Source organism: Panulirus ornatus, chromosome 34 (assembly GCF_036320965.1).
Source record: "Panulirus ornatus isolate Po-2019 chromosome 34, ASM3632096v1, whole genome shotgun sequence".
Taxonomy (NCBI): domain Eukaryota; kingdom Metazoa; phylum Arthropoda; class Malacostraca; order Decapoda; family Palinuridae; genus Panulirus; species Panulirus ornatus.
In genome coordinates this window covers 17,833,594-17,977,772 of record NC_092257.1, presented here as the reverse complement: position 1 = coordinate 17,977,772, position 144,179 = coordinate 17,833,594, and the positions used below count along the sequence as shown (strand labels likewise).

The following is a 144,179-nucleotide window of genomic DNA, read 5'->3' as shown; positions in this document are numbered from 1 at the left end:
ACAGACAGCAGAGGAAACAATCTTATATTGCCACTCTGGGAGCTAGAGCATAAATCTTTAATTTTCTTTAGCTGAAGCATATATTCCAGCTTAATATAATTTCTTAACGACATGTGAGGAACTTGGTACTTACAAACTGATTTTGTCAAGGCAAACCTCTACCCTGCTAACAGTTTTACTCTTCTCCTCAAAGAAGCACGTAACTAATGGAACATGATATATAACATTATTATTATGTTAATCAAAGCAAGCTTATATCTGACACGTAAATGCCCTTTGTCTGAGATCTGGGTATTATTATTTTATGTCTGAATCTGAAATCTCAAACAACAATCATGTCCAACATCAACGAAGGTTTTGCAAATCCAAACATAGAACTCATACGAAAAGTAACATCTAAAAACTTACCACATAGCTGGACTAAATTCACACTCATGCCAACTGTAATACCCCTGACAGCTTTAAATGTTCTAACTCTGCATAATTTTTCATATACATACTTACCTAAATATGTACCAAAGGAAATGACAGTCAAATTGGAATCTGTACTAAGCATGAGGGACTTGCAACCCACCAAATAATTCACGTTTTAAATACTTTGGTAAATCACTTTAATAAAAAATCATAAAATAGTAGTTCTATGATCATGAAACATTACAGTCAAGACTTACCAACACAAAACTCAGCTTAAACGAACTAAGAAACCATGCTAGCCCAGAAAATTCTCAGGTAAGATTTAACTGAACCTCTTAAACCAACTCTAGCTACACTTCATCTTATACAAGCAAGGGATATACATTGAAAGTACAAAAATTTCTGAAGAATAACCAGCTTCCATTGATTACTGATTCCAACAACTCCTCCATGCTTCATCCCTTTAAGTAGTGATCCACTCTGATCAGTACTACTTACCAATTCAAGTACTTTAATAAGAATTATGACTTCAAACTGTTCTCATGCCAGTAACTTTACAGGACAATTTTCAACCAATATACTCATCCATAATGTCTTACTAACTCAAATTCCATAACTAATCACTCCATCTAGTCAACTGATCCCACTACTCTAGAATCAATGCGAGTACTACTACACTCAACAAATCACACTTTTACCCCACAGTCATAACTAAATAAATTGTCGTATGTTTTCTTAAGTAAAGAGACTTAATAGTATTCTGTCAATACCCTTATCTTAAACCTTATCCAAACCTCAGATGGCCCAAAATTTGAAAACAACAGGTTTCCCCTCCCTTAATGCAGCAAACAACTTCAACAAAAATACACAGCAAAATCACATAAATCCATACTTTCACATAAAAGATATGGATACACTCCAAAACTTCTGCACTCTCGCTACTTAACCATTGCATTTTCATGTAGGAATGCATACAATAAACACCTTGGAGGAAATTAAAAAATCAACAACACAAAATAGGTATATTCACCTACGTAAACAAGCACGATCAAGTAGTGATGGTGGTTGTGGGTTGTCAAGAAAAGGCCTAAATGTTGTAAGAGGTGTCCAGGTTAGACTCAACATCCACACGTAAGGTGATATCCAGCTGAGACTTCACATGCAATGGATAGGGGATGATGAAGGTGGTAAGGGCTTGTGCAGTAGAGGCAGCAGGTTTGATAGTAATGGTTGAAGGGCCAGAAGGATCAATGACAGAAGCAAAAAAGCCAGCAGAATTGTTAGAAGGGAGAGGGGTGCTTTACGGACGCAGTGCTGCCATGTGCAAAACAAAGGTGTGGCATGCATAAGGTAGGTGATAATGGGAAGTAAGTGGTGGGATGAAGTAGTAGTTAATTATGAAAGAAAAATGAAAGTATGGGTGCTGCTTAATTAAAAGGAAAGCAAGTGATTGGGAAATTTACAAGACAAAGCTGCAGTGTCAAAAGGAAGGTGCAAGGGCAGAAAAAAGAGGGCAAATAAGAGTGGGCTGATCAAGTATTAGCAAACTTCAGTAAAAATAAGATACTCAGGAAGTAGCTTAATAATGACAAAAAACAAAAGGACACATGAGAACACTGGGGAAGGGGAAGGGGGCAAATGGGGAAGTGGTAAAAGGTAGTGATGAGGTGAAGAGAAGGAATGAGGTGAGGAGAAGGAACAAGTACTTTGAAAGACTACTGAATGAGTTTGATGACACAGCGGCAGATTAGGGCACTTGGGTTGGGAGGTATACAATGTAAGAGTCATAGCTAGCGGTTTGACAGAAAGGGAAGAGGAGCTGAAATCTTTGCATAAGAAGAAATGTGGAAAGGCAGCTGGAACGGATGGTACTGCATTTGCATTTCTTAAGAATAGGGATGACTGTATAGTTGATTAGTTTAACTTTTTCAAAGTATCTCTGGATCATGGTGTGAGGTACCTGAGGATTAGTAAAATGCATTTATGTGCCATTGTACAAAGGCAAGGTGGAAAAAGCTGAGTGTTCAAATTACAAAAGTTTAAAATTGTTGAGTGTACCTAGTAAATTGTATGGAAAAGTGGTGATTGCGAGGGTGGTGACATGTACAAAGCATCAGACTGGGAAGGAACAATGTGGTTTCAGGAGTGGTAAAAGAAGAGTGGATCAGGTGTTTGCTTTGAGGAATGAAATTAAGAAATACCGAAGGAAATAGAAAGATTTGTGTGTGGCGTTTATTGATCTGAAAAAAGCATATCAGATGCTTTGTAGGTGCTACAAATATATGGTGTGGCAGGAAAGCTATGAGGAGCAGCGAGGAGTATCTGTTAAGAGAGTAAGGCATGTGTATTAACAGGCAACGAGAAGAGTGAATGGTTCCAGATGAAAGTAGATCTGAGGCAGGGGTACAAGATGTCACTATGATTGTATAATTGTTTGTGGATGGGGTGGTGAGGGAGGTAAATCCTGGTGTCTTGTAGAGACTTTAGTGCAGTGTTTTCAGAGGCTCCTACCTATTATTCCCAATAACTACAACTATCTACTGTGTCCATCTAAAGATACTGCATAATGTTCCAACCTACTACTTCTACCTAATGCTCCCATCTAATGCTCCTACCTACACCTACTACCTAAAGCCTCTTCATAATGCTCTTGTCTAACATTCCTATCTACTAATTCTATCTACTGCTTCAACTACTCTGCCAAAAGGCAGGACAAGCACACAGTGCTCACCACAGGAAAATAAAGAGTTATGATGAATGTGTTGTGCGAGTTAAGTGTTGTGTGTGAAAAGGAGAGATTGTATATGTTTGTAGGCAGAATGACAGCAGTTCACATGAAGGCAAGATAGAAAGAAAAGACAGCTACCTGGGTAAAAGGACTTCAACTTGACAACAACTGAAGTGCTGGGTCACTACGCAGCCATTACTAACCCTTCCAATACCCAGGTGGGGCTCCTAAACACCACTATTACCTAATGCCTCTAATAGTGCACTTGTTTAACATTCTTATCAAATATTTCTATCTATTGCTCAGACCATTTTGCCAAAGGCAGGACTAGCACATGGTGCTCATCACAGGAAAACCAAGATATAAAGAATGAGTTGTGTAAGTGTTACAAAGTGTTGTGTGAAAAGGAGAGACTATATGTGTTTGTGGACATAATGCCAGCAGTCCACATGTGTGTGAGGGATAGAGAAAAGACAGCTAGATGGGTCAACAAAAGACTGCAATTTGACAACGACTTAAGTGCTGGCTCACTACACTATCTATCTGTATCTCTAACCCTTCCAATACCCAGGTGGGGAATTTACCTACCTGGTCAATGGTTGCCAACCAACTGCTAATAGTACTGTGCAGATAAGTGGTTGTGGGTGGTTGAAGTCCCTTACCTATCTCCCTATTTATATCTCTAATGCCCATTCCCTTGGGGAACTCCCTCAAGAGGGTGGCCACAGCAAAAGAGCATCCATAACTGATAAACACCAGTGCTGCTTCTTACCCTTTATTGTCTCAACTTAGCCTTTACTGTCTCAATCTTAACAAGCCACTGGCAGAAGGCTACCTAGCAGTGTTTTCTACCAACCACTTCTGGTTGAGAGAGCAGAAGAGGGTGTTTTGAAATGGTTTGGGCTCATGGAGAGAATGAGTGAGGAAAGATTGACCAAGAGGATATATGTGATGGAGGTGGAGGGAACGAGAAGAAGTGGGAGACCAAATTGGAGGTGGAAAGATGGAGTGAAAAATATTTTGTGTGATCAGGGCCTGAACATGCAGGAGGGTGAAAGGAGGGCAAGGAATAGAGTGAATTGGATCGATGTGGTATACCGGGGTTGACGTGCTGTCAGTGGATTGAATCAGGGCATGTGAAGCGTCTGGGGTAAACCATGGAAAGCTGTGTAGGTATGTATATTTGCGTGTGTGGACATATGTATATGCATGTGTATGGGGGTGGGTTGGGCCATTTCTTTCGTCTGTTTCCTTGCGCTACCTCACAAACGCGGGAGACAGCGAAAAAAAAAAAAAAACAACTTCTACCTAATGTGTTTACCTCATGTTCAAGCATACTACTTCTACCTTATGCTCCTACCTAATTTTCCAATTGAATACTACTACCACCTAATGCTCTTGCCTACATGATCTGTTCCTTCTACCATTTTGCCAAGAGGTAGGGCTTATGCATGGTGCTCCACAAGAAAACCTAGAGTTATGAAAAATGAGTTGTTTGAGCTAAGTGTTGTCCGAAGTTGTGTGACAAGGGCAGACTGTATGTTTGTGGACAGAAAACCATCAGTCCACGTGTGGGTACGGCAGAAAGAATAGACAGCTATCTAGGTCAGAGGAGTGTAACTTGAAAACCAATGAAGTGCAGGCTCACCACTTAGCCGTCACTGACACTCCTGATATGCAAGCGGGTAGTACTGGTAATATACTTCCCTAGTTAATGGCTGCCAACAAACAACTACCTACCAATTGTGAAAGGTCTGTAAGTACTGTGGTGAAGGTGTGGTTTGGGTCTAAAGCCATGCTGTGTGTGTGTGATGTATTTCCCTTCTATTGTAAATCAGTTTTTCAGAGTTTGTATTCTAAAGACAGAAGTAATGAATGACAGTAAAAGGATAGGGTGGTGGGTCACTTGAAAGGTTTAAGGACTCATACCATGTAGCTAAATTTCCAAATGCTAGGGATTCTGTCATACAGCCAGTTGAAGAAAACTAAGTGCTTTGGATGCAACTGGGCTTAAGTGTTTTAAATGAAAGTTTAATGTATTGTCAGGGCCCATTGCAAGACAGTTTTTTCAGGTTTAATTGCACTGGTTTTTTCAGGTTTAATTGCACTAAACTAATAAAGGCCAGAAAAGAATTTCACAAAACAATTCAAAGACAAAAGTTTGAAACCTAACTATGCTGTTGGATCAATTTTACTCTATCAGTGCCCAAATAAAAGGTTAATCAAAGAGGAAGCAAACAACTGTCAAAATGATTCTCCGTTTACAATCCCCTCCTTCAGAATATACCATAACCATCCATCTCTCTCAGAAAAATTCTAAACAAATAAATTGTTATCTGTATGCTTTTTATATCTGCCACAATAATAACAGCACAAGAAGCATTTTGCATGTCTTACCCTAGAGGAATTCATTCCTTTTAATTAATTTTAAACAAATTCAGAAAATAATTCATTTTGAAGCTATCTTTTGCTTATACATGAAGAATTAGGCTTTTGAAGTATTGCCAACTACATTTATACTATCCAGGTCACTTAACACATTTTCTTTTATTGTTAGCTGTTTCCCATGTCAGTGAGGTAGCCTCTACAAACATCTAACCTCACCTTTGACAAACTGTGGTCAGACATCCCACTAGCTATCCAGCATTTTCTCAGAAAATTTAGATCCTAGAATTTTTTTTGCACACTTTTCATTAAGTAACTAACCCAATAATTCCTGCATACCAACAACCCCAATCATATACAGGTTACTATGCATGTCCCTCTTTTTAAACCATATGTACCCATTCATCAGTCCTTTTTCAACACAAAACTCAACAATCTGTTCACCATTTCCTTTGCACTGGGTATCTCATGCTATCCAATTCATCTTCCCTCTCACATTCAAATCACCCTTCACTAATATTTGATCCCTCTCATCAAAATTGCTGGTGCACAGATTCAGCTCCTACCAAGACACTTACTTCTCTTCCTCACTCCTCTCATTAATAAAAGCATAAGCACCAACAATCACCCAACTCTCAATCTCATTTCATTATTATCCACAACTGTCTTTACCTCTATCCCAGCACTTTCACACATTCCCACAGCTCTCTCAAGGCACAAGAGCTACTCTTTCCTTAAATCTCTTAACCAGTAGCATATCATCAAGGTTTTACAAACAAAATGTACTATTTTATTGTTTATGTTTGTTAAATGTCAACATCATTAATGCTAAATAAATACCAAACAAAAAATCATAGTGTTCAGCACCAATAAATCTAACATGAGAAATTTTCCAAGGTTCATGCATTTAAGAAACCTTGAGTAAGGGGGGCAAAAACTTATTCTGCTGACATACGATAGTAGTAAACTACCAAAACCTAAAGGGCTCTAAAACATCTAAAAGCTCCCAAAAGATACCAGACGTTACAATCCATACATCAACCAAGGTAAAACAAACCAATTCTACTATCAATGGTCATGTTAGTTAATGATTAATGTTACTTAAGCTAGATAATCTACACACAACAGCATCAAAGCATTAAGCACCAAAAAATCTACCTTGAGATTTGGGATTCATTTACCCAAGAAACTTGGGAGGGGGGAAAATCAAACTCATTCCACTCAAATGCTACAGTTGTAAACTTCAACGAGAAAAAATCAAATAGCCGTCAATGATATAATTCCTACATGCATCAACCAGTCACTAAATCCAGATATTAACTTTTCACTCACAAACACAACTGTGTTCACCCATTGCTTAGATAATACAATTGCCTAGGTTAACTATTTCCTTCCAACAATATTTCATAGTCTCATTCTTTAAGGCCTACATAAAAATGAAATTCTCATCCTTACATTAACACTCACAACCCCATAAATAATGTATTTTCTACAATCACATCTGTGTGCATCTCCACCCTTAGCTTAAATGTATTTTTCTATCCCTTCCTTACCCAACCCTCTTTGCATTCCTCTTGCTTTTTCTTATGCCTGTAATCTCTCTGTCCATTAACCCACTCTGCATGTCTACAATACAATCATATAAAAAAAAAAACGATGGTTTACATTTAACATAAACCCACTGCCATATCCCTAAATCTTCGTTCTACATTACCTAATCCCTCTTCCTCTACTGTTGTATCTTCAGAAAGCATTCTCTCATAAAAACAATACAGCATATCCTCCCAAACCCATACACTAACAGCTGTATTATCAAACTTTGGGTGCAAGGCCCCAAGTTCAATTCCCAGGGAAAAGTGTGGGGACCCCCACACTCACCTAACGTATAGTCATACTTTTAAAGCTAGCTCCTTCCTTGGGGTCCCTGCAGGAAACAGTTGGTACATCTGAACAAATGAAAGGCTAATGTCATCTTGCAGCTGGTTTGCAGGACTGGTCTGTTTTCACTGCAATGGGCAATTTTTCAAGATGAAAACTCCACACAGTGCTTACCCAACTGAAAATGAACATCCAGTAAATTTAACAGACTAATGGGGAGAAGGGGTGTCCTTTAATGCTGAAAGTCCATTAAATTGAATGTAACCTATATCGGCGCCCCATCTGAGTTCAAGCACTTTCTTTTAACTCCTCTATCACTGTAGGGTTTAGTGTGTCACCATAATTGGGCAGAAGGCACCCAGCAGCGTGGGAATGCTCACTGGGCAGATGGAGGAAGGAGTCAGACTAAGATAGAGGTGATGCCACCCCTCTCCTGTGAAAGGATACTTCTTTATAATAAAGTGAGGATGGACTACCTGCTTTCATTACAACTCTTACAATCACTTGTCATTTCATATTGTATGGATTGCAAAACTATTCAATAAAGTCACAATTCTGAAATAAGAGAAACATTCTGTATACAGCCTGACTGCACAATAGCTTGAGGTAGACTCAGACTGAAACAAAGCAAGTCTACCCCTACATAATCAAAAACGAGTGCAATATGAAATGCTCATGTGGCATTTGAGATGTCTGAATCTTTTTTGAATTTTTTAAACTATTACTAACTAATACACTGAATTATTATTTGTCCGCTAAATCCGAAATCCATTCTATCAAGGTCCATTAAATCAAGGGCTTACTGTAATTTGTTGGCGTAAATCCTTATATGTCAGAATTGTGGAAACATGCTGGCAAAATAATAGTGGGTAATAATTATCTAGAATGTAATAACAGTAAAACAGGAACTGTATATTATAAATAGTTGGTAGAATAATGCGTCAATCCTGAAGAAATCAAAAGGTGACATTATTGTAAAAACGAATTAGAAGCTTGATATAAAACTATCAAAAGTACTTCATTAGGGGTCTAAATATTACGGTAAAAGTGTAGGCCAGGTGAGCATTGCTAGTAAGTAAAATGTAAATGGGAACTTGGCATCAATATAGTTTCCAATAGTCTCAAAGATTCTGAATCAGGTACAGGAGGTTTGAAATTATGATTTTTTCATATCACCTGCATATCTAACCCCCCCAATATTATGGACTTGGTCATATTTTTATCATTCTATTATTACTATTATAATTAATTGCTGTTTCCCCATCAGCAAGGTAGTGCCAGGAAACAGACAAAGAATGGTCATATTTTTATTGCATGAAAAAATTCTTACCTTCTGCATCTGATAATGAATCTTGTAGTTACATGATGTTAATGCCAAGTTTTCTTCTTTAATTATTCCTATTTGTGATCATCATCTGATCTACATTATCAGCAATATTATCCTGTAATGTCTTGAAATGACAAGGAGTGATTAATAAATCAAGTAATAAATTTGAAGAAAATTATATTCATAATTCTATTGCTATTACTTTTGTGTAGCTTAATGACATATGCCATATCCAAAAATGCAAACCAGCATGCATTTCATAGCATTATATATATAATTTGGCTTAATTCATACTTCCGAGACATTTTAATCAACTAATGGCTCATTTAGCTTAATAACACAACCTATCATCTTGAGAATGTCAAACAATATCTGCCATTATAAAAGTAATGCAGATGAATATCTCCTTTAATGTCACTTTACTGTGATTAGATGCAAGTAATATATATCTATAACACTTTATACAAAACATATGTGCTATCTTTCATATAAATTAATAATAACACATACGTTTCGTCAGCCAGGCCTCGCTGACATGTCAAACTTTTTAGTGGAAACATAGTTCTTTTGAAAAAAAATTTCTTTTTCAATCCTACTGTCATACCATACATTTCTCATATCTCAAATAACTTTGTAAAATATATTATTTTCTTATACCATAATTTTTTCTAATCATTTACTGTTCAGGGCAAGCAAACGGGTGCCTATTTGTTTCCTGAATATGTTCTAATAATATCCGATATTTTGACGGGGTGTCCCCACTTTTCAAACCTGGGGAAAACTTAAACGATACTATTTAGTGCAGGGGGTATCTAAGTGGGCCCCACCAAAATGTTTGATAATACAGCCATAAGAATACCAGACCCTCCAGAATTCATTCATTTTGAAAACCTCCCTGGTTCTGTCTGGATCATTTGTGGTTGTGGAAGAAAACTGAGGAATGTACAAATTTTCTCCCAAAACCTGGATTATGTCACATATACAGAACAAATAGTCCTGATCTGGGAAGAAGTACAGAATCCATCCCAATCCCAATACACTTCCACATTAATAAGTATGAGTTTGGGAGAATACAGTACGCTGTATTTTCAACTCATTAACTTTTGTTACAGCAGTTTCCATTCTAGATTATGGACATTTCCACTGATTAGTGGAATTAACAATGAGCAGTTTTTCTTCCAAAACTTGGAAAATCACAAATCTGAGAAGAAAACTAAAAATACATCCAAATCCCAACAGCCCTCCACACTAATCAATATGAGTTTGGAACATAACTTACAAAATATTTTCATACCATTAGCTTTTGTTAAATGTATTTTCCACTCAAAACTTTTTCAGTGGTTTTAGAAAATTTTTACTGAATGTAACTATAAATAACTAGCTACTATTTGGCAGAATTGTCTCATTATTACAGATGACTGCACCTACCTTCATTTGGAATGGACACATTCTCTACAGGACTTTTTGGTTCTACTAAATCACAGTCTCAAATTGAACAAAAATATATCCATCATAAATCTATACCAGTTTCATACACAAAAACAAAGAGGTGTTTAATACAACCTGTGAATATATGCGAGACAGGACAATTCACCGTTGCAACAGTGAACAATCTAACATATATAATCCAATAAGCATTTATCCATATACCCTTCAGCATTACTCAGATCCTGTAAACCTTAAAATAAAACTTACAAATCAAACCTACATTATAATCATCTACGAAATGACCTGCAAAAACTGTCACAAAAGCAACAAATACTTCCAGCTTTCTACTCACCCATTCCATTCGTCTCATTTTATTGGCAGGGGGTCCGTTATCCCAGTTGGCTCTTCCTTCATCTCCAGGTGATCCCTGAAACAACCTCCTATGTTAGCCATACTTTTATGTACCACTAAAGGAAGCAGATTCCTAACCCTGTAATCTTTACAAGTTCTACTCATCTATTTCTCTGGGGCCCGTTCTAAGAAATTCCTCAAGGAGGTGGCCAAGGAAAGAGTCTTTATAACTGGTGAACTCCAGTACCTCTTCTTAGCCTTTAGAGCTTCACCCTTAACAGGCCACTAGCAGAGGGCAACTCTACTGCAGCATTTCCAGAGGCTTCTACTAAATGTTTTTACCATCTACTTCTACGTAATGTTCCAACTTTCTTCTACCCAATGCTCTGTCATACGTTCCTACCTACTTCTACCTAATGCACCTGCCTAATGATTATTAGGTTCAATAGGGTTGAGGGACAAGTTAACTGGGAGGTAAGTTTGAATGGAGAAAAACTGGAGGAAGTGAAGTGTTTTAGATATCTGGGAGTGGATTTAGCAGCAGATGGAATCATGGAAGCGGAAGTGTCACAGGGCGGGGGAGGGGGCGAAGGTTCTGTGAGCACTGACGAATGTGTGGAAGGTGAGAATGTTATCCCGGAGAGCAAAAATGAGTATGTTTGAAGGAGTAGTGGTTGTGCGGAGGAGGGTGGATGTGTTGCAAATGAAATGTTTGAGGACAATGTGTGGTGTGAGGTGGTTTGATTAAGTAATGAAAGGGTAAGAGAGATGCGTGGTAATAAAAAGAGTGTGGCTGAGAGAGCAGAAGAGGGTGCATTGAAATGGTTTGGTCACATGGAAAGAATGAGTGAGGAAAGATTGACAAAGAGGATATATGTGTCAGAGGTGGAGGGAATGAGAAGTGTGAGACCAAATTGGAGGTGGAAGGATGAATTGAAAAAGATTTTGAGCAATCAGGGCCTGAACATATAGGAGTGTGAAAGGTGTGCATGGAATAGAGTGAATTGGAACGATGTGGTATACCAGGGTCAATGTGCTGTCAATGGATTGAACCAGGGCATGTGAAGAGTCTGGGGTAAACCATGGAAATTTCTGTGAGGCCTGGATGTGGAAAGGGAGCTGTGGTTATCGGCACATTATACATGACATAGAGACTGAGTGTGAACGAACATGGCCTTTGCTGTCTTTTCCTAGTGCTACCTCACGCACATGCAGGGAGAGGGGGTTGATATTTCATGTGTGGCGGGGTGGCGACAGGAATGAATAAGGGCAGACAGTATGAATTATGTACATGTGTATATATGTATATGTCTGTGTATGTATATATATGTATACATTGAGATGTATAGGTATGTTTATGTGCATGTGGACATGTATGTATATAGATGTGTATGTGGGTGGGTTGGGCCATTGTCTGTTTCCTTGTGCTACCTCGCTAACATGGGAGACAGCGACAAAGCAAAATAAATAAAATATAAATAAATTATTAGTTGGGTTATTCTTCGTCTTTTGCCTGGCACTACCTCGCTGACACAAGAAATGGTCATCACGTATGATAATAAAAAAATATATACATATATAACAGTTAACGAAAAGCCCAAGTATGTAATCATGCACATGCAAAAGACATGTCAAACAGATTGTGGAGCTGTACAGAAAAAGGAGCCCGGGAATACCTGGTCTAAAAAAAGAAAAAGGGATATATGTAAGGATATGTTAGGTAGAGTATGCATGATGGAAAGCCGGCATTACGTTACTTAATCAGTGCACTAACTGATACAAGAACAAAAGAGTGATTAATGGATATGAATTTGCAGAGAAGGGGAGCTGGTGGATTGTCTGATAATTACTTGATGGAGGTAAGCTTAGGTAGGATGAGGGTGACGAGTGAGTGAGCTTGTGTGAAGAGATACCGCGGGATATAATATACACAATGACAACAGATGAAAGTTAATGGGTGGAGTGATCCATGAATACCAACTTAACAGAGGTATCTAGAAAAACACTGCTTATATGTGGAAGAGAAGTGTGTGGCATATCATAGGAGCCTTCTTAAAATGAATTGAGGTCACCAGTGGAGTGCGACAGAGTTCTATGTGGGACAATTACTCCTCCTGATCTATGTAAATGAATTGCTTAAGGTATGGACTTGTTCTGGATTTTGTTTGCAGATAATGCAAAGGGCAGGGCAATGCTTTGAGATTCTCCAAAGTTAGCTTCATACATGTTGATGAAGTTCAACCTAAATAAATGCAATGAGGATGGGTCCCCATGAAAAAAAGGCCTCGATATGATTATCAGCTAGAACAAAAAAGCTCAATGAATGTGTTCATGAGAAACACTTGGTGGTCAACATCATCCCCAACTTGTCACCAGAGTTCTATCTTCAGCAAGTAGTAAAGGAGACCAACTGTCTGCTACCAAATATTAGAATAACATTCAAGTTTAAGGTAAAGCAATTATTCAGCAAGCTGTTTATATAACACATAAGGCCAATATTAGAATAAGCTTCTCATGTTTGGTCACCATGAAAAAAGAAGCACAAGGAGCTAATAGAGATGGTTCGATAAAGGGCAACAAAGATGGCACCAAAATTAAAACAGCCGAGTTAAAGGGAATGATTAAAAGTCTAAATCTGTCCACATTACATGAGAAAAGAGTGAGGGGTGACCTGATCACAAGCATTCAGTTTTTAAACCATATCAATGACAAAGACATTTACCACTCTCTTATTCAGCTCCTACACCTTCCTCCAGACCCCTGCTGCTTTCTCTTGTGCACCTCCAAATCACTTATACACCTTCCTGTAAATAATGCTCATTCATTTCCCTTTTCTCGTTCACTAGAAACTTAAATTCCTCACCCATCACTCACTACCCTTTCTTATCTGTCCACCTGCCAACCACTTCTCTAGCACTTGTGATCAGGGCTTACCTAAACACTTCTCATTTTTTCCCAACTCCATTAGCTCCATTTACTCTTACCTTTTCCCATTTTACATTAAATCTCTCTATGTATCTCTTCACACAAGCCTCTTTTTCAAGTTCACTCACTTTCACCACTCTCCTCCTAACCATATAATTTCAACTTTATAAATTAAAGCCTCTACAAACCCTCACTTCACCAAGAAATGATCAAACCAGCTGATCCTCTCAGTAAAGTCACATCCAAGAATCTCTCCATCACACTCCTATCAAGAAAATAATGCTCACTTACCATCATCTCTACTTACCAATGCACACCTGTTTATACCCCTTTTTCTACACTACGTATTTCAGCACACAAACTCCACAACTAAAAAATCATCATTTACAAACAAAAGCATTTAACAAAAATCTAGGACCAAAAATAGTGCAACACATTATCAACACAGACATTCATGTACAGCTGATGGCTAACTGTATGAGCCTCAGCTGTAATGCATGAGCTCACCTCTTCAAAATGTTAAAATTAGATATGTCATATAATGCAATTTTCTAATGATTTAAAAATAACTTACTTTGGTCAAGACTGCATTTAAGATATTCAAGGCAAGTTTTGACTCTGTAGTCCCCATCTGCGTTAGTTGATTGACGGCCCCTATGATATTTGAAGCATCACCACCACCGCTTTCGGTCACAGCTCCACCAGAACCTCGAGGGGGAGGTACAAACCCATGCTGACTTCCCCCAACAGATCCTGGGGCCATACCACTCTCCCAGGGGCTAACCATCTGACCACTGAAACAAAAAAGGAAACTTTTCAGTCTAAAAAGCTATTTCTCCAACATAGAGACCTTATAAACACAGACAACTTTAAGGTATACAGTTATGACAATGGCTATGGCCTTCACCCAGGAGCATATTTACCCACAACACACATAAACTGTGACACCTCCCCTTTGGAGTCTGCCCTGTTGGCGTAAAGAATTTGTTCATGTGAAAGATGGCAGTTACACAGCAAAGGATATTTTTTAAATTCATGGCTACTCTTTCTAAATCTAATACCTGAAACTCCTTTACTTTCACAACCCTAAAAATTCAGGAATTTTCAAGTATAATCAAGAGTAGTCTTTAATACTTGAATGATATTCATGTCACAATAAAAAAAAATACATATGAGCCTCTTCAGGTTTTGAGGAACTAATGAATGTGGGAGAAGGTTAGGTAGCAGTTGTTATATGCGCAGGTATGGAGGGTGGAGGGAAGAGAATACAAATGCATGGGCCTATAGCAAGATGCGAAGTAAAAAGGGGTGATAATGAGGCTGAAGGTAGGAAAGGTAGCCGAGGTGGCTGGGATTATGGCTGAAATGCTTTAGTATGAGAGAAAATGAGACAGAGTGGATGCATATGATATGTAATTATGCATGGAAACAGAAGGTGGTGCCTGAGGACTGGATGAAAGCTACTACTGTTCCTTTATTCAAAGGAATGGTTGCTAAAAATGTATGTAGCAATTCAACAAGAATACATCTGTTAAGTATACCAGAAAAAGTGTATGCAAGAATGCTGAAATATAGTGATGAAAGTGATTGAATGAATGCTGAATACGTGTGGAGCAAGCGGGTTTTGGGTAAGGAAGGGCAAGTATGGATCAGATTTTTGTGGTGAAAATGACTGCAGAAAAATTATCACGAAAAAGATATACATAGCTTTTAAAAAATCTAGAAAAGCATATCACAAAGTTGAGTGGAATGCTTTATGGGATGTGTTCAGGATATGTTGTGCGAGAGATCTGTCGGATGGTGTGAAAGCCTTCTGAAGAGTAGCAAATGCATGTGTATGAGTGGATGGAGAGTCCAGTGAAAGTTTTGGTATACATGTGGGTATAAGGCTCGGCAGTGTGATGATGCCAAGGCTTTTTAACATCTATGTGGATGGAGTGAGGCAGTGAGGTATGGTGGATAGTGATAAAGCTTGTCTGCAGAGTTGCAAAAGGTTGTAAGTGTATTTTAAAGGGTGTCAGCATAGGCGATTAAAGGCAAATGCAAGTAAAAGTAATGATGTTTGAAAGCAAACAAAGTGAAAGCATAGATTTGGCAAAGCCCTATAGAGTGAAAGAAGATACAACCCAAAAGAGTGAAAGAAAAGAGTACTAAACTGTCTTGGATATGAGAAGGAGAGACTGGAGGAGTTGACAGAATTTAAACATTTAGGAGCTGTCATGGGTAAGTTTGGTGAAATGGAAAGAGTAATATGGCAGAGAACAGTGCAAGGCAGAAGAGTCATTGGGTCCTTTGATAAAATAAAGAAGAGCACAGTTGTATGAATGAAAGTGAAGAAAGGATTAAGGGACAGCATAGTCTCCCTACCATGACTTATGCAGCCTAAACATGGCATTGGAATGACTCACAGAGGTCAAGAATCTAGGCTGTGGAAAAGAGCTGCTTGAGAGGAGCATGTGGTATGACTAGATGGAATAAAGAAAGAAATGTGGTAAGGCAGGAAATGCAAAGGGAATGAACTGAAGGTGGTCTGGGCAAGTGGAAAGAATGCAAGATGGGAAGTTTACATGGAAAGTGTAATGTAGTACAATTACAGGGGTTGCTGTTTGAGCAAGACCAACAATGGCATAGAGAAATACGAGTGGAAAAGCAATGGAGGGGCAAAAATAGTGGAAGAATGTGTGGAATGGTGTATGTGAGGGAGGCATGTTATGATGGATAAGTGGAGACTCTTTTGCCATGACCACTCTCTTGATAGGATTCCCAGAAGGTACAGACATCAGCGATATAGATAGATAGTTCAGGACACTAACATCCAACTACAAGCACTTACAAACTTGGGCTTCCTTATCAGTGAAGGGCACTTCAGACAGCCAACAAAGACCTGTCATTTATGTGTAATCATCTATTTGTATGGTAAGGGGAGGGAGTCAAACTTATGGGACCCCATTTGTTAAGCATTTTCCATAATACAACTTATATTTCTGTATAGTGTTTGCATTAACCATGTCTTTGGTCATTCTATCTACTCATTCGCCATTGTTATATCATAAAAGTACTTCCTCATCATTTTTTAACAAGTCACTTAAAGTTCAGGTTAAGGCCTCTGGTTGTTCTATTCACACATTTCCCAGTGAACTGTTCACCTTTCTATGTCATCAATCTGTTTTTCAAACTTAATGGTCATGATCAGCTCCCCTTCATTCTTCTATCTTCCAAGCTAGGCAAATCTAAAATTTCTAGACTCTCCTGTAACCCAGTTTTCTTAATTCTGGTCCAATCTTTGTTGCCTTCCTGACCTCATTTGACTCTTAGTGCTTCCCTAGAAGTGCTAAACAAACTTGGCTTTACAAGTCTTCTTGGATCCAGTTAGGGCTGGGTCCAAGCTGCAAAGTTCAGTATTTGGTTAAAGAAGCCAGTAGAGGCTGCAGAATACAGGTCCACAGCCACCGATTCATTTGGCACTCTTCTAAATACTGTACTTTACTGCCTGGATCTGTAGGTTGTAAGAATGGGCTGAAGGCAAGTGGAAGTGGATAACAGGTTATAACCCTGGTCAAAGGTGCAAGTTATGTTAGGAAAGAACACTGGAAATGGAGAAGAGTAGGGTGGGATATTTATGCAAAAGCATCCAAAGCAAGGGTGATTAGAAATGGGTGAGGGAGAGTTAATGGTTGGGGTCTGGGTAAAAAGTTGTTCAACTAGGAATATGATAGCCTGCTAGGATGTAAATACAGTATGGTGTTGGTATGGAGTGGTATGTGGGAGTGTGGGTGGGTGTTGGTATGGAAGCCAAGTGTGCAGCGTGAGTATGGGGTGGGTGAAGTATGCTGTGCGAGTATGGGGTGGGTGGGTGTTGGTATGAAAGCAAAATTACTTTGTGGAAGAAGCTCAGTAGTCAAGTTAGTATGCTTGCTGAGAAGATAGAAGTATATGTACAAACAATATCAAAATAAGTTTACGATAGATCTGAAATATCTAAAATATTCGTATATTAACAAAACATCATACAATTTATCGTAATTACATGTCTTACATATCAATATCTAATTACCTGCCATAACTGGATGGCCCACCATAATTGGAACCACCGCCATAACTAGGAGCACTGCTGTATGCTGAACCTCCGCCAGGGTGACCACTACCATATGCTCCTTCATAAGTGCTAGCACCCCCATAACCCGATGCACTACTGTAGTGAGGGTTACCACCATATCCAAATGAAGCACCATAACCAGAAACATTTCCATAACCTGGAGCACTGCCATAGTCACTGCTGCTCCCAGTTCCTCCATCTCTGTACCTGCTACCACCACTGCTATGGTGGTAATCAACAACAGCTCTTCCTCCTCGCATGGTCCCTTACCTGAAAAAAAAAATTTTACAAACCTGTATTTAGAACTAAAGCATAAAAAAATCTACTTTTATATGTTTAAAATCTATTTCTTATATTCCACTGCAGGGTGCCATCTGCAAAATCTCCATATATTTTGGTAACTCATTTCACATTTAATGATCAAAACTAATCAAACACTGGAAAATGTGTCAATACCAAGCCATACAGTGTTAACTGCTAATCTTAGAAAACATACCCACCACCAGGTTGTCATTTCACCTTGGGTATGTTTTTCATTGTTAAATGATGTTCTTTTACTCACCATGAAGTATTCATATATTATCTATTATACTTAACTGCTGTTTCCCACATCACCGAGGTAGTGCAAGAAACATGAAGAATGGCCCAACCACTCTTATGCTCATACATATACGTAAACGCCCATATACATACATATACCTATCAACGTATACATACATATACATACACAGACACATACATATATACACATTATCATACATTCATACTTGCTGTCTTCATCCATTCTCATCGCTACCCTACCACAGAGGAAATAGTCCCCCCCTCCTTAAAGCGAGATAGCATCAGGAAAAGACAAAAAAAAAGCCACATTCCCTCACTTTCACTATAAATTTACAATTTCAGCCTTAAGCTGTATTTCAGCATTTCTGGAGATTATCTGATGCAAGAGGATCTTAAGTATTACCGGCACCCCAGAGAACAGTCACCCCAATTGAAAAACTCGGCATGTCCTCAAAGCAACAATACTGTTGCCACAAAACAGCAACTGCAGTGAGAACACCGAGGTTTTCCACTTGCTTGCAGTACTTACTTCACCAGATTGATGTATATCATCTATAACAATGCCTCTTAGTTGTGCTGCATACAACTGCACCAACCTAATGATGAAAAATGAGCTTTGGTAAACCTAACCACCAAATCAAACCCTATATAACCTAACCTAAGGTAAAGGAGAAACTGTCAGTACAGGCTGAAGTGTCATCCAAATAGGGCGCTGGTAGCTCTTCAGGTCTTCATTATCTGATAACTTTTTCTTTCCTCCGATCGACTGAGTCTATTTTCTAAAGCAAACTTTGTTCTGCCTCCTCATATAAACACACTTTATACAATCTGGATGGCATAGAGTGTTATTCTGGTGCACTTCAACTTATTTTGGGGTTTTGTCACAGCAGATATCAGTGTAAAGGTAGACACTTCCATCCCAGATAATACTCCTCCCCAAATTTCAGTTAAGCTGAATGGGGTTATGTTAGGTGTGGTTTGTTAATAATAGGTTAGGTATGCTTTAGTTAAGGTAGCTTCAGATTGGTTAGATGAGTTTGGTTAGATTTGATATTACCCAAGTGAAGGTAAATATTTGGGGCAGAACTGTTGGTAAACATTGTTACGAACTGAGGGGGGGGGTAACAGTCTAGCATTCACTTTGAAGCTCCATGATAATATGTTACATAATATACCCTACGGATGATTTAAGATCTTTTATGAATCATTACCGCATTCAATGTCCAAGAAAACAATCTAAAGAAAGTTACACCCAGGATCAAACATTCGAATTGCTGAAATAGTTACTTTGTTCCCATTACGGAGTCAAAATGATGCATAATTTCCCCTAACCAAAGAAAATTATCATACTTAATAAACATACCTATGAGAACAGGTCATATCATTAATTCTTCACAATTTCTCTCGATATCTCATGTTATGAAACACTAAGGGAAGATTTACGGCACTTCACGGCGGCCATGATGAATAGCATACAAACGAAAACAGTCTTCCAGCATCTCATAAGGAAGCAATTTCACTTACAACATGTCTTTCTTTAACTCCCGTTTCTTAATAACAAGATCTAGGAAAACCCAAGGATTGACAGATCTTCGCCTCGCTCAATACAGACCAGACATAGTTTAACAGAGAACCATAACCTCACAAATCAATAATTCTTCCACGCCACGTATAACATTATATCTTGCAAATAAATCTATGGCTTTACCAATATCATTACCTTCTTCTATTACTTTATTTCACCTTATCTTTGAAAGAAACTGACACAAATGTCCAAACGAGTTACAAACCCAGCCCCATAGTACTTTGCAAGACTCTTTAACATCAAGACCCTAGATATTGCGGTTGTAAGCACACATAGCCGAACCATAAGGAAACCATAGGTACATTACCTTGATGAATGGAACCAAGGAATATCCAAAAACAATGAGAAAACACCACTATGGGTGACCGGTATGGGAAAGTATAGTACCACAGAAGCGTGGGGAAGGAGTCAACTCGTTCCAATAACAAAGCCAGCCTTTTAAACTTCACTCTTTATAAATCAAATTTGGTGGAAATATTCCTCGCATAGATTACAAAGGTTTTGCCAGTTATAATAATTCAAGAAAAGAAGAGATTCTACGAAGAAACGCTTATTTTACCATTTTAAAGGCACTTGTTATGATTTGTCCCAAACAATTATCGATGATTTGACATGGAATGATGCTTCTAACACCATTTGGGTCATAATCATCATGTCTTACTCTTTTAGAGTATAATATGTTGCCGTAATATGGTTATAAATGCATTTTCTCACTTTTCTTACTGATGTATTCATTTACGTAATGGATCAACAAGGATAAACGTGGAATATTTTCAATACGTTGTTATGTTATTCAATCTGGATATGCCCAACTTAAATTCAACTAGTTATGAAATAAGTATTTTCCCGCTCTAACATATACAAAGAAATAGCCAGATATGAATACAGATATATTGTCAAATCTGATGAAAAGTGCTAAAGCCTAAATCGTACATTTTCGTCAACAAATGAGTTTCATTCTATGGGTAAGTAAACGAAAAATGCCGTAACTACCCATTTACAACCTCTTAATGCTCACACTTTTATATTCGCATTATTTGAAGAGCTATTCATTCCAGTTTGTATGTAATCGCGAAGAGAAGTCACTGTGTGCATAATAAACAATTACGAATAGGCATGCAAAAGAAATCCATCTATAGTGACAGAATGTAATAGTGCATTAAAGTAATTCTCATAAACACCAGCGCTGGTATGAGGAATTGCATTTACTAGCATATTTTTTTTATATATATATCTGTAGTACCAGCATGCAACAGACTGGGAATCAGTTCAAAGAATATCAATAAAAATATCACCTTTCTCCCATATCGTACTCCTAAAGCTCATTGTCACCCTACTCCATATAAGAATGAATTGCTTTACTACAGTCGGTTCTTTTATTTTCATGTTGAAGGCTCTTGCCACAGACAAAAATTCACATCAAAGCGGGGCTTTAATTGAAATATAGAGAGAATTATGAAATGGAAAAAAGAAGAAAAGGGAAAGAATTTACGAATTTTGAAGTGAAAATCTTGTCCTTTAAATGTCAGTCATGGCCTCTGAGAGGAATTTCATCAGGGGATATAAAGTTTCTTTTGGGTCCCCTTCCCTTCTTCATTATCCATCCTTTTTTTTCTATCCACTATGGTTTTATGTCAAGAGCTGTATGGTCAAAAAGGGTATGGAAGGTAAGAGAGAAGTGGAATGGAGTGCCCTGTTGATTTGCTGCATTTGAAGCTTTATACTCTTATACTCCATAATGAATATATATAAATAAAATTAAAGATGATTTTTATGATGCGTTTCTGTGCATACTTGCTGCCTTTTTGCTCCCCCTGCTGCCTTTCATCTTTATCCAAGCCTAAACCGTATACCCTAGCACTGGCTTATTTTAGGGTAATAAAAACTAACTAAGCTAAAGTTGCAAGGTGAAACAAATCTACTTCACTTGTGCTTTGAGCAAACTTTCACAATTTTTGTCGTGTTCACTTACTAAAGTTCAGTAGTGTCTACTTTACAAGTGCATGAAGAATATCTTAACTATGTAGGTTCACAAAATGTGAATGCTAGTCTTCAATATATGCAAACATTTTCTGAGATACTATGGAATTCTCAAGCCCTCTTTTGGACACCCCAGACCTGGATACGATGTCCCCCCCCCCCTGCACCCCTTTCTCAATGACCATGACATCAGGTCATAATTATTTGGAAAGACACGAGAAGGTAGAGTTCCAAAGCTTCGACATGTAGGGGAAAAAGCAGTTGTCAGAAGGGCTCACCCTTGAGTTGCCGGCCATACAGTAATCATGTGATGCAGTCATCTTGCCGAGCATTGCATGGTCTAGCTATAGGTACGGGGCACACAAACAGCCTGCTCTCAGAAGCAAAAGCTAAAGCAATACCTATAGAAGAGGGAAAGTGAACTAACATAACAGCTTAGGGAAAGGAGGGGTCAAGCACTAAAAGTTAAGCTTGCATTTAGCACACGCACTAGATCATCCCAGTCCAATATTCCTACATCCATATGGCCGAATGTCCCAGCCACGTTGATAGCGGCTCCCTCATACTTCAAGGAGGTACGAGGAGGCAGACCATCATGAGTTAATTGAGAAAAGAATCATCATATCCCAATAACCCATCCTGTCACCCAGGGTCTCTGAGAGGGAGAAGGAGAGGGGGGTGGGGGTTTAACTGGTTAAAAACAGGATGGCTAATAGAGAAGGGAAGGATAAAGATGCTATAACAGATAAAGTTGTCAGTATTAAGGATTGTACTCAAAACCTTGAAAATATAATTTTCTGCAGTTTTTATCCGTCTTTAGAGAACAGTTATCACAAAATTACTTGAAAGTCCTACAAGTTTATGCTCAAGATAATAACATTAAGGCATGTCTATAGATATAAACTTCAAAAGTGTTAAGTGAAAGTGTAAAACGAGAGGTACAAATAGTTCAGAGATATCCCGTAATTAATCTATTCAATTTCAATTTGTTTCGTTGGGTATGACCAAAGACCCTAGTATTAGGGTTATGACAATCCAAATGCATAACATCATCTTATCAAATATTGAACACTAATGTGTATAACAGTTCATGTATAGTGGTCAGTGGCTAATTTTTTTAACGAATTATTATTAACAAATTCTACTGACATAATACATCATTAAAGATAAGATTAGAAAGTTATGTAACTGGACGTTGACATTAGAAATGAAGAACGTTATCTTTAGTACTTCACTCAGATAAAGATCCATATCAACCCAGGTGTTATTGTTCATAATCCTATCGGCTTTTTTTACATACTATCTTTTTTATGTTAGCTAAGACGGCACGGTCAACTCAATCCCTAATTGAAACCAACTCCTGAACCCTATATATATATATATATATATATATATATATATATATATATATATATATATATATATATATATATATATATTCTAGCCTAAGCCAGGTACCCATTTCATCGACCAACACCCTAGAAATGAATTAATAATTTGGGTTGAATGTGGACCGACTGTCCCAGCTAGACTTGAACATACGCACTCAATCCTGCACGGCCTTGTGAATGCCTCATTAACATGATCATTAACTGCTCTGCCATTATATTAAGCCACCAAAATTGCCATGTAGGCATTTTGATAAGACGGTGGGGGGCAGTTATGTTTATTTTCTCCTAATGCGAGACATTTTGGGCTTCACTTTAGTTTCGGGGGGGGGGGGGGGGGGGGGAGCGTGACCAAGTGGAACATCTCGTCACTCTATTTTACAGAGTTCTAACTAGATATTCTACCCAGTTCTGATTAGACTTCACATCCGCATCTGTGAATACCTCGAACAAACTATAATACTCAAAATTTCACCAGTATAAAATAAACTCTGCTTGTTCCCCTTTGCTTCGAAGGCTCTGGATATTTGAAGGGCTTGACTTCGGTCTGCTTGATTTTTCCACTGTAAAGCTGATCTTAAGAAAGGGGCTGAGCTGGTGCAGGCGAAATCGTAGTCTTGAAAGAGACACATGTTAATCTGACTGGCAAAAGTTTTTTTCTTAATCGACACTTGTGACATTAGTGTCTGCGACAGGACAGGTCGAAAGTAAGTGCGACTGATGGTAACCATGATCACTAAGAGGTCTCCTGTCTTGTGTGCCAACCTCCTATGGCTCTCACTGAGCATAGGGAACCTATAGCTCAGCTCAATACAGTTGCCAGGCACTTACCTATCACCTCTTTATACTTTATGGGAAGGGAGTTTTACAACTATTTACAACTATTCTATATTGTAGTTATACAAGAAAGATATTTCTTTACGTACTTGTCCTCAAGTTTCTTATTTTCATGTCTTGTTGATCTATCCCTGAATCTCATGAACATCCTTTTCTAACACAGCTTAAATTTATGGATGACGTCTGCATTAAACGACCTCAAAAATTTCATTATTTTACTTGAGATCATATGTTGCTCATATTTAAATTTGCTCAATGAAAGGACTCTTTTAACACATATAAGTTGCATTTCTCAGTCTACTTTGGTCATCATCTTCCAAGTTGGTTTCGGTTTTCACATAGCAAGTTGTAAGACAGACTTATTTTATCACCATATGGAATAGAATTCAGCGAGACCCTCAGAAGAATGTTTAACATGACTCATCATGGACTGAGAACCATATATCTGATTTTCATTTGAATGTTTCTGTAGTTCCATGTATTTTTCTTGTTTTTTCAGGAATGACATTGAAAAACTTTTCCACCTTTTCACTGGACTTAAATATTTTTGTATTTTTTTTCATATTCCGGGTTATTGTTGCAGGTTTGAAGGTTTTGTATTTTGCTTATAAAGATATCATTAGATCTATTAAATGTTTCTTGATGCCCTCAGTTTGCTGCTGAGCATAGATTATTCTCATTTGTTTGACTTGACTATATTATACTGTATTATTCAAATTTACTTGTCTACATGAAACATTTTCATCAGCTTTCTGTCCCTTACCATGAAAGTTTGGCATTGTTGTAGCCCGAGTATATACTGTATTCAAATGCTAGTCATCACCAATGTAAGTAACATTTGACTATTGATATCCCATCTTTAGAAAGAAAAGGTTCTTTTGAATAGAAAGACAAAAAAATTATTTGTCTTTTAATTCTGTTGAATAAGGCTGCTTTGGGAGCATAGTGAATATCTAGAATAACAGTCAGTGGGTTAATCATTTGTCCTGTTTTATTTTAGAGCAGTGTTGTGTTAGGTTTTGCATTGCTGTTGATGATGACCTCATTTTGTATTTGCAATACGAACGTTAACCTTACTCCATTCTGTTTTTTCAAAATTATGATTCGTTACACAATTTGGTCATCCTCTTCTTGTAGTATTCTGATTGTCCTCATCTATTTCTGACGTGTAGCTTGTAGTCACTTCTGTGATGTAATCTAAGATGCCTGTTTTGTTAATTTCAATGTTAGAAATGCAGTATCATTTGTAACAAGAATTTTATTTGTGTTATTTTGTCAATCTGTGGTTTACGTGAATTAGGCTAAATTTCTTGCAATTACTCATAATCTTTTTCAAATGTCCCCTTTCATCTGCTGAATTACACTGAATATTTTGCATTCACTTGTAGTCTTTTTCAAATGTTCCTTTTCATCTGTTGATGCACTCTACTTTGTACTGTTCTTAGTTTATACTTGCATTCATAATCTGCTCTTTATTTTTTTCCAGGTCGACAAAATGAAACTTGAGATCAGCTAACTAAATTATAATTATCTCTTGATAATACTTCTTAGTAACTCCTCTGCTTTTAGTTAGTATCTCGTTAAACTCTCGCATTTAGTTTTAAGTGCTTCTGTTGCTTTGCATTTTCTTTGGATTACTTTCATTCATTGATTTCTTTCCATCCTGTTGTTGGCATAAAATGCCACACTGCATTGTTTGAGTGTACCTCTATTTGCTCTGAATATCATAATTTTCTAAGTTTGTTGGTATGGTCTCACAGAACTTACTGAAAGGAAATGCAGTAAAAGGTACAGGGAGGAAAGATATGCCATGGTATAGAGACAGATGGATTTGATTAGGGATAGGAATATTTCAAATTAAGGTGTCAGAATGATGATTGTGGATGCAATGTGGTAGAAGCATTTTGTGATGGATATAATACAGATTTAGACACTGATCTCACTTGATGAAGCAACTTGATGTGATGAGCAAAAAATTGAAAAACATTTTTAATAAATAAGTATAGAAGCTTCACCCACATATGGCATTCTGTCCCCAAACATACATTGTCTCCTTGTCACACATAATGCTTGATGACATTTAACTCAACTCATTCTTCATAACTCTAGATTTTCCTGCAGTGAGCACTGTGCACTAGCCTTGCTTTTTTGTAAAATATTAGGAGCAACACATAGTAGAAGGTAGGTACATCAGGCAGGAGCATTTAATAGAAACATAAGCTAGAAGTAGTAGTTAGTAACATTAGGTGGGAGTATTAGGTAGAAGTAGCAGTTTGGAAATTAGGCAAGAACACTTGCAGATACATTAGGTGGAAGTAGTTGGTAGGAACATTGAGTAGGAGCCTCTGGAAATACCACTGTAGTTACCTTTCACCAAAGGCCTGTTAAGCGTGAGGCTCTAAAGGCTAGGAAGCAGAACGGGAGTTCACCAGAAATGAAGACTTTTTCCCCTGGCCACCCCTTTGAAGGAGTTCCAGGAGGGACTGGACATCAGTAATGTAGATAGACGGATAGATAAAAGTCCATATTGCACTTAAAATGGCATGGTTTGAGAATTTCACATGGAGTGATGTTCTGTACTTACCTCATCCATTCTACTGAATTAGGAATGGAGTAACGATGATAGGTGGATAGTAGATAGATGAATAAAGTATTCAGCCATTTATGAATCAATTGTTGTTTTTTCCCTGAAATATATTATTAAAAGTAAATAATTTCTAATATGATGCTAACTAATGTGAATGTGACCTTTCTTTGTTCCTGTTGCTACCATTGAAAAAGGAAAATTCTAATTGTGTTTTAAACTACTTGAAGCTCAAGCAGATGTTGGAATGATTTATTATTTAAGAAAAAGTGTGTGGGAACTAGGGCATTTTTCTCAGTAGTTTTCAGCTTTCATATCTCTACACCATACTCTTACAGTCACTTGGGAGAAAACTATTTTTTGGATGTCTAGGTAATTTATTTCTCAAGGTACTGCAAAATTTATTTCTTAAAATAAGTTAAGTACTGGCATCATAAACTTCAGTTGTATAACAGATACTGGGAGTATGGTGTTTAATAGAAATGGTAATACAGGACTTGTGTTGCAGGAAATTTCTGAGACCAAACAGCCAGTGTAGTGCAGGACATGGCATCTGGGGCAGGAAAACAAAGCATTCAGTATGACTTCTCCAAGGTGCTACCTCTCATCATCACATTGCAGGTGAGCATGGCTGATGCACATCCATGGTCAAAGTACTGCTTGAAATCACATCATTTGAGAGATAAATCTATACTAAAATGAATCCTTTTAATGCCTTAACATCTCCAGATGGATATGTCAATGAGGTGAGTGATGTCTCTAAAAAGATATTCATGCATTGAGCATCACACCTCAGTTTTAAACTCTGTGCACCAAGCTTGGGAGGTGGTTGAAGTAGCTGTACATGATAATTTTTTCCAGCATTCAGTCATCCTCTGGCCATACCAATGAGAGCACATATTTAGGAGTTTTCCAAGAAGGAAATAGAGCAGATTTTTAGCTAGATTTAGAGGACCAAGCAGATGACCCTGAATTGCTTAATGGTGATCTGTCATATCATGGTATGGAATGTGATTTTATGGACACTGGCTTTTCTGGTACTGAAAGTAAATCAAAATGAGGCAGGAATAGAGGCACTGTTGCCTGTGCCTACATATAATGTGAGATACAGCATAATGATGATCAGTAATCAAAACTTTGGTGTAAGTAAAATGAACAAAACATGCACATTGGCAACATACCTGATACTGAGGCCTCACTCCTGTTTCTTTGTGCATTTATTCAGAAACATCTACACCTTATAAGAGTGAAAGTAATGGGCAAAATATGCTACTGAAGTTAGTATTTTTTCATTTTTGGGTAACTCTCTTTGAAACTGTAAGGTTGAAAATTTCTTTAAACCTTTAGTAAGAGATTTTCAGCCATTAGAGAAACCTTTCATCACACCTCCTTAGTAAATCATACTTGCAGCCTCCCTTGTGGCATCCCCAAACCATACTTAATCATGCGGGATGCTTCTTGTCACGTTACAGATTGGTTGTGCATTTAGTTGTGCTCCTCTATGGTCTCCCACACCATGAAGGTAAGACCTTGAAATCTTAGCATGCACTAGTTGAATAGGTGTTCTTTATTAAGAAATGAGTGACACCATTTATGGAGACTCTTTTGCTGAGTCCATCTCCTTGAGGGAATCTCCATATGGAATGGGCATCAGAAATGTAGATTGAAAATGATGAGAAAAAAAATGCCCACTAAGACTCTGCCAGTTTCATGGGAAGCATACTCATCCCATTAACTACAGCTTTTTTTTTATAGGCATGAATTACAAAGTTTTAGAATCACAAAAGTATATAGTACAGGGATAAGGGAGAGAAATACAACCTGTATGCACATATTAAAAGGTAACTAAAAGAAGCAGGAGCCACATTGCTCATCTTCATTCTGATGGTCTATATGTGACACCACCCTTTCAGTTCCCACTCTTCCATACGACTTACCAGATATACTCAACAAACATATACCTTTGTGTGTTTTTTGGTGAAAGTGAAGAGGAGTTGCAGAAGGTTGTAAGTGTGTTTTACGATATGTGTAAGCTGAGGTTATTGTAGATAAATGCAAGTAAAAGTACAGTAATGGTGTTTGAAAGGAAACAGTGAAAGTACAGATTTTGCAAAACCATGTAGAGTGAAAGAAGAAAGTGTACTAAACTGTGTCTTGGATATGGGGGGAGAAACACTGGAAGAAGTGAGAGAATGTAATATTTGGGAGTGGTCATGGGTAAGTTTGGTGATATGGAAGAAGAGGTATGGGAGAGAGCAGTACATGGTAGAAGAGTCATTGGGTCCCTTAATAGAATAATGAAGGGTGGAGGTATAAGTGTATTGTGTAAGTGCAGCTGAAACATGGACATGGAATGGTCAAGAATCCAGGCTGTGGAAATGAGTTATTTGAGGGGAGCATGTGGTATGACTGGAAGGAATGAAAAAAGAAATGAGGGGTGCATGAGAGATGCAGCATGGCAGGGAAGGCAAAGGAAATGAATTGTGGAGTGGTAGAGTGGATAAAATGTAATACTTTGAGGCAGTTTGGGCATATAGAACTAATACAAGATGAGGAATTTACAAGGAGAGTGCATGATAGTACAATTAAAGGGGCTGGTATGAGAGGAAAACATCTGTGACATGGGGAAATAGAGTAGAAGAATACTGTATGGAGAAAAGCAATGGAAGAATGCAGGGAATAGTGTATGTGAGGAAGGCATGTAAGGACATGGATAAGTGAAGACTCCCTTAATGGGAGTTTCCAGAGGGAACAGGCATCAGAAATGGATAGATAGACAGCATTCAGCCAATCCTCAGGCACCTCACCATGAGCCATACATAAACTGAAAATCAAAACTAACCTGTCAACAAAACATGTATGTGTATATTTTGTTGCTTAATGTTCCAGGAGGCCATACAGGTTTTTTTTTTTTTTATATATGTTGCAGAAGCATCTGGACTCTGTGACTACTGAACAAGGTAGTGGATGGACCCTGCAGCCAATCACACCTATAAAGACAAAGGTGAGTGTTTGTGCTGTATGGGCAGGAAGTTCAGTGCTCATATGTTTCTGTCCTAAACTTTATTATTGAATATCTTTTGTTCTTTCTGTGTACAGTACAACATTGCCTTCATACCCACCTTTATAATGTAAGTTATTGCATTCATTCATTCAGAAATCTCTTATCATGGAGGCATTTTTTTACTATTTTTTCTACAGTTTCTTGCTGATCTTTATGGTATTGATATCTTGTTTAACTTTGATGATTTCAGTAACCTGTTCAACCTTGATATTGGTGTTTTGTTTAGAAACTTGAAAGTTTTCATTACATCTCCTTTTTTTTCTGTTTACCATTGTAGGCAAATTCCTTTCCAGTAACCTCATCATGTAACCTAGCTTCTTTATGTCTTTTTGTTGCCCTCCAGTGAACCATCCCTACCAGGATTAATATTTCTTCATGTACAAAGGTTTAACTTCAGATGTTTACTCTAATTTCAGTGTCATAAGTTCTTTAGCTATATATGTGTTCACTTCTTCATTGATGGACCTAAACACAGTTTTGATATTACTCAATAGATAGTTTGACTTCTTAAAAGCTCTCTTAATGTGTTGTTTTGACAACAGGCTTTATGATCTAGCATGCATGAGGAGCAGTTAATGAAGCAAAAGATTTCAGAGGGTAATTTTGTAAGGAATGATGTAAGAATATATGAGGAACTGAATAGCAAATTCAAATGTTCACAGTGGAAGCCACTATATCCCCAACACCAGTGAGATGTAATGGGGAGGAGATTTTGGAAATCATTGAGATATCTAGAAAAGATATTAAGAGAATGTTAAAAGCACATGAACCATACAAGGCTTATGTTACTGATGAAATTTCATTAAATGTGCTAAGTAGGTGTGTAGATGCACTGTATAGACCACTTGAATTATTGTTCAAGAAGTCATTGGAGAGAGACAGTGTCAAAGGGAATGGAAAAGGGTAAACATTATACCCGTTTTTAAGAAAGGAGACTGGGAACTAGCACCAAACTACAGACTGGTCTCACCAATGAGTGTGGTGTGTAAGGTTTTAGAAAAGATTGTTACAAAGCAAGTGGATGGCTTTTCGCAGAGCAGAATTTCCTAAGGAAGAGATAGCATAGTTTTAGGGAAAGATCATGTGTAACTAACTTAGTTTGATGAGAAAGTGAGCTCAGTCCTGGATAAAAAGGAAGGGTGGATTGTTTGTTTATGGATTGCCAGAAGGCATTTGATACTGTACCTCATAGGAGGCTGAAAATAAGCTGAATCACTCAGCAGGAATAAGTGGTAACTCCTTTGATGGATAGAATTATCACAGTATGAGGGAACACAGGATGCATGTCAGAGGAGCCTTTACCAAATGGGTTGAGGTGACCAGGATAGTGTTTTATTATGTGTATATGCATAGGTGATTGAAGGTAAATGTGAGTAAAAGTAAATTGATGGTGTTTGAAAGGAAACATAGTGGGAGTATATGTTTTCCAAAGCCCAACAGATTGAGAGAAGAAAGTGTGCTAAACTGTGCTATGAATATTAGGGCAGAAAGACTGGAAGAGGTGACAGAATTTGAGTATTTGGTAGCTATCTTTGGTAAGTTTGGTAATATAGGGGAGATAAAGGAGAGAACAGTACAGGGTAGATGAGTTATTGCATCCCTTAATAGAATGATGAAGGGTAGAGGTGTAAGTATAGAATTGAAGAAAGGATTGAGGAACAGCATAGTCCTCCCAACTCTGACATATGCAGCCAAAACATGGACATGGAATGAGTCACAGAAATCAAGTATCCATGTTATGGAAATGAGCTATTTGAGAAGAGCGTGTGGTATGACTAGATTGAATGGAGAAAGATATGAGGGAGTGTATGAGAGATCTGGTATGGCAGGGGCTGAAAAAGAGGGCAAATGATAGTTGTGTGACAGGTTATAAATAAAAATGGAGAACAAGAAAGTTTTCTGGAAGGAGGTAAACAGTGTGAGAAAAACAAAATGACAATGGGAACATCAGTGAAAAGGGAAAATGGGGATGTGGTAACAGGTAGAAATGAGGAAGAGGAGCTGGAGCATTCTGAGGTTTTTTTAAATGTGTTTGATGATAGGTTGGTAGGTGTAGGATATTTTGGATATGGAGGTATGGGAAGTGAGAGAGTCATGTGTAAGATGAAGTGTTGCAAAGTAGCTGGAGTGCATGAATTTCTTAAGAAATTAGATGATTGTGTTATTAATTGGTTAGATAGGGTTTAGAATGTGTGTATAGCATATGACAAGGTGCCTGAGGATTGGTAGAATGCCTTATAGTGCCATTATGTTAAGGCAATGGAGACAAAAGTGGTTGTTCAAATTACAAAGTGTAAGTTTGTTGAGTAGCTGGTATAGCCTGAGTAAAGCTGGGAGAGTGGTGATTGAATGTATGGTGGCATGTACAAAGCTTCATACTGGTGAGGAACCTTGTGGCTGCAGGAATGGTAGAGGATGTGAGGACCAATTTTTTTTTTTATGTGAGAAATACTAAATAGAAATAGAAACACATGCATGTGGCTTATGAATCTGGAAAAAGCATGTGATAGGGTTGATAGAGATGATCTGTGGAAGATGTTGCAGATATATGGTGATTGAGGAAAAATCTGCTTGAAGCAATGAAGAGTTTTTATCAAGAGAATAAGGCATGTGTGCAATTAGGAAGAGAAGCTGAGTGTTGTAGGTGAAAGTAGAGGTGTGTATATGTCTGTGATAATACCATGGCTATTTGATTTATTTATGAATGGCATGGTAAAGGAGATGAATGCAAAAGTCTTGGAGAGAGGAGCAGATATGCAGGCTTTGTGCGTGTTTTTGGGGGACGACATGAGTCACTTGGTGCTGTTGGCAGATTCAGTTCAGAAACTGCAAAGGCTGGTATCTAAGTATTGGAGAGTGTGTGAAAGGAGAAATTTGAGAATAAATGTAAATAAAAATTAGATTATTAGGTTTTGCAGTGCAAAGTGTAAGGTTAATTGGGGTGTGGTATAGATTATGAAAACTTGGAGGAAGTGAAATATTGTAGATACCTGGGAGTGAACATACTAATTGAGAGAATGAGTGAGGAGTGGTTGAAAAAGAGGATTTATGTGTCAGAAGAGAAGGGGACAAAAAGCGTGGGACCAAATTGGAGATTGAAGGACAGAGTTAATAAGATTTTGAATGCTTAGGGCCTGAATATGCAGGATAGAGTGATTTGGAACAATGTGGTATACAGGTGGTGAAGTGCTATCAGTGGACTGAATCAGGAGATACAAAGCAGGTGGAGAAAACCATGGGAAGGTTTGTAGGTCCTAGTTGTGAATAGGGGGCTGTGTTTTTTAGTGCATCGGCCATGACAGCAAGAGAATAGATGTGAATAAGCAAGGCTTTTTCTTCTGTTCTTAGTGCTAACTTGCTACTGCAGGAAATGCTGAACAACTATGTAAGAGGAAAAATGATGATGATATTTATGATTATGATGATGAATTTTACCCATTGCTTTTGTTTAATAGATGTGTTATGCAGAGGAGGCTGAGTATATGTACAATAATCCTCCCACTGCAGAAGCTGTTGATGAGGCTATTATCAAGACCAAAGACTTAGAATCACAAAAGGAACAACTGCTAAATGAACTCCAGAAGATTAATGATCAGATGGCCCAAGAAAAGGTAATGGTTTATTTTACTGTAATAGTACTGGATACAACTTTAAGATGGATGACAAAGTGCTTATGGATAATAAAATATACATGTTACTTACAGTTGTTACTGGAGAGGATTTTGCCATTTGGTGTTGCATAATTGGTTTCTCTTCATAGCTGTAAGAGTTAAGCCTTGCCTACTTTTATAAGTCTGTTTTTCTTTGTACCTTATTGCATTATTTCATTGCAGTGTTCACTTCCAGTGTCTTGGTTGCACACACAGCTGTAGTTTAGTCAAAGAAAAATGTTGGGACTAATGCAGAAATTGCTAAAGACATTCAGAAGGTAGCAGGTGATATGTTGTGTTCCCGACAATAAAAAGATTTTGGTTCATTCTACTAAGTGCTTTATCTTCTCATCTAGGAAATGAATTTTAGATTTCCATCAGATAAATGATGTTAACACATGAGGTTATTCCAGTAATGTTGTCACATTTCCCTTTCACCAAGAGTGGAGACATTGTTCTAGTAGTGGTCTCCACGTTCCAGTACTTCTTTTGTGATTTGTACCATAATTATGGCCATAATGATAATTTGAGAAGCTGTTCACCTCTCACAAAAATGCTAATCCTTATGAAAACCATATTGTATTTTTTTGTTGTAAATTAAAACTCAGACAAATACCAATTTCATTACAAATACCAGATGGTACAAATGGAGTACCTCAAACATGTGGCAGCAGAGTAGCATAACTTGTAGCACATATAAGTAAATTTTCAGTGTTGAGGTTTACGGTTTATCATTTTATGTAGAAGATTGTTTTACTAAACTGTAACAAAAAACTATGAAAGAATCTTTCTTTTTTTATCTTTTCTAATACAGTGTACAAGAAATCTTAGGAGAGATGTAATGAAACAGTAAATACGGAGTACATTATAGTACATGTACGCGGGAGACAGCGACAAAGCAAAATAAAAAATAATAAAAATGCATATAAATGTTATTTTGATATAAATTAAAGAATGAATAACAAATTCTTACCAAGTCTGGTCCTGAAGCTTGTTTATATAAGAGATGGAATTAGGCAGGAGTGACTGGATCATCTGTGGATGAGTGTTGGTGACCTTGTTGAAACTAGATGTGTAGGCTATCATGGCTTCTCATCTTGCTTTGGTTTGAACTTTAAGAATTGATCCAAATGCTCTGGGAAGAACTTTTTTCTTTTGTTGATAAATTTCTTTATGATAATTAATGACATCAGTCATCAGCCAAGTAACTTGGGAACTGCAGTCTGTTGTAGGATAACCCTTTCTGAAAACAGTCATTGCATCAGTGATATGCCAGAAGGCCTCTGACTTTTTTTACACTCAATAGAACGATGTTCCAACAAAAACTTTAGTTAGGGTGTTGTATCAACGAGAAGAGTTTCTTCATTAGCTTGTGATTCTAGGTCCAATAAATTTTCATTTCACAAGACTCAGTGTCATACAGGCAAGTCCTCTATGTCAGTCTCATTCACTTTATCAAAGCCAACTCCTGCAGTTTTCATATTCTGTTGATCCCATGGGACATACATAAACCCTTGGAAGTCACAAACATTGTCAGGTAATATTTCATCCATACTCCTTTCAAGCATGACAAGATACCTTCATTCCATGAATTGTTTGATTGTTGATATAATTGAGCTATCAATTGCTGAGATCAGCTAAGATTAGGTGGCAAAAATAGTATGGCTTGAATGTCACAATCCTGCCCATAACCAAGGACTGAATCAGTGCACTTGTTTAGAGGCATAAATATAACTTTTATACTGGGATACAAACCCAGTTTGAATGGAGAAAAACTGGAGGAAGTGAAGTGTTTTAGATATCTGGGAGTGGATCTGGCAGCGGATGGAACCATGGAAGCGGAAGTGGATCATAGGGTGGGGGAGGGGGCGAAAATTCTGGGGGCCTTGAAGAATGTGTGGAAGTCGAGAACATTATCTCGGAAAGCAAAAATGGGTATGTTTGAAGGAATAGTGGTTCCAACAATGTTGTATGGTTGCGAGGCGTGGGCTATGGATAGAGTTGTGCGCAGGAGGATGGATGTGCTGGAAATGAGATGTTTGAGGACAATGTGTGGTGTGAGGTGGTTTGATCGAGTGAGTAACGTAAGGGTAAGAGAGATGTGTGGAAATAAAAAGAGCGTGGTTGAGAGAGCAGAAGAGGGTGTTTTGAAGTGGTTTGGGCACATGGAGAGAATGAGTGAGGAAAGATTGACCAAGAGGATATATGTGTCGGAGGTGGAGGGAACGAGGAGAAGAGGGAGACCAAATTGGAGGTGGAAAGATGGAGTGAAAAAGATTTTGTGTGATCGGGGCCTGAACATGCAGGAGGGTGAAAGGAGGGCAAGGAATAGAGTGAATTGGAGCGATGTGGTATACTGGGGTTGACGTGCTGTCAGTGGATTGAATCAAGGCATGTGAAGCGTCTGGGGTAAACCATGGAAAGCTGTGTAGGTATGTATATTTGCGTGTGTGGACGTATGTATATACATGTGTATGGGGGGGTTGGGCCATTTTCTTTCGTCTGTTTCCTTGCGCTACCTCGCAAACGCGGGAGACAGCGACAAAGTATAATAAGAAATAATATAATAACAAACCATCAAGGGTGAGTAGGGGCATTGTCCAAGAGTAGCGAAATTTTGAACCATGAATTGTTGTTTGCACAATATTTCTTTCCAGTTCATACTGACAGCTTATCTAGAGATAGTTATGTTGTTATCTAGGCCCTCTTGTTATTCAGCCAAATTACAGGAAGGTGCTTTTTTTATGTTGCCCTTTCAAGTCATCAATTTCTCAGAATGAAACACTATAAAAGACTTAAACCTGACCTCCAGTAGCATTTCCTTCAAGCATCAGAGTAAGGTTATCCATGATGGCTTTTAATTTTGGCACTCTTTTCTTTTATTGAAATAAAAGTTTTCAGTGACATTCTTTTCCTTTCTCATCCATATTAAATATTTGCATAGGGAAGTATGCATTCTTTTTAATAATTTTCTTTATCTGGGCAAGGAATGGTGAGCCACTTTTTTTCTGCATTAGATGCTTTAGCAGTCAACAGAATGTTATGTATGTTGTAATGCCACTTAGATCGTTCAGACTTGCCACCGCTAGTACCAAGATTTTCAGCTTCTGAGCTTTCCATGTGTCTTGTGTTTACCTCTTTATACAAACTTCTCACCCTCTCCTGAATTGGCATTTTACTCAGGGAATGCTCTGCTAGTTTTCACCATTAGTCTATATAATAGTTTTTGCATTTGCTTCATGAGGGTACTTCAGAGTGATATGTAGTGCAGAAAATTCCAGCAGAATCTTTTAGAGGGTTGGGGAGTCCTGATGGCTTGAACATCTAGGATCAGTAGCATATTATAACTGGGTTTACCAAACAGATAGTTTGAAAAAGTAAAACTGTCAAAGTTATTTTCTATATTATTTTTGTACTATTCAGCAACACTATACAAATATATGTTCTTAATCTTAGCAAAAGTTCATTTATTTTGTAGCCATGGAACATTCTGCACTGGTGTTTCTAAGTGAATAGCAAACAGACGTAATCTTTACTGATCTGAAGGCTGTGGTGGAGGTACAATAATGCCAGACTAGAGAGCCACATTTCCAGCATAGTTGATCAGAGAAGGTCCCTCTTCCTTCTGAAACCAATGAAGGACTTTTCAGTTCCCAACAGCCTACTGTCAACAGTGATATTTATGTTTAGGAATTGGCCCTCATCTGTATTTTTAAGGCATCTCTACAAGTATGTTGCTAACTGGTCTTGTAGCTGTTTCAAAGACAAAGAAAATAAAACATTTAAGATGGAAGATTTGCTTGACACAATTATGGTATGTTGCTTGCATTTATATGTGCTAAACCATGTACATTACAAATGTTCAGGTGAAGGAAGAATCTGTTTCCTTCCTATAGAAATTATACTTTTTAGACATTGCATGATCATTCATTCTGTACATATTTTAGGTTAAATGACTAAACCATTCCCGTGACTTTGCTGTGAGAGAGTCGAGTGTCTTCTCTCTCAGGTTGCAATCTGTTCCTGTGGCTTTGCTGTGAGGATACAGGATGTAGGAAGATCTGCCATCTAGAACTTCAGTTTTCTGAAGCCTATACATTTCAGTCTAACCCTTGTTTTGGATGGCAGTAGGGAGATTAATGCTTCGCTTGGTCCAGTGTCTTTGATTCCAAAACTGGTTCCTAGCTCTGAGACAGTGTGATCTTGGAAAAGAAATGCAACATTTCTTTTGTGGTGTTCTTTACTTATAGCTGTCGGCATTTGAAGTATGTTGTTGCCTAGATACAATTGCCCACATTCTTACCTAATGACTCCTTTGTAATATACTAAATGGGTAATTCTTTGTCACTATGATATCTCATGTCTGCCACCCTTGTGATCATATCATCAGTCACTTTGTAGGCCTGTTGGATATCTTGACAACAATTTTGCAGTTTTTTGGCCAGTGTGTAAAGTACCTCCCACTAGTGTGTATCATATAATCTGGAAAGTCATGGTATTTTTTGATGATGAGACACGGTACACTTCATGTAAATGTTTCATATAGAAGAGTCTTTTTATTGATAAAATCACAAATGGCACTGCTTTTGTTGGACCTTGTTCAATCTGACACAGTGTCACATCCATATTATTGGTGATGAGGTGATGCAGCAAGAAAGAAGCAACCATGACCTAAGAGGTGGCAATGGGTAGGCCTCCTTTAATGTACATGGCAAGGTTAGGTACTTAGTAGTCATGAATCAACAACAGCAACAGAGGTGGTGAGGGATAATCAAAGCAGGGTAAGGGGATGGAATAGATGGTTCTGCCTCAACCTTCCATCCTTGAGGAACACTTGGGGGAAAAAATAATAGATTATATTGACATGTGATTTGATTTTACTCCATGAAGTCACAATTTTGTTTCGAAACCCATTTAAGAACACACACACACACACATGACATCCAAAAGGGGTATCCTGACCCCTAAGGATCTCTTCCTGGAAATCTTTGGTTATCAACCATTGACACAATTAGTTTATTCTTATATTCTAGTTGGAATACCAAAATCATTCATTGGTTTGACTTTTCAAAGCCATGAAAAGTTCCTTATCTGTTATTTCATGTTCTGTGACAGGCCTTTTGTGAGTGTCAGGAAACTGAGATAAAAAAGGCACAGGATGAGGTAGATGAAGAGGTCTTGTGTCACCAAATGCAGCATCTGAGAGCCAGCCTCTTTAGAGCTAACACACTTGTAAGGTAAGGAAAAAATTTGTGTTTATTCTATTTCTATACATGGAGAATTTCTAATCGGTCATTAGGTCATTGAATTTATATTTTCTTAGTTATAGAAAGCTTTGTGTCAATCCTATTTCTTTTGGTAGGTAGAAGTTAGTAGGCAGCTACTTACCAGGGAGGTATATTACCAGTACCTCTTACCTGGATATTGGGAGGGTAAGTGATATCCATGTAGTGAACCAGCACTTCAGTCATTGTCAAGTTGCACTCCTCTGACACAGGTAGCTGTCTTTTCTCTCTGCTTCACCCACACATAGACTGCTGGTATTCTGTTCACAAACACACTAATATTAGGCAGGAGCATTAGGTAGAAGTAGTTGTTGGAATATATGGAAAGTACATTAGGTAGAATTAATCAGTAGAAACTTAGGTATGAGCCTCTGGAAACACTGTACTAGAGTTGCCCTCTGCCAGTTGCCTGTTAAGGGTGAGGTACTAAAGGCTAATTAAAGCAGCAGTGGAGTTCAGTTATGGAGAGTCCTTTGCCATGGCCACCCCATTGAGGGAGCTTCCGGAGGGAATGGGCATCAGTAATGTAGATAGATAAATATTTCTGTTGGATCACTCAACAGTAAAAGCCTTTTAAGTATTACTAATATCATTTTATATTCTTTGGCATAATTTTCATGAAATTATACTTGTCTTGACAATTCTTTCACATTAGTGGGGAAGATTCCAAAATAAAGACAAGAATTTCCAGTAATGTATCTTTAGGTGCCTCATTCCTTCTTAAAGAAATACATAAAATGACAAATGTAGACTAAAATTCTTTCCTCGGTCCAAAATTCCATTCCCACTGCATCCCCACCCCACAGAAAACAGCATTGCTACCCCCTGTTTCAGTGAGATAGCACCAGGAAAACAGACTGAAAAGGCCACATTCATTCACACTCAGTCTCTAGCTGTCATGTGTAATGCACCAAAACCACAGCTCCCTATCCACGTTCAGGCCGCAGAGACCTTTCCACGGTTTACCCCAGACGTTTCACATACCCTGGTTCATTCCCCTGACAGCACATCAACCCTGGTATACCACATCATTCCAATTCACTCTATTCCTTGCATACCTTTCTCCCTCCTGTATGTTCAAGCCCCGCTGGCTCAAAATCTTTTTCACTCCATCCTTCCACCTCCAATTTGGTCTCCCACTTCTTCTTGTTCCCTCCTCCTCTGACACATATATCCACTCTCCATATGCCCAAACCATTTCAACACACCCTCTTCTGCTCTTTCAATCACATTCTTTTTTATTTCCACACAGATCTCTTTCCCTTTCATTACTTATTCGGTTAAACCACCTCACACCACATATTGTCCTCAAACATTTCAATTCCAACTCATCCACCCTCCATACAACCCTATCTATAGCCCATGCCTCGCAACCACATAATATTGTTGGAACTACCATTCCTTCAAACATACCCATTTTTGCTCTCCGAGATAATGATCTCTCCTTCCACACTTTCTTCATTGCTCCTAGAACCTTTACCCCCTGTGACTCACTTCTACTTCCATGATTCCATCCGCTGCTAAGTCCACTCATAATAGAACTTACATCATTGCAAAACACCAGACCATCTTCAAAGGAGAAAAATTCTTTGAAAACAACATGGTGATCCTGATAAAAACAAAAATTAGTTTCATTTGGGGAAGATTCCAGCCCCTTAACCTGGAGCCCAAAAGTTTGGCTTGCTTCTTAAAAAGACATAAATCGCGGACGAGATCATTTGGGGAAGATTCCAGCCCTTTAACCTGGAACCCAAAAGTTTGGCTTGCTTCTTAGACAGATATAAATCCCGGACGAGATCATTAAAATTTCTTGATGCAGCAAATGTGGTTCACTTGAACAGCTTGCTTCAAATGTTGGGTCTGTCCATATTGTCCTCTACTTGGTCTACTTTCTCATCACCAGACTTATTGTCACAGTGTTATATTTCTTGGAGGCTCTGGCAGAGGTAACTCCTGATTGTGGGGCACTGGCCTCATAGCAGATTACTATTTATTATTGCTATTATACTACTTAATCGGTTTCCTGTGTCAGCGAGGTTGCGGCAGAAAACAGACGAAGAAAGGCCCATCCACTCATATATATACATAAATGTCCGTACATGCACATATACATATACATACACAGACATATACATATATACACATGTACATATTCATACTTGCTTGCCTTCATCCATTCCTGGTGCCACTCCACCCCACAAGAAACAGCATTGCTACCTCCCTGCTTCAGCGAGGTAGCGTCAGGAAGACAGACAAAAAAGGCCACATTCGTTCACACTCAGTCTCTAGCTGTCATGTGTAATGCACCGAAACCACAGCTCCCTATCCACATCCACGGCCCACAGACTTTTGCATGATTTACCCCAGACACTTCACATGCTCTGGTTCAGTCCATTGACAGCACATTGACCCCCCTGTACTTTATCATTCCAATTCACTCTATTCTTTGCACACCTCCCACCCTCCTGTATGTTCAGGCCCTGATTGCTCAAAATCTTTTTCACGCCATCCTTCCATCTCCAATTTGGTCTCTTGCTTCTCCTTGTTCCCTCCACCTCTGACACATATATCCTCTTTGTCAATCTTTCCTCACTTATTCTCTCCAATTGTCCAAACCATTTCAACACACCCTCTTCTGCTGTCTCAACCACACTCTTTTTATTTCCACACATCTCTCTTACCTTTTTATTACTTAATCAAACCACCTTGCACCACATATTGTCCTCAAACATTTCATTACAACACATCCACCCTCCTCTGTACAACCCTATCTATAGCCCATGCCTCGCAACCATATTACATTGTTGGAACTACTATTCCTTCAAACATACCCAGTTTTGCTCTTCAAGATAACGATCTCTCCTTCTACACATTCTTCATCGTTCCCAGAATCTTTGCCCCTTCCCCCACCCTATGACTCATTTCTGCTTCTATGGTTCTATTTCCAGTTAAGTCCACTTCCAGATATCTAAAACACTTAATTTCCTCCAATTTTTCTCCCTTCAAACTTACATCCCAATTAACTTGTCCCTCAGCCCTACTGAACCTAATAATCTTGCTCTTTTTCACATTTGCTCTCAACTTTCTCCTTTCACCAACTTTTCAAAACTCAGTCACCAACCTCTGTAGTTTCTCACTCCAATTAGCCATTAGAGCTGTATCATCAGCAAACAACAACTGACTCTCTTCCCAGGCCCTCTCATCCCCAACAGACTGCGTACTCGCCACTCCCTCCAAAACCCTTGCATTTACCTCACTAACCACCCCATCCATAAACAGATGGTAAATTTGGATATTTAACAGTATGCTTGGATTTTGATGTTATACCATTTATATTTGTCAGGCAGAAGTAGCAATCTGAAAAGTGATCTTTGGGTTCCCTCCAAACCATAGGAATGACAAAAGGCATACAGTATGAACCTTTTGCCCATGCTGTTAGAAGACTGCCACATGTGACACAACAAATATTAGGGCCCAACTTTTATCCTGGTCACCCACTTTACAACCAAAGTAATGCTCATAGCAATTTTTAATAAGGGATGTGAAAGAACATTTTTGCGATATGAATGTCACTTCACCGCAGATGTAGCAGAAAGAACAGACTATTTACACAGTTTCTTGGTATTATAATGGTGGTTGAGGGGTATTAGCACAACACTTGAATACACAAAAGCACAGTCTGTCAACAGAGTGGAAAAGACTGTTTACACATCGAAAAGACTGTTTACACATCGAGTTCTATCCTGCAACTGACAGAGCACTGCTGCTCACGATAGGCACTGTTTGAACATTTCAGCATTTCCAGTCATGTTTTTGCTGGCCCCTGGTGACTCATTTATCTAGGCTTGTGTTTTCAAAAAGAAGCTATTGCACTTCACAAACAATGAAAATAGCTGTGTTTGTTAGTTATTTGTTTCAAATGCTCCGTAGAGCACTGGTACATATACACTGTACGTAATGATATGTGAGTACGGTGGAGCAAAAAACTATGGGTGATAGAGAAATTGTGAGGACATATTTGGATTTAGCATGCAAAAATACATAAATAAACTTATTTTTTCCATGAGACAAAATCTTTGTTTATCAATGTAATTAGTAGTAGTTACCCGAGAGTGATAAGCAAGGTATGTATTTTGAACACATATGAAATGTTTTGGGTATGTTTGATTATATTTGTACCATCCAATTGGTTATGGCCATGTTGGCAACCCTGTTACGAATAAAGTCCAAAGCAAACGTGAACTACATTTGTTTTAGAAGGTAAAGTTGAACAGTCAAGAATATAAACTTTTTTAGATTTTCCAAAACAAACAATTATTGTTGGTTTATATGAAAGCTAAAGCAGTAATGCAGTATGTGTCCATCTGTGTAATGAATATTTTCAGCTGTTAAACTCTTTAAGATGTACTACCCCATTACCAGAGACATAAGGTATGCTAGCTGTACTATCTAGCATGCATAGTGAAATGTGGCAAATTTTCATTTTAAGAGACCCTGTAACCATAGTCACCTGCTCATGTCTTCATCATGGTGCAGTGGTGAGTTTTTAAGAAGTTGACAACCAGTCACATGACTAACTTGCTTGACCTTGATCTGTGTGGGCCTGTTGACTATTGATTGAATATTTTTCATGTGATCATAATTGTTATATTTCAGAGGCCAGATCTTTATCTCTTGGTTGTATTTCATAGAATGAATTGTAACTACTACAGTATTTTTGTTTTAGATTTCCATGATATGAATATATTTGTAATTACCTATTTGCACTGTATATCTTGAACTCACTACTATCATGCAACCTATTGAATTTATGTGTACTGTCTGCATTAATGATGTCTTCAATCATGTAAGCTAGTGTCCTTGCTTAGTGTTCGCAGAAAACTTTGTCTGCCTCCATATATTTCCAAAGATGATGTCACACTTACATTTTAGTGCTTTGTCATCTCCCTTTGGCCTTGATTACCATCTACGAATGTCTGGGTATGAAATTGGCAAAGTTCTTGAAGTATTCTAGGTCCATGTTTTGGGTCCATAGGTTCTTGATTTCCTCAGTGCGGCGAGGTGCTGATGAGGTGTTGCAGGAAGCAATTTTGACTTTCATTTGGTTCCACCAGTCACTTGATTGGGTTGTCTTGGGAGTCCCTAGACCACTTCAGCATTTGAATATTTTTCTCTGATAATTCAGTTCATCACCTTTCAAGCCAAGTGGGAGGAGGCATTATCCTGCAAAAGAGATCACATCCATGAACCTCATAAGAATAAGCAAATGGTACTTTAGCACCTTAATGTACTGTTCTCCATTGATTGTAGTGTTTTTAGGTAAGACGTACAACCCTCCCCTACCCATTGCACACCTAAAGCAACCCTAGATCATCACACTATCTGGGCATTTCACTGAAATGAAAGTCGAACTGGCTGCCACCATCTGGTATCCTCATCTTCCCTTGCCTTACTCTACTGTTGCTTACTCGACTCTATTTTCTTTGCAAATGTGTTATTTGTATTTAATTTTTTCATAAGCATGGGTTTGGCAGTTGGCCTGAGGGAGGAGGTGTGAAGGTCCTTTTGCAGGCAATGTTGAATGGTTCTTTCAGACATTTCCAAGAAATTTTTGATGGTGTTTTCGTTTTGTGACTGAAATGTGGGTTTGTATCATTACTTTTTGTCTTAGATGGTTATCTGTACACATAGAAGTCTTCCTTGAGCATCCAGGGACAGGTTTTTGGGGGTGGTATGACATTGTTAAGGAGTTCATGAGGTTGGCAAGCAGCTGCCTGATAATGTCTTCTGAGTGCCCAGTGTGTCTAGAAATCTCACATGTACCTATATTTTCTTGTTTCCAGATGAGTATTTTGGCTTTCCTCTTCTTTTTCTAAAGGTAAGACCCCAACCATCTTGGAGCACAGGTGGTAGAAATAAAACACCTAGAAATGAAACTGCAAAAATGAAGTGGTAGCTAGGAGGAGTAAAAAAAAGAACCCTTCCCTTAAGATTGTCTGAGGCACACTGAGGCTGTTGCTGGTGCTCACACTTTTAGAAAAATGAGTCTCAGTGACCACATGTACAATGATTTCATGAGAGCATCATATGATTGTATCCAAGATAAATCTTATCCATGTATCACCTATGAAAATTTATTAGGGGTGAAAAAGATATTTTGAGGACACTGTAGGGTAGCCATGTTATTATAAGTTCATTGTATTGGTGCTGCTTTTTATAAAACTTTTTCTATTTTTTGATTAGTTTACAAATTGCAGAATGCATATTTTTTATATTTCAGTGAGACTATGTATTTTTCTAATATGGTGGTTTTTATTTTTTTCATTCCCTCACTGAAAAACAAAGGGAAAGGCATATTGCTAGCACCCATCATACTATGTGTTGATCATTTAGTAGCCATAAGATAGAAACCCTGTAGTCTGGTAAACAAAGAACACAGGTTACCTTTAGGGTAGCATATACATTTTTTTCTTAACCATTATTCTTTATTTTTTTATTATACTTTGTCGCTGTTTCTCTTGTTAGCAAGGTAGGGCAAGGAAACAGACGAAAGAATGGCCCAACCCACCCACATACACATGTATATATATAAATGCCCACACACACACATATACATACCTATACATTTCAACGTATATATACATATACATGCACAGACATAAACATATATACACATACAAATTCATACATACTGCCTTCATCCATTCCCGCTGCCACCCCGCCACACATGAAATGGCATTAAGCATTATTAATAGTAATCATTTATTGATACAGCAAGGTGGAAACTTTTCAAGCAAATGAGTTGTTCCATGTTGACCGTGAGGTGAAATACTTAAGGGCTGCTCAGGCCAAGATCCTCAAAGTCATGTGTCATAACATTACTTCCTTGCTGGAGATCCTTCAGGATAGGCAGTTGAAGGTAGGTTTGAAAAATCAGGTTGTAAGCAGATACATGCACCATGTTGGTATATTACCTTCTGGTCCTTATCACATTTGTACAAATTAGTGTAAATGAATGATGCAAGTAGTGTGGAGTAGTGTGTCTTTTGTTCATTTCCATTTTCTTGATAGGCAAGAATCTTGGTTGTCATCTTCAAAGCAAATTGTTGAAGACAAGAAACTGTGAATATGTGTGCTGAAGTGGTTCACATATTTGCATGGAGAGAATGAGTGAAGAAAGAGTGACTAAGAGGTTCTGCATGTCAAGGAGGATAGGGAGACCAAGAAAGAATGGAAGAGTGGAACAAAGTAGGCTTTTGGTTATCAGGTCCTGATGAGGGTGAAAGATGTGGAATAGAATAAAATGGAGCCGTCTATCTATCTATATCTCTGATGCTCATTCCCTCTGGGAATCTCAACAAGTGGTGGCCTTAGCAAGAATCTCCCTGACCTTACATGCCTCCATCATATACACCGTTCCAGGCATTCTTCCACTATTTCTCACTGGTGGTCTTCCACTTACATCTTTAATTGCACTATCATACACTCTCCTTGTAAACTCCCCCTCCTACATTCTTTCCAAATGCCTAAACCTCCTCAAAGTATTACATTTCACCCATTCAGCCACTCCACAACTCATATCCTTTGCATGCTTGCCCTCTGGGACTCATTCCATGTCCATTTTTCGGCTTCATAGGCCTGGGTTGGGAGGACTATGCTCTCCCTAAATCCTCTCTTCACTTCCATGCTTACACTTCTACCCTTCATTATTCTATTAAGGGAACAATGACTCTTCTACCTTGTTCTGCTCTCTCCCTTCTATCTCCTTCCATTTCACCACACTCACCCAAGACAGCTCTAACATACTTAAATTCTCTCAATTCTTCCTGTCTCCCCCCCCCAGCACTATTTGGTACACTTTCTTCTTTCACTCTGTATATGGTTTTACAAAATCTATACTTTCACTCTGTTTCCTTTCAAACACCATTACTTTACTTTTACTTGCATTTACCTGCAATTGCCTATGCTTACAAACATCATAAAACACACTTACAACCATCTGCAATTCCTGTTCACTCTCAGCAAACAACACAGTATCATCCAGAAACAGGCTTGCCACTAGCTGTTTTTCCTAGTTTTGCTTTCATCTCTCCTATCACTCCATCCGCATATTTATTAAAAAGCCACAGTGACATCACACAGCCCTGCCTCACACCTACATGAATCCTAAAATTTTCGCTCAAGTCTCCATCCACTCTTACACATGCATTTGCTTCTATATAGAAGGCTTTCATGTCATCCAACAGTTGACTTCCTTATACAGTATTTCCTTAACACCTACCATAAAGCATTCCATTCAGCTCTGTCATACGCTTTCTCAAGATCCATGAAAGTTGCATACAACTTCTTACCTTTCGCTAAATACTTTTCCATGGTCATCTTTCCAGCAGAAATCTGATCCACACATTCATAAAATGGAACAGTGTGGTACATGCTGTCTCTAGGCTGATTCAGGGCCTATGAAATGGTCATGGTAAGTCATGGAATAGTGGAACAAATTTGGGTAGATGCAAAATTATATGCTTGTAAATATTGTCTACAAGGGCCTACTTTAAGAATTGTGCACTTTACAGCAAGATTTACTATCTGATTTTTTTTTTTTTGCTTGTGATGTTGATTAATGTGAGTGTGTGGAAGGGTGTAATTACTTGTATATAATTACTTATTTGTATTGTTTTGGGAGGGCTTTACATTTGTAGGGTCCCATCTCTTGACCATTCTCTACTATCATACTTCTAAAATTTATTTATTCTGTCTGCATTATGCTTGTCTTCAGTTATTTCATTCCATTAATCCACCATTCATATATGAAGTACTTCTTCCCAACTTTTTTAAAGAAGTTTCTTGCTAATTTCGTGTTATGTCCTTTGGTTGGTTCCTCTGTCCCTACATCTCTTGAGGAAGTTTTCACTGACCACATCATCATCCGTTTTAAAAACTTTAATGTTGTAATAAGGTCACCTCTGACTCTTCTTTCCTTCAAGGTGGGGAAATTTAAAGCCTCCAGATTCTTCCTGAAACTTAGTTCTCTTAATTCAGGTACAATATAGATTGCCTTCCTTTGTACCTTTTCTTTTAGCTTCATTTGCCTCTTTAGGTTTGGTAACCAAACTTGAAAAGGATGTTCTAGTTTTAGCCTTATGTAGGACATAAACAGCTTGTTAGATTTTCCTTATCCATATGATTAAAAGTTATTCTGATATTTGCTTGAAGAATTTCTCCTTTATTGTTCTCTTAATGTGGGACTATGATGATAGGTTATTGGATATTGTTTCACTCACAGAATCCTGAAACTTACTTCTTGCTAGATAATAATCATATTGTATTTGGTTATTAAATCCTGTTTTATATATTGGACTAAGTGATTATCATAAATGAACTTATAACTCTGCTTAGATTAGTGCTGTGTTTAAGAAATGGAAATGTACACCTTGGCAGAGTGATACCCTCTAACAAGCTGCCTTGGACCAATGCACCAAAGGGTCACTGTGATGGCATAGTCTGAAACCATTATGAGGGCTTATAGTGTAATGTTTCAGGTTCAAAACATGCTAAATGAGGCGATCAACATGTGACACTTTTGACAGAACAAAAAAACAGGGAACGGCAGGCCACTTTCATCCACAGACTAATTCATTAATTTCTGGCCAAAGCTAGTGCACTCTTTCAAACTGGGGAGTGCCAAGTGACACAAAAATCCGCTGATGACACACTAGAAATGCTTAGCTGATTTTCCTGACTCTGAAAAGTAGTTGGAAAGAGGCTGACTGTGATGTGACCTATACCATTTTAGGCCATGGGAGTGGACAGTTACCTTTGGCTGACCTGAGAGTTTTTTAACAGCTAAGCGGCACATTAGCAAAGATCAAAGTGGATGAGCAGTGACTTGTTGAGTAACCACATCATCTGGCAGACTTCACACATCTAAGGGGTAAAGGACCACACAGCTCTCAACATAGAGGTGCCAACCATCCCATCATCCTTAAAGCAGTATGCAGGCCAAGTGCCTGGTGTGCACTCACTGATTAATCCTGCACAAGGGGTCTTACATTCATGGGGCATATCTTGAACACTTTCTACTTTTATACAACTTCTTAGATTCATGTATGCTATCTGCATAAACCATATTCCCAGTCATCCTGTTCCATTCTTCCACCACTGTTATATTACAAAAGTGTTTCTTTACATTTTTAAAGCAAGGTTTTTGCATAATTTCATGTGATGTCCTCCGTTTGCTCTATCCCTACAAACTTTATCCTTACAAGTAAAGGTACATGAATGATGTGTAATTGATACATAATACTGAGACATAGGTTATTCAATGTATGTATGGATCATGATGAAGTGGCTGAGGATTGGCAGAATGCATGCAAAGTGCCATTGTACAAGGGCAAAGGGGATAAAGGTGAGCGTTCAAACTCCAGTGGCATAAGTTTGTTGAGTATTCCTGGGAAATTATATGGGAGGGTATTGATAGAGAGGGTGAAGGCTTGTACAGAGCATCAGACTGGGAGATGCAGTGTGGTTTCAGGAGTGGTAGAGGATGTGTGGATCAGGTGTTTGCTTTGAAGAATGTGTGAGAAATACTTCGAAAAACAGATGGATTTGTATGTAACATTCAAGAATCAGGAGAAGGTATATGATAGGGTTGACAGAGATGCTTTGTGGAAGGTCTTGAGAGTATATGGTGTGGGAGGTAAGCTGCTAGAAGCTGTGAAAAGTTTTTACCAAGGATGTAAGACATGTGTATGAGTACAAAGAGAGGAGAGTGATTGGTTCCCAGTAAATTCGGTCTGCAGGAGGGTTTTGTGATGGACTCACGGTTGTTTATTTTGTTTATGGTTGGGGTTGTTAGGAAGGTAAATGCAAGAGTTTTGGAGAAAGTGGCGAGTATGCAGTCTGTTAGGGATGAGAGGGCCTGGGAAGTGAGTCAGTTGTTGTTCGCTGATGATACAGCTCTGGTTGCTGATTCAAGTGAGAAGCTGCAGAAGTTGGTAACTGAGTTTAGAAAAGTGTTTGAGAGGAGAAAGTTGATAGTAAATGTGAATAAGAGCAAGGGTATTAGGTTCAGTAGGATTTAGGGACAAGTTAATTGGGATGTAAGTTTGAATGGATAAAAATTAGAGGAAATGAAATGTTTTAGATATCTGGGAGTGGACTTAGCAGCGAATGGAACCATGGAAGTAGAAGTGAGTCTTAAGGTGGGGAGGGAGTGAAGGTCTTGGGAGCAATGAAGAATGTGTGAGAGGAGAGAATGTTATCTCAGAGAGCAAAAATGGGTATGTTTGAAGGAATAGTAGTTCCAACAATACTATATGGGTGCGAGGCATGGGCTATAGATAGGGTTGTACGGAGGAGGGTGGATACATATTCGATACACTATACTCAGATAATGAACTTCCTGTGGTAAAATTCTGTGCTAACACTAATATTGTTTGTCTCACATGAATTTCCCTACCAATCACACCCTTGAGGACCTACTAATCTTATCATGTTTAGCATACTAAAGAAATATCATGCCTAGTTTTGTGACTCATTTCCTGCTTCATAATCATGCCAGAGCTGTGCTTAATGTTATATCACTATCACGATACACAAATATTCAGTGTTCTTTGTGCATGTGGTCTTATATTACAGGAGGTTTACATTCTTTCCATCATATACACTTTGTAATGATGTGGGTGTATGTCGTTGCATCTCATAATGTAAGGAATCCCTAAATGGCACCTTGATTCATTGGTTGCCATGCACATGCACACATTAATACAGATTGTGGGTTTGATTATTATATTACAGAGGGCAGTGCTTTTTAGATGATTTCATACTAACACTGTGTGTTCCCATTTATTAACTGTTAAATACGACATGTGGCTGCAGAAAAGATCATATTACTTTCACACACAGAGCGAGAGACAGTGGTACCAACAGCAGTAGTGATCGTTGTGGGACATACCGTAGCCAAGGGTGCCAAATAATTTTTTAGAGTGTGTACATAAGCTTTCTTCTTGATCACTCATTCATCAGTAACCCTGTTTATTGTATATATCATATTTGATCATGAGGGCATGCATGTGGCATTATGCTTTCAATGAATGAGCATCTCCCAGGATGATACATGGGTGACCAAAGCATATACATTTTTTTTTTTCCAGCAATAACAGGAAGATGCTAATGACACCCATGGGATATTGATGGAATCAACTGTAATTTCAAATGAGGGCAGGAAGCTTTAGAAACATAGATAAGGGCAGGAAACTTTACAAACTTTTATAAGGCCAAGCACACTTATCCAGGTAACTTTAAAAACTTAAATAAGGCTAAGCACAGTTATCCAGATAAGAGTAGGAAACTTTAGAAACTTAAATAAGGCCAAGCACAGTCATCCTAAGATTCCAAATAAGGCCAAGTACAGTTATCCTTGGATTCCTCATATGAAGAACAGAGCAGTGGAAGGGTTCCAGATAGCTCATCAAACAAAGGGATTTGGAGATTTGTACAGTTCAAAAAGAAAGTAAGCATAGAACTAGATGTCAAATTTTGAGGTGTATTCACAGTGGAGGACACTACAGCACCAATATCAACATCATGGTTTGGGGAAGAAGACTTATAAAGTAATAAACAGTTACAGATGACATAAGCCAACTTCCAAAAGGTCTTGACACACAGGGCACATGGTACTGATAAGGGAGTCTTAAAAGGGCATGCAGCAACAATGACAGGCTGTCTGAATTAATTTTAAAATTCAACTGGAAGAGGGTGTAGTGCTATGGGAGTGCAAGAGAAAAAACATCTTGCTTATCTTTAACCCATCTGATGCATCTTGAGATTTAACCTAATTCCAAGTGGGTGGATTGTGTTTTTGTGGATTTTCAAAAGAAATTTGACACTGTACCACATCTGAGGCTGGTAGTGAAGCTGGATTTATAAGTAAACATAAAGAGTAGACATTATTAATGGATAGAAGAAAACGATCTTAGTGGAAGTAATTGGAGGATATTTGTTGAAGGAGCCTTCTCAGATTGGGTTGGGGTTATTACTTATGTATTATGGGGCACGGTCTTGGCAATGGTCCCAAGACCATGCCCCATAATACATCAGTTATTTTAGTGATCTATGTGCATGACTTAACAGAAGGGTTGGACTCAATCCTAAGTAAAGTTTGCAGATAAGTCTAAGGTCCTTGGGGAAGTATGGAATATCAAGGATTGCAGGAAATTTACGCAGCAGTATGTAGGAATATTAGATGGGAGGATAAAGTAGTAGTAGTAGGTTGAAACATTAGCAGGAATATTTGGTAGAAGTAGATCAGGAAAGTAGGCAGGAATATTTGGTAGAAGAAGTAGATCAGGAAAGTAGGCAGGAATATTAGGTAGACACAATAGAAGTAATCAGAAAGAACATTAGGTATGAGCTCCTAAACCACTGCACTAGAGATGCCCTTGCCAGTGGCTTGTTAAGGATGAGGCACTAAAGGTTAAGAACCAGCACAGAAATTCACCATTTATGAAGACTCATGCCATGGCCACCCCATTGAGGGAGTAACCAAAGGGAATGGGCATTGGAGATATAGTTAGACAGATAGCAGGGATTTTAAAAAGCACCAAAGTTGATGAATATTAACCCAGGTAAATGTGAAGAGCAGATAGGAGACAACAAAAATGCCATAATATGAATATAATGAAGCAGAAAACAAACTACAGGAATGTGTGTATGAGGGATTAGGGCTTTGACATTGTTGTGTCACCAGAACACCACATCAGGAGAACTGTAGAGGAAATAACCTATCTGGAGGGAAATTTTAAAATTTCATTTATAGATATGGATATAATGCCCAGAATTAACTGTGCTTCCCAGGTTTGATCATTGCACTTAAAGAAGTGCAAAGAACTGATAGAGGAGGTTCAGAGGAAATGAAAAAAAAGGTTCCTGAAATAAGGGAACCAAGTTATAGTGAAATGCTAGAAGTCATAAACTTGCCAACCATGGAAAAAGGGAGGAGTAAGGATAAACTTCATCACAGTCTTCAGGCTTCCTAATTAATTTGATGATAATGAGAGTGAACAGTTTCTTAAAGATGCAAAATTAAGAATGTAATTTCATAGACTGGTGGATGAATGCAATAAGATGAATGATGAAGCTGCTATGCTAACATACAAATGCTTAAAAAGTTGAATGAAGTTCAAGAGATGGGGTAACCTAAGAGCAGAACTCTCTATCCTTACTGTACAGATAGTTTATTACAGTCCCATGCAGTGTAGAAAGTTTTACAAATTAGTGTCTGGATAGTATGAGAGTAAGGTCAAGGCCACAAAATGGAATTCATAAGCGGGCTTAAAGGATTATGTTTGGGGCATAGTGATTTATATTTTCTAGCTAAATTATACAATCACATCATGAAGTTTTGATCTTTTCATGCAGGAGTCCCACCTGAGATGTGAGCTGTGGACATTGGAAGATGTAGGGAGATTAGCAGATCACAGTATAGTGATGCTGGAGGCCATGACTTCATCCTATTTGAAAAAGGTTGCCTAAGAAGCATTGTTTTTTTGGGTATTGCTTAAATAGAAGACCTGTTTGATTACTGTGTTTACTGGTCCATTCATATATTGTCTATTGACTCTGTTCTCATATAGTTTCTCAAAACAGTGAGCAAATCATACAAAGTTTGTGTTGTGAGAGTTTCCTTGTGATGAAAAAGCACCTCTTGAACTTTGAATTACAGATAAAACCATTTGTTAAAGTCCTGTGTGATATATTGCCTTTGTTGAATTGTCTTAGCATAAACTATATTAAATTCTTGTATCTTTAAGTAAAAAAAATATCTATAAAGGTAGTTTCATAGAAACACTCTAATTTGGAAATGAAAAAGAAGACTAAATATTGAAGCTGTTCTCTCAGCACAAAAAGTATTTTAAATGAAATAACTACTCACCCTCCTTCCTTCCTGCTCACACACGTGCTTTACTCCATCAACAAAAACTTGTCACCGATACAAGCTGCTTTCCTCCCAAACCTTGTATTCACATCACCTTCTATAGATCATCTTTTTGAACCCTATCACACACCTTTTCCAGATACATGAATTCCATATACAAAGGAAATGCCATAGTTGGGAAGAGGATTGTAAAATCGATTGAGCCTTGAAAAGAGGTATGTGTGAATATAAAAAAAAAAATTTCCTATATATCTTGCATCACCCCATCCATAAACAAATTAAACAGCCATGGGGACATCACACACACCCCTGCCACAGACCAACATTCACTGGGAACCAACCACTCTCCTCTCTTCCTACTTGTACGTAAGCCTTACATCCTTGGTAAAATACTTTTCACTGTTTCTAGCAGCTTACCTCCAACACCTTATACTCTTAAGACCTTCCACAAAGCATCTCTATCAACCCTATCATATGCCCTCTCCAGATCCATAAATGCTACATACAAATCCATTTGCTTTTCTAAGTATTTCTCACATACATTCTTCAAAGCAAACACCTGATCCACACATCATCGACCACTTCTGAAACCACACTGCTCTTCCCCAATCTGATGCTCTGTACATGCCTTCACCCTCTCAATCAATACCCTCCCATATAATTTCCCCAGGAATACTCAACAAACTTATATCTGTAATTTGAGCACTCACTCTTATCCCCTTTGCCTTTGTACAATGGCACTACGCAAGCATTCCGCCATTCCTCAGGTACCTCACCATGAGTCATACATACATTAAATATCCTTACCAACCAGTCAACAATACAGTCACCCCCATTTTTAATAAATTCCATTGCAATACCATCCAAACCAGCTGCCTTGCTGGCTTTCATCTTCCGCAGAGCTTTTACTACCTCTTCTCTGTTTACCAAATAACTGATGAAGTACATGAGACTTACCATAGGTCAGTTTACTTTGCACACCACCTTGACCAAAACACCCTATATCTGCCACTCTATTATCAAACGCATTCAACAAACCTTCAAAATACTCGCTTCATCTTCTCACATCACCACCACTTGTTATCACCTCCCCATTAGCCCCCTTCACTGATGTTCCCGTTTGTTCCCTTATCGTACGCACTTTATTTACCTTCTTCCAAAACATCTTTTTATTTTCCCTAAAATTTAATGATACTCTCTCACCCCAACTCTCATTTGCCCTCTTGCACATTTGCCTATTGCACCTTTCTCTTGACCTCCTGCCTCTTTCTTTTATACACCTCCCAGTCATTTGCATTTTTTCCCTGCAAAAATCGTCCAAATGCCTCTCTTCACTTTCACTACTAATCTTACTTCTTCATCCCACCACACTACCCTTTCTAATCTGCCCACCTCCCACGCTTCCCATGCCACAAGCATCTTTTGCGCAAACCATCAATGCTTCTCTGAATACATCCCATTCCTCCCCCACTCCCCTTATGTCCTTTGTTCTCACCTTTTTCCGTTCTGTACTCAGTCTCTCCTGGTACTTCCTCACACGAGTCTCCTTCCCAAGCTCACTTACTCTCACCACTCTCTTCACCCCAACATTCTCTCTTCTTTTCTGAAAACCTCTACAAATCTTCACCTTCACCTCCACAAGGTAATGATTAGACATCCCTCCAGTTGCACCTCTCAGCACATTAACATCCAAAAGTCTCTCTTTCGCGCACCTATCAATTAACACGTAATCCAATAACGCTCTCTAGCCATCTCTCCTACTTACATATGTATACTTATGTATATCTCTTTTTTCAAACCAGGTATTCCCAATCACCAGTCCTTTTTCAGCACATAAATCTGCAAGCTCTTCACCATTTCCATTTACAACATTGAACACCCCATGTACACCAATTATCCCCTCAACTGCCACATTACTCACCTTTGCATTCAAATCACCCATCACTACAACCCGGTCTCATGCATCAAAACTGCTAACACACTCAGTCAGTTGCCCCCAAAACACTTGCCTCTCATGATCTTTCTTCTCATGCCCAGGTGCATATGCACCAATAATCACCCATCTGTCTCCAGCCACTTTCAGTTTTACTCATACCAATCTAGAGTTTACTTTCTTACACTCTATCACATACTCCCACCACTCCTGTTTCAGGAGTAGTGCTACTCCTTTCCTTGCTCTTGTCCTCTCACTAACCCCTGACTTTACTCCTAAGACATTCGCAAACTACTCTTCCCCTTTACCCTTGAGCTTCGTTTCACTCAGAGCCAAAACATCCAGGTTCCTTTCCTCAAACATACTACCTATCTCTCCTTTTTTCTCATCTTGGTTACATCCACACACATTTAGACACCCCAATCTGAGCCTTCGAGGAGGATGAGCACTCCCCATGTGACTCCCCATATACTTATTTATATCTCTCTTTTTAAACCAGGTATTCCCAATCACCAGTCTTTTTTTAGCATAAAATCTGTAAGCTTTTCACCATTTCCAATCACAACACTGAATACCCCATGCATACCAATTATACCCTCAATTGCCACATTACTCACCTTCACATTTTAATCACCCAGCACTAATACCCAGTCTTGTATATCAAAGATGCTGGCACACTCACTCAGCTGCTCCCAAAACACTTGCCTCTCATCATCTTTCTTCTCATGACCAGGTGGATAAGCACCAATAATCTCCCATCTCTCTCCATTCACTTTCAGTTTTACCCAATCAATCGAATTTACTTTCTTACACACTATTACACACTCCCACAACTCCTGCTTCAGGAGTGGTGCTACTTCTTCCTTAGCTCTTGTCCTGTCACCAACATCTGACTTTACTCCTAAGACTTTACCAACACATTCTTCCCCTTTACCCTTGAGCTTCATGCCACTCAGAGCCAGAACATCCAGGTTTCTTTCCTCAAACATACCATGTATCTCTCCTTTCTTCTCATCTTGGTTACATCCACACACATTCAGACACTCCAATCTGAGCCTTTGAGGAGGGTGAGCACTCCCCGCTTGACTCCTTCTGTTTCCCCTTTTAGAAACTGAAATGCAAGGAGGGAAGAGTTTCTAGCCCCTCGCTCTTAGCCCTACCAGTTCGCCTTCTACAATATATTGTAATTGCATCATTTGATTTCATAATGCATAAGGCTCATATTGGTGACTTTTCTTTGCAGAGTGATGAACTGTTGAAAGCCTATCAAGTATTTCTAAATTTTGTGGAGAAAGCCTTGGATAATGCTAGTAATACAGGTGCTGAAATGGGTGAGGTTTGTCATATGTTTTCAAATGCTTCACATATCCAATACCACTCAATTAATAGCTCAAACCCAGATAACACTTTAGCATAAAGAAATTATGTCTATTTTTCCAGCCAGCTTTTTGATGATCTGCATCTTTAGACAATAAATATGAGCTTCCTGTATTCAGTGAGCAGTTGTATATGGCTGATATTACCCACAAGTATTTCCAGATTTTACTGCTGATGTCCATGAAGTATTCCCGGTTCATACTGCTGATGTCCATGATTGATATGTATTTAAATATCAAAGATGTCACTGTTTTCCTGAAATGATGCTCTATTTCGTTTTCTAGCATTATGATTTTAGTTTTAATGTGTTTCATAGTTCTGCCTGTTAGATTTAGCCAAATAACAATACTTTCTATTGCCTTTTCTCTGTCACTTAAGTGTTCTGGAATGAAAATCATTTAATCCTAGTTTCTGTCACTCACAGTCGTGAAGTAGAATCTCCAGTTTCAGGAGTGTACCATCATATTTGGTGGTATGTAGCATGGTGCAAACTTGAACATATTTGACATTTTCATAACTCTTGTTCACCCTTAATCAAATCCTTTAATTGATTCTATTGTAGTTCTATATACATATATATATGGATTGGATTTAATATAACTGCATTTTTTCGTCACATTTTGAAGGAATGAAATTAATGTTTTCTGCTTCATGAAGTAATGTGCTGTTAAATGCTTTTTTGTTTAAGTTACCATCTTATCACTGGGTTCCAATATAGATTATTAGTGAAATTGTTTTTAGATATATGATCAGTTATTTGTAGGGATGGAGGAGGAAGGAATACCATCCATATATAACTTGTGGTGGGGATTGAACCTCTGTTATCCATAATTCATGACAATAAAATATTCAAAACAAAGTATGGTTTAAATTTTGGTTGACAACCCTTGATTAACTTGGAAAATGAAAAAATTGCATGTGTTCACTGTGCCACAGCAATCAGCATACTCACCACCTGGTGTTTTGTGGTACTGGTGATTGTGTACCTTCTCCCACTTGCTTTCTGGTTCAGTTTTGTGTGCTGGTCTTGCATATTTGTGTATTTTGTGCATCCTGGATTACTACTGCAGAAAATGGTCCCTTTCAAGTGTTGACAGCAATTGCCTGTCACTTCCTTGAAGCTGTCTGTATCTCATATGAAGCGCAGGAGGAACATTTTAATCTTCGAAAAGATGGAGCTGTGCAGGAGGCTAGCTAAAGGCAAGTCCAAGGTGGCACTTATGAAGGACTTCAACATCAGCTTGATGACTATGTATGACATTACTAAGTAGCAGATCAAAGCATTTAGTAGTGCTTATTGTTTTCATATATTAATATATCCTTTTTGTAGTATATTTACAAATAGGTAAAACTTGAAATATATTATCCTTAGGGATTGGGGAGAAAGAATACTTCCCACATATTCCCTGAGTGTCGTAGAAGGCAACTAAAAGGGGCAGGAGCAACTGTGAGTGTGCCAGCAGCTTTGATACACAAGACCGGGTATTAGTGTTGGGTAATTAAAATGCAAAGGTGAGTAATGTGGCAGTTGAGAGTATAATTGGTGTGCATGGGGTATTCAGTGTTGTGAATGGAAATGGTGATATCCTCTCCTCCAGTTTTATTTCACCAGAAGAAGGAACAGAGAAGGGGGCCATATGAGGAGTTTTCTCTCTAAGGCTTGGTGATTTGTTCTGGAATGCTACTTTACAAATGCAGGAAATGGTGAACATGTATAAAAAAAAGAGTAAAATATTGTAAAATACCAAGTCCTCACTTTATGTGGGATCACTAGGTGTAATTTTGCTATTATGTGAGGAATCTACTTCTAACAGTCCCTCTTTTAATGTGATCAAAATCCACTACTGTGCAGTACAAAGTTGGCCAAAACTTCAGTGAGCTTGGAAGGTGTAGTTCCCCATGTTATAGTCTCATAGGTAACACTATTGTGTAAGGCTCTGTGCTACTTGTGTGATTTGGGTATACTTGCTAATGTGATTTTTCCTGCAATCCTCTTTGTGTTTGTTTGTTCATATGGCATTCAAACAACTAGCAACTTCTTCTCCTATCCTAGAACCAGCAGTGAAACAGAAGAGAACCTCTCTGACCTTAGGAACAAAGCTATAAATCTTATGATGCACTGATGCTGGTGAGGGAGCATCATTGCAGTAGAAAGTTCACCAGAACTTTGGTGAGGGTTAGTGGTTGGAGTTAGCATGGGCCATGGGTGGAGTGCACCACATTCCCGCCAGCAGGAAAGTCTCACAGTTACCAACTGTTATGTGTGGATCTGTGCTATTACTGCAATTTGGGTATGCATGATAAAGTGATTTTCTTGGAAACCACTGTGCTGAGATGGGTAGACAGGCTAATGTGGTTTTCCTGCATCCCACTGTGTTTATTTTTGTTAATTTGGCATCCAAATGCCCAGCAGCATCTTCTCGCCCAGAAGCAGCAGTTAAATGGAAGGGAACCTCTCTGACCTTAGAAACAACACTAAAATAATCTTATGATGCACTGATGCTATTAAGGGAGCATTAGTGCCTGGGTGTGCTTACAACCTGGGTAAATCTACATCTGCAACATAAAGAAGAATGCAGAGAAAATTCGAAGTGCCGCAATCTACTCTCCTCCACAGTCTGCCAAGGTGACCACAAGGGTTAGAAATCCACTAATGGAGAAAATGCTCTCATTAGGCATAAAGGAACAAAGAAGAAAAGCGGCATTAGTTGCCTTCAGCACATGTTCAAAGCTCTGAAGTTTTATGAGTGTTCATGTAAAGAAGTTAATGCTGCTGAATTGAAAGTTATGTGATATAAGGGAAGGATATGCTTGTCAATGGATTGAACCAAAGCATACAAAGCTGCTGGGGGAATCCACAGTAAGGTCTGTAGGGCATGGTTGTAGATAGGGGGCTGTGACTTCGGTGCAATATAGTACCGCTAGAGGATGGATATGAACAACTTAGGCTTTTTTTCTTTCTGTTCCAGGTGATTCTCAACTAATGTAGAAAAAAGAGAAAAGTATGAAAGAAAAAATCAGTTGTAAAAAAAAATTTCACAATTATTGCAGTTAACCCAAGTTAGCTCCTAACCAGCTCAACTGAAGCATAAAGCATTTCAAGCTATAAATCCAAGTAGTTAGGCAGCCAACGACCAGGGAAGTAAATTACCAGAACTACCCACCTGAGTATCAGGAGGGTATTGACAGCTGCATAGTGAGCCAGCACTTGAATGGCTGTCAAGTTGAATTCCCCTGATCCAGATAGCTGTCTTTTCTTTCTGCCTCATACACATGTGGACAACTGGCATTCTGTCTACAAACATAAAATCTCTTGTCATACAAAACAACAACTAACACAACTCATTCTTTGTAACTCTAGATTTTCCTGCAGTGAGCACTGTGAGCTAGCCCTGAATTTTGGCAAAATGGCAGGAGCAATAGACAGAAGGAGTTGATAGGAACATTTAGGCTGGAGCATTAGGTAGAAACATGGGTAGAAGTACTAGGTAAGAACATTGGGTAGAAGTAGACAGTTGGAACTTTGGGTAGGAGCCTCTACAAACACTGTGCTACTGTTGCCCTCTACCAATAGACTGTTAAGGATGAAACACTAAAGGCTACGAAAAGACACAGGGTTCACTAGTTGTGGAGATTCTATTACCATGGCCACCCCCTTGAGAGAGTTCCAGGTGGGAGCAGGCATCAGAGATAGCAATATATCCCAGTAATTAAACTAATATCCATAACTGGTAAGTAAAATACAAATAAATTTTTTTTATATATAATTACAAAAATAAAAAACTAGACAGCTATAGTTTCTAACAAAAGCATCAATGTGGGAGAACAAAAGAATTGTCCATTTACCCAATCAAAGTTGTTTTCCTCTTTAATTTTTCCATGTTCCTTCCCCATTTGTATTCACGTAATCATTTTAATTTCTTTTCTTTATTTTCATCCTCTTCTCATTCTTAAGTTACAGGTCTCCTTTTACATTTTTGATTTAACAACATGACACATCTATACTCTTTCTCCTCATCTTTATCAATATTCTACTCTTATTACCGTAAAGCATCCTTCTGTATGCAACCAGTTTCTTAAGTCTTTTCTACAATTTTTTTGGGGATATCTTGACTGTTGTTATAATGAGCAGAATTTTTGTTATATTTTTTTCCCACTTTTATTACATAGCCTTTTCCTTTCATTTCTAACATTTCACCTTCAAAACAAATAACATTAAGGGAAGATTACCTATGTAATGTTTCTAAGCTTTATATTTATCATGTATCCAAATAAAATCATGTTCCTATACCCAACAAAATTAATCTTTACTTTGTCCAATTCTTCTTTTTCTTTAGCCACTTCTTTCCCACCCTTACTCATCTGATGACCACAACTCATGCAATGATTCATCTTCCTCACTTTCACTTATAAGCTGTTTCACCATTATTTCCTGGTTATCACAAGCAATATCCCTTCCTTGAACAGGCCTTTCTTTCATCTTAAGTGTATTCTCTTCAATTTTACTTAATTCATCATAGTATGTTCTTAAATCTGTTTTATTACTGTCCTCCCATATATGCTGCTGTGTGTTTCTTGAACATTCTAATACATTATCAGGAACCAATGATGTCAGTCCCATTCTAGAGGAAGAACTTTCATGAACCAACCAATTATTTTTATTCAAATGTGTTGCAAGAGCTGACCATGCCTTTAATTTTTCCTTCAGTTTGTACATTGCCTTTAAATCTATATCATCATCATCAATAATAACCTCTCCATGTTGATCCTCTTTATGCTTAAGTGAACTATCTTCCAAAATTTTTGCATATTCATCCTTGTTTTTTCTTACACTTTCCTCATTCTTTGCACACAAATCTTCACATACAGTACCAAAGTTTTCTTCTCCATGTTGAGCTTTTACTGTCTTATATACCAAACCTTCAATCATTTTTTCCAAATGTTCACATGCATCTCTTTTCTTCTGCTCATTCTTTGTCCTTGAATCTGTACACACAACACTGGGACTTGACTTTTTCTGGTAACCCTCTTTATTATTATGTGCCATTATTCCAAAAAATTTTTCATAAAATGCTGATGGATAATTTTCTTTCATGGTTTTATGCATCAGTATTGAACCTAAGTTTTCATCTTGCATTTGGCCACCATCTTGTTTGTCCATTTCATACTTTACTTTTTTCCTTCCATCCCCTGTTTCTTGCAGATTGTTCTCTCTTATTGAATGTCTCTGTTTGTCTTTTTCATTCATTAGTTTCCTTTTTCTCTGCCATATTTCATGTCCAATTCTGTCTCTTACAGACTGTTTTCTTTTTAACTGTCCAATATGATTATCAAAATGACTTATCTCTTTCTGTTCTAGAAATCTCTTTCTTCCTGTCTTAATCAAAGGATTCATGTAAGGAAATATATTCCTGACTGATAAATGATCATTTTGAAGTGACAGTGGCAAGTGTAGCTTGAAGTACAATCTTCTAAAATCCTGTTGGCGATAAGAAATATTTTCATCAAAAATTTTAATTTTTGGATTTGATTTCCATTTTGTTGTAAACCTTCGCTTTGGTATTGGACCCTTTTTCTTTAAACGGGGATACATATCTTTAACAAAATCTTTTGGTAAATGAAAGTATTGCACATCTTTGTTTTTATATAAAGATAATTTTCTGTGACACAAAACATCACCATTGTCTTGTAATTCAAATAAAAAATAACGTCTTGGACTCTTACTGCAACACAGTTTTATGAAACGCAAGAGTGAGGCCAGATACTTTTCACACACTGTATAATCCCAAGCTTCCTGCAAAAGGAAAATACTGTGTCAATAAAAACTACATTAAGATTAAACAACTAATATATAAATAGGTTAATATATGCACAAAGTGTTTAAACTATAATCTACTTTTACAATGCATCCAGTACTAAAGTGGCAACTGTAATACATGGAAGAAAGTTTCAGACAAGGGAATGATGTAAGTATTCTCTTCATTAACTCACAACATGGATGTGTCTGAGGAAAAGGCTGAGAAAGAGGTCAGGATAAGGGTTGAAAAAATACAGAAATCAACTGTGTCTAGAAATAAGCAAGGGGTTACTAAATCATCTATGAGATTACTGATCATCTAAGGGTAAGTTTCATACATGATACTTTACATAAAATAACAATGGTTTAGATAAAATATTAACACTTTGTGGGAATACAATAATTTGTATTATCATAATTTTCCAAGTCAACTGATAATGAAAGTGAATAACGTAACAGCTTTACTCAACTACTGATAAATGTTAAATGTAATTTTTTTCATACATATTCACCATTTCCCATGTTACTGAGGTATCGTTAAGAACAGAGGACTGAGCCTTAGAATGAAAATCTTCACTTGGCCCCTTCTCCGTTCCTTCTTTTGAAAAAAAAAAAAAAAAAAAGAAAGAAAGGGAGGGGAGAATTTCCAGCCCCCTGTTCCCTCCCCTTTTAGTCACCTTTTATGACATGCATGGAATACATGGGAAGTATTCTTTCTCCTTTATCCCCAGAGATATATGTTATACATCTGTGATAAGAAAAAAAAAGCACAATTCCTGTTCCACTTCAAAAAGCTTTATATACTTAAAAACAACTCACAGCAAGTGAGTGCTTTTGACAAATTCCCAAGTTTTTAAACTTTTCCTTTTATCACAACATAAAAGTATGGCCTGTGAACAATAACATATAATGTTGTATAGACACCTTTGATCACGCTAATGACAGTTATTTTAGTCTTGTTTACTTTTTCAAAATCTACACTAAAAACCATATTATGTATTTGTATCACTGCTGTACTCTACCTTATATTCTCATATTTTTTATAGACCCTACCTTGTATTCCTAATTACATCTCTTTCCTCCCTGAGAATGCAGCAGCTAAAAATGAACAAAACCCCCATTTCCAAACAGTGACTTTCTAAATATGTATAAGGTATCAAAACCAGTGAAGAGAGGGAATGACTATACTGAAGGACTGTTGAATGTGTTTGATGACTGGATGGCAAATGGGTCGAGGTGATGTGGGAAGTAAGAGAATCATGGAGAATGGTTTGATAAAGAGAGAGGAGGTGGTGAGGGCCTTATATAGGATGAAAAGAACTGTGGTTTCATAGGTGATAATGGTGAGGTGCCTTAAGACTGGCAGATGCATGTAAAGCACCATTAAAGGCAAGGGGACAAAGGTGAGTATTCAAACAAAAGAGGTATAGATTTGTTGTGAATCTGGTAAGTTGTATGAGAGAGCTGTGACTGAGAGGGTAAAGGCATGTACAAAGCATCAGATTGGGGAGGAAGAGTGTTTTCTATAGTGTTTAGAGGATGTGTCAGTCAGGTGTTTGCTTTAAAGAATAATTACAGAAACAGAAGGATTTGTATGTGGCATTTTTTGGATCTACAGAAAGCATATAATAGGGATAACAGAGAAGCCTTTATGGAAAGTGTTAAGAATATATGGTGTGGGAATGAAGCTGCTAAAAGTAGTAAGAAGTTTTTTACCAAGTGTGTAAGTCATGTGTACAAACAAGTGGGAAGAAAGGAGAGTGAGTGATTCCAAATGAAGTCTGGTCTGTGGCAGGGGCATTTAAGTTGTTTATATATAGGGTGGTGCGGGAGGTAAGTGCAAGAGTTTTGTAGAGAAAGGCAAGTATGCAGTCAGCTGGGGATGAGGGGATCTGGGAAGTGAGCTAGCTGTTGTTTGCAGAAGACAGAGCACTGGTGATAGATTCAATAGAGAACCTGCAGAGAATGGTAACTGAATTTGGAGAGTGTGTGAAAGGAGGACGTTGAGAGAAAATATGAATAAAAGAAAGGGTATTAGGCTTAGCAGGGTAAAGGGACAGGTCAGTTGGGGTGTAAGTTTGAAAGGAGAAAATTTGAAAGACATTAAATATTTTAGATACGTGAGTGTATATGGAAGCAAATACAGCCATAGAAACAGTTACAGGGTGTGTAAGAGGGTGGAGGTTTTGGAAATATTGGAGAATGTGTAGAAAGACAGGTCATTATCTGGGAGGGCAAAAATGAGTATGTTTGAAGGTAAAGTAGCCCCAACCATACTGTAATGGATGTGAAGCAAGGGCTAAAGATGAGGATGTGCAGAGGAGGGTAGAAGTGTTGGAAACTGAATGTTTGAGGATAATATGTGGTGTAAGGTGGTTTGATCTATTAAGCAATAAAAGGGTGAGAAAAAGGTGTGGTAACGAAAAGAATGGTTGAGGAGCTGAAGAGGGAGTGCTGCAATGGTTGGGACATATGAAGAGAATGAGTGAGAAGTTGACAAAAAAGGATACATGTGTCAGGTGGAGAAGTGGAGGGGACAAGAAGAGGGGGAAGACATTACTGGATATGGAAAGATGAATTGAAGAAAAATTGTGAGTGGTCAAGGCCTGAACATGCAAGAGAGTGAAAGCTGTGCATGGAACAGAGTGAACTGGAATGATGTGGTAAACTGGGGTCGACTTGCTGCCAATGAAATGAACCAAGGCGTATGAAGTGGCTGGGGAAAACCATGGACAGGTCTGTTAGGCATTGTGATTTTAGTGCATTGCACATAACAGGTAGGGAATGCATGTGAGTGAATGCAGCCCTTCTTCATCTGTCCCTGGTGCTACCTCACTAATGTGGGAACATAACAGCAATCAGTTATGGAAAAAAGTGCATATCATCCACAACCATACTCCACAAAATATTTCATAGTTTACTTTGACTTTTTCACATGCTCTGGCTGACAAAATATCTGCCCCTCCTACCACATCAACCAAATCACTCTATCCTGTACACACCTCAGTCTTAATATCTCAAAAGCTTCCTTAACTCCATCCTTCTTTCTCATTCTCAGTCTTGGCTTGTGCTATACCCTGCTTTCCTGGCAAAATCTCATCATTGGTAATCATAGGAAGATTGGTACTCCCCCTTGCTCTCCCACCTTCTGACACATTTATCATCTTGGTCTGTCTATCTTCACCTATTCACTTCATGTCCATGCTATTTTAGCAGACCCTAGTCAGTTCTTTTAGTCAAACTACACTTACTATCACACCCCTTCTACCACAGATTCCTCATATGATCAACCCAACCCTCACAATAAGCATTAGATTTTCAAAACATCCACTAGTTTCCTTTCCTTTGTGCACAAGGCTTAAGACTTCATCTATATAAAACTGTTGGGAATACCATTCCTACCATCATATCTTTGCCCTGACCTTCCACTTGCGTCATTTGTTTGTTTATCTACCACAGCTCTCACTGTTTATTGTGTTTATGTTTTATCATATTATTTATAATCGTGATCTGAGAGGCTGTTCATGTTTTTCATTATTTTCACACAAGACTGGATTCAGGGCCAGCCCTAGCCTTTTTGGGGTCCTAATTTGAGTCTTCTCTGGATGCCCCCTCCACCTTTCAAATTGCCCCCTAAATCATGAGTTCCATGGGGGCCCAGGGGCATGCCTCCAGAAAAACTGAAAATTTAGAGTATCTGCAACAGGATCTCCTTCCTGAAAGCTGCCATATAGCAGATGGAACTAGGGGATCCCCTGGGTGGTCAAAGCCTTACGTTCTGAGTATATAGGAAGGCCCAGCCCTGAACTGAATGTTTATTCCTTTCAAACATATGAGCATGCCCCCAGGAAAATTTGAAAATTTAGGGTTTGTGGGACAGCAATCTTTCCTTCTGAAAGCTGCCATATAACTGTTAGGACTAGGTGGTCCCCTTAGTGGTTGAAGCCCTATGCTATGAGCATACATGAAGGGCTGGCCCTGAATACAATGCTATTCCTTTCAAACATACAGGCATGAGGAATGCCTGCTGCCTAGCTGTTACCTCCCATTTGTTTGCTTAGTTATGTATGGTATACTCATTCATAAATTTGATTCACTATCATTTATGGTAACTTATGAAACTGTTATTAGTGTATGTGTGACAACTTAAAACAGAGTTATTCTTGGAGAAGTTTTAACCCACATCAATAGTATACTTGCATTTTCAACCTGATTAAAATAAACTGCACTGGGTATACAAACTAAAACTAAGGAACTTTATTACCTTGTGACACCAAACTTTTGCTAAGTTAGGCAAGTGGGGAGCAGAGTAGAACCTTAAACCTGTTACCGTATCCCCCTTTAGCTCACCAGCAAGAATGTTGGGAATTTTGTCAAATTGGTAGTCTGCCCACCACCCTAAAAATTCATTCCTGAAATGAAAAGAAATATGAATACTTTATAAAGATCACTTTGTCTTGTGTGCCTAAATCAGCTTTGTAAATATTCACACATAGATTTAAAAACTAACATTAGGCCCATTACAAAAGAGGTTTCCAGAGAATGAAGAACTTTTGTAAATGAACAAGAGTAAATTACAAAGAAAAAAGCAAAATCCTCCTTTAAGGACCAATGAGCAATGGGGATAGGGGAGAAAGAATACTTCCCACGCATTCCTCACGTGTTGTAGAAGGCGACTAAAGGGGACGGGAGCGGGGGGCTAGAAACCCTCCCTTCCTTGTTTTGTAACTTTCTAAAAGGGGAAACAGAAGTAGTCACGTGGGGAGTGCTCATCCTCCTCAAAGGCTCAGATTGGGGTGTCTAAATGTGTGTGGATGTAACCAAGATGAGAAAAAAGGAGAGATAGGTAGTATGTTTGAGGAAGAACCTGGATGTTTTGGCTCTGAGTGAAACGAAGCTCAAGGGTAAAGGGGAAGAGTGGTTTGGGAATGTCTTGGGAGTAAAGTCAGGGGTTAGTGAGAGGACAAGAGCAAGGGAAGGAGTAGCACTACTAAAACAGGAGTGATGGGAGTATGTGATAGAGTGTAAGAAAGTAAATTCTAGATTGATATGGGTAAAACTAAAAGTTGATGGAGACAGATGGGTGATTATTGGTGCATATGCACCTGGGCATGAGAAGAAAGATCATGAGAGGCAAGTGTTTTGGGAGCAGCTGAATGAGTGTGTTAGTGGTTTTGATGTACAAGACCGGGTTATAGTGATGGGTGATTTGAATGCAAAGGTGAGTAATGTGGCAGTTGAGGGAATAATTGGTATACATGGGGTGTTCAGTGTTGTAAATGGAAATGGTGAAGAGCTTGTAGATTTATGTGCTGAAAAAGGACTGGTGATTGGGAATACCTGGTTTAAAAAAAGAGATATACATAAGTATACGTAAGTAGGAGAGATGGCTAGAGAGCGTTATTGGATTACGTGTCAATTGATAGGCGCGTGAAAGAGAGACTTTTGGATGTTAATGTGCTGAGAGGTGCAACTGGAGGGATGTCTGATCATTATCTTGTGGAGGTGAAGGTGAAGATTTGTAGGGGTTTTCAGAAAAGAAGAGAGAATGTTGGGGTGAAGAGAGTGGTGAGAGTAAGTGAGCTTGGGAAGGAGACTTGTGTGAGGAAGTACCAGGAGAGACTGAGTACAGAATTGAAAAAGGTGAGAACAAAGGACATAAGGGGAGTGGGGGAGGAATGGGATGTATTTACGGAAGCAGTGATGGCTTGCGCAAAAGATGCTTGTGGCATGAGAAGCGTGGGAGGAGGGTTGATTAGAAATGGTAGTGAATGGTGGGATGAAGTAAGATTATTAGTGAAAGAGAAGAGAGAGGCATTTGGACAATTTTTGCAGGGAAAAAATGCAAATGAGTGGGAGATGTATAAAAGAAAGAGGCAGAAGGTCAAGAGAAAGGTGCAAGAGGTGAAAAAGAGGGCAAATGAGAGTTGGGAGGGGAGAGTATCATTAAATTTTAGGGAGAAGAAAAAGATGTTTTGGAAGGAGGTAAATAAAGTGTGTAAGACAAAGGAGCAAATGGGAACTTCAGTGAAGGGCGCTAATGGAGAGGTGATAACAAGTAGTGGTGATGTGAGATGGAGATGGAGTGAGTATTTTGAAGGTTTGTTGAATGTGTTTGATGATAGAGTGGCAGATATAGGGAGTTTTGGTCGAGGTGGTGTGCAAAGTGAGAGGGTTAGGGATAATGATTTGGTAAACAGAGAAGTAGTAAAAGCTTTGCAGAAGATGAAAGCCAGCAAGGCAGCAGGTTTGGATGGTATTGCAGTGGAATTTATTAAAAAAGGGGGTGACTGTATTGTTGACTGGTTGGTAAGGTTATTTAATGTATGTATGATTCATGGTGAGGTGCCTGAGGATTGGCGGAATGCTTGCATAGTGCCATTATACAAAGGCAAAGGGGATAAGAGTGAGTGCTCAAATTACAGAGGTATAAGTTTGTTGAGTATTCCTTGTAAATTATATGGGAGGGTATTGATTGAGAGGGTGAAGGCATGTACAGAGCATCAGATTGGGGAAGAGCAGTGTGGTTTCAGAAGTGGTAGAGGATGTGTGGATCAGGTGTTTGCTTTGAAGAATATATGTGAGAAATACTTAGAAAAGCAAATGAATTTGTATGTAGCATTTATGGATCTGGAGAAGGCATATGATAGAGTTGATAGAGATGCTCTGTGGAAGGTATTAAGAATATATGGTGTGGGAGGCAAGTTGTTAGAAGCAGTGAAAAGTTTTTATCGAGGATGTAGGGCATGTGTACGTGTAGGAAGAGAGGAAAGTGATTGGTTCTCAGTGAATGTAGGTTTGCGGCAGGGGTGTGTGATGTCTCCATGGTTGTTTAATTTGTTTATGGATGGGGTTGTTGGGGAGGTGAATGCAAGAGTTTTGGAAAGAGGGGCAAGTATGAAGTCTGTTGTGGACAAGAGAGCTTGGGAAGTGAGTCAGTTGTTGTTCGCTGATGATACAGAGCTGGTGGCTGATTCATGTGAGAAACTGCAGAAGCTGGTGACTGAGTTTGGTAAAGTGCGTGAAAGAAGAAAGTTGAGAGTAAATGTGAATAGGAGCAAGGTTATTAGGTACAGTGGGGTTGAGGGTCAGGTCAACTGGGAGGTGCGTTTGAATGGAGATAAACTGGAGGAAGTGAAGTGTTTTAGGTATCTGGGAGTGGATCTGGCAGCGGATGGAACCATGGAAGCAGAAGTGAATCATAGGGTGGGGGAGGGGGCAAAAATTCTGGGAGCCTTGAAGAATGTTTGGAAGTTGAGAACATTATCTTGGGAAGCAAAAATGGGTATGTTTGAAGGAATAGTGGTTCCAACAATGTTGTATGATTGCGAGGTGTGGGCAATGGATAGAGTTGTGTGCAGGAGGGTGGATGTGCTGGAAATGAGATGTTTGAGGACAATATGTAGTGTGAGGTGGTTTGATCGAGTAAGTAATGTCAGGGTGGAAGAGATGTGTGGAGGTGGGAAGAGTGTGGTTGAGGGAGCAGAAGAGGGTGTTTTGAAGTGGTTTGGTCGCATGGAGAGAATGAGTGAGGAGGGATTGACCAGGGGGATATATGTGTTGGAGGTGGAGGGAACGAGGAGAAGTGGGAGACCAAATTGGAGGTGGAAGGATGGAGTGAAGGGGATTTTGAGTGATCGGGACCTGAACATGCAGGAGGGTGAAAGGCATGCAAGGAATAGAGTGAACTGGAACGATGTGGTATACTGGCGTTGACGTGCTGTCAATGGATTGAACCAGGGCATGTGAAGCGTCTGGGGTAAACCATGGAAAGTTCTGAGGGGCCTGGACGTGGAAAGGAAGCTGTAGTTTCGGTGCATTATTACATGACAGCTAGAGACTGAGTGCGAACGAATTGGGCCTTTGTTGCCTTTTCCTAGCACTACCTCGCACACATGAGGGGGGGAGGGGGTTGTTGTTCCATGTGTGGCGAGGTGGCGATGGGAATAATTAAAGGCAGACAGCATGAATTATGTACATGTGTATATATGTATATGTCTGTGTGTGTATATATATGTATACATTGAGATGTATAGGTATGTATATTTGCATGTGTGGACGTGTAGGTATATACATGTGCATGTGGGTGGGTTGGGCCATTCTTTCGTCTGTTTCCTTGCGCTACCTCGCTAACGCGGGAGACAGCGACAAAGCAAATAAATAAAAAAGTTGTTTTGGAAAGATGTGAATAAAGTGCGTAAGACAAGAGAACAAATGGGAACATTGGTGAAGGGGGCTAATGGAGAGGTAATAACAAATAGTGGTGAAGTGAGAAGGAGATGGAGTGAGTATTTTGAAGGTTTGTTGAATGTGTTAGGTGATAGAGTGGCAGATATAGGGTGTTTTGGTCGAGGTGGTGTGTGAAGTGAGAGGGTCAGGGAGAATGATTTGGTAAACATAGAAGAGGAAGTGAAGGCTTTGCGGAAGATGAAAGCTGGCAAGGCAGCGGGTTTGGATGGTACTGCAGTGGAATTTATTAAAAAAGGGGGTGACTGTCCTGTTGACTGGTTGGTGAGGATATTCAATGTATGTATGGATCATGGTGAAGTGCCTGAGGATTGGCAGAATTGCATAGTGCCATTGTATAAAGGCAAAGGGGATAAAGGTGAGTGTTCAAATTACAGAGGTATAAGTTTTTGAGTATTCCTGGGAAATTATATGGGAGGGTATTGATTGAGAGGGTCAAGGCATGTACAGAGCATCACACTGGGGAAGAGCAGTATGGTTTCAGAAGTGGTAGAGTATGTGTGGATCAAGTGTTTGCTCTGAAGAATGTATGTGAGAAATACTTAGATAAACAAATGGATTTACAAATAGCATTTATGGATCTGGAGAAGGCATATGATACAGTTGATAGAGATGCTCTGTGGAAGGTATTAAGAGTATATTGTGTGGTAGGTAAGTTGCTAGAAGCAGTGAAAAGTTTTTATCGAGGATGTAAGGCATGTGTATGAGTAGGAAGAGAGGAAAGTGATTGGTTCCCAGTGAATGTCGATTTGTGGCAGGGGTACGTGATGTCTCCATGGCTGCTTAATTTGTTTATGGATGGGGGTGATTGGTTCCCAGTGAATGTCGATTTGTGGCAGGGGTACGTGATGTCTCCATGGCTGCTTAATTTGTTTATGGATGGGGTTGTTAGGGAGGTGAATGCAAGAGTTTTGGAGAGAGGGGCAAGTAGGCAGTCTGCTGTGGATGAGAGGGCTTAGGGATTGAGTCAGTTGTTGTTCCCTGATGATATAGCGCTGGTGGCTGATTCAGGTGAGAAACTGCAAAAGCTGATGACTGAATTTGGTAACGTGTGTGAAAGAAGAAAGCTGAGAGTAAAGGTGAATAACAGCAAGGTTATTAGGTTCAGTAGGGTTGAGGGACAAGTAAATTGGGAAGTCTGAATGTAGAGAAACTGGAGGAAGTGAAGTGTTTTTGATATCTGGTAGTGGATTTGGCAGCAGATGGAACCATGGAGGCGGAAGTGGGTCACAGGGTGCGGGAGGGGCGAAAGTTCTGGGAGCATTGAAGAATACACGTGTGTAAGGCAAGAACATCACCTCAGAGAGCAAAAATGGGTATGTTTGAAGGAATAGTGGTTCCAACAATGTTACATGGTTGTAAGGCATTTGCTGTTCGGTGGATGGTGGAGTTGTTGGAAATGAGATGTTTGAGGACAATATGTGGTGTGAGGTGGTTTGATCGAGTAAGTAATGAAAGGGTAAGAGAGATGTGTGGTAATAAAATTAGTGTGGTTGAGAGAGCAGAAGAGGGTGTATTGAAATGGTTTGGTCACGTGAAGAGAATGAGTAAGGAAAGATTGACAAAGAGGATATATGTGTCAGAGGTGGAGGGAACGAGGAGAAGTGAGAGACCAAATTGGAGGTGGAAGGATGGAGTGGAAAAGATTTTGAGCAATCGGAGCCGGAACATAAAGGAGGGTGAAAGTCATGCAAGGAATAGAGTGAATTGGAACGATGTGGTACACTGGGATTGACGTGCTGTCAATGGATTGAACCAGGGCATGTGAAGCATGTGGGGTAAACCATGGAAAGTTTTGTGGGGCCTGGATATGGAAAGGGATCTGTGGTTTCGGTGCATTACACATGAGAGCTAGAGACTGAGTGTGAGCAAATGTGGCCTTTGTTATCTTTTCCTAGTGCTACCTCGCACTCACGTGGGGGAAGGGGGTGCCATCTCATGCGCGCATGTGTGTGTGTGTGTGTGTGTGTATAGGGGGAAATGGATGAAGGCAGCATGTATGAAAATACACATGTATATATATGTATATGTCTGTGTATGTATGCATACGTTGAAATGTATAGGTATGTATATGTGCGTGTGTGGGCGTTTATGTATATACATGTGTATGTGGGTTAGCTGGGCCATTCTTTCATCTGTTTCCTTGCGCTATCTTGCTAACGTTGGAGACACTGACAAAGTATAATAATTGAAAAAAAAATTTGTTTATTATACTTATCATACTTAATCGCTGTCTTCCACCTTAGCGAGGTAGCGCAAGGAAATAGACGAAAGAATGGCTCAACTTACCCACATACACATGTATATACATAAATGCCCATGCATGCACATATACATGCCTATACATTTCAATGTATACATACATACACATTATCATGACTATCATACTTTGTCGCTGTCTCCTGCATTGGTGAGGTAGCGCAAGGAAGCAGACGAAAGAATGGCCCAACCCACCCACATACACATGTATATACATACACATCCACACACGCACATACACCTACCTATACATTTTAACATATACATATATATACATACACAGACATATACATATATACACATGCACACAATTCATACTTGCTGCCTTTATTCATTCCCATTGCCACCCCACCACACATGAAATAGTATCCCCCCCCTCCCCCCACGAGGTAGCGCTAGGAAAGGACAAAAGGCCACATTCGTTCACACTCAGTCTCTAGCTGTCGTGTGTAATGCACCTAAACCACAGCTCCCTTTCCACATCCATGCCATAAAAAACTTTCCATGGTTTACCCCAGAAGCTTCACATGCCCTGGTTCAATCCAATGACAGCACATCAACCCCAGTATACCACATCGTTCCAATTCACTCTATTCCTTGCGCACCTTTCACCCTCCTGTATGCTCAGGCCCCGATCACTCAAAATCTTTTTCACTCTATCCTTCTCCCTCCAATTTGGTCTCCAACTTCTCCTTGTTCCCTTCACCTCTGACACATATATTCCCTTTGTCAATCTTTCCTCACTCATTCTCTTCATGTGACCAAACCATTTCAATACATCTTCTGTTCTCTCAACCACAGTCTTTATACTTCCACACATCTCTCCCACCCTTCCACTACTTACTCGATCAAACCACCTCACACCACATATTGTTCTCAAACATCTCATTTCCAACACATCCACCCTCCTCCACACACCCCTATCTACAGCCCATGCCTCACAACCATATAACACTTTTGGAACCACTATTCCTTCAACCATACCCATTTCTGCTCTCCAAGATAATGTTATTGCCTTCCACACATTCTTCAATGCTCCTAGAACCTTTGCCCCCTCCCCCACCCTGTGACTCACTTCCGCTTCTATGGTTCCATCTGCTGCAAAATCCACTCCCAGATATCTAAAACACTTCACTTCCTCCAGTTTTTCTCCATTCACACTCACCTCCTAATTTACTTGTCCCTCAACCCTACTGAACCTAATAACCTTGGAGTGGTAGGAGAGATGAAAGCTAAACTAGGGAAGAAGGGTGAAGAGATGGAGTGTGGCAGTGAGATATGGTGGCTAGTAGCAACCCTGTTAGCAGATGATACTGCATTGTTTGCTGAGAATAAAGAGGAGTTGCAGAGGGTTGTAAGCATGTTTTATGATGTGTGTAAGCACAGGCAACTGAAGATAAATGTAAATGAAAGTAAAGTAATGGTGTCTGAAAGGAAATAGTGAAAGTATAGATCTTGTAAAACCATACAGAGTGAAAGACAAAAGTTTACTAAATTGTGCTTTGGATATGGGGGGAAAAGACTGGAAGAAGGGAGAGAATTTAAGTATGTAGGAGCTGTCTTGGGTAAGTGTGGTGATATGGAAGGAGATAAGGGTGAATGCAGTACATGGTAGAAGAGTCATTGGGTCCCATAATAGAATAATGAAGGGTAGAGGCATAAGTATGGAAGTGAACAGAGGATTAAGGGATACCATAGTCCTCCCAACCCTGACTTATGCAGCCAAAACATGGACATGGAATGAGGCACAGGTCAAAAATCCTGGCTGTGGAAAAGAGCTATTTGAGAAGAGCGTGTGGTGTGACTAAATGGAATGAAGAAAGAAAGGAAAGAGTGTATGAGAGATGTGGTATGGTAGGGACTGCAAAAGGAGTGATTTGTGGAGTGGTAGAATGGGTAAAAGGTAATACTTTCAAGTGTTTTGGGCATGTGGAAAAAATGCAAGACTGTAAGTTTACAAGGAGAGTGTATCATAGTACAATTAAAGAAGTTGGTGTGAGAAAAAGACCACCTCTGACATGGGCAAACAGAGTAGAGGAATACTGGAGGAAAAGAAATATTGGAAGAATGCATGGAATGGTGTATGCGAAGAAGGCACATAAGGACAGTGATAAGAGGAGACTCTTTTGCCATGGCCACCCCTTGGTGAGAGTTCCTGGAAGAAATAGGCATCAGAGATACAGATAGATAGGGAGAGTGGGTTAAATGTAATACTTTGAGATGGTGTGAGGTTGTGGAAAGAAGGTGAATTTACAAAAAGAGTGAATGACAGTAAAATGTATGGGGCTGATGTAAGAGAAAGACCACCTCTGACATGGAAAATAGAGTGGATGAGTACTGGAGGGAATAAAATGGGGGGGAAGACTGCATGGGATGGTGGATACAAGAGAGGCACATAAAGACAGGGATAAGTGGAGACTTTTGATGTGACAATCCTCTTGATGGGAGTTCCCAGAGGGAACAGGTATCAGAGACTAATAGATAAATAGATAGAACAAGAATAAATACTTACAGCATCAAAACTCTCCTTAGTGTTGCAAGTTGCTCTGGAGCCATGTGTTGCCAAACCCTGCATTAACCAATGCTACTTTCCCAAATACTAAATGTACTCCCTTATCAACCATTGGTGAGCCATTGATACTGATTACTATATTAGCTATGCTAAACTTTCCTACCACTCACTGAAAAAACTGAAAATAAGGTACTAATACAAAAGTACTGAAAATAATTACCACTGTTGTTCCTTTGTTACTTACCACTGGTATTCCCTCCAATAATCAGTGTCAAGTGGTGCCTTGTGAAGGTGGGTTTTATACATTGAAACGCTACGTTCAAAAGGTTCCAAGATTTCTTTTCGTTCTTTCTTTGGCCTTGAATGCAGGAATATGTGAGCAAACTTATCAACCACATCCACTTTAGAGCCATAGAAAAGTCCCAGCCCATCCACTTCACCCCAAAACAATTGCCACATTTCTGCCATATATTCCACAGTTTCAGCCTCATACTTGCAACCCTCTGGAATAGAAATGCAAGGTCAAAACACTAAGTCTATGAAAAAACCACTTATGTAATACAGAAAAACAAATTATACAGTAACGGAGGCTATTTGCTCAAATTTTTTACATCAATTTCAACAATATGCATAATTCAAGTAAAACATCTAGATTGTGGAAAGAGCATTATCATTAAATTTTTATAATATTTCTACAATATGAATTACACGCTTAGATTTTTTGCTTTGCTTTTTCGCAGTCTTCCACGTTTGCGAGGTAGCGCAAGGAAACAGACGAAAGAAATGGCCCAACCCACCCCCATACACATGTATATACATACACGTCCACACACACAAATATACATACCTATACATCTCAATGTACACATATATATACACACACAGACACATACATATATACCTATGCACACAATTCACACTGTCTGTCTTTATTCATTCCCATCGCCACCTCGCCACACATGGAATACCATCCCCCTCCCCCCTCATGTGTGCGAGGTTGCGCTAGGAAAAGACAACAAAGGCCCCATTCGTTCACATTCAGTCTCTAGCTGTCATGCAATAATGCCCGAAACCACAGCTCCCTTTCCACATCCAGGCCCCACACAACTTTCCATGGTTTACTCCAGACGCTTCACATGCCCTGATTCAATCCACTGACAGCACGTCAACCCCGGTATACCACATCGATCCAATTCACTCTATTCCTTGCCCGCCTTTCACCCTCCTGCATGTTCAGGCCCCGATCACTCAAAATCTTTTTCACTCCATCTTTCCACCTCCAATTTGGTCTCCCACTTCTCCTCGTTCCCTCCACCTCCAACACATATATCCTCTTGGTCAATCTTTCCTCACTCATTCTCTCCATGTGCCCAAACCATTTCAAGACACCCTCTTCTGCTCTCTCAACCACGCTCTTTTTATTTCCACACATCTCTCTTACCCTTACGTTACTTACTCGATCAAACCACCTCACACCACACATTGTTCTCAAACATCTCATTTCCAGCACATCCATCCTCCTGCGCACAACTCTATCCATAGCCCACGCCTCGCAACCATACAACATTGTTGGAACCACTATTCCTTCAAACATACCCATTTTTGCTTTCCGAGATAATGTTCTCGACTTCCACACATTCTTCAAGGCTCCCAGGATTTTCATCCCCTCCCCCACCCTATGATCCACTTCCGCTTCCATGGTTCCATCCACTGCCAGATCCACTCCCAGATATCTAAAACACTTTACTTCCTCCAGTTTTGCTCCATTCAAACTTACCTCCCAATTGACTTGACCCTCAACCCTACTGTACCTAATAACCTTGCTCTTATTCACATTTACTCTTAACTTTCTTCTTTCACTCACTTTACCAAACTCAGTCACCAGCTTCTGCAGTTTCTCACATGAATCAGCCACCAGTGCTGTATCATCAGCGAACAACAACTGACTCACTTCCCAAGCTCTCTCATCCCCAACAGACTTCATACTTGCCCCTCTTTCCAAAACTCTTGCATTTACCTCCCTAACAACCCCATCCATAAACAAATTAAACAACCATGGAGACACCACACACCCCTGCCGCAAACCTACATTCACTGAGAACCAATCACTTTCCTCTCTTCCTACATGTACACATGCCTTACATCCTCGATAAAAATAAATTTTTTCATACCATTTCCAATGCTGAAAAGGTAGCACAAAGAACAGACAAAGAAAGGCTGCATCTGCATACATCCATTCTCTAGCTGTCTTGTGTAATGCTCCAAAACCATAACTCCCTCTCCACAACCAGGCCCCACAGATCTTTCCATGTTTTACCCTAGATGCTTCACATGCCATGTTTCAGTTTACTGACAGTACATTACTTTTTTATACCACAATGTTTCAATTCACTCTATCTCGCCCATACCTTTTATCCTCCTGCATAGCTCAAAATCTTTTGCACTCCATCCTTCCATCTCCAATTTGATCTTCCCATTCTCTTTTTTCCCTCCACTTCTGACACATATATCGTCTTTGTCTACTTTTCCTCACTCATTCTTTCTATATGTCCAAACCATCTCAGCACATGCTCTTCAGCTCTCTCAACCAAACTCTTTCCATTACCACACAGCCCTCTCACCCTTTCATTATGTACTTGATCAAACTACCTCACATCCCCCACTCACTTCACATGCACATAACATAATGTAAATCATCATATGTCAATGGGAGTAATATAATCAAGAGAAGAAATTACAACTGGTTTACCTTTCCCAGGAGGAACAGAACCTCTCAAGAAGGCATTGAAGACCACCTCGTGAGATCTATTAGAAGTCTTCTCTGCAAGAGATCTGTCACTATGTATAAAAACTCTACCATCTCCATACCTATAAAAATAAATTTCAAGCTAAACAATTACATGTAAATGGAAAAGATTATGAAAATGTATTATAATGTACCCTAGTACCAACAGGTGCAATGGATGAAAGCTTATGTGCTTGGTAAATTCATAAACATTCTAATTAATTGAACACACACACACAAAGACACAAACTGAAAAAAGTGAATATTTGACAAAAGAAAGTTGTAAACATAACCTGAATCAATATATAGAAAAAGGGTGCCAAAGAAAAGTAGAATAATGAAAAAATTCTTTTAAATATGAAAAAATTTGAAACAAACTGAACTGTCCATGTTGAAGTTACCTATCTTAAGAGCAAGACACGGGAGTTCTAGTCATAAGACTTACTTACAACATTAGAACAAGAGGAAAAGTGAACCATAAAATAGCTGGCTTAAATAAGCTGACTTGTGAAACATACAAACTAACATAATCCTTTTACAATGCAGAATCAAATACATAAAGCCTCATGGAAACAGAAGAGAACAGCGAAAGCACACACAACACAGATGAGATGGAGAAAGGACCATGAAAAATCATGGAATAACATAGCTCTATACAGAGAGAGAGAGAGAGAGAGAGAGAGAGAGAGAGACAGAGAGAGAGAGAGAGAGAGAGAGAGAGAGAGAGAGAGAGAGAGAGAGAGAGAGAGAGAGAGAGAGAGAGAGAGAGAGAGAGAGAGAGAGAGAGACACAGAGAGAGAGAGAGAGACAGAGACAGAGAGAGAGACAGAGACAGAGAGAGAGAGAGAGAGAGAGAGAGAGAGAGAGAGAGAGAGAGAGAGAGAGAGAGAGACAGAGAGAGAGAAGAGAGACAGAGACGAGAGAGAGAGAGACAGAGAGAGAGAGAGAGAGAGAGAGAGAGAGAGAGACAGAGAGAGAGAGAGACAGAGAGAGAGAGAGAGAGACAGAGAGAGAGACAGACAGACAGAGAGAGAGACAGACAGACAGGGAAAGAGAGACAGACAGACAGAGAGAGAGACAGACAGAGACAGACAGAGTAACATAATATTCTGAAGTCACTTTAGTAATTCTAAAGTACAACTGGCTTTCATTTAGCCAGAACACAGCTCTAATGCAGAAGGGGTTAAAACCCATCTCAAACACAAGCAACCTCAGCAGACAGATGGTTCATGGAGAGCCATTTCATGATAGCAACATATGAATAATATGGTTCAAGTTCATAAAATGACACCATGTTTTCACAATAATGACAACTTTGAACAAAATTCATATTTCTTTTAACATTCTATCTTTCTATCTACATTTCTCACCTCAGGGAACTCCCATCAAGAGGGTGGCCACAGTTAAAGAGTCTCCACTTATCCCTAACCTTACATGCCTCCCTCACATACACCATTCCAAGCATTATTCCACCACTTCTCTCCCTCCAGTACTCTTCCACTATGCTTCCCCATGTCACAGGTGGTCTTCCACTCACACTAACCCCTTTAATCGTACTATCATGCACTCTCCTTGAGAACTCCCCAGGGAACTAGGGTTCCTTCCATACACCAAAACTACCTCAGAGTGTTATGTTTCATCCTCTCTACCACTCCATAATTAATTCTCTTTGCATTTCCTGAAATAAAAAATCTCTCATCATACACTCCCTAATTTCTTTCTTCATTCCATCTAGTTATAACATACGCTCCTCTTAAACAATTCATTTTCACAGCATGGATTCTTGACCTCTGTGACTCATCCTACATCTATATTTTTGTTGTATACATCAGGGTCATGAAAACTATGTGGTCCCTTTAGCTTTACTTCACTTCCATACTTACACTTCTTTTCATATTTGATTGCCATTTCCTGTGTTAGCAAGCTAGCACCAGGAACAATGAGGAAAGGCCACATCCATTCTCAAGTTGTGTGCATCGAATCCACAGTTCCCTATTCACATCTAGACATTATAGAACCTCCCACGGATTATTCCGGACTGCTAACACATACACTATTCCAAGCATTATTCCATCACTTCTCTCCCTCCAGTACTCTTCCGTTATGCTTCCCCACGTCACAGTTGGTCTTCCACTCACACTAACCCCTTTTATCGTACTATCATGCACTCTCCTTGAGAACTCCCCAGGGAACTAGGATTCCTTCCATACACCAAAACTACCTCAAAGTATTATGTTTCACCCTCTCTAACACTCCATAATTAATTCTCTTTGCATTCCCTGCTAAAAAAAAATCTCTCATACACTCCCTAATTTCTTTCTTCATTCCATCTAGTTATAACATATGCTCCTCTTAAACAGTTCATTTTCACAGCATGGATTCTTGACCTCTGTGACTCATCCTACATCTGTTTTGGTTGCATACATCAAGGTCATGAAAACTATGTGGTCTCTTTAGATTTACTTCACTTCCATACTTACACTTCTTTTCATATTTGATCGCCATTTCCTGTGTTAGCAAGCTAATATGTGCCATATGTACATCTACCTACTGGGGATGGGCCTAGCTGTCCTTACCTGTATGGCAGGTAAACAGATGGTAAAAATCAAGAGATGGGGCCTAACAAGTGGAAACTCATTCACCTCCCACACTTAATACCTTCTACAAAGCATCTCTATCAACCCTATCATATGCCTTTTCCAGATCCATAAATGCTACATACAAATCCATCTGTTTTTCTAAGAGGTAATCAATAACCAATCAAAAAAAGGTCCAAGAATTCAAATTTTGCATTTGTTACTGTCTCCAAGGGTCAGCATTGAACAAAATACTTTCACCAGTTGTACACATGCCCTACATCCTCGATCTATCAACTCTATCATATGCCTTCTCCAGATCCATAAATGCAACATACAAATCCATCTGTTTTTCTAAGTATTTCTCACATACATTCTTCAGAGCAAACACCTGATCCATGCATCCTCTACCACTTCTGAAGCCACACTCCTCTTCCCCAATCTGATGCTCTGTATATGCCTTTACCCTCTCAATCAATACCCTCCCATACAATTTCCCAGGAATACTCAACAAACTTATACCTCTGTAAATGAACACTCACCTTTATCCCCTTTGCCTCTGTACAATGGCACTATGCATGCATTCCACCAATCTTCAGGCACTTCACCATGAACCATACAGACACTGAATATCCTCACCAACCAGTCAACAACACAGTCACTCCCTTTTTTAATAAATTCCACTGCAATACCATCCAAACCTGCTGTCTTGCCGGCTTTCAACCTTATCTAAAAGCCCATGCCTCGCAACCATACAACATTTTTGCTTTCTGACATAATATTTTCTCCTTCCACACATTCATTCTTCATCACTCCCATAACCTTTGCCTCATCCCCCAACCTGTGACTCACTTCTGCTTCCATGGTTCCATCCGCTGCTAAGTCCACTCCCAGATATCTTAAACACTTCACCTCCTCCAATTTTTTTCCATTCATACTTGCTTTGAAGAATGTATGTGAGAAATACTTAGAAATGCAAATGGATTTGTATGTAGCATTTATGGATCTGGAGAAGGCATATGATAGAGTTGATAGAGATGCTCTGTGGAAGGTATTAAGAATATATGGTGTGGGAGGCAAGTTGTTAGAAGCAGTGAAAAGTTTTTATCGAGGATGTAAGGCATGTGTACGTGTAGGAAGAGAGGAAAGTGATTGGTTCTCAGTGAATGTAGGTTTGCGGCAGGGGTGTGTGATGTCTCCATGGTTATTTAATTTGTTTATGGATGGGGTTGTTAGGGAGGTGAATGCAAGAGTTTTGGAAAGAGGGGCAAGTATGAAGTCTGTTGGGGATGAGAGAGCTTGGGAAGTGAGTCAGTTGTTGTTCGCTGATGATACAGCGCTGGTGGCTGATTCATGTGAGAAACTGCAGAAGCTGGTGACTGAGTTTGGTAAAGTGTGTGAAAGAAGAAAGTTAAGAGTAAATGTGAATAAGAGCAAGGTTATTAGGTACAGTAGGGTTGAGGGTCAAGTCAATTGGGAGGTAAGTTTGAATGGAGCAAAACTGGAGGAAGTAAAGTGTTTTAGATATCTGGGAGTGGATCTGGCAGCGGATTGAACCATGGAAGCGGAAGTGGATCATAGGGTGGGGGAGGGGGTGAAAATCCTGGGAGCCTTGAAGAATGTGTGGAAGTCGAGAACATTATCTCGGAAAGCAAAAATGGGTATGTTTGAAGGAATAGTGGTTCCAACAATGTTGTATGGTTGCAAGGCGTGGGCTATGGATAGAGTTGTGTGCAGGAGGATGGATGTGCTGGAAATGAGATGTTTGAGGACAATGTGTGGTGTGAGGTGGTTTGATCGAGTAAGTAACGTAAGGGTAAGAGAGATGTGTGGAAATAAAAAGAGCGTGGTTGAGAGAGCAGAAGAGGGTGTTTTGAAATGGTTTGGGCACATGGAGAGAATGAGTGAGGAAAGATTGACCAAGAGGATATATGTGTCGGAGGTGGAGGGAACGAGGAGAAGTGGGAGACCAAATTGGAGGTGGAAAGATGGAGTGAAAAAGATTTTGTGTGACTGGGGCCTGAACATGTAGGCGGGTGAAAGGAGGGCAAGGAATAGAGTGAATTGGATCGATGTGGTATACCGGGGTTGACGTGCTGTCAGTGGATTGAATCAGGGCATGTGAAGCGTCTGGGGTAAACCATGGAAAGCTGTGTAGGTATGTATATTTGCGTGTGTGGACGTATGTATATACATGTGTATGGGGGTGGGTTGGGCCATTTCTTTCGTCTGTTTCCCTGCGCTACCTCGCAAACGCGGGAGACAGCAAAAAAAAAAAAAAACCTTAAAACCCAATTCAGTTGTCCCTCAAGCCTACTGAACCTAATATCCTTGCTCTTATTCCCATTTCCTCTCAACTTTCTCCTTTCACACACTTTTCTAGACTCAGTCACAAACTTTTGCAGCTTCTCACATGAATCAGCTACTAGCACTGTATCATCGATGAACAACTGACTCACTTCTTAGGCCCTCTCATCCTCAACAGACTGCACACTTGCCCCCTCTCCAACACTCTTGCACTTAACTCCCTAACCACTCTATCCATAAACAAATTAAACAACCATGGGGACATCACACACCCCAGCCACACACATTCACTGGGAACCAATCACTCTCCTTTCTTCCTACTCGTACACATGCCTTACATCCTTGGTAAAAACATTTCACTGTTTCCAGCAACTTACCTACCACACCATATACTCTTAAAACCTTCCACAAAGCATCTCTATCAACCCTATCATATGCCTTCTCCAGATCCATAAATGCTACATACAAATCCATCTGTTTTTCAAGGTATTTCTCACATACATTCTTCAAAGAAAACACCTGATCCAAACATCCTCTATCACTTCTAAAACCACACTGCTTTTCCCCAAACTGAAGTTTTGTACATGCCTTCACCCTCTCAATCAATACCCTCCCACATAATTTTCCGGGAATACTCAACAAACTTATGCCTCTGTAGTTTGAACACTCACCTTTATCCCCTTTGCCTTAGTACAATGGCACTATGCATGCATTACACTAAACCTGAAGCACTTCACCATGGTCCATATATGCACTGAATATCCTTACCAACCAATCAACAACACAGTCACCTACTTTTTTAATAAATTCCACTGCAATACCATCCAAACCCACCACCTTGCCAGGTTTCATCTTCCACAAAGCTTTCACTAACTCCTCTCTCTTTACTAAAGCGTTCACCCTGACCCTCTCATTTCATACACCACCCTGATAAAAACACCCTACATCTGCCACTCTGTCATCAAACACATTCAACAAACCTTCAAAATACTCCATCTCCTTCTCATTTCTTCAATACCTGTTATTACCTCCCCACTTGCCCCCTTTACTGATGTTCCCATTTGTTCTCTTGTCTTTCGCATGTTATTTACCTACTTCCAAAACATCTTTTTATTCCCCCTTAAATCTAACAATACTCTCTCACCCCAACTTTCATTTGCACTCTTTTTCAACCCTTGCACCTTTCTCTTGACCTCCTGCCACTTTCTTTTATAAATCTCCCAATTACTTGCATTACTTCACATAAGTATCATCCAAATGCTTCTCTTTCCTCTTTCATTAACAACCTTACCTCTTCATCCCGCCAATCACTGCCCTTTCTAATCTGCCCACCTTCCACCTTTCTCATACCACATGCATCTTTTGCACAACCCATCACTGCTTCCCTAAATACATCCCGTTCCTCCCCAACTCCCTTACATCATTTGCTTTCACCTTTTGCCATTCTACATTCAATCTCTCCTGGTATTTCTTCACACAAGTCTCCTTTCCAAGCTCACTTACTCTCACCACTCTTTTCTCCCCATCATTCTCTCTTCTTTTTTGAAAACCTCTACATATCTTAACCTTCACCTCCACAAGATTGTAATCAGACATCCCTCTAGCTGCCCCTCACAGCACATTAACATCCAAAAGCCTTTCTTTTACACGTCTATCAATTAACACAGACTCCAATAATGCCCTTTGACCATCTCTCCTACTCACATATGTATACTTATGTATATCTCTCTTTTTAAACCAGGTATTCCCAATCACCATATTCTAAAGGATGAGGCTTCCTGAGAGCAGAACACTCTCCGTTTACTTGCATATACAGGTGCATTACACTGTCTCAGTCACAACAGAATTCTCATACGGTACTTACATTACAGCTTCCATCTTCCAGCGATGTAAGGTTCTGTGATAAGGAGTCAAATACATGGCCTTGAAAACTTCCTTGAGGGCAATAAAGTCTGGCATTTTATAAACTGGTCTGCAAATAAACACAAGTTAAAGTTGGCCATGCCTGTATATGTATTTGCATTTAATAATTTAGCCCCACACTTGATTGACATTATCCACATTAGCAAGGTAGTGACAGAAACAGATAAAGAAAGGCCAAATCTGCTCACATCCAATCTCTAGCTGTCATGTGTTATGCAATGAAACTACAGCTCCCTATCCACATCCATGCTTCGCATGCCCTGGTTCAGTCCATTGACAGCACATAAACCTCAGTATACCACATCATTCCAATTCACTCTATCAAAAGCACATCTTTCACCCTGCTCCATATTCATACCTTGATTGCTCACAAAAGTTCTTCAATCCACCCTTCCATCTTTGGTCTTCCTATTCTCCTTGTTAAAAATAATTATGCTATTTCTTTCTTTCATATCTGTTTGTTGTTCCCCATGTTTTCAAGGCAGCACCAGAAACAGACAAAGCCATGGCCTCATTCACTTTCATCCACTCCATAGCTGTCAAGTATAAGGTATTGATATTGTAGCCCCCTATCCACAACCAGGCCCCCAGACTCTTACATGGTTTCTCCTGATTGCTTCATATGCCCTGTTTCAGCCTACCAAAAGCATGTTGTCTCCTGTATATCAAATCATCCCAGTTCTCTCTATCCCTTCCAGATGCATCATAGCATATTCCATTCCATACTTCCACCTCCTCCTTGGTTTCCCCCTCTTCCTTGTTCCTCCCAATGAAAGTAAGAAAAAGATGAACAGGATACTGAGGTGAAAGTACAAATAGAATACAACTGGAAAATGTGCAAAAGACTTTACATGCATCATCTTGATGAAATGCAAAAAAAATGCATTGAATTAACATTTGCAATTACCCATTCATACTGTAAGGGGAGGGAGCAAAATTTACACTTGTGGGAACCCAACTCTTAAATACTCTCAGGGAAGGAGTTTTACACTCTTGGGGCCCCATCTCTTGAACACTCTCTACTATCATATCACCTCATGAATTTATGTATGCTGTCTGCATTAACCACATCCTCAGTCAATCTGTTTCACTCATCCATCACCCTCGTACCACAAAAGTATTTCTTTGCAAGTTTCTTAATTTCACATTGTGTCCTCCAGTTCCTCTATCCCTACACCTCTCAAAGTACTGTCCACTTTGTCATTTTCTTTTAAAAACTTAAAGGTTGTGGGTAAATTTGAAGTTTCCAGCCTTTCCCTGTAGCTCAGTTCTATTAACTGTGGCACAATCATCGCTGGCCCCCTCTGGCCCTTCTCTGTGAATTTTTTGCACTTTTTTGTGGATAAAGTGAGTAAACCTGAGAAGCAAACTCCAGTTCTGGCCTCAAGCATGATATGAATGGCTTACTAAATATTTCTTTATCCTATCTACTCTATCTATCTATATCTCCAATGCCTGTTCCCTGGCATGGTTCCATGGTAAAAGAATCTCCATAACTTGATATCTGCTATCAGACAGTCTATCTCCTTAGCTATTCTCCCTTACACAATATCTTGACACTTACTTCCTCCTAGGTAAAAATCATATTCTGGGTGTCTTTTGCTTTGTCCCATCCTCATTACTAATCATATCATATCTATCTCCTGCTTTGTCCTATCCTCATTACTTTACATTTGCCTGAGTTGAGTTTTATCAACCACATTTCATACCAACTCTTAAGCATGTTTAAGTCCAAGTCCCCTTGTAAGCTGATGCAATCCTATTCGCTTTCCATTTCTCTCATGACTTGTGCATCACCTGCAAACATATGCAGGCAAGTCATTAAGGTAGTTCAAGAAGAGTAATGGTCCCAGAACCAAACCCTGTGGTACTCTGCTGGTTAACTCAAGTCATTTAGAAAAGGCTTCCCTGACATGTGTCCTTTGTTCCCTCCCACTAAGATAATCTATCCAACAAAGGAGTTTCCCCTTTATTCCTGTTTAAGTGATTCATCTTCATGATACCCTCTTATGGGTACAATGTCAAATGCCTTCTGGCAGTCCCAATACAAGCACCAAACCTCGCCTTCCCTATTGTCCAGGGATGAGCTCGCTCTCATAAAATTAAAAGGTTGGTTACATATGACCTCCTTTCCCTAAAACCATGTTGTCCCTCACTTAAGAAATTTCTACTAAGCAGTTATCCACTTTCTTTCCAACAACCTTTTCTAGCACTTTACACACCACAAATGTTACTGAGACCGGTCTGTAGTCCAATGCCTGTTCCCAATCTCCTTCCTTATACATAGGCATAATTCTTGCCCCTTTTCCATTCCTTTGGCATTATGTCTCTCTCAAGTGACATTTTGAAGAGAAATAGGGAAAAAATGTGAATACAAGCAAGGTAATTAGGTTCAGAAGGGTTGAGGGACAAGTAAGTTGGGATGTAAGTTTGAATGGAGAAAAACTGGAGGAACTGAAGTATTTCAGATATCTGGGAATGGACTTAGCAGCAAATGGTACCATGGAAGTGGAAGTGCGGTTTGATCGAGTAAGTATAATAAAAAGGTAAAAGAGATGTATGGTAATAAAAAGTGTGTGGTTAAGAGGTGTGTTGAAATGGTTTGGAAATATGGAGAGCATGAGGGAGGAAAGGTTGACAAAGAGGACATATGAGTCAAAAGTGGAGGGAGCAAGGAGAAGCAGGAGACCAAATTGGAGGTGAAAGGATGGAGTGAATAAGACTATAAGCGATTGGGGCCTGGACATACAGGAGGGTGAGAGGGGTGCAAGAAACAGAGTGAATGGGAACAATGAGGTATAATGCAGTCAACATGCTGTCAATGGACTGAACCAGGGCACGTGAAACATCTGAGGTAAAACATAGAAAGGTCTGTGGGGCCTGGATGTGGATAGGGAGCTGTAGTTTTAGTGCATTACACATGACAGCTGGAGACTGAGTGTGAATGAAGGTGGTCTTTTTTGTCAGTTTTCCTGGCGCTACCTCGCTGATGCAGGGGGTGGCGATGCTGTTTCCTGTGGGTAGGGTGGTGCCAGAAGCGGATGAAGGTAAGCAAGTATGAATGTGTACAAGTGTATATATGTTGGTGTATGTGTATCTATATGTATGTATAGGTGTATATGCTGATATATATATATGCATATGCATCCCTGGTGATTGGGGAGAAAAAATACTTCCCACGTATTCCCTGCGTGTCATAGAAGGCGACTAAAGGGGTTAAGAGCAGGAGGCTGGAAACCCTCCCCTTCTCTTAAAATTTCTAAATGGGGAAACAGAAGAAGGAGTCAAGCAGAGAGTGCTCATCCTCATCGAAGGCTCAAACTGTGCTGTCTGAATATGTGTGGATGTAACCCAGAAGAGAAGAATGGGGATATCTGGTTACATCCAGATACATTTAGACACCACAATCTGAGCCTTCAAGGAGGATGGGCACTCCCTGCATGACTCCTTCCTCAGTTTCCCCTTTTAGAAAGTTAGAATACAAGAAGGGGAGGGTTTCTAGCCCCCCGATCCATCCCCTTTAGTCACCTTCTACGGCACGCAGGGAATGCGTGGGAAGTATTCTTTCTCCCCTATCCCCTGGGACAAAATAATATATGTTGGGGTGAAGAGGGTGGTGAGAGTAAGTGAGCTTGGGAAGGAGACCTGTGTGAGGAAGTACCAGGAGAGACTGAGTAAAGAATGGAAAAAGGTGAGAACAATGGAAGTAAGGGGAGTGGGGGAGGAATGGGATGTATTTAGGGAATCAGTGATGGATTGCGCAAAAGATGCTTGTGGCATGAGAAGAGTGGGAGGTGGGTTGATTAGAAAGGGTAGTGAGTGGTGGGATGAAGAAGTAAGAGTATTAGTGAAAGGAGAGAGAGGCATTTGGACGATTTTTGCAGGGAAAAAATGCAATTGAGTGGGAGATGTATAAAAGAAAGAGACAGGAGGTCAAGAGAAAGGTGCAAGAGGTGAAAAAAAGGGCAAATGAGAGTTGGGGTGAGAGAGTATCATTAAATTTTAGGGAGAATAAAAAGATGTTCTGGAAGGAGGTAAATAAAGTGCGTAAGACAAGGGAGCAAATGGGAACTTCAGTGAAGGGCGCAAATGGGAAGGTGATAACAAGTAGTGGTGATGTGAGAAGGAGATGGAGTGAGTATTTTGAAGGTTTGTTGAATGTGTTTGATGATAGAGTGGCAGATATAGGGTGTTTTGGTCGAGGTGGTGTGCAAAGTGAGAGGGTTAGGGAAAATGATTTGGTAAACAGAGAAGAGGTAGTGAAAGCTTTGCGGAAGATGAAAGCCGGCAAGGCAGCAGGTTTGGATGGTATTGCAGTGGAATTTACTAAAAAAGGGGGTGACTGTATTGTTGACTGGTTGGTAAGGTTATTTAATGTATGTATGACTCATGGTGAGGTGCCTGAGGATTGGCGGAATGCGTGCATAGTGCCATTGTACAAAGGCAAAGGGGATAAGAGTGAGTGCTCAAATTACAGAGGTATAAGTTTGTTGAGTATTCCTGGTAAATTATATGGGAGGGTATTGATTGAGAGGGTGAAGGCATGTACAGAGCATCAGATTGGGGAAGAGCAGTGTGGTTTCAGAAGTGGTAGAGGATGTGTGGATCAGGTGTTTGCTTTGAAGAATGTATGTGAGAAATACTTAGAAAAGCAAATGGATATGTATGTAGCATATGATAGAGTTGATAGAGATGCTCTGTGGAAGGTATTAAGAATATATGGTGTAGGAGGAAAGTTGTTAGAAGCAGTGAAAAGTTTTTATCGAGGATGTAAGGCATGTGTACGTGTAGGAAGAGAGGAAAGTGATTGGTTCTCAGTGAATGTAGGTTTGCGGCAGGGGTGTGTGATGTCTCCATGGTTGTTTAATTTGTTTATGGATGGGGTTGTTAGGGAGGTAAATGCAAGAGTTTTGGAAAGAGGGGCAAGTATGAAGTCTGTTGGGGATGAGAGAGCTTGGGAAGTGAGTCAGTTGCTGTTCGCTGATGATACAGCGCTGGTGGCTGATTCATGTGAGAAACTGCAGAAGCTGGTGACTGAGTTCGGTAAAGTGTGTGGAAGAAGAAAGTTAAGAGTAAATGCGAATAAGAGCAAGGTTATTAGGTACAGTAGGGTTGAGGGTCAAGTCAATTGGGAGGTGAGTTTGAATGGAGAAAAACTGGAGGAAGTGAAGTGTTTTAGATATCTGGGAGTGGATCTGGCAGCGGATGGAACCATGGAAGCGGAAGTGGATCATAGGGTGGGGGAGGGGGCGAAAATTCTGGGGGCCTTGAAGAATGTGTGGAAGTCGAGAACATTATCTCAGAAAGCAAAAATGGGTATGTTTGAAGGAATAGTGGTTCCAACAATGTTGTATGGTTGCGAGGCGTGGGCTATGGATAGAGTTGTGCGGAGGAGGATGGATGTGCTGGAAATGAGATGTTTGAGGACAATGTGTGGTGTGAGGTGGTTTGATCGAGTGAGTAACGTAAGGGTAAGAGAGATGTGTGGAAATAAAAAAAGCGTGGTTGAGAGAGCAGAAGAGGGTGTTTTGAAGTGGTTCGGGCACATGGAGAGAATGAGTGAGGAAAGATTGACCAAGAGGATATATGTGTCAGAGGTGGAGGGAACGAGGAGAAGAGGGAGACCAAATTGGAAGTGGAAAGATGGAGTGAAAAAGATTTTGTGTGATCGGGGCCTGAACATGCAGGAGGGTGAAAGGAGGGCAAGGAATAGAGTGATTTGGAGCGATGTGGTATACTGGGGTTGACGTGTTGTCAGTGGATTGAATCAAGGCATGTGAAGCGTCTGGGGTAAACCATGGAAAGCTGTGTAGGTATGTATATTTGCGTGTGTGGACGTATGTATATACATTTGTATGGGGGTGGGTTGGGCCATTTCTTTCGTCTGTTTCCTTGCGCTACCTCGCAAACGCGGGAGACAGCGACAAAGCAAAAAAAAAAAAAAAAAAAAAAAAAGTTTGTTGAGTATTCCTGGGAAATTATATGGGAGGGTATTGATTGAGAGGGTGAAGGCATGTACAGAGCATCAGATTGGGGAAGAGCAGTGTGGTTTCCGAAGTGGTAGAGGATGTGTGGATCAGGTGTTTGCTTTGAAGAATGTATGTGAGAAATACTTAGAAAAGCAAATGGATTTGCATGTAGCATTTATGGATCTGGAGAAGGAATATGATAAGAGTTGATAGAGATGCTCTGTGGAAGGTATTAAGAATGTATGGTGTGGGAGGAAAGTTGTTAGAAGCAGTGAAAAGTTTTTATTGAGGATGTAAGGCATGTGTACGTGTAGGAAGAGAGGAAAGTGATTGGTTCTCAGTGAATGTAGGTTTGCGGCAGGGGTGTGTGATGTCTCCATGGTTGTTTAATTTGTTTATCGATGGGGTTGTTAGGGAGGTGAATGCAAGAGTTTTGGAAAGAGGCACAAGTATGCATTCTGTAGTGGATGAGAGAGCTTGGGAAGTGAGTCAGTTGTTGTTCGCTGATGATACAGCGCTGGTGGCTGATTCGTGAGAAACTGCAGAAGCTGGTGACAGTTTGGTAAAGTGTGTGAAAGAAGAAAGCTGAGAGTAAATATGAATAAGAGTAAGGTTATTAGGTACAGTAGGGTTGAGGGACAAGTCAATTGGGAGGTAAGTTTGAATGGAGAAAAACTGGATTAAGTGAAGTGTTTTAGATATCTGGGAGTGGACTTGGCAGCGGATAGAGCCATGGAAGTGGAAGTGAATCATAGGGTGGGGAGGGGGCAAAAGTTCTGGGAGCGTTGAAGAATGTGTGGAAGCCGAGAACATTATCTTGGAAAGCAAAAATATGTATGTTTGAAGGAATAGCGTTTCTAACAATGTTATATGGTTGCGAGGCATGGGCTATAGATAGAGTTATGCTGAGGAGGGTGGATGTGCTGGAAATGAGATGTTTGAGGACAATATGTGGTGTGAGGTGGTTTGATTTAGTAAGTAACGAAAGGGTAAGAGAGATGTGTGGTAATAAAAAGAGTGTGGTGGAGAGAGCAGAAGAGGGTGTGTTGAAATGGTTTGGTTACATGGAGAGAATGAGTGAGGAAAGATTGACAAAGAGGATAATGTGTCAGAGGTGGAGGGAACGAGAAGTGGGAGACCAAATTGGAGGTGGAAAGATGGAGTGAACAAGATTTTGAGTGATCAGGGCCTGAACATGCAGGAGGGTGAAAGGCGTGCAAGGAATAGAGTGAATTGGAATGATGTGGTGTACCAGGGTCGATGTGCTGTCAATGGATTGAACCTGGGCACATGAAGCGTCTGGGGTAAACCATGTACATAATTCAAACTGTCTTCCCTTCTTCATTCCTGTCGCGATCCCGCCACACATGAAATAACAACCCCCTCCCCCTGCATGTGCACGAGGTAGCGCTAAGAAAAGACAACAAAAGCCACATTTGTTCATACCCAGTCTCTAGCTGTCATGTATAATGCATCAAAACCACAGCTCCCTTTCCACATCCAGGTCCCACAAAACTTCCCATGGTTTACCCTAGATGCTTCACATGCCCTGGTTCAATCCACTGACAGCATGTCGACCCCGATATACCATATCGTTCCAATTCACTCTATTCCTTGCACCCCTTTCACCCTCCTATATGTCTAAGCCCCAATCACTCAAAATCCTTCCTTCCACCTCCAATTTGGTCTCCCGCTTCTCCTTGTTGCCTCTACCTCTGACACATGTATCTTCTTTGTCAATCTTTGTCAATCTTTCCTCACTCATTCTGTCCATGTGACCAAACCATTCCAACACACCCTCTTCTGCTTTCTCAACCACACTCTTTTTATTTCCACACATCTCTCTTACCCTTACATTACTTACTCAATCAAACCACTTCATACCACACATTGTCCTCGAACATTTCATTTCTAACACTTCCACCCTCCTCCGTACAACCCTATTTATAGCAGATGCCTAGCAACCATGTAAAATTGTTGGAACTGCTATTCATTCAAACATAACTAGTTTTGCTCTCTGAGATGTTATGTCTCTCTGCACATTCTTCAATGCTCCCAGAAACTTTGCCCCCTCCCTCACCCTGTGACTCATTTCTGCTTCCATGGTTCCACTTGCTGCTAAGTCTGCTCCCAGATATCTAAAACACTTCACTTCCTCCAATTTTTCTCCATTCAAACTTACATCACAATCAACTTGTTCCTAAACCATGCTGAATTTAATAACCTTGCTCTTATTCACTTAACTCTCAACTTTCTCCAAACTCAGTCACCAACTTCTGCAGTTTCTCACTTGAACCAGCCATCAGAGTTATATCAGCAGCGACTGACTCACATCCCAGGCCCTCTCATCCAAAACAGACTGCATACTTGCCCCTCTCTCCAAAACTCTTGCATTCATCTCCCTAACCAAGCCATCCATAAACAAATTAAACAACCATGGAGACATCACACACCCCTGGGAACCAATCACTCTCCTCTCTTCCCACTAGTACACATGCCTTACATCCTTAATAAAAACTTTTCACTGCTTCTAGTAGCTTGCTTCCCACACCATATACTCTTAAGACCTTCTACAAAGCATCTCTGTCAACCCTATCATATGCCTTCTCTAGATCCATAAATGCCACATACAAATCCATCTGCTTTTCAAATATTTCTCACACATTCTTCAAAGCACACAACTGATCCACACATCCTGTACCTCTTCTGAAACCTCAATGCTCCTCCCCAATCTAATGATCTGTGCATGCCTTCACCCTCTCAATCAATACTCTACCCATACAATTTGCCAGGAATACTCAACAAACTTATTCCTCTGCAGGTTGAACACTCACCTTTATCCTTCTGCCTTTGTATAACGACACTATACATGCATTCTGCCAATTCTCAGGCACTTCACCATGATCCATACATACAATGAATATTCTTACCAACCAATCAACAACAAAGTCACCCACTTTCTTAATAAATTCCACTGCAATACCATCCAAACCCACCGCCTTATGGGTATTTCATCTTCCACAAGGCTTTCACTAGCTCTTCTCTCTTAACCAAACCATTCTCCCTGACCTTCTCACTCTGCTCACCAAACAGGCCAAAACACCCTACATCTGCATTCTATCATTAACAAAACCATTCTCCCGGACCTTCTCACTTTCCTCACCACCCCGGCCAAAACACCCTACATCTGCCATTCTATCATTAAACATATTCAACAAACCTTCAAAATACTCACTTCTTCCCCTTCCCACTTCATGTTATCACTTCCTCCTTTGCCCCCTTCACTGATGTTCCCATTTACTCTATTGTCTTTTGCATGTTATCTACCTCCTTCCAAAACATCTTTTTATTGTCCCTAAAGCTTAATGATACTCTCTCACCCTAACCTTCATTGGCCCTTTTTTCAACCCTTGCACCTTTCTTTTGACCTCCTGCCGCTTTCTCTTATACATCCCTTTTGACCTCCTGCCGTTTTATCTTATGCATCTCTCAGTCACCGGCACTCCTTCCTTGTAAGTATCATCCAAATGCCTCATTCTTTTCTTTCATTAACAACTTTAATTTTTCATTCCACCACTCACTACCCTTTCTAATCTGCCCATCTCCTACCTTTGTCATGCCACATGCATCTTTTGCACATGCCATCACTGCTTCCCTAAATATATCCCATTCCTCTCCCACTCCACTCATGTCATTTGCTCTCACCTTTTGCCATTCTACACTCAATCTCTCCTGGTACTTTCTCACACAAGTATTCTTTCCAAGCTCTCTTACTCTCACCACTCTCTTCTCCCCAACATTCTCTCTTCTTTCTTGAAAACCTCTACAAATCTTCACCTTTGTCTCCACAAGACAGTGATCAGACATATCTCCAGCTGCCTGTCTCAGCATATCTCTCTTTTACACACCTATCAATTAACATATAATCCAATAATGCTCTCTGACCATCTCTCCTACTCACATATGTAAACTTATGTATCTCTCTCTTTTTAATCCAGGTATTCCCAAACACCAGTCTTTTTTCTGCACACAAATCCACAAGCTCTTTACCATTTCCATTCACAACACTGAATACCCTATGTACACCAATTATACCCTCAATTACCACATTACTCACCTTCGCATTTATATCACCCATCACTAATATCCAGTTTCACGCACCAAAGGTGCTGACACTCACTCAGCTGCTCCCAAAACACTTGCCTCTCATGACATTTCTTCTCATGACCAGGTGCATAAGCACCAATTATCATCCACCTCTCTCCATCCACTTTCAGTTTTACCCACATCAATCTAAAATTCACTTTATTACATTCTATCACACACTCCCACAACTCCTGCTTCAAGAGTAGTGCTACTCCTTCCTCAGCTCTTGTTCTCTCACCAACCCCTGACTTTACACCCATGACTTTTCTAAACCATTCTTTCCCTTAACCCTTGAGCTTTGTTTCACTCAGAGCCAAAACATCCAGGTTTCTTTCCTCAAACACACTAACTGTCTCTCTTCTCATTTTGGTTACATCCACACACATTCAGACACCCCAATCTGAGCCTTCAAGGAGGATGAGTACTCCCCATCTGACTCCTGTTTCCACTTACACAAACTGAAGTAAAAGGAGCGGAGAGTTTCTAGCCTCCCACTCCAGCCCCCTTTAGTCACCTTCTATGACACATGGGAAATATTCTTTCTCTCCTATCCCCAGGAATATTATATTATGATCTTTTTAAAACCATACTTAATTGCTGTTTCCCACATCAGCAAGGTAGCACCAGGAAACAAAGAATGGCCCATCCACTCATCTATACATACATATACATGAACAACCATACAAGCACATATACATAAATAAACATATATATACATACATATATTTTTTTTTTCATACTATTTGCCATTTCCCGCAATAGCGAGGTAACATTAAGAACAGAGAACTGGGCCTTAGAGGGAATATCCTCACCTGACCCCCTTCTCTGTTCCTTCTTTTGGAAAATTAAAAAAAAAACAAGAAAGGGGAGGATTTCCAGCCACCCGCTCCCTCCCCTTTTAGTCGCCTTCTACGACACGCAGGGAATACGTGGGAAGTATTCTTTCTCCCCTATCCCCAGGGATTTATACATATATATATAATACAAAATTTTTATCTATTATTATAATACTTAATTGCCATCTCCCATGTTACCGAGGTAGTGCAAGGAAATAGATGCAAGAATGGCCCAACCCACCAACATACACATGTATATACATAAACGCCCACACACACACACACATATACGTACCTATACTTTTCAACGTATACATACATATACATACATACACACATATACACATGTACATATTCATACATACTGCCTTCATCCATTCCCATTGCCACCCTGCCTCATATGAAAGAGGACCCCCCCTCCACACGCACGTGCGAAGTAGTGCTAGGAAAAGACAAAAAAGGCCACATTCATTCACACTCAGTCTCTAGCTGACATGTGTAATCGCTGTCTCCTACATTACCGAAGTAGCGCAAGGAAACAGATGAAAGAATGGCCTAACCCACCCATATACACATGTATATACATAAACGCCCACTCACACACATATATACATACCTATACATTTCAACTTATACATACATATACATACATACATACACACATGTACATATTCATACTTGCTGCCTTCATCCATTCCCATCACCACCCTGCCTCACATGAAATAGCACTACCCCCCATCCACACGCATGTGTGAGGTAGTGCTAGGAAAAGACAAAAAGGGCCACATTCATTCACACTCAGTCTCTAGCTGTCATGTGTAATGCATCAAAACCACAGCTCCATTTCCACATCCAGGCCACATAAAACTTTCCATGGTTTACCCAAGACACTTTACATGCCCTGGTTCAATCCATTGACGGCAAGTCAACCCCAGTATACCACATCGTTCCAATTCACGGTATTCCTTGCATGCCTTTCACCTTCCTGTATGTTCAGGCCCCAATCATTCAAAATCTTTTTCACTCCATCCTTCCATCTCCAATTTGGTCTCCCGCTTCTCCTTGTTTCTGCTACCTATGACACATATATCCTCTTTGTCAATCTTTCCTTACTTATTCCCTCCATGTGACCAAACCATTTCAACACACCCTCTTCTGCTCTCTCAACCACACTCTTTCTATTACTGCACATCTACCTTACCCTTTCATTACTTACTCGATCAAACCACCTCACACCACATACTGTCCTTAAACATTTCATTTCCAATATATCCACCCTCCTCCGCGCAACCCTATCTATAGCCCATGCCTCGTAACCACAAAATATTGTTGGAATGACCATTCCTTCAAACATACCTACTTTGCTCTTCGAGACAACATTCTCGCCTTCCACACATTCTTCAACACTACCAGAACCTTCATCCCCTCCTAACCCTGTGAGTCACTTCCGCTTCCATGGTTCCATCTGCTGCTAAATCCACTCCCAGATATCTAAAACACTTCACTTCCTCGAGTTTTTCTCCATTCAAACTTACCTCCGAGTTAACTTGTCTCTTAACCCTATTGAACCTAATAACCTTGCTCTTATTCACATTTACTATCAGCTTTCTTCTTTCACCTAATAACCTTGCTCTTACTCACATTTACTATCAGCTGTCTTCTTTCACACACTTTACCAAACTCAGTCACCAACTTCAGCCATAAGTGCTGTATTATCAGCGAACAACAACTGACTCACTTCCCAAGCTATCTCATCCACAACAGACTGCATACTTGCCCCTCTCTCCATAATTCTTGCATTCACCTCCCTAACTACCCCATCCATAAACAAATTAAATAACCATGGAGATATCATGCATCCCTGCCACAAACCGACATTCACTGGGAACCGATCACTTTTCTCTCTTCCTACTCGCGCACATGCCTTACATCCTTGGTAAAACTTTTCACCGCTTCTAGCAACTTACCTCCCACACCATATCCTCTTAATAAACCATGGAAAGGTCTGTGGGGCCTGGATGTGGATAGGGGGCTGTGGTTTCAGTGCATTATACATGATAGATTTAGTGTGAATGAATGTGGTCTTTTTTGTCTGTTTTTCTGGCACTACTTTGCTGAAGCAGGGGGGTAGCGATGTCAATCTATCATCAAACACATTCGGCAAACCTTCAAAATACTCACCCCACCTCCTTCTTGCTTCATCACTATTTGTTCTTACTTTTCCCCTTGCCCCCTTCACGGATGTTCACATTTATTCTCTTATCTTAAGCATGTCATTTACCTCCTTCCAAAACATCTTTTTATTCTCCCTAAATCTTAATGATACTCTCTCACCCCAACTCTCATTTGCACTCTTTTTCAACCCTTGCACCTTCCTCTTGACCTCCTGCCAATTTCTTTTATACATCTCAAAGTCATTTGCATTCCTTCCTTGTATCATCCAAATGCCTCTCTTTTCACTTTCCTTAGCAACTTTACTTCTTCATCCCACCACTCTCTAGCCTTTCTAATCTGCCCACCTCCCACCTTTCTCATGCCACATGCATCTTTTGCACGTGCCATCATTGCTTCCCTTAATACATCCCATTCCTCTCCCACTCCTCTCACGTCATTTGGTCTCACCTTCTGCCATTCTACACTCAATATCTCCTGGTTCTTCCTCACACAAGTCTCTTTTCCAAGCTCACTTACTCTCACCACTCTCTTCTCAAAATTCTTCTTTTTTTGAAAACCTCTAAATATCTTCACCTTCGCCTCAACAAGACAGTGATGAGACATCCCTCAAGCTGCTTGTCTCAGCACATTAACATCCACAAATCTTTCTTCTACATGTCTGTCAATCAATACATAATCCAATAATGCCCTTTGACCATCTCTCCTACTTACATACATTTACTTATGTATATCTCTCATTCTAAATCAGGTATTCCCAATCACCAGTCTCTTTTCAGCACACAAAACCACAAGCTCTTCACCATTTCCATTTACAACACTGAATACCCAATGTACACCAATTATCCCCCCCTGCCACATTTTTCCTTTGCATTTAAATCACCCAGTTTCATGTGCCAAAGCTGCTGGCACACTCACCCAGTAGCTCCCAAAGCACTTGCCTCTCAGGATCTTTCTTCTCATGACCAGGTGCATAAGCACCAATAATCACCCATCTCTCTCCATCCACTTTCAGTTTTACCTACATCAATCTGGAATTTACTTTCTTACACTCTATCACACACTCCCACAACTCCTGCTTCAGAAGTAGTGCTAATCCTTCCTTAGCTCTTGTCCTCTTACCAACCCTTGAATTTACTCCCATGACATTTTCCAAACCATTCTTTCCCTTTACCCTTGAGCTTCATTTCACTCAGAGCCAGAACATTCGGTTTTCTTTTCTCAAACATACTACCTATCTCCCCTTTCTTCTCATCTTGGATACATCCACACACATTCAGACATCCCAATCTGAGCCTTAAAGGAGGATGAGCACTCCCCGCTTCACTCCTTGTTTCCCCTTTTAGAAACTGAAATACAAGGAGGTGAGGGTTTCCAGCCCTCCTGCTCCCACCCCTTTAGCTGCCTTCTACGTCACACATGGGAAGTACTCATTATTAATAGCATGAGAATATCATGGACATAGCTGATAACCTAAGCAGATTATCACAGAATATGAATGTTTAACTGAGGAACAAAGGGTATAACTCACCTAGTCTTTATTAGAGTAGAACTAAGTTTAGCTTTGTGTTTCTGTATCCATGATAAGAATATATAGTAATCAAAACTAATATCCTTAGGGCAAGGTAGACGTGGATAACATAGCTTAATCTTGCTCAGTGGGAAGCATACCTGTAATTAGCACATTACATTACGACTGCCATTCATCACAACATGTTTCTAAACAATATGTGGTACATTATTTTTAGTAACTCTTTTAATCATAACAAGAGAGAATTTAAAATTCTTGAATTACATAGTAATTATGCATATTGTAAGTTAAACTAATTTGTAAAACACTGAAAAAACAGTAGCAAATTTGATCCAGTTAACCTCATTTAGATTTCATTTTCAACAATGAGGCATAGAGTTTCCCCATGTTTTTCAAGCTGAACAGAAAATATAATTCTAAAATTTCAAAGATATTCATATATCAATGAAAAAATATCATTATGATGCATACTTTGTCTGGTACTTTCATAATGTGTAGAAGTCCTGCAGATATACCACAATGACTTAAATAGGGAGTAAAGCTGAGAGTCAAGTTGCCACTACACATTTCATCATTTAATTTGCACACATCAAAAAATTTGTAGATGAATATTCTACTGTCTTATGTAGACATAAATTTTTCATTGCAAGCAATGTGAATCATTGATAGTAATTCATAACAGCAAAATCATCAAAGTATGTAAGAATTACCAGCCACACTAGTCAGACCAAGTGCTGTCATGGTTAAAAAGGCACTGACAGTATTACCTCTACTTGTGCAAGAGACACCTGCTTCATTTTGGTCAATTCTTAATGCTAAAAGAGTTGGGGTTCATAAAATCACTCTTCATGCAATCTTATAATTATTACCTCTTTTTTTCATTATACTTTGATGCTGTCTCCCGCGTTAGCGAGGTAGCGCAAGGAAAGAGACGAAGGAATGGCCCAACCCACCCACATACACATGCATATACATAAACACCCACACATGCACATATACATACCTATATATTTCAACATGGAAGCGGAAGTGGATCATAGGGTGGGGGAGGGGGCGAAAATTCTGGGGGCCTTGAAGAATGTGTGGAAGTCGAGAACATTATCTCGGAAAGCAAAAATGGGTATGTTTGAAGGAATAGTGGTTCCAACAATGTTGTATGGTTGCGAGGCGTGGGCTATGGATAGAGTAGTGCGCAGGAGGATGGATGTGCTGGAAATGAGATGTTTGAGGACAATGTGTGGTGTGAGGTGGTTTGATCGAGTGAGTAACGTAAGGGTAAGAGAGATGTGTGGAAATAAAAAGAGCGTGGTTGAGAGAGCAGAAGAGGGTGTTTTGAAGTGGTTTGGGCACATGGAGAGAATGAGTGAGGAAAGATTGACCAAGAGGATATATGTGTCGGAGGTGGAGGGAACGAGGAGAAGAGGGAGACCAAATTGGAGGTGGAAAGATGGAGTGAAAAAGATTTTGTGTGATCGGGGCCTGAACATGCAGGAGGGTGAAAGGAGGGCAAGGAATAGAGTGAATTGGAGCGATGTGGTATACCGGGGTTGACGTGCTGTCAGTGGATTGAATCAAGGCATGTGAAGCGTCTGGGGTAAACCATGGAAAGCTGTGTAGGTGTGTATATTTGCGTGTGTGGACGTATGTATATACATGTGTATGGGGGGGGGTTGGGCCATTTCTTTCGTCTGTTTCCTTGCGCTACCTCGCAAACGCGGGAGACAGCGACAAAGTATAATAAAAAAAAAATAATATTTCAACAAAAACATGATTCGTGTGAGAAACTGCAGAAGCTGGTGACTGAGTTTGGTAAAGTGTGTGAAAGAAGAAAGCTGAGAGTAAATGTGAATAAGAGTAAGGTTATTAGGTTCAGTAGGGTTGAGGGACAAGTCAATTGGGAGGTAAGTTTGAATGGGGAAAAACTGGAGGAAGTGAAGTGTTTTAGATATCTAGAAGTGGATTTGGCAGCGGATGGAACCATGGAAGCGGAAGTGAATCATAGGGTGGGGGAGGGGACGAAAGTTCTGGGAGCGTTGACGAATGTGTGAAAGTCGAGAACATTATCTTGGAAAGCAAAAATGGGTATGTTGGAAGGAATAGTGGTTCCAACAATTTCATATGGTTGTGAGGTGTGAGCTATGTATAGAGTTGTGCGGAGGAGGGTGGATGTGCTGGAAATGAGATGTTTGAGGACAATATGTGGTGTGAGGTGGTTTGATCGAGTAAGTAATAATAGGGTAAGAGAGATGTATGGTCATAAAAAGAGTGGTTCAGAGAGCAGAAGAGGTGTTTTGAAATGGTTTGGTCAAATGGAGAGAATGAGTGAAGAAAGATTGACAAAGAGGATATATGTGTCAGAGGTGGAGGGAAGGAGGAGAAGTGGGAGACCAAATTTGAGGTGGAAAGATGGAGTGAAAAAGATTTTGAGTGATTGGGGCCTGAACATGCAGGAGGGTGAAAGGTGTTCAAGGAATAGAGTGAATTGGAACGATGTGGTATACCGGGATCGACATGCTGTCAATGGATTGAACCAGGGCATGTGAAGCGTCTGGGGTAAACCATGGAAAGTTCTGTGGGGCCTGGATATGGAAAGGGAGCTGTGGTTTTGGTGCATAATTACATGACAGCTAGAGACTGAGTGTGAACGAATGTGGCCTTTGTTGTCTTTTTCTAGCGCTACACTGCACACATGAAGGGGGAGGGGGTTTTTATTTCATGTGTGGCGGGGTGGCGATGGGAATGAATAAAGGCAGACAGTATGAATTATGTACATGTGTATATACGTATATGTATACAAGATGTATAGGCATGTATATTTGCATGTGTGGACGTGTATGTATATACATGTGTATGTGGGTGGATTGGGGCATTCTTTCGTCTGTTTCCTTGCGCTACCTCGCTAATGCAGGAGACAACGACAAAGCAAAATAAATTATAAATATACATACACAGACATATACATATACACACATGTACATATTCATACGTGCTGCCTTCATCAATGCCAGCTGCCATCCCGCCACACATGAAAAACAGCACCATATAATATTGCTGGAACTACAGTTTCTTCAAACATACCCATTTTTGCTCTCCGAGATAATGTTCTTGCCTTCCACACATTCTTCAATGCTCGCAAAACCTTTGCCCCTTTCCCACTCTTTGACTCACTTCCTCTTGCATGGTTCCACCTGCTGCCAAATCCACTCCCAGATATCTAAAACACTTCACTTCCTCCAGTTTTTCTCCATTCAAACTTACCTCCCAACTGACTTGTCCCTCAACCCTCCTAAACCTAATAACCTTGCTCTTATTCACATTTACTCTCAACTTTCTTCCTTCACACACTTTACCAAACTCAGTCATCAGCTTCTGCAGTTTCTTACCCGAATTGGCCACCAGTGCTGTATCAGCAAACAACAACTGACTCACTTTCCCAACCCTCTTATCCAGAACAGACTGCATACTTGCCCCTTTCTCCAAAACTCTTGCATTCACCTCCCTAACAAACCCATCCATAAACAAATTAAACAATCATGGAGACATCACACGACCCTGCTGCAAGCCTACATTCACTGGGAACCACTCATTTTCCTCTCTTCCTACTCATACACATGCCTTACATCCTCGATAAAAACTTTTCACTGCTTCTAGCAACTTGCCTCCCACACCAAATACTCTTAATACCTTCCACAGAATGTCTCTATCAACTCTATCATATGCCTTCTCCAGATACATAAATGCTACATACAAATCCATCTGTTTTTCTAAGTATTTCTTACATACATTCTTCAAAGCAAACACCTAATCCACACATCCTCTACCATTTCTGAAACCTCACTGCTCCTCTCCAATCTGGTGCTCTGCACATGCCTTTACCCTCTCGATCAATACCCTCCCTTGCAATCTAAAAGCAGAATATCATCTACAAGAAATCCAGATCATCCTCTGCCTGTTACTCTACATCTACCTAAAACCCATTCAATTTCCTTCCTAGAAAATGCATGAGAATGTGCTGTAATTGGCAAGGCTGAAGTATCAGAGACAGAAGAAATCATCATGCACTGCCACTTCAGTAACCAACCATGTGGCCTTTGTTGTCTCCCTAGCAGTACCTCGCACGCATGCGGGGGGAGGGGGTTGTCATTTCATGTGTGGCAGGGTGGCAACGAGAATGAATAAAGGCAGACAGTATGAATTATGTACATGTGTATATATGTATATGTCTATGTGTGTATATATATGCATACCTTGAGATGTATAGGTATGTACATTTGCATGTGTGGACGTGTATGTATATACATGTGTATGTGAGTGGGTTGGGCCATTGTTTTGTATGTTTCCTTGTGCTACCTCACTAACGCAGGAGACAGCAATAAAGTAAAATAAATAAATAAACAAATAAATACTTTCCCAGGAATGCTCAACAAACTTATACCTCTGTAATTTGAACACTCACCTTTATCCCCTTTGCCTTTGTACAATGGCACTATACATGTATTCTGCCAATCCTCAGACACTTCACCATGAGCCATACATACACTGAATATCCTTACCAACCAGTGAACAACAAACACAGTCACCCCTTTTTTAATAAATTCCACAGCAATACCAACCAAACCCACCACCTTGCTGGCTTTTGTCTTCCCCAAAGCTTTTACTACCTCTTCTCTGTTTACCAAATCATTCTCCCTGACCCTCTCATACTTGACTGCCGAGAAATTGGAGGAGGTGAACTATTTTAGATATCTGTGAGTGGACATGACAGCAAATGGAAACATGAAACCATAAGTGAATCCCACGGGGTGTGTGTGGGGTGGGGTGGGGTGGTTGGGTTGGATTGGATTGGGTTGGGTTGGGTTGGGTTGGGTTGGGTTGGGTTGGGTTGGGTTGGGTTGGGTTGGGGTGGGGTGAGGGTGGGGTGAAACTTTTGGGCGCAATGAGGAACGTGTGAAAAGGGAGATCACTATCTAGGAGGGCAAAAATCAGTGTTTGAAGGTATAGTTGTTCCAATAATGTTCCATGGACGTAAGGCATGGGCTATAGATGAGGATGTGCAGAAGGTGAAAGCATTGGAAATGAAATGTTTATGGACAGCAAGTGGTGTGAGGTGGTTTCATCATGTAATTTATAAAAAGGGGAGGGAAAAGTGTGGTAAAATAAAAGTATAGTGTGGTTGAGAGATCTGAAGACGGGGTGCTGAAATGGTCTGGAAATATGGAGAGAATGAATGAGAAGTTGACAAAGTGGATATATGTGTCAGAAAAGGAGGGAACAAGAAGAGGATGACCAAACTGGAGATGGAGGGAAGGCATGAAAATGATTCTGAGTGATCAGGGCCTGAAGACGCAGGAGGGTGAATGATGTGCATGGGATAGGGTAAATGGGAATGCTGTGGTATACAGGGATCAACATGCTGCCAATGGACTGAACCAGGGTATATGAAGGAGCCAGGGTGGAGCCACGGAAAGGTCTATGAGGCTTATTGTGGATAGGGAGCTGTGGTTTCAGTGCATTACAAATAACAGCTAGAGAATGCGAGCAAATGTGGCCTTTGCTAAACCAAGGGAAGCTAACATGAAATTACCCACATTGGAAGAATAGAGGAAAAGCAGAAACATAATGACAAAGTACAAGTTTATGGAGTTCTAATGAGGTTAACAAACAACAACTCTCTGAAACTGAAAAAACCACATGGATGAGAAGGCACAAAAGGAAACTTTTTAAAAAGTATGGCAACATAATATGAAGAAATATTCCTAAAGTTAAAGAGTTCTGGAAACATGGAGGAGGCTAAGAGAGGATGCTGAAAATGCAGATATATGAGTGAGTTCACCAAACTACCTACATAACAGAAAAGAGAGTTCAAAAGATGGGGAATCATAATTGCAGAGCTTCCTATACATACTGTACAAATAATAACCCCATCTGAGAGATAATGAATTGATATGTGCATGTTCAGGCTCCATCCATTAAAAAAACTGCATTCAAAAGTCTGCAGATTCATTCATCATTAGTAATTTTCTTGGATAAAGTTTAAATATAAGAGTGACCATACCCATCATTACATGTGCATTTTCATAAAAGGTCCACAGAATCACTGGATTAGAATATCAAAAGAAGTCTGCTTACCTTCTTAGGTTCAAAGTTTCTTAGTTCATAGATGTCCAAAAGAAACTTATAGAAGACCGTTTGACAAATCTGTCCATTCTTACTCACATAAAAAATCCCCTTCAAAAAGGTAGACAGACATGCAAAATCATTTCCATTATGCTTTTGGTCTTTAATTCCTAGTTCCTCACAATAACTGCCATAATATGAACTGGTGTCATGCATCTTGATACTACCAAATAGTTGACGAGCTGAATCATTTCTATGATGTTTCTTGCTATGGCCACATACCGATATCTTATTCTTCATTATACAAACTCTTTCAGATATGTCATCACAATCATGATTTCTTCTTGTCTCTCTTGGGTACACTGGGTGCCATGAGCCAATGAAATCTGAAATTTAATCCTAAATGTAATATAAAATGTAATGAGACCAAAAACTTAACATTATACATTCAGTATATGGTGGCTGATTTGGGTGAGAAACTGCAGAAAGTGGTGACTGAGTTTGGTAAAAGGTGTGAAAGAAGAAAGTTGAGAGTAAATGTGAATAAGAGCAAGGTTATTAGGTACAGTAGGGTTGAGGGTCAAGTCAATTGGGAGGTAAGTTTGAATGGAGAAATACTGGAGGAAGTAAAGTGTTTTAGATATCGGGGAGTGGATTTGGCAGCAGATGGGACCATGGAAGTAGAAGTGAATCATAGGGTGGGGGAGGGGGCAAAAGTTCTGGGAGCGTTGAAGAATGTGTGGAAGTCGAGAACATTATCTCGGAAAGCAAAAATGGGTATGTTTGAGGGAATAGTGGTTCCAATAATTTCATATGGTTGTGAGGCATGAGCTATGTATACAGTTGTGTGAAGGAGGGTGGATGTGCTGGAAATGAGATGCTTGAGGACAATATGTGGTGTGAGGTGGTTTGATCGAATAAGTAATAATAGGGTAAGAGAGATGTGTGGTAATAAAAAGAGTGTGGTTGAGAGAGCAGAAGAGGGTGTTTTGAAATGGTTTGGTCACATGGAGAGAATGAGTGAGGAAAGACTGACCAAGAGGATATATGTGTCAGAGGTGGAGGAAACGAGGAGAAGTGGAAGACCAAATTTGAGGTGGAAAGATGGAGTGAAAAAGATTTTGAGTGATCGGGGCCTGAACATGCAGGAGGGTGAAAGGCATGCAAGGAATAGAGTGAATTGGAACAATGTGGTAAACGGGGGTCGATGTGCTGTCAATGGATTGAACCAGGGCATGTGAAGAGTCTGGGGTAAACCATGGAAAGTTCTGTGAGGCCTGGATGTGGAGAGGGAGCTGTGGTTTCAGTGCATTATTACATGACAGCTAAAGACTGAGTGTGAACGAATGTGGCCTTTGTTGTCTTTTCCTAGCGCTACCTCGCGCACATTTGGGGTGATGGGGGTTGTTATTTCATGTGTGGCAGGGTGGCGATGGGAATGAATAAAGGCAGACAGTATGAATTATGCACATGTGTATATATGTATATGTAAGTGTGTGTGTGTGTAAATAAATATATATGTATACATTGAGATGTATAGGTATGTATATTTGCATGTGTGGACGTGTATGTATATACATGTGTATGCAGGTGGGTTGGGCCATTTCTTTCTTCTGTTTCCTTGCGCTACCTCACTAACGTGGGAGTTAGCGACAAAGCACAATAAAAAATAAATAAATAAGCTTCTTTATATCATAAACAGTTGATGAACCAAAACTTTAGATGTCACACAGCTTACGTACCAAAACACCATGGTCCATTTTTTCCAACAGTTCTACTTTATCTTGGATCAATATGGACAGATGTTTATGTTTGAAACTGCGACTGACACTCTCATATGTCTTAGAAGCCATAGCTAGGGTTAAATTTAGGCAAAATAAGCTAAGAATCTCCCAGAATTGTGGTATCACCACCAACAAGTGCAGTGTAAAGAATGTACACAAGTGCACCCTACACACAATGCCATTTGTGGCTGCGGTAATTTCAAGTTCCCTCATGTAATTTTGTCCGGACAAAAGGAGGTGCCGAATCATCAGGAGCCGGAAATTCAGAGGTGTACCTGTACTCTCTCACCCCATCTCATTTGCCCTCTTTTTCACCTCTTGCACCTTTCTCTTGACCTCTTGCCGCTTTCTTTTATACATCTCTCAATCATTTGCACTACTTCCCTGCAAAAATCGCCCAAATGCCTCTCTCTTCTCTTTTACTAACTGACTTACTTCTTCATCTCACAACTCACTACCCTTTCTACTCTACCCACCTCCCACCTTTCTTATGCCACAAGCATTTTTCACGCAAGCCATCACTGCTCCCCTAAATACATCCCATTCCTCCACATCCACACCCCACATACTTTACCATGGTTTTACCCCAGATGATTCACATGCCCTGCCTCAGTCCACTGACAGCACGTTGACCCCAGTATACCACATCGTTCCAATTCACACTATTCCTTGCACATCTTTCACCCTCCTGTATGTTGAGGCCCCGATCGCTCAGAATCTTTGAACTCCATCCTTCCATCTCCAATTTGGTCTCCTGCTTCTCCTTGTTCCCTCCACCTCTGACACATATATATCCTCTTTGTCAATATTTCCTCACTCATATTCTCCACATGTCCAAACCTGAAATATTTCAACACACCCTCTTCTGCTCTCTCAACCACACTTTTTATTTCCACAAATCTCTCTTACCCTTTCATTATTTACTCGATCAAACCATCTCACACCACACATTGTCCACAATCATTTCATTTCCAACACATCTACCCTCCCACATACAACCCTATGTATAGCCCATGCCTCGCAACCATATAGCATTGTTGGAACCACTATTCCTTCAAACATACCCATTTTCACTCTCTGAGATAATGTTCTCTCCTTCCACACATTCTTCATTGCTTCGAGAACCTTCTCCCCCTCCCCCACCCTGTGATTCACTTCCACCTCTATGGTTTCATTTGCTGCAAAGTCCACTCCCAGATATCTAAAGCACTTCACTTCCTCAAATTTTTCTCCATTCAATCATCCAGTCAACTTGTCCCTCAACCCTACTAAACCCAATAACCTTGCTCTTATTCACATTTACTCTCAACTTTCTCCTTTCACTCACTTTACCAAACTGTCACCAACCCAACCTCTGCAGTTTCTCACCCAAATCAACCACCAGCGCTGTATCATCAGCAAACTACAACTGTCTCACTTCCCCGGCCCTCTCATCCATAACAGACTGAATATTTGCCCCTCTCTCCAAAACTCTTGCATTCACCTCCCTAACCACCCCATCCATAAACAAACAACCATGGGGACATCATACACCCCTACCGCAAACTGACATTCACTAGGAGCCAATCACTTTTCCTTCCTCCTACTTGTACACATGCCTTGCATCTCTGGTAAAAACTTTTCACTGCTTCTAACAACTTACCTCCCACACCATATACTCTTAATACCTTCCACAAAACACCTCTATCAACCCTATCATATGCCTTCTCCAGATCCACAAATGCTACATACAAATCCATCTGTTTTTCCAAGTATTTTTCAAAGCAAACACCTGATCCACACATCCTCTACCACTTCTGAAACCACACTGCTCTTTCCCAATCTGATACTCTATACATGCCTTTACCCTCTCAATCAATACCCTCCCATATAATTTCCCAGGAATACTCAACAAACTTATGCTTCTGTAATCTGAACACTCACCTTTATCCCCTTTGCCTTTGCAAAATGGCACTATGCATGCATGCCACCAATCTTCAGGCACTTCACCATGATCCATACATACATTGAGTATCCTTGCCAACCAATCAACAACACATTCACCCCCTTTTTTAATAAATTCCACTGCATTACTATCCAAACCCCCAGCCTTGCCAGCTTTCATCTTCAGTACCTCTTCTCTGTTTACCAAACCATTCTCCCTGACCCTCTCACTTCGCACACCACCCTGACCAAAGCACTCTATATCTGCCAAAATACTCACCCCATCTCCTTCTCACTTCATCACTTCTTGTTATTACCTCCCCATTTGCCCCCTTTACCAATGTCCCCATTTGTACTCTTGTCTAAGTACTTTATTTACCTCCTTCCAAAACATCTTTTTATTCTCCCTAAAATTTAATGATATTCTCTCATCCTAACTCTCGTTTGCCCCTTTTTTCACCTCTTGCACCTTTCTCTTGACCTCCAGCCACTTTCTTTTATACATCTCCCAGTCATTTGCACTATTTCCCTGCAAGAATCACCCAAATGCCTCTCAGTTCTCTTTCATTAACAACCATACTTCTTTATCCCACCAGTCACTACTCTTTCTAATTTGCCTGCCTCCCACCTTTCTCATTCCACATGCAACTTTTGGGGTGGCCTTAATTAGGGCTTCAGCTGCCCATGCCGTTTCAGCTAATATAAACAAAAAACTCATAAATGCAGAATACTCTTCAACTCAAGTCCATGAGCAAAGGGGTTTAAACCAGTCAAATCCTGTCAGGCTCACATTACTCAGTAGTCAGCAATTTTACCGATCCCACTGACACAACATGGAGGTATATGAACACAAATATACTGCATACGAGTGTGCACTTATATAAAATACATAATGCCCTAACAGAAAGGATTCAAACCTCATACCACTTGCGTGGTAGCTGGGTATGCTGACCGCTTGAATATGCTGCCTATCATAATAGGGAAATGACCATCTAATTACAAGTAATCAAATATCCTTCGTCTCATGTCCAACACCAATGGGGTCTAGACTGGTCATATCCTGTTAGGCTCTCCTTAACCAGTAGACAGCAATTTTATCAAGCTTAAAGGAAGTAATATGAGAACAATATGTAAAAGAGATACATCAAAGTAGAAAGTATGAGAATATATACATATACCAAAAGCTGTTTACAATTATAACTCACATTCTTTATCAACTGCTTTCCTCTTAAAATGAATTCCTTTTAGGGTTGACACAAATTTGTTTGGTCGTCCTCGACGTTTTTGCGAAATAAGAAACAGTTCCAATGAGTCCTGGAAAAGACGGCAAAATTTTTTCAAGCAGCATTAGTAAAATCAACCCCAAAACACCTGAGAAATGGCAATCATTAAGTGAAAAAAACAGGACTCATAGATAAGTTAGCATGTGAAAGGCAGTGAAAGCACCTGCACTTTCTTACAATTAATAAAATGTAAAACTTCTTTATTCTCATATTTGTTTGCCATCCTATGAGTCACTTCCAAGGCCCTCTCATTTCCTTGACTAGGCATACTCGCCCCTCTCTCCAAGACTCACATTTACCTCCTTCACCATCTCATCCATAAACAAAATGAACAACCATGGTGACATTACACACCCCTGCCTGAGACCAATCTTCACTTGGAACCATTCACCTTCCTCTCTTCCTACTTGTACACATGCTTTACACCCTCGAAAAAATTCACTGCTCCTAGCAGCTTTCCTCCTACATTGTATATTCTTAAGTTCTACAAAGGCATCTCTATCAACCCTCTCATATGCTTTCTCCAAGTCCATAAATGCCATATTCAAATCCTCCTTCCTCTCTTTTCTCACACACATTCCTTAAAGCAAACACCTGATCCACACACCCTCAACAACCTCTAAAACCACACTGCTCCTCCCTACTCTGATGCTCTGTACATGCTTTCATACTCTCAATCAATACCCTCCCATACAACTTACCAGGTATATTCTGTAGTTTGAGCACTCATCTTTAGCCCCCTTGCCTTTACACACTGACACAATGTGCATTCTTCCCATCTTCAGGTGCCTCACCATGATCCATATAAACAGTGAAAATCCACACCAACCAATCAACAACACAGTCAACCTCTTTCTTAATAAATTCTACTGCAGTACCATCCATTAAAGCTGTTCTGCCACATTTCATCTAATGTATGGCTTTCACCATCTCTTCTCTCTTCATTTGCTGTCTTTTTCAACCACTGCACCTTCCTCTTGACCTTCTGCCACTTCTCTTATATATACCCTAATCATTTGCACTCCTTCCCTATATGTACTGCCCAAACACCTATCTTCTCTCCTTACTTTCTTATCCAACTACTAACTACCCTTTCCAATCTGCTACCACCCACCTTTTGTATGCCACATGCATATCCTGCACATGCAAGCACTGATACTCTAAATACTTTTTATTCCTCACCCCCTCCCCCTTTTTTGTTTTGTTGCCTCCAGTCACAAACAAAAGTCCACAACAAGACCAGGCCTTAGCTACAATAAAGAGAAAATTATGAAAGGGTAAAACAAAAGATCAGGGGAAGTTCTTACGAAGTTTGAGATAGTGAAAAACCTGTCTTTTAAAATGTGCCAGGTCACAGTTATTAAGAAAGACATGAGAAGGAAGAGAGTTCCAAAGCTTTGACATGTAGGAAAGAAGCAGTTTTCAAAACGGCCAACTCTTGAGTTGCTGATATCAACTATTCCCATAATGTGGGATTTCCAAGAAAGAATGGTTACAGTAATACAGAGAATGTTCATTAAGAGGTGGAATTACAGAACCATCAGAGGATAGATGAGTTGTGAGCAGTTTCTGATAAAGAGATGGGTAGAACTGGGTCTTAGGACCATTAAACTTGACTAGATTTCGTCTACCCCACTGAGATATCCTTTCCAAGTCTGAGCTTGCTGAGGGTTCTCTGTCAAGACAAGATGCAGATCAAGTGAGAGAAGAAGTAGAACTGAAGGAAGTAGATGAATGCAACGTTGAGTCCTCAGCATATGAGTGCATTTCATTATTTGTAGAGAAGAAATCATTGAAAAAAAATAAGAAAAAGTGTAGGGGACAGGACAGAACCTTGAGGGCCAAGGCTGTTGATGGAGATTGATTTATCAACAACCACAGGATATACATTGGCTGAAGATGAAGCTTGATATGAGGCAGCAAAGTGAGGGAGGGAAGCCACAAGAGGGGAGCTTAAAAATAAGACCCCAATGCCACACCATGTCGAAAGCTTTAGATATGTCAAGGGCAACAACACGACTCCCTAAAATCTTTCAGGGATGATAACCAGACACCAGTAAGATAGAAAAGAATATCACCTGTGGATCTCACCTTACGGAAGCCATAATGGTGATCAGAGAGAAGACTGAATTTCGAGGTGTCTAAGGATATGGGAGTTGAGGAGGATTTCAAAGGTTTTGGGAATGGCAGATGTCAAAGCAATAGGATGCTAGTTAGAATGGTCAGAATGATCACCCTTCTTAAGGATGGGAAGTTTCAGTGCATGCTTCCAAGGAGAAGGAAACCTTTAATTTTTTAAGCAGAAATGGGACAGACAAGCAAGCAAAGGTGCAAGTTCAGAGGCACACTTTTTCAGTATGTGGGGAAGAATGCCATTGGGGCCATAAGCCTTGCTTGCGTCCAGAGAAAGAAGTGCTTTTCAGACAGTCCGAAAAGAGATTAAGGGGAGGGGCATAGGAATGGTGAGAGGAGCATCAGGGGGCGAAAGAATGTTAAGAGTCATCCAAGGTGCAGTTAGGGGAGAAGTGGAAACCAAAGAGAGTTTGTCCATGGCAGAGACAGATAGAGTACCATCATGGAAGAAAAGTGAAGGAAAGGTAGAGCAACAGAAGTTGTTAGAGATAACCTTAGCTAAAGACCAGAAAGACCTATCAATGGATGAAGAGGAAAGGTTATCACACTTCCTTTGAATAAAGGGACTCTTTTGTCTTATGAATACTGTGCTCAAAATAATTACAGGCAGTGATAAAAGCTGAACTGAGCAAGAGAAGGGAAAATTTTCCTCAACCAATATGCCTGATCCCTTGCCTGAATGGACTCAAAAGAGGAATGGTTGAACCATGGATTGGATGTAGAGGTCGTTTTGGAGTAAAATGGGCTAAATGCATCCATTTCCACAAGAATAACCATTGCTATGCATTTGTTGGAGACAAGCATCACCACTTAAGAGACAGCAATTTACCAAGGAAGGTAGGGAAGAAGTTACATGAGTTATTCCAGTCAGCTTCGTTGATGTACCAGTATTTAAGCTTAGAAGGGCTGCTGGAGATCAGATACATCTATGAGAGTTGTGATCAGATGAACTAACTGGGGACAAGACTGTGTACTTACAGCAGGATGGACTAGAGGTGAAAAACAGATCCAGAATATCAGGCAAGTGGTCACAGCAGTCAGGAATATGGGCAGGGTGGGAGATAATTTACTCTAAACTGCTGAGAATGAAAATGTTAGGGCTTCCATCCCTTCACCACCTGTATAGGCCTTAGCTTCATTCACTCTCAACATTTGCCATTCTTCACACAATCTCTCCTGGCATTTCTTCACATGTCTCTTTTCTAAGCTCATCCACTATCTTCTCATCAACACTGTTTCCTTTTTTCTGAAAATGTCTACAAATCTTCATTCCTGCCACCACAAGAAAATGATGACATCACACCAGCTATCCCTCTAAGCACTTACATCCAAAGGTCTCTCTTTTACACATCTGTCAATTAATATGTAATCCAATAATGCTTGCTGACCATCTCTCTTATTCACATAAGAATACTTGTATGTCCCTCTTTTTAAACAGGGTATTCCCAATCACCAGTCTTTTTTTCAGCACACAAAATCCACAAGTTCTTCACCATTTCCATTCATAACAATGAATACCCCAAGCACCCAAATCATACCCTCAACTGCCACATTACTTACCCGAAAGGGTGGCAAGTGGTGGGATGAAGAAAAGTTGCTAGTGAAAGAGAAAGGAGAGGCATTTGGGCAGTACTTACTGAAAAAGAGTGCAAATGATTGGGAGATGCATACGAGAAAGCAGCAGATCAAGATGAAGGTACAGTGGTTGAAAAAGAGGGCAAATGAGAGTTGGGGTGAAAGAGTATCAGTAAACTTTCAGGAGAATAAGAAGAGGTTGTGGAAGGATGTACATAATGTGCAGAAAAAATAAACAAGCGGGAACATTGGTGAAGGGGGACAAAAGGGAAGTGATAACAGGTAGTGATGAAGTTAGGAGGAGATGGAAAGTTTTGAAGGACTGTTAAATGTGTTTGATGACAGAGTGTCAGAGGTATGTTGCTTTGGTTGGGGTGGTATGCAAAGTGGCAAAGTGACAGAGTCATGGAGAGTGATATGGTGAAGAGAGAAGAGGTTGTCAAAGCTATGTGGAAGATGAAATGCGGAAAGGTGGCTAGAATGGATATATTGCACTTGAATTTACTGATAAAGAGGGTGTTGTTCATTGCCTGGTAAGGATATTCAATATATAGATCATTGTGAGGTGCCTGAGAACTGGCAGAATGCATGTATAGTGCCAATGTATAAAGGCATGGGAGTCAAAAGTGAGTGTTCAAACTACAGGTGTATAAGTTTACTGAGTATACATGGTAATTTATCATATCTAAATGGCTCAGATTAGGGTGTCTAAATGTGTGTGTGGATATAACCAAGATGTGAAAAAAGGAGAGATAGGTAGTATGTTTGAGGAGAGAAACCTGGATGTTTTGGTTCTGAGTGAAATGAAGCTCAAGGATAAAGGGGAAGAGTAGTTTGGGAATGTCTTGGGAGTAAAGTCAGGGGTTGGTGAGAGGACAAGAGCAAGGGAAGGATTAGCACCATTCCTGAAGCAGGAGTGGTGGGAGTATGTAATGGAGTGTAACAAAGTAAACTCTAGATTGATATGGGTAAAACTGAAAGTGGATGGAGAGAAATGGGTGATTATTGGTGCCTACGCACCTGGGCTTGAGAAGAAAGATCATGAGAGCCAAGTGTTTTGGGAGCAGCTGAGTGAGTGTATTAGTAGTTTTGATGCACGAGACTGGGTTATAGTGATGGGTGATTTGAATGCAAAGGTGAGTAATGTAGCAGTTGAGGGAATAATTGGTGTACAGGGAGTGTTCAGTGTTGTAAATGGAAATGGTGAAGAGCTTGTAGATTTGTGTGCTGAAAAAGGACTGGTGATTGAGAATACCTGGTTTAAAAAGAGAGATATACATAAGTATATGTACGTAAGTAGGAGAGATGGCCAGAGAGCGTTATTGGATAACGTGTTAATTGATAGGCGCATGAAAGAGAGACTTTTGGATGTTAATGTGCTGAGAGGTGCAACTGGAGGGATGTCTGATCATTATCTTGTGGACGCATAGGTGAAGATTTGTAGAGGTTTTCAGAAAAGAAGAGAGAATGTTGGGATAAAGAGAGTGGTGAGAGTAAGTGAGCTTGGGAAGGAGACTTGTGTGAGGAAGTTCCGGGAGAGACTGAGGGCAGGATGGAAAAAGGTGAGAGTAAAGGACATAAGGGGAGTGGGGGAGGAATGGGATCTATTTAGGAAAGCAGCGATAGCTTACGCAAAAGATGCTTGTGGAATGAGAAGCGTGGGAGGTGAGCAGATTAGAAAGGGCAGTGAGAGGTGGGATGAAGAAGTAAAATTATTTGTGAAAGAGAAGAGAGAGGCATTAGGATGGATTTTGTAGGGAAATAATGCAAATGGCTGGGAGATGTATAAAAGAAAGAGGCAGGAGGTAAAGAGAAAGGTGCAAGAGGTGAAAAAGAGGGCAAATGAGAGGTGGGGTGAGAGAGTATCATTAAATTTATGTAGCTTTTATGGATCTGGAGAAGGCATATGATAGAGTTGATAGAGATGCTCTGTGGAAGGTATTAAGAATATATGGTGTGGGAGGAAAGTTGTTAGAAGCAGTGAAAAGTTTTTATCGAGGATGTAAGGCATGTGTACGTGTAGGAAGAGAGGAAAGTGATTGGTTCTCAGTGAATGTAGGTTTGCGGCAGGGGTGTGTGATGTCTCCATGGTTGTTTAATTTGTTTATGGATGGGGTTGTTAGGGAGGTGAATGCAAGAGTTTTGGAAAGAGGGGCAAGTATGAAGTCTGTTGGGGATGAGAGAGCTTGGGAAGTGAGTCAGTTGTTGTTCGCTGATGATACAGCGCTGGTAGCTGATTCATGTGAGAAACTGAAGAAAGCTGGTGACTGAGTTTGGTAAAGTGTGTGAAAGAAGAAAGTAAAGAGTAAATGTGAATAAGAGCAAGGTTATTAGGTACAGTAGGGTTGAGGGTCAAGTCAATTGGGAGGTGAGTTTGAATGGAGAAAAACTGGAGGAAGTAAAGTGTTTTAGATATCTGGGAGTGGATCTGGCAGCGGATGGAACCATGGAAGCGGAAGTGGATCATAGGGTGGGGGAGGGGGGCGAAAATTCTGGGAGCCTTGAAGAATGTGTGGAAGTCGAGAACATTATCTCGAAAAGCAAAAATGGGTATGTTTGAAGGAATAGTGGTTCCAACAATGTTGTATGGTTGCGAGGCGTGGGCTATGGATAGAGTTGTGCGCAGGAGGATGGATGTGCTGGAAATGAGATGTTGGAGGAGAATGTGTGGTGTGAGGTGGTTTGATCGAGTAAGTAACTTAAGGGTAAGAGAGATGTGTGGAAATAAAAAGAGCGTGGTTGAGAGAGCAGAAGAGGGTGTTTTGAAATGGTTTGGGCACATGGAGAGAATGAGTGAGGAAAGATTGACCAAGAGGATATATGTGTCGGAGGTGGAGGGAACGAGGAGAAGAGGGAGACCAAATTGGAGGTGGAAAGATGGAGTGAAAAAGATTTTGTGTGATCGGGGCCTGAACATGCAGGAGGGTGAAAGGAGGGCAAGGAATAGAGTGAATTGGAGCGATGTGGTATACCGGGGTTGACGTGCTGTCAGTGGATTGAATCAGGGCATGTGAAGCGTCTGGGGTAAACCATGGAAAGCTGTGTAGGTATGTATATTTGCGTGTGTGGACGTATGTATATACATGTGTATAGGGGTGGGTTGGGCCATTTCTTTCGTCTGTTTCCTTGCGATACCTCGCAAACGCGGGAGACAGTGGCAAAAAAAAAAAAAAAAAAAAAAAAAAAAAAAAAAAAAGATGTTTTGCAAGGAGGTAAATAAAGTGCGTAAGACAAGACAACAAATGGGAACATTGGTGAAGGGGGCTAATGGGGAGGTAATAACAAGTAGTGATGATGTGAGGAGATGGAGTGAGTATTTTGAAGGTTTGTTGAAAGTGTTTGATGATAGAGTGGCAGATATAGGGTGTTTTGGTCAAGGTGGCATGCGAAGTGAGAGGGTTAGGGAGAATGATTTGGTAAACAGAGAAGAGGTAGTAAAAGCTTTGCGGAAGATGAAAGCCAGCAAGGCCGTAGGTTTGGATGGTATTACAGTGGAATTTATTAAAAAAAGGGGTGACTGTGTTGTTGACTGGTTGGTAAGGATATTCAATGTATGTATGACCCAGGGTGAGGTGCCTGAGGATTGGCGGAATGCATGCATAGTGCCATTGTACAAAGGCAAAAGGGATAAAGGTGAGTTCTCAAATCACAGAGGTATAAGTTTGTTGAGTATTCCTGGGAAATTATTTTTTTTTTTTTTTTATTATACTTTGTCGCTGTCTCCCGCGTTTGCGAGGTAGCGCAAGGAAACAGACGAAAGAAATGGCCCAACCCCCCCCATACACATGTATATACATACGTCCACACACGCAAATATACATACCTACACAGCTTTCCATGGTTTACCCCAGACGCTTCACATGCCTTGATTCAATCCACTGACAGCACGTCAACCCCGGTATACCACATCGCTCCAATTCACTCTATTCCTTGCCCTCCTTTCACCCTCCTGCATGTTCAGGCCCCGATCACACAAAATCTTTTTCACTCCATCTTTCCACCTCCAATTTGGTCTCCCTCTTCTCCTCGTTCCCTCCACCTCCGACACATATATCCTCTTGGTCAATCTTTCCTCACTCATTCTCTCCATGTGCCCAAACCACTTCAAAACACCCTCTTCTGCTCTCTCAACCACGCTCTTTTTATTTCCACACATCTCTCTTACCCTTACATTACTCACTCGATCAAACCACCTCACACCACACATTGTCCTCCAACATCTCATTTCCAGCACATCCATCCTCCTGCGCACAACTCTATCCATAGCCCACGCCTCGCAACCATACAACATTGTTGGAACCACTATTCCTTCAAACATACCCATTTTTGCTTTCCGAGATAATGTTCTCGACTTCCACACATTCTTCAAGGCCCCCAGAATTTTCGCCCCCTCCCCCACCCTATGATCCACTTCCGCTTCCATGGTTCCATCCGCTGCCAGATCCACTCCCAGATATCTAAAACACTTCACTTCCTCCAGTTTTTCTCCATTCAAACTCACCTCCCAATTGACTTGACCCTCAACCCTACTGTACCTGATAACCTTGCTCTTATTCACATTTACTCCTAACTTTCTTCTTCCACACACTTTACCAAACTCAGTCACCAGCTTCTGCAGTTTCTCACATGAATCAGCCACCAGCGCTGTATCATCAGCGAACAACAACTGACTCACTTCCCAAGCTCTCTCATCCCCAACAGACTTCATACTTGCCCCTCTTTCCAAAACTCTTGCATTTACCTCCCTAACAACCCCATCCATAAACAAATTAAACAACCATGGAGACATCACACATCCCTGCCGCAAACCTACATTCACTGAGAACCAATCACTTTCCTCTCTTCCTACACGTACACATGCCTTACATCCTCGATAAAAACTTTTCACTGCTTCTAACAACTTTCCTCCCACACCATATATTCTTAATACCTTCCACAGAGCATCTCTATCAACTCTATCATATGCCTTCTCCAGATCCATAAATGCTACATACAAATCCATTATATGGGAGGGTATTGATTGAGAGGGTGAAAGCATGTACAGAGCATCAGATTGGGGAAGAGCAGTGTGGTTTCAGAAGTGGTAAAGGATGTGTGGATCAGGTGTTTGCTTTGAAAAATGTATGTGAGAAATACTTAGAAAAGCAAATGGATTTATATGGAGCATTTATGGATCTGGAGAAGGCATATGAGTGAGTTGATAGAGATGCTCTGTGGAAGGTATCAAGAATATATGGTGTGGGAGGCAAGTTGCTGGAAGCAGTGAAAAGTTTTTGTCAAGGGTGTAAGGCATGTGTACGAGTAGGAAGAGAGGAAAGTGATTGGTTCTCAGTGAATGTCGGTTTGTGGCAGGGGTGCGTGATGTCTCCAGGGTTGTTTAATTTGTTTATGGATGGGGTTGTTAGGGAGGTGAATGCAAGAGTTTTGGAGAGAAGGGCAAGTATGCAGTCTGTTGTGGATGAGAGGGCTTGGGAAGTGAGTCAGTTGTTGTTCGCTGATGATACAGCGCTGGTGGCTGATTAGGGTGAGAAACTGCAAAAGCTGGTGACTGAGTTTGGTAAAGTGTGTGAAAGAAGAAAGCTGTGAATAAATGAGAATAAGAGCAAGGTTATTAGGTACAGTAGGGTTGAGGGGCAAGTCAACTGGGAGGTAAGTTTGAATGGAGAAAAACTGGAGGATGTGGTGAAGTGTTTTAGATATCTGGAAGTGGATTTGGCAGCGGATGGAACCATGGAAGCGGTGAGTCACAGGGCGGGGAAAGGGGCGAAAGTTCTGGGAGCATTGAGAAATGCGTGGAAGGCGAGAACATTATCTCGGAAAGCAAAAATGGGTATGTTTGAAGGAATAGTGGTTCTAACAATGTTATATGGTCATGAGGCGTGGGCTATAGATAGGGTTGTGCGGAGGAGGGTGGATGTGTTGGAAATGAGATGTTTGAGGATAATATGTGGTGTGAGGTGGTTTGATTAAGTAATGAAAGGGTAAGAGAGATGTGGGGTAATAAAAAGAGTGTGGTTGAGAGAGCAGAAGAAGGTCTTTTGAAATGGTTTGGTCACATGGAGAGACCAAGGAATGGAGTGAATTGGAACGATGTGGTATACCAGGGTTGATGTGTTGTCAATGGATTGAACCAGGGCATGTGAAGCGTCTGGGGTAAACCATGGAAAGTTTTGTGGGGCCTGGATGTGGGTGAGGGAGCTGTGGTTTCAGTGCATTATACATAACAGCTAGAGACTGAGTGTGAACAAATGTGGCCTTTGTTGTCTTTTCCTCGTGCTACCTCACGCACATACGGGGGTTGGTGGTTCTAATTTCATGTGTGGCGGGGTGCCGAAGGGAATGAATGAAGGCAGCAAGTACATGTGTATAGATGTATATGTCTGTGTATGTATATATATGTATACGTTGAAATGTATAGGTATGTATATGTGCGTGTGTGGACATGCATGTATATGCATGTGTATGTGGGCCATTGTGGTTGGGCCATTGTTTCGTCAGCTTCCTTGAGCTACCTTGCTAATGTGAGAGACAGCGACAAAGTATTATAATTAATAAATATTATTATACATTATTATCATACTTGGTCGCTGTCTCCCGCGTTAGCGAGGTAGCGCAAGGAAACAGATGAAAGAATGGCCCATCCTACCAACACACATGTATATACATACACATCCACACACAGACATATACATATATACACATGTTAATGTGCTGAGAGGTGCAACTTGAGGGATGTCTAATCATTATCTTGTGGAGGCGAAGGTGAAGATTTGTAGAGGTTTTCAGAAAAGAAGATAGAATGTTGGGGTGAAGAGAGTGGTGAGAGTAAGTGAGCTTTGGAAGGAGACTTGTGTGAGGAAGTACCAGGAGAGAGTGAGTACAGAATGGAAAAAGGTGAGAACAAAGGACGTAAGGGGAGTGGGGGAGGAATGGGATGTATTTAGGGACGCAGTGATGGCTTGCGCAAAAGATGCTTGTGGCATGAGAAGCATGAGAGGTGGGCAAATCAGAAAGGGTAGTGAGTGGTGGAATGAAGAAGTAAGATTATTAGTAAAAGAGAAGAGAGATGCATTTGGACAATTTTTGCAGGGAAATAACACAAATGACTGGGAGATGTATAAAAGAAAGAGGCAGGAGGTCAAGAGAAAGGTGCAAGAGGTGAAAAAGAGGGCAAAGGAGAGTTGGGGTGAGAGAGAGTATCATTAAATTTTAGGGAGAATAAAAAGATGTTTTGGAAGGAGGTAAATAAAGTGCGTAAGACAAGGGAACAAATGGGAACTTCACTGATGGGGGCTGATGGGGAGGTGATAACAAGTAGTGGTGATGTGAGAAGGAGATGGAGTGAGTATTTTGAAGGTTTGTTAAATGTGTTTGATGATAAGAGTGGCAGATATAGGGTGTTTTGGTCGAGGTGGTGTGCAAAGTGAGAGGCTTAAGGAGAATGATTTGGTAAACAGAGAGGAGGTAGTAAAAGCTTTGGGGAAGATGAAAGCCGGTAAGGCAGCGGTTTTGGATGGTACTGCGGTGGAATTTATTAAAAAAGGGGGTGACTGTAATGTTGCCTGGTTGGTGAGGTTATCTAATGTATGTATGACTCATGGTGAGGTGCCTGAGGATTGGCGGAATGCTTGCATAGTGCCATTATACAAAAACAAAGGGGATAAAAGTGAGTGCTCAAATTACAGAGGTATAAGTTTGTTGAGTATTCCTGGGAAATTATATGGGAGGGTATTGATTGACAGGGTGAAGGCATGTACAGAGCATCAGATTGGGGAAGAGCAGTGTGGTTTCAGAAGTGGTAGAGGGTGTGTGGATCAGGTGTTTGCTTTGAAGAACGTATGTGAAAAATACTTAGAAAAGCAAATGGATTTGTATGTAGCATTATAGATCTGGAGAGGGCATATGATTGAGATGCTCTGTGGAAGGTATTAAGAAGATATGGTGTGGGAGGCAGGTTGTTAAAAGCAGTGAAAAGTTTTTATTGAGGATGTAAGGCATGTGTACATGTATGAAGAGAGGAAAGTGATTGGTTCTCAGTGAATGTTGGAACGTGAAGTGGGAGACCAAACTGGAGGTGGAAAGATGGAGTGAAAAAGATTTTGAGTGATCGGGGCCTGAACATGCAGGAGGGTGAAACGCGTGCAAGGAATAGAGTGAATTGGAACAATGTGGTATACCGGGGTCAACGTGCTGTCAATGGATTGAACCAGGGCATGTGAAGTGTCTGAGGTAAACCATGGAAAGTTCTGTGGAGCCTGAATGTGGAAAGGGAGCTGTGGTTTCAGTGCATTATCACATGACAGCTAGAGACTGGGTGTGAATGAATGTGGCCTTTGTTGTCTTTTCCTAGTGCTACCTTGCGCACATGAGGGGGGAGGGGGTTGTTATTTCATGTGTGGCGGGGTGGCGATAGGAATGAATTAAGGCAGACAGTATGAATTATGTATATGTACATGTATGTATATGTCTGTGTGTGTATATATATGTATACGTTGAGACATATAGGTATGCATATTTGCGTGTGTGGACCTGTATGTATATACATGTGTATGTGGGTGGGTTGGGCCACTCTTTCGTCTGTTTCCTTGCGCTACCTCACTAACGCGGGATACAGCGACAAAGCAAAATAAATACATGAATAACATAATTCATACTGTCAACCCACATTCATTCCCGTTGCCACCCCTCCACACATGAAATGAAAACCCTCTCCCCTCCCATGTGTGTGAGGAAGCGCTAGGAAAAGACAACAAAGGCCACATTCATTCACATTCAGTCTCTAGCTTAAGAGAAACAGAAGGATCTGCTTGTGGCATTTACTGACCCGGAGAAGGCATATGACATGGTTAATAGAGATGCTTTGTGAAAGGTCTTAAGAATATATGGTGAGGATGGTAAGCTGCTAAGAACATTGAGAAGTTTTTCTCAAAGGTGTAAGGCATGTGTTCGAGTAGGAGGAGAGGAGAGTGAATGGTTCTCACTGAAGGTCAGTCTGCAGCAGGAGGAGAGTGAATGGTTCTCACTGAAGGTCAGTTTGCAGCAGGAGTGTATGATGTAATGTGTCTGTTTAATTTGTTTATGGGTGGGATGGTGAGGGAAGTAAGTGCAAGAGTCTTGGAGAGACAGGAAAGTATGCAGCCTGTTGGGGATGAGAGGGGCCTGGAAAGTGAGTCAGCTGTTACTTGCCAATAATATATCACTGGTGGCTGATTCAAGTGAGAAATTGCAGAAGTTGGTGACTGAGTGTGCAAGGGTGTGTGAAAGGAGAAAGTTGAAAGCATATGTGAATAAAAGCCAGGTTATTAGGTTCAGCTGGGTTGAGGGACAAGTTAGTTGGGATGTAAGTTTGAATGGAGAAAAATTGGAGGAAATGAAGTTTTAGATATCTGGAAGAGGGCTTGGCAGTGAATGGAGCCATGGAAGTGGAAGTGGGTCACAGGTTGGGGGAGGGGGTGAAGGTTCTGAGAGCAATGAAGAATGTGTGGAAAGAACGAACTTTATCTTGGAAATCAAAAATGGTTATGTTTAAAGGAACAGTTGTTCCAACAATATTATTCAGTTGCAAGGCATGGACTATGTATAGAGTTGAGCATAGGGGGGTGGATGTTTTGGAAATGAAATGTTTGAGGACAATATGTGGTGTGAGGTTGTTTGATAGAGTAAGTTATGAAAGGGTATGAGAGATGTTCAGCAATAAAAAGAATGTGGATGAGAGAGCAGAAGAGGGTGTGTTGAAATGAGAGAGAAAAGGTTGACAAAAAAGATATGTGTGTCAGAAGTGAAGGAAACAAGGATAAGCGGGAGACCAAACTGGAGATGGAAGGATGGAGTAAAAGACTTTTAGTGACAAAGGCCTGAAAATGCAAAAGTGTGAAAGGAGTGCACTCAACCACTCACTTTTTATTACCCAACCTCTCTCTTACCCTTTTATTACTTACTAAACCAAACCACCTCACACTGCATATTGTTCACAAATATTTCATTCCCAAAGCATCCACCCTTATCTGCAGCCCATGCCTCACATTTATATTACATTCATGGGACTACTATACCTTCAAACATAATCATTTTTGCTCTCCCACTAACGACCTCTCTTTTCACACAAACTTTAATACTCCCAGAACTTTCGTCACCTCAACCATCCAATGACTCATGCTTCCATGATTCCATTTGCTGACATGTCCACTCCCACAAATCTACAATACTTAACTTCCTCCAATTTCTCTCCATTTAAACTCACACCCCAATCAACCTGTCCCTCTACCCTGCTGAACCTAATAACCTTGCTTTTATTCACATTAACTCTCAACTTCCTCATTTCACACACAATCCCAAACTTAGGTACCACCTTCTGCAGTTTCTAACTCAAATTTGCCAACAGTGCTGTGTCATCAGCAAACAAATGGCTCACTCCCAGAGCCCCCTTATCCCCTAGCGACTAGATGGGGAAAAGAGAGCTTCCTCACTGGAATCACTAAGTGTTGGGAGGTCATAAACATGATATTTCTGGGTAACACCCTGCAGAATCTCTTTCAAGTTCATTAGACAGACTGCACAGGGGAAAGAAAAACTATGCGTCCTCATCTCTACAACTTATGAGTAGCTGAATTCCTTAATCTTCCTTTCTACCAGTCTCTATCCTTAACCTGTTACCATCATGTGAATAATTTTCACCCAACTTAAGTTCTTATCCCCTTTTATGAAGTTGAAGAGCACTTACCTTTCTTAAAGACATGTTTCTTTTCTGTGGGAAAATCATCTGTCTCGTTCTCTTTATTTCTTCAAAAATGTCATTTACTTCCCTAAAGGTCATACTTTCATTAGGTAAAATATTCTTAACCTGTAAGTATACAAAATGAAACTTAAAATCTTATTCAAGAAAAGGTATCTTTCTCCATTTTCTTACAAATGCACATCTATTCAATTCCTACCATAAAACATGGTATCAAATTCATGGCCTACTCCAATCATCATGAAGGTATACCCTACATAACAGCAGCTCATTTACCAGACTTTTGCTACAGTGTAACTTATAAATCATGTTATAATACGTTACTACTAGCTATAATACGTTAAAACTTGTTGTAACAGTATTCTTGTTATCTAGCTATAAATTTCTGTCTACCTAAAAGTATACAAATAAAAATCTTCATATCCTTTCTAATCATTAAATAAAAGAGAAGAAGAAAAGAGACCAATATCCCTATAGACTAAAAGATAAGTCTATATCTATCTATATTTCCAATATGGGGTTGTTAGGGAGGTGAATGCAAGAGTTTTGGAAAGAGGGGCAAGTATGAAGTCTGTTGTGGATGAGAGAGCTTGGAAAGTGAGTCAGTTGTTCGCTGATGATACAGCACTGGTGGCTGATTCATGTGAGAAACTGCAGAAGCTGGTAACTGAGTTTGGTAAAGTGTGTGAAAGAAGAAAGCTGAGAGTAAATGTGAATAAGAGCAAGGTTATTAGGTACAGTAGGGTTGAGGGACAAGTCAATTGGGACGTGAGTTTGAATGGAGAAAAACTGGAGGAAGTGAAGTGTTTTAGATATCTGGGAGTGGATTTGGCAGCGGATCGAACCATGGAAGCGGAAGTGAATCATAGGATGGGGAGGGGGCGAAAGTTCTGGGAGTGCTGAAGAATGTGTGGAAGTCGAGAACATTTGGGAGCATTGAAGAATGTGTGGAAGTCGAGAACATTATCTCGGAAAGCAAAAATGGGTACATTTGAAGGAATAGTGGTTCCAACAATGTTATATGGTTGTGAGGCGTGGGCTATAGGTAGAGTTATGCGGGGGCAGGGTGGAGAGATGTTTGAGGACAATATGTGGTGTGAGGTGGTTTGATCGAGTAAGTAATAATAGGGTAAGAGAGATGTGTGGTAATAAAAAGGTGTGGTTAAGAGAGTAGAAGAGGGTGTTTTGAAATGGTTTGGTCACATGGAGAGATTGAGTGAGAAAAGATTGCCAAGAGGATATATGTGTCAGAGGTGGAGGGAAGGAGGAAAAGTGGGAGACCAAACTGGAGGTGGAAAGATGGAGTGAAAAAGATTATGAGTGATCGGGACCTGAACATGCAGGAGGGTGAAAGGCATGCAAGGAATAGAGTGAATTGGAACGATGTGGTATACCAGGGTCAATGTGCTGTCAATGGATTGAACCAGGGCATGTGAAGCGTCTGGGGTTAACCATGGAAAGTTCTGTGGGGCCTGGATGTGGAAAGGGAGCTGTGGTTTCGGTGCATTATTACATGACAGCTAGAGACTGAGTGTGAACGAATGTGGCCTTTGTTGTCTTTTCCTAGCGCTACCTCGCGCACACGAGGGGGGAGGGGGTTGTTATTTCATGTGTGGCGGGGTGGCGATGGAAATGAATAAAGGCAGACATTATGAATCATGTACATGTGTATATATGTATATGTCTGTGTGTGTATATATACGTATACGTTGATATGTATAGGTATGCATATTTTGCACGTGTGGACATGTATTATATACATGTGTATGTGAGTGGGTTGGGCCATTCTTTCGTCTGTTTCCTTGCGCTACCTCACTAAGGCGGGAGACAGCGACAAAGGAATATAAAATAAATATTTCCAATACCCATTCCCTTCTGGAACTCTCACAAGGTGACTGTGGCAAAAGAGTCTCCATAACTAAAGAACTCTGGTGCTGCTTCTTAGCTTTTAGTACCTCACAAGCCACAGGTAGAGGACAACTCTAGCACAGTGTCTTTAGAGGCTCCTACCTAATGCTGCTTGCAACCACTACCTAATGTTCTGCTTAATGTTCCAACCTACTCCTTATACCTAATGCCCCCATGCATAACTAACGTTTTATTCTTAATGCTTCTGCCCAATGTTCCTACCTACAACTTTTATTTACTGCTCCTACCATTTTTTCAAGAGGCAGAGATAGTGCAGTGCTTACTGAATGAAATTCTAGAATTATGAAAAATAAGTTGTTTAAGTGTTACATGTGACAAGGAGAGATTGTATGTTTTGGACAAAATGCCAGCAGTCCACATGCAGTTGAGGCAGAAAGAAAGACAGCTACCTGGGTCAGAGGAGTGTAACTTGACCATCACTGAAGTGCTGGCTCACTATGTAGACATCACTAACCCTCCCATACGTAGAAGGGTAGTATTGGTAATATACCTCCCTGGTCTGTGGATGCTGACCAACTACTACTTAACAGGGTACAGAGTACAAATCATACCACATTATCATTAAACTGCAGTACCAACATATTTATTTTTTATATTTATTATACTTTGTCGCTGTCTCCCACATTTGCGAGGTAGCGCAAGGAAACAGACGAAAGAAATGGCCCAACCCCCCCCCATACACATGTATATACATACGTCCACACACGCAAATATACATACCTACACAGCTTTCCATGGTATACCCCAGACGCTTCACATGCCTTGATTCAATCCACTGACAGCACGTCAACCCCGGTATACCACATCGCTCCAATTCACTCTATTCCTTGCCCTCCTTTCACCCTCCTGCATGTTCAGGCCCCGATCACACAAAATCTTTTTCACTCCATCTTTCCACCTCCAATTTGGTCTCCCTCTTCTCCTCGTTCCCTCCACCTCCGACACATATATCCTCTTGGTCAATCTTTCCTCACTCATTCTCTCCATGTGCCCAAACCACTTCAAAACACCCTCTTCTGCTCTCTCAACCACGCTCTTTTTATTTCCACACATCTCTCTTACCCTTACGTTACTCACTCGATCAAACCACCTCACACCACACATTGTCCTCAAACATTTCATTTCCAGCACATCCATCCTCCTGCGCACAACTCTATCCATAGCCCACGCCTCGCAACCATACAACATTGTTGGAACCACTATTCCTTCAAACATACCCATTTTTGCTTTCCGAGATAATGTTCTCGACTTCCACACATTCTTCAAGGCCCCCAGAATTTTCGCCCCCTCCCCCACCCTATGATCCACTTCCGCTTCCATGGTTCCATCCGCTGCCAGATCCACTCCCAGATATCTAAAACACTTCACTTCCTCCAGTTTTTCTCCATTCAAACTCACCTCCCAATTGACTTGACCCTCAACCCTACTGTACCTAATAACCTTGCTCTTATTCACATTTACTCTTAACTTTCTTCTTCCACACACTTTACCAAACTCAGTCACCAGCTTCTGCAGTTTCTCACATGAATCAGCCACCAGCGCTGTATCATCAGCGAACAACAACTGACTCACTTCCCAAGCTCTCTCATCCCCAACAGACTTCATACTTGCCCCTCTTTCCAAAACTCTTGCATTTACCTCCCTAACAACCCCATCCATAAACAAATTAAACAACCATGGAGACATCACACACCCCTGCCGCAAACCTACATTCACTGAGAACCAATCACTTTCCTGCCCAAATCATCAAACACATTTACGAGCTTACTGTAACAAAGTACTGCAATAAGCACTATGAAAACATGATTCAGAGTATCATATGCAGTAAAATGTTCTGTTCTTATCACACAAATATCAAAAGGTCTTCATGACCATAAGAACAAACAGAGCATTTCTCCTTGAGGGATTAAGATGGGGCAAAAATGTTTGTAAATGTAAATATAATGAGAAGAACAGAGAGATAAGTGCTTCGTCTGATGAAAGGAACCTTGATGTGCTGGCTTTTGGAGAAACTAAGCTGAAAAAATGAAAGAAGTAGAATGATTCAAAAATATTCAGGAGATGACGTCTGAGATTTGTAACAGAAAGAGGAAATGAGGGCTAAGACATCTTATGAAGAGAAGTACTGTCAGACTGTGTTAAAGAGTGAAGCAAAGTGAGCTTAATAGTGATGTGGATTAGACTGAAAGTATACACACTGTTAAAGACTTTATCTAATGTTACAAACATGAGAATGAATGGAGCATTTCTCCTCAAGGGCTCAGGATTGGGTGAAATGTTTGTAAATGTTAATACAGAGAGAAGAATGGAGAGACAAGGGATATATCTGATGAAAGGACTCTTGATGTTCTGGCTCTAAGTGAAACCAAGTTGAAAAAGGAAAGGCATATCATTTCTACTTGAAGGCTCAGGCTAAGGTGACGATGTTTAAGGATATAAACATAAGAAGAATGGAAAGACTAGGGCTATCTATCCATATCTCTGAGGCCCATTCCCTTTGGAAACTCCCTCAAGGAGGTTGCCATGGCAAATGTCTCCATAACTGGTGAACTCCAGTTATGTCTAATGAAAGGAGCCTTGATGATTTGGCTCTTGGTGAAACTAAGCTGAAAAATGAAAGGGGTAAAATAATTGGGAAATGTTCATGAGATAAAGTCAGAGATTAATAGAAGGCAAGAGCAAAGGAGGATTGAAATCTGACGAAAGAGAAGTACTATGGGACAATGTTAAAGAGTGTAACAAAGTGAGTTAGAATGAAAGTACACAAACAGTTAAAGACTGTATCTAAGGTATATACACTATTAAAGAAAGTAACTAAGGTACAGATAATGCTAGAGTGTAAAAAAGGTAAATATGGTGTTTAAGAATGTAACTAGGTGATTTCAAAAGTGAATTAGATGAAAAGTGTGCTGTAAAGATTGTGAAACAGAAAGGAGTGCATTTTGGGAAGAGCTGAGTGAGCACTTTGGCAATTTTGATGCATGAGATTGAAGCACAGAGTTAGGCTAACTATATGTAGAAGTGGGTGATGTGGCACCTGATGGCAAATTGTTGTTCATGGCCAAGATATCTGAATGCAAGAGATGGCGATGAGGCTACTGAGGGTAAAACTGAGGGGCATGGGGTCATGGTATAAAGGAAAGACTTTGTCGAGATGTGTGCTGTGGGGGGAATGATGATTGGGAATACTTGTTTAAAAAGAGTGCACATGAGTGAGTGAGGTTAGGGGTAGACAAGCATTACTGAATTGTGAAAAAAGTTGTGAAAGTAAATGAGCATGGAAAAGAGGCATGTGGCGAGAATGCTGAGAGTGAGTGAACAGCAGCAAAGGGTGAAAGTACCTGAAATGAGGGCAGTGGAAGAGGAGTGGAAGATATTTAGGGAAGCAGTGTTTGCACATCTGGATAAAACTGCAACATGTGTAAGGTGGGAAGTGGTCTTTTGAGAAAGGAAAACGAGCGGTGGAGTGAATAGTGCTGGAATGAATTAGTTAAAATTGCTACTGAAAGAGAAGACAAGAGGTGTATGAACAATACATATAGTGGAGTTCAAGTGAGAGGAGGAGTACGTTCAAAAAATCAGAAGATTGAAAGAAAGATACAAGAACCAAAAAGGAGATTAAACAGGAAAAGAGGTGAGAGGGTATCAATGAACTTCAGACAAACTGACAAATACTCTAAGAGGAGATGTTGTGTAAGGGGAACATGAAACCAAATGGGAATGAGTAAGGATAGCAGATGGGAAAGTAACCCTATCTTATATCATGAGGGCCAATCTTCCCCTTCCTTTGCCTTCTCTTTTCCTCTATATAGTCATGTACCCCTGTGTGTGTGTGTACATGTGTAATTACCTTTTTGTATTGTACATGGAGGGAAGTATATACTCATAAGGACCCATCATTTGAATATTCTCTATCATCATACAACTTCCTGCATTTATGCATGTTGTCTGCATTAATCATGTCCTCAGTCATTCTGTTCCAATCATCCACCACTTTTATCCTAAAAAATACTTCTTTACATCTTTTTAACAAGTTTCTTCCTTAATTTCATTTTGTGTCATCTGGTTGCTCTGTCCCTACATCTCTTGAAGAACTGTTCCTTGTTATAGCATCGATCTCTTTTAAAAAACTGAGGGTTGTGATTGTCACCCCTTGGTCTTCTCTCTTCTAAGATGGGCAAATTTAAAGCCTTGATAACCAGCCCCTCTCATCCCCTACGGACTGCATACTTGCTCCTCTCTCTGAGACTCTGGCATTTATCTGCCCCACCACCCCATCCATAAACAAATCAAACATCAATGGTACGATCACACCCCTGTTGCAGTCTAACTTTCACCTGGAACCACTCTCTTTCCTCTCTTCCTACTCATACATATGCCTTAAACCTTTGATTAAAACTTCTCACTGCTCCAAGCACCTTTCCTTCCACACCATACATTCTTATGACCTTTAACAAAGAATCTCCAAATATGTAAAGTCAAATAAAAATCCACCTTTTACTTCAATCATTTCTCACAAACATTCTTTAAAGTAAACACCTGATCCACGCATCCTTCACCATTTCTGAAACCACAATGTTCCTCCAATCTGATGCTCTGTACATGCTTCATCCTCTAGAATCATTACTCTCCTATACAATTTACTAAGATAATCTAAGTGACTGACCCCCCTCCATGTGCTAAGCGTTTGCCTGACTATTTGTATTTGTTAAATTAATATTTTTCATGACCATCTAATTTTTTTCTTTTACACATGGCTGTGTTAAAAGAGGTTGACAAAGAGGATATATGTGTTAGAAGTGGAGGGGACATGTAGAGGCGGGGGAGAACAAATTGGACATGGAAGGAAAGAGTGTAAACTACTGTGAGAGCTTGGGGCCAGAACATGCAGTAGGTTGAACAGCATGCAAAGATTAACATAAACTGGAGTGATGTGGTATACAGGGGGTTATGTGATGTCAATGGACTGAACCAGTGTATACGAAGCATCAGGGGGAAATCACGGATAGGTCCATGGGGCCTGGTTTTGGATGGCGGCTGTGATTTCAGTGCATTACACATGAAATAGAGAATGGATGCAAGTAAATAAAGCCTTTCTTCATCTCTTTCTGGCACTAACTTGCAAATGCAGGTAATGTGAAAAAATATGAAAGAAAAAGAAGTAAAGGATATGGCATCAGCAGATAGTAAAGATGCATACAACCTTTTGTTTAAATCTACAACTTCATTAAGACAAACAAAAGGATATTCAGAGCTACCAAACTCATTTACAGTTCGATGGTTTACATAAACCTTATCCACAGGACCAAAACAACTGCTCTTATGAACGTATTATATTTACTATGCATGCAGTACTTTTAATTTCTATCAAACTTTTTCTATTCATACATACATAACCTACAAAAAGGGTAAAATCAAATACTCACATGATCAAACTTTTGTTTCAAGGTCTCAGCATAAAAGGGTTGTACCATATCCAACTTATGAATAATTTTACTAATAATACAGTGTAGTTTACTTTTGGAAGATAATAACAAATGAGGGTGTTGAACCAAATGAGTTGCAGCTCTACCAAATCTGAAAGCAATTTCAACCTGGTAATCATTTGCAAAATTTTTTCCACAATATGTTAATATAGACTATAAGATCCCCCTACCCCCCTTTTTCTTGTATCTAAATTTCTAAAATATGGAAGAGAAGTTGCTGAATCAAAAGGAGGAAGTGAAAGGAATTTAGAGAATTCTGAAGAAATCATGAATACAGGAGAAGGCACAGCAGCAATTGTCACATACATGAGTATGGAGGATACAAGGAAAAGATACAAACGTAGGGGCCAATACCAAGAAGAGAGGTAAAGAGGGTAATAATGAGGTAAAGGTAGGAAAAGCACTAGAGTGGATGAGATTGCACCTGAAATGGTGTAGTATGGAAGAGAAAGTGTGATAGAATGGGTGCATTTGATATGCAGTTTAGCAAAGAAGCAGATGGTTGTGCTTGAGGATTGGGTGAAAGCTATTATCGTTCTTTCATTCAAAGGAAATTGTGTTGAGGATGTACGTAACAATTATATGGGAATAAGTCTGTGAAATGTCTAGAGTAAACCATGGAAAGTTTTGTGGGCTCTGGATGTGGAAAGGAAGCTGTGGTTTTGGTGCACTATACATGAACAGCTAGAGACTGAGTGTGAACGGATGTGGCCTTTGTTGTCTTTTCCTAGCACTACCTCACACGCGTGTGGGGGGAGGGGGTTGTTGTTTCATGTGTGGCAGGGTGGCAATGGAATGAAAAAAGGCAGCAAGTATGAATTATGTACATGTGTATATATGTACAAGGTTATTAGGTACAGTAGGGGTGAGGGTCAAGTCAATTGGGAGGTGAGTTTGAATGGAGAAAAACTGGAGGAAGTGAAGTGTTTTAGATATCTGGGAGTGGATCTGGCAGCGGATGGAACCATGGAAGCGGAAGTGGATCATAGGGTGGGGGAGGGGGCGAAAATTTTGGGAGCCTTGAAAAATGTGTGGAAGTCGAGAACATTATCTCGGAAAGCAAAAATGGGTATGTTTGAAGGAATAGTGGTTCCAACAATGTTGTATGGTTGCGAGGCGTGGGCTATGGATAGAGATGTGCGCAGGAGGATGGATGTGCTGGAAATGAGATGTTTGAGGACAATGTGTGGTGTGAGGTGGTTTGATCGAGTGAGTAACGTAAGGGTAAGAGAGATGTGTGGAAATAAAAAGAGCGTGGTTGAGAGAGCAGAAGAGGGTGTTTTGAAATGGTTTGGGCACATGGAGAGAATGAGTGAGGAAAGATTGACCAAGAGGATATATGTGTCGGAGGTGGAGGGAACGAGGAGAAGAGGGAGACCAAATTGGAGGTGGAAAGATGGAGTGAAAAAGATTTTGTGTGATCGGGGCCTGAACATGCAGGAGGGTGAAAGGAGGGCAAGGAATAGAGTGAATTGGAGCCATGTGGTATACAGGGGTTGACGTGCTGTCAGTGGATTGAATCAAGGCATGTGAAGCGTCTGGGGTAAACCATGGAAAGCTGTGTAGGTATGTATATTTGCGTGTGTGGACGTGTGTATGTACATGTGTATGGGGGGGGGGGTTGGGCCATTTCTTTCGTCTGTTTCCTTGCGCTACCTCGCAAACGCGGGAGACAGCGACAAAGTATAAAAAAAAAAAAAAAAAAAAAAAAAAAAAAAGTATATATGTATATGTCTGTGTATGTTTTTTTTTTTTTTTTTTTTTTTGCTTTGTTGCTGTCTCCCGCGTTTGTGAGGTAGCGCAAGGAAACAGACGAAAGAAATGGCCCAACCCACCCCCATACACAATGTATATACATACACGTCCACACACGCAAATATACATACCTATACATCTCAATGTACACATATATATATACACACAGACACATACATATATACCCATGCACACAATTCACACTGTCAGCCTTTATTCATTCCCATCGCCACCTTGCCACACATGGAATACCATCCCCCTCCCCCCTTATGTGTGCGAGGTAGCACTAGGAAAAGACAACAAAGGCCCCATTCGTTCACACTCAGTCTCTAGCTGTCATGCAATAATGCCCGAAACCACAGCTCCCTTTCCACATCCAGGCCCCACACAACTTTCCATGGTTTACCCCACACGCTTCACATGCCCTGATTCAATCCACTGACAGCACGTCAACCCCGGTATACCACATCGATCCAATTCACTCTATTCCTTGCCCGCCTTTCACCCTCCTGCATGTTCAGGCCCCGGTCACACAAAATCTTTTTCACACCATCTTTCCACCTCCAATTTGGTCTCCCACTTCTCCACGTTCCCTCCACCTCTGACACATATATCCTCTTGGCCATTCTTTCCTCACTCATTCTCTCCATGTGACCAAACCATTTCAAAACACCCTCTTCTGCTCTCTCAACCACACCCTTTTTATTACCACACATCTCTTACCCTTTCATTACTTAATCATACCACCTCACACCACATATTGTTCTGAGGAGATGCAGGCAATAATTCCCCACTTTTTGTAAACAGCGTCCATCTCCTTGATGTCTAGATTGTGATAACTTGGGATTTTCCCATGTAGGTTCAAATCCTACTCTGCGCCATGTAAGAGGTGCAATAACAGCAGGTAGGCCAACCTCACTTTATCATAAAGAAATATTTTTTCACACAAAAGGGGTGGCATCAACTCTATCTCAATCTGACTCCTACCTCCAACTGCCCGGTAACATTCCCACCCTGCTAGGTGCCTGCCACCCAACTATCGTACCACACACTAAACCCTACAGTGATAGAGAAGTTAAAAGAAAGCATGTGAACTTAAATGAGGCACAGAAATAGTTTACATTCTATTCAACGGACTTTCGGCATTAAAGGACACCCCTTCCCCCTAATAGTTGGTTGAACCGAGGGTTTACCGTATATCAGTTAGTATGTAATCCAATGACAACTGCTGACCATCCTTCCTGCTTACATTTGCATACTTATGCATGCTCCTCTTTTTAAACCAGGTACTCCCCAATCACCAGCAACCTTCTCAGCACAAAACTCTGCAAGCTGTTCACCACTTCCATTCCCATCACTGAATATCCCATGCCTGCAAATTATACCCTAACCACCACAATGCTTACCTTCACATTCAAAACACCTATCACTAACACCAGGTTTCTTCTGATTGCTTCACATTACCCGATTCAGTCTGATGACAGCACATCAGCCCCTGTATACAATACTGGTCCAATCTACTCTGTCTAAGCCTTAAATGAAATACTGAGAAGATACTGAAAGGAAAAAGAAGAGACAAGGAAAAGTATCACAAATTTGGAGGAAGTGAAAAACCTGTCTTTTATAAAATGTGCCAGGTCATAGTTATTGGGAAAGACATAAGTAGGCAAAGAGTTCCACAGCTTCTAAGTATAGGGAAAGGAATAGCTACCAAAATGGCCCACCCTTGAGTTACCAGTGGCCACACAGTAATCATGTGATACAGCAGTTTGCCAAGTATCATGTGGTCTCACTTGCGGTGGGAGCATACAAGCAGCTAGCTCTTGGGGGCAAAATCCAAAGTAACAGTTATAGGAGAGGGAAATAGAACCAACACTGCTGCATAGGGCAAGAGGCTCAAGTTGTGAAGTCAGCCTAGGAGAGTTTATAAGTTGGACTGCTTTCACCTAAACTCTGTCAAGTAAGGATGTAAAGCAGGAACCATCCAAGTACTCCATACAATGACTATTCCATCTTTTGTATAAATGGAGCAATGTGGGGTTTCCATGAAAAAGTGGATGTTACAGCAAAACCAAATATGTTTACTAGGTTAAGGGGTGGAATTACAGGAATTACAGAACTGTCAAAGGAGAAACAAGAGTTGTAAGAGGCTTCAATAAAGAAATGGATTGAAACTAGGTCTTGAAGGCATTTAACTTAACAGGTGAAGCCCTGAACACTCAAATCTTTTCTACTCTATCTTTCCATCTCTCATTCCCAATTTGCCCAGTTCTAAAACATGTGACAGAAGAAAAAGCCAGGTGAGGAGCGCTCATCCTATTCAAAGGTTCAAGTTAGGATATCTGAATACATGTGGATGAAACAAAGATGAAAAAAAAGGGAAAGGTAATATGCTTAAAGAGAGGACCCTGGCTGTTGTAGCCATAAGTGAAACAAAGTTCAAGGGTGGCAGGGTTGCTGATTGGCTGGTAAGGACTTTCATTGTAGGTATAGCTCAAGGAGAAGCGCTTGTGGATTGGCAGAATGCCTGTGTAGTGTCGCTGCATAAAAGTAAGAGAAACAAAGCTGATTGCTTGAAATACAGAGGTACAAGTATGTTGAGTGAACCAGTTAAATTTTATGGGAGTGGTAAGCACAGAGCATCAGACTGATGAGCACCATCGCGACTTCATACATGGTAGAGAATGAGTGGATTAAGAGTCAGTTTCAAAGAATTTTATGGGACATCATTAATGAAATGGAAGGCTACTTATATGGCACTTATGGACTTTGAGAAAGCATATATGGGTGACAGAGATGCTTTGTGGAAGATGTTACAAATACTGGATGTGGGAAGAAAGTTGGTAAAAGCAGTAAGGAGTGTCTATCAAGACAGCAAACTATGTATGATCACACTCGTTAAAATAATGTAACTGCACAAAGTTGTATAGGAGCTGCTGTATATCAGTATGAAATATAAGGAGGTTCCTTTGTACTTACCTAAGAGTAGCATGAGTCTGCTGGTAGTCAGCAGGGTCACAAACACAAATAAATACAGAATTAGCTTTTCTAACTAATGCCTCACGAAGCAGCTGTGTCATTGTTGACTGGCGACTGTCATATAGTTCACTGGAAGAAGTATTCTGATTAGCATATACATTATCAACCAAAGTTATTTTGAAAAAATTCAGAAGCAATTTATGACAGTATATGAGAAAACAAGAAAACAACCTCAAAAAAATGCTTTGCAGCTCAAAAGGCATTTAACATTCTCAGATATCCACTTACCATCATTCTCCTGTCTTAACTAACTTTCTTAAATCATCATCCCTCCAGCTTCTTTCTTTTGCTCATTACTGTTGTAATCTTTATTCTAAACAGTGCTAAAGTAAGTCCATATCAATTATGGACAAGGTTTTGCCATGATGGCAAGGCCAGCATGAAGCCCTCTGTATTTCTTGCTTCATGAATAAGAGTATATCTATCTGCTGCCACCTGCATTACAATTACCTACTCTGGTTCATCTGGGACAGGGTTCATATGACAAGCATTCTTTCATACGTTTCTACAGTCATCCTATGCATATTTCTTATTTCTTCTAACAGCATATGAACAGTTGCTCCAGATTCTAGGTTGGGCTGTTGTATAATTCCGTCTGATTTACTTTTGGTATATTCCACAGTATTCTTGAAGATCTAATGACTATCTTCCTTGCTAAGAGGCTTTCATGTTTAAAGCATTTTCTTTTATTCCTTCTATCTATGACAAAGCATATACTATCACATATCTTTCTTACTTCTGAACTATATAGTTGCAGTTCTTTCAGTGCTTCATGGTAGCGCATATGTTCAATTTCTTCAATTTTGCCCATAAAGTGATTTTGGATTCTCTCTTATTCTGTCTTGCTGGTGCCCATATGACACAGAAGGATTCAATTTCTTATCCTGTATCAACAAAAGGCATATGATAGGGATGATAGAGATGCTTTGTGAAAGGTATTAAGAATGTACATTGTGTAAGGTAAGCTGCTAGAAGCAGTGATTCATTTTCATCATGGAGTAAAGCATGTGTATGTGTATGAAGAGAAGAGATTGGTTCCCAGTGAAGGAAGGTCTGTGGCAGGGGTGTGTGATGTCACCATGATTCTTTAATTTGTTTATGAATGGGGTGGTCAGGGAGGTAAATGCAAGAGTTTTGGAGTGAGGGGCAAGTATGCAGTCTGTTGTGGGTGAGAGGGCCTGGGAAATGAGTCAGTTGTAGTCTGCTGATGATACAGCACTGGTGGCTGATTTAAGTGAGAAACTGCAGAAGTTGGTGACTGAGTTTGGAAAGTGTGTGTGAAAGAAGAAAGACACAGACAAAGGCTGCATCAGCTTAAGTCCATTTTCTAGCTGTCATTGTTAATGTAAACACAGCAGCTCCCTATCTACAACTAAGCCTTAAAGGTCTTTTCATGGCTTATCCCAGTCATTTCACATGCCCTGGTTCAGTTCACTGACCCCATATATCAAATCATTCCAATTCTGCCTATCTCACACATGCCTTTTACCCTCCTGCATGTTCAGGCCCCTACTGCTCAAAATCTTTTTCACTCCATCTTTCCACTTCTAGTTTGGTCTCCCCATTCTCCTTGTTCCCCCCACTACTGACATGTATATCCTCTTAACAACCTCTCACTCATTCTCTCCATATGTCCAGACCTTTTCTGCATACCCTCTTCAGCTCTCTCAACCACACTCTTTTTCTAACCACACCTCTCCCTCACCCTTTCATTATTTACAAGATCAAACCACCTCACACTACATGTTGTCCTCAAACATTTCATTTCCAATACATCAACCCTCCTCTGCACAGTCTTATCTACAGCCCATGCCTTGCATCCAAGTAATAATGTTGGGACTACTATACCTTCAAACATACCGATTTTTGCCCTCCCAGATATTGATCTTTCCACACATTCTTTATATCGCCAAGAACCTTCACTCCCTTACCTATCCGATGATTCACTTCCACTTCTATGGTTCCATTTCCTACCACATACACTTGAGAGTATTAAAAACACTTCTTTTCCTCTAATATTTCCCCATTCAAACTCACACCCTAACTACCCTTTCTTTCAACTCTGCTAGACCTAATAACTTATTTTCATTCACATTTATTCTCAACTTCCTCCTTTCACACACCCTTCCAAACTCAGTCACCAACTTTTGTAGTTTCTCACTCAAATCTGCCACCAGTGCTATATCATCAGCAAACAACAACTCGCTCACTTCCCAGGTTCTTTTATACTCTACACACTGCATACACACCTCTCTCTTCAGTACTCTCATGTTTACCTCCCTCATTACCCCAACAATAAAGAAATTAAACAGCCATGGTGACATCACACACCCTTACCACAGACCAATGATCACTTGAAACAATTAATTCTCCTCTCTTCCTGTTCGTGCACATGCCTTAGACTCCTGATGAAAATTGTTCACTGTTTCTAACATCTTACCTCCCACATTGTATATGCTTTCACAAAGCATCTCCATCAACTCTATCATGTGCTTTATCCAGATCCATAAATGCCACATACAAACCTATACATTTTTCTGATTTTTTTCCACATTCTTCAATGCAAACAACTGATCTAGACATTCTCTACCAATTCTGAAACCACACTGTTCCTCCCCAGTCCGATGCTATCCTCTCATACAAATTACCAGGTGCAATAAACAAACTTATACCTCTGTAGTTTAAACATTCACTTTTATCCTCTTTGCACTTTTTTAATGGCACTATACATGCATTCTGACAATCCTCAGGCAACTCACCATGAACTATACATACAATGAGAAACCTAAATAGCCAATCAACAACAAAGTTGCTGCCTTTTTTTTTTTAATAAATTCAAAAGCAATACCATCCACCTTGGCAGTCTTTCCACACCTTTTCCTTTGGAAAGCTTTCACTACCTCTTCTGTCAACAACAATCCACATTCCATGACTCACTCACTTCACATACCACCCCAACTCAAACATCCTAAATCTGCCATACTATCATCAAACACATTCAACAGTCCTTTAAAATACTCACTCTATCTCCTCCTCATTTCATCACTACCTGTTACCACTTCTCCCTTTGCCCTCTTCACCAATATTCTATTTGTTCTCTTGCTTTTTTGCATATTATTAACCTCCTTCCAAAAACATCTCATTTTCAATAAAGTTTACTGATACTTGCTCACCACAACTCTTATTTTCCCTCTTTTCAATACCTGCACCTTCCTCTTGACCTCTCACTGATTTCTCTCATATGTCCTCCAATCATTTGCTTTTCTTCCCTGTAAGTAAACCCCAAATGACTCCCTTCTCTCTTTCACTAGCAACTTTCCATCATCCCACCACTCATTACCCTTTCTAAGCTGCTTTCTTCCCACCTTTTGCGTGTCACATGCATCTCTAGCAAATGCCAGCACTGCTCCTCTAAATACCTCCCATTCTTCACCCACTCCCCTTGCTACATTTACTCTTACCTTCTACCATATTATACTCAGTCTCTCAATTACTTTACATGCCTCTTTTCCTAGCTCACTTATTTTCACCACTCTCTTCTCACTGATATTGTTTCCTCTCCCTAAAATCTCAAACAATCTTCTCCCTTACCTCAATATATATAATATATTTGGGACTTTCTGTCGTAAAGATGCAATATGCATTAATTTTTCACTGCTATAGCATGACTAAATAAGCCAGGCCACTATTTTATTACACTGATGTGGAAAATGTGACAGTTGATTGGTTTTAGATTTGCACAAAATATATCTATAATATGGTTGTATTGTATGTAGCCTTTCTAATAATTTTACCCTTCTTTTGAGAAAATGTGGCAGATGATTTCAGATAATCAGTCAATCCTTCCGAGAAATGCCTTGCTTGTAAAAGAGTGGTAACTCAGATAGAAAATATGCACTTTGTTTAAAGATGCTATAATTATTGTGATGGATTGACTTTTTTTTTGTAGGGATCTGTTTCACTAATCTTTGATGGTCATAGCTAGTCATAATTAACTAATAACACCTTTAAACCAGTTATGGGTCTCTGATTTAGCATTAAATTTGGTCCTGAATATAAGATTGAGACAAGCGAATTAAAAGTTACAGATTATCACTGACAAAAGAGAACCCAGTTACAGCAGTATACCAACTGTGCTGAAGTTACTGTTGAATGTGTGGTACATCGATACCACTTTTACTTTTGATATTTTGAAACTCGTTCCCATCAAAATAACCAGAATTTGATAACATAATTTCCCCAGGTTTTGACATTTAGACAGCACTGCCAAGTAATTATCTTTAGGAATACATGTTTAGCATGAATTTTCAAACACATATGGGTACCAGTAGCTTAAGCTGAATAACTAATAGAAAAATTGTTGCAGAAACTTGCTTAAAAAAATGTAATTTGTACGGCTAGTAACTGCACAATGTGCAGCTTCCATCAAGACTTTAGTATTTCAGCTTATTTGCTTTTTAAATCAAAAGTTTTTGTAGAATAGGAAGACATCTTTTACAACCTAATGCTATACTAAATGATCCAAGAATGCATGATGTCTAGATTACTTGAAGTTTTGTTATTAAATGTTGATATTTTTTGTCACCATTTTTTCATGATCTCTTTGTTTTGTAAATGATGATATTTATGGGTTAAGCTAATGTCACACTTAAAACTTGTATGAGGACTCAAACATGAGCTCCAGTTCGTGACAACATCTGCCTTTCAGAACACCTTCTTTAGTTCCTTGGAGTATAGAATTATTGATAAAGTTATTTTATTTTAACTAATCTGTATTCAGCATATAGCCGTTCTTCATGTAGGCAGTATTAATATATTTTGTGAAAGAGCCATACAAGTTGGAAATGTTAATGGAGCTATTGCAAATTAAATTATTGCTGAACTATTCACTTTAATGGTCATATTCAATTTGACAGTGGTTTGTTATTTCATAACATTTGATTTTATTACGAATATAACATTTGTTTATATATCACATTACTAATATCACATTTGTTTAAATATTTTATATATTTGTTTATCCCTAGGGACTGGGGAGAAAGAATACTTCCCATGCATTCCTCACGTGTTGTAGAAGGCGACTAAAGGGGACAGGAGCGGGGGGGCTAGAAATCCTCCCCTCCTTATATTTTAACGTTCTAAAACGGGAAACACCCCGGCACACATGAAATAACAACCCTCTCCCCCCCTCATGTGTGTGAGGTAGCACTAGGAAAAGACAACAAAGGCCACATTTGTTCACACTTAGTCTCTAGCTGTCATGTAATAATGCACCGAAACTACAGCTCCCTTTCCAAATCCAGGCCCCACAGAACTTTCCATGGTTTACCCAAGACTCTTCACATGCCCTGGTTCAATCCATTGACAGCACATCGACCCCGGTATACCACATCGTTCCAATTCGCTCAATTCCTTGCACACCTTTCACCCTCCTGCATGTTCAGGCCCCGATCACTCAAAACCTTTTTCACTCCTTCTTTCCACCTCCAATTTGGTCTCCCACTTCTCCTCATTCCCTCTGCCTCTGACAAATATATCCTCTTGGTCAATCCTTCCTTGCTCATTCTCTCCATGTGATCAAACCATTTCAATACACCCTCTTCCGCTCTCTCAACCACACTCTTTTTATTACCACACATCTTTCTTATCCTTTCATTACTTACTTGATCAAATCACCTCACAACACATATTGTCCCCAAGCATTTCATTTCCAACACATCCACCCTCCTCTGCACAACCCTATCTATAGCCCATGCCTCGCAACCATATAACATTGTTGGAGCCACTATTTTTTCAAACATACCCATTTTTGCTTTCGGAGATAATGTTCTCACCTTCCACACATTCTTCAACACTCCCAGAACTTTTGCCCCCTTCCCCATCCTGTGACTAACTTCTACTTCCATGGCTCCATCCTCTGCCAAATCCACTCCCAGATATCTAAAACACTTTACTTCCTCCAGTTTTTCTCTATTCAAACTTACCTCCCAAATGACTTGTCCCTCAACCTTCCTGTACCTAATAACCTTGCTCTTATTCACATCTATTCTCAGCTTTCTTCTTTCACACACTTTACCAAATTCAGTCACCAGCTTCTACAGTTTCTCATCAGAATCAGCCACCAGCGCTGTATCATCAGCGAACAACAACTAGTTAGCTTCCCAAGCCCTCTCATCTACAACAGACTGCATACTTGCCCCTGGGGATAGGGGACAGGGGCGAAAGAATACTTCCCACGTATTCCCTGTGTGTTGTAGAAGGCGACTAAAAGGGGAGGGAGTGGGGGGGCTGGAAATCCTCCCCTCCTTATATTTTAACGTTTCTAAACGGGAAACACCCCGGCACACATGAAATAACAATGCCCTCCCCCTGCATGTGCACAAGGTAGCGCTAGAAAAAGACAACAAAGGCCCCATTCGTTTACACTCAGTCTCTAGCTGTCATGTATAATGCACTGAAACCACAGCTCCCTTTCCAAATCCAGGCCCCACAGAACTTTCCATGGTTTACCCAAGACTCTTCACATGCCCTGGTTCAATCCATTGACAGCATGTCGACCCCGGTATACCACATCATTCCAATTCACTCTATTCCTTGCACGCCTTTCACCCTCCTGCATGTTAAGGATCCGATCACTCAAAATCTTTTTCAC

General features: G+C 40.1%; 3 protein-coding genes across 6 annotated transcripts in view; 1 reads left to right on the top strand and 2 right to left on the bottom strand.

Annotated features, from left to right (window-relative positions):
- LOC139759961 (uncharacterized) overlaps positions 1 to 20,119 on the bottom strand; it is a 74,749-nt gene extending 54,630 nt beyond the window's left edge. For 2 of the 3 annotated variants that reach the window (XM_071682665.1, XM_071682663.1), the window contains exons 1-4: positions 19,986 to 20,119; positions 17,491 to 17,802; positions 14,011 to 14,230; positions 10,513 to 10,587 (exon numbers count right to left, since the gene is read on the bottom strand). In XM_071682665.1, the coding sequence (XP_071538766.1) occupies positions 10,513 to 10,587; positions 14,011 to 14,230; positions 17,491 to 17,792 (597 nt within the window). In that variant the 5' untranslated portion in view covers positions 17,793 to 17,802; positions 19,986 to 20,119. Of the gene's footprint in view, positions 1 to 10,512; positions 10,588 to 14,010; positions 14,231 to 17,490; positions 17,803 to 19,456; positions 19,481 to 19,985 lie in introns of those variants that run through there. The other variant, XM_071682664.1, reaches the window with a different exon arrangement.
- Positions 20,120 to 23,413: 3,294 nt separating this feature from the next.
- Positions 23,414 to 57,556, top strand: LOC139760034 (uncharacterized). The gene is made up of 8 exons (XM_071682774.1): positions 23,414 to 23,753; positions 26,976 to 27,088; positions 29,397 to 29,471; positions 32,987 to 33,142; positions 38,297 to 38,418; positions 45,241 to 45,385; positions 52,885 to 52,989; positions 56,578 to 57,556. The coding sequence occupies exons 2-8, from the start codon at positions 27,014 to 27,016 to the stop codon at positions 56,749 to 56,751; spliced, it is 852 nt and encodes a 283-aa protein (XP_071538875.1). The 5' UTR covers positions 23,414 to 23,753; positions 26,976 to 27,013; the 3' UTR covers positions 56,752 to 57,556.
- Positions 57,557 to 60,458: 2,902 nt separating this feature from the next.
- LOC139759959 (uncharacterized) lies at positions 60,459 to 139,770 on the bottom strand. 2 transcript variants are annotated; one of them, XM_071682659.1, is made up of 11 exons: positions 137,468 to 139,770; positions 132,674 to 132,824; positions 125,307 to 125,426; positions 110,801 to 110,909; positions 105,901 to 106,274; positions 99,772 to 99,911; positions 85,059 to 85,166; positions 78,276 to 78,394; positions 75,771 to 76,029; positions 66,773 to 66,920; positions 60,459 to 62,505 (listed from the first exon to the last, which is right to left on the bottom strand). In XM_071682659.1, the coding sequence occupies exons 1-11, from the start codon at positions 137,728 to 137,730 to the stop codon at positions 61,066 to 61,068; spliced, it is 3,231 nt and encodes a 1,076-aa protein (XP_071538760.1). In that variant the 5' UTR covers positions 137,731 to 139,770; the 3' UTR covers positions 60,459 to 61,065. The 2 variants fall into 2 exon arrangements, with proteins under 2 accessions (XP_071538760.1, XP_071538761.1); XM_071682660.1 differs by lacking the exon at positions 132,674 to 132,824 and having other exon boundaries at positions 137,468 to 139,765.
- Positions 139,771 to 144,179: the final 4,409 nt, after the last annotated feature.

Bases quoted from the DNA above. Each gene is read 5' to 3' on its own strand.
- LOC139760034 (XM_071682774.1), top strand. From the start codon at position 27,014: ATGGCATCTGGGGCAGGAAAACAAAGCATTCAGTATGACTTCTCCAAG. The intron at 29,472-32,986 runs GTGAGTGTTTGT...TTTGTTTAATAG, and splicing joins TCACACCTATAAAGACAAAG to ATGTGTTATGCAGAGGAGGC. The intron at 45,386-52,884 runs GTAGGTTTGAAA...CTTTTCATGCAG, and splicing joins TTCAGGATAGGCAGTTGAAG to GAGTCCCACCTGAGATGTGA.
- LOC139759959 (XM_071682659.1), bottom strand. From the start codon at position 137,730: ATGCCTTTTGAGCTGCAAAGCATTTTTTTGAGGTTGTTTTCTTGTTTT. The intron at 125,427-132,673 runs GTGAGTATTTGA...GTATACTTACAG, and splicing joins TGAAACAAAAGTTTGATCAT to GTTAAGAATATTTTACCTAA. The intron at 110,910-125,306 runs GTAAGTGCTCTT...CGTCTTTTCCAG, and splicing joins GAAACATGTCTTTAAGAAAG to GACTCATTGGAACTGTTTCT.